The sequence below is a fragment of the Phyllobates terribilis genome, unplaced genomic scaffold, assembly GCF_046119375.1.
Source record: "Phyllobates terribilis strain yellow unplaced genomic scaffold, ASM4611937v1 Scaffold_3__8_contigs__length_932513732, whole genome shotgun sequence".
NCBI lineage: Eukaryota > Metazoa > Chordata > Amphibia > Anura > Dendrobatidae > Phyllobates > Phyllobates terribilis.
Window position 1 is genome coordinate 736,138,100 of NW_027362763.1, and position 144,179 is coordinate 736,282,278.

Genomic DNA, 144,179 nt, shown 5'->3' on the forward strand with positions numbered 1-144,179 from the left:
AATAGCACCTGACCTTGAGATATATACAAGTTGTCACACTAACACTGAATACGGTCTGTTAATGGTTCATTATAATTGCCAATTTAAATGAGCATTTATGAAAAACGTGACAGTGTTTCCGTAAATCTATATTTCATTACAATGGATGGTTTAATAATAGAATCAAGTATTTTCTATATTTGCCTAATAAATGACTTTCCGCCTACCTTGCATTAATAATAAGGTGTTTGTGTTCCAAGAAATATGGGCCTAATTAGCGTTAATGCAATGCACAACTTTCCAAAACAGTCTCTTTTTTTGGCAGAGTGAGGTAGGAAACGAGTCAAGATTATATAGTTTAAATTAAATGCTCAATTAACGATGTTACTGTAGAAGGGGGATTGTTTGGAAAGTACATGAAATGACATGATGATATAATCTGTGCTTTATATCGAATGAAGAACAAACACATTTCGTTCTTGACAGTTTGTCCTTAGTTTAAATAACTTCCTCGAAAACAAATTTCTTCAGCCTGAAATATTGTTTATCTCGAAAGACTAAATTCTCTATGTATTAGTTTAATTAACAGGTTTTCATCCACTAATAAATTAGTTTTGTGAACCACATAGAAGGCTACAGGTTGTAATTTCCCTAGTATTCTTGATTTAGTGAGGCAATACCGCAAGCCACTTTTTCTCTCCGAGCTCTGGAAATTATGGTAGGAAATTTGAGCCTGGAACAGCTTGTTCATCTTGGCTCCAAATCGTGTAAGGAAGAGTAACAGATTAAAAATGGTAGATTATTAGTACATGTAATTATTTTAATTAGCTGATTGATGCTGCTCTGTTCTTATGTAGGTCTTCTGGCAGTGTAGATAATCTCTTTTAAGTTGATTGATTCAGACTCTCTACAGAGACAATTATTTGATAATGACTGATGTTTTAGCTCCAAATCTATGTTGTTGATAATGCAATGACCATGCTTTGGATTAATATATCTTCCCTATTGCGGTCCCATCAATCTTTTTCAGTTGACGGAAAACCAAATAAGTTATTTTTACTGGATTGCGGCAACTTTTTTACTGGTTTTGGTAAAAAGTAGCAAGAGTTGTAGCTGGGAAGGGTTTGGTGCAGATTCTATCTGTGATAACCTACAAAGAAATCAAATAACCACTCAAAAATAAATGTAAAAATATATTTTTATTGGGTATATAATGATAACATGCATAAAATAAGTGGTGGGCAACACTGAGCCATAGTTCATGAAAAAAACATCAGATAAAGGGGCAACATTCATAGAGAGTACAAAGTCTGTATACAGTAAAGGTTATACATTGAAAAAATGATGTCATATTTGACCTTTACATAAAAGGCATATATAACATGAAATAATAAGTGCACCTGCAGAAGATGTGAGGGGGAAAAAGTCACATCTCATATTAAATAAGTAAAATACCAGTTTAAATCAAGTTTAGGTAATAACAGTAGTAGTAATGTGAACATGCAATGTGTATAGTTAGGCTGACCAGAGAGTAGAGACACTCAAAACTGCAATCTACGTTTCGCCTTGGCTTCCTCAAGGAGTCACTATTTAAACTAGATCTAGCCAATGTAGATGAAGATGGTATATTATTACCAAATGGAGGACATATTGAAAGCTTGGTGCGCAGACCAAAGAGTTGACAACAAACCCAAATGTACATGAGTACAAGAAATTTAAGCAAAACCAAAAACATGGGCCAGCGCATCTGATAGTATATGTGTAATATGTACAGTAGGAGCACATACACATGATGGTCATTAGCAGACAAATATACAGTCATCTAGAATAAAAATAATATATAGAAACCCCACAGTAAGAAGTAACACATGTAAAAAACATAGAATCTCCGTGCTGAATGCCAGAGTGGTTGGGTCTGCAACCTATCTGGACAATGTATAAATAAATTGCATACAGCAATACTTTAATCAGCAAGTTGGGAAACTAAAGTGAACATTTACTGTAATGATGACAATTACAATCTCAACCTGCAGGATTGCCTCCAGCTGTTACAAAAATCGCAGATACATTAGTTAATAAAAAAAATAGTTCCCAGTAAAATAGTTCCATATTTTTCCTGACTGTGAGCACATTAGAAGGGGTGACAAAATGCCACTCTGATATGGCTAATTTTAGCATAAGGCGTGCCTCAAAAATGCAATGTCCTAATTAGTGATGGGCGAGCACTAAAATGCTCGGGTGCTCGATGCTTGGGTCGAGCAAAGTGGAATGCTCGGGTGCTCGACCTGAGCAACGAGCCCAATGTAAGTCTATGGGAAACTCGAGCATTTTTCAGGCGGCTCCCACCGGCGGTCTGCAGAGGGTCTAAAAATTGCCCAAATCAATGGGAACAGTGCTCAAATGACATGGGAACAGCATGGAGAAGAGCCCTGGAAGCATTTCTGACTCCCAGGTCACTGCTGTCAACAACGTCAGAGTATTACACCACTTTTACGGACTCACAATAAAACATGCAAAACCAAAGCCAAAATGTATTTTCCAGGAAAATATGTTAAGGAACATCCATTCCAGGGGAATGACTTGTATATAAGGCAAAATAAATTCTTAAAGGGCCAGCAGTCAGCCCTCGCTATTGTTAGAGAGCAATCAGCCGGCTATGCTTTGCTGTTCCCATTATTAACGAGTGGGTCTCCAATACTGTTATTGCGTATGTAGTGACTGCAAGGGCTGCCAAAAATTTGGAGGCACTCCAATGCCCCTTGGAAGAGACGTAGAGGTCGAAGAGCCTCCTAAAAACAGTGTTTCCAATATTAGGAAGTGGGTCTCCCATAGTGTTTGCCTATGCAGTGAATGCAAAAGCTGCCAAAAATTTGGAGGAACTCCAATGCCCCTTGCAAGACACGTAGAGGAGGTGATATGGTAGATATGGTGGTGAATGATATGGTGATGGAGGATGAGGAGAAGTAGGAGGACAAGAGCAAATAGACAAAATCAGGAAGTGTATACCCATGTCTGGGCGTGAAGACAGAGGTGCATGGGAATAGAATAAAACCTCTCAAAAAAAGACACTGTTTTTGAGTTTAGGTTATGCTGCTATCATTCGGTGGTGTTGAGAAGTCTGGCCTAATCCAGACCTTGTTCATTTTTATAAGAGTCAGCCTGTCAGCATTTTCAGTTGACAGGCGGATGCGCCTATCAGTTATAATTCCACCGGCGGCACTAAAAACCCGCTCTGACAAAACGCTAGAGGCAGGGTAGGCCAGGACCTCCAAGGCGTAGAGAGCCAGTTCATTCCACGTATCCAGCTTGGATACCCAATAATTATAAGGCAGAATACCCAATAATTATAAGGCATAGAGGAATCACAGAGGACATTGGTATGGTCGGCAAGGTACTCCCTCACCATCTTCCCAAACTTTGCACTCCTTGTGAGAGTACCCCACGCCTCAGGGCCTGTAGATGGGAGGGTCTGAGAATACTGTCCCAGAAATTTGACAGTGTTCCTCTGCCTCAGCTAGATTGCAGTTGTGTCTCTCTTGCCTGTAGTCCTTGGTTGTCCAACAAACTGTAACCTCTGCCGCCAGCGTTTTCAGATGGGAATTTTTTTAATAATTCCGCAACAAGGGCCTTCTGGTACTGCCCCATTTAAGTAGACCTGTCTGCCTCGGGAATAAGAGATAGGGCATACCGGGAAACCGTCAGGGCAACTATAGGGCAGCACGGTGGCTCAATAGATAGCACTGCAGCCTTGCAGCGCTGGGGACCTAGGTTCCAATCCCAACAAGGACAACATCTGCAAGGAGTTTGTATGTTCTCCCCGTGTTTGCGTGGGTTTCCTCCGGGTTCTCCGGTTTCCTTCGACATTCCAAAGACATACTGATAGGGAATTTAGATTGTGAGCCCCAATGGGGACAGCGCCCATAATGTCTGTAAAGCGCTGTGGAATTAATGGTGCTTTATAAGTGAGTCAAATAAATAAAATAAATAAATAAATAAGAGATAGAAAGTTCTCCTTGTAGCGTGGGTCTAGAAGTGTTACCAACCAGTAATGACTGTCACCCAAAATTTGGAGAACGTGAGGGTCACGGGAAAGGCAGCGTAACATAAACTCAGCCATGTCATCCGTGTCCTCACCAAGAAGATGACTGACCATGCTCCTCCTCCTCCCTGTCCTCAGGCAATCCATTGAGAACATAGTTGTTGATCAATAATAAAAATAATCCTCTAAAATACAACTTGCCTAATAATTCTGCACACGGTGTATTCTGAAGTGCCAACAAGCAAATGGAACAGAAAAACGTTGTTCTCTGAATTGTTTTTTAAACAAATAATCAGGATTAAGATCCAAAAAAAAATTATTCCTGGCCCCTGATACCTGGGGCTATTTCTAGAAATATCGGTAAAAGCACCAGCAGCAGACAGAACTGGAATGGATCCTCTTGCTATATGCACTGCAGTCTGCTATATACCCTGCCTGCCTGCCTAGCACTAATATCTATGCAGCTGGATTAGTCCTCAGAAGGACTGTTAGTTGAGATGGATATGTGAATAATATATGCTGTTATACCTACACTAACTAAGAAACAAGCAAATCTCTCCCTAGTTCAGCAGCACCTCTCCCTACACTGGCTGATTCCAGAGTAGACTGTGACGAGCATGGCGGCGCCAGGTCTGATATAGACCTGATGACGCTGTGCGGCCAACCAATCACTGTAATGCCACAACCAACATGGCTGCAGCATTACAGTGTGTGGCAGACAATCCCTGAATGTTCACTGGCGCTCTAAAGAGCGCCAAACATGCAGAGAGGGGACCCGCGCTCCCGCCGAGCAACCACGGAGTACCAAGCATCTCGAGCAGTGAGATGCTCAGGCGAGCACCGAGCAGTAGTGAGCATGCTCGCTCATTACTAGTCCTAATATAAAATAGTGCGTCCATTTTCATTTTGAAAAAAGTGCAATGCCTTTTTCTCACACACATGTTCCTGTCCAGAGAATCCGAGGGAGTCCTCCCAAGTATTTCCTAGAAAAATGTCCATTGTTTTTGCAGACCCATTTACTAAAATAGGCACGTTAGACATTAGACGTATAAATAACCCCATAGAAAATAATAGGTTGCTCACGGTTTATGGTAAACACTGACAGCACGCAACTGTCAAAGACTGTCTTAACCACTTCGCGCCAGAGCCTGTTTTTGCCTTCGTGACCGGGCCAATTTTTTCAATTCTGACCACTGTCACTTTATGAAGTAATTACTCTGGAACGCTTCAACGGATCCCCCTGATTCTGAGACTGTTTTTTCGTGACATATTGTACTTCATGATAGTGGTAAAATTTCTTTGATATCACTTGCGTTTATTTGTGAAAAAAATGGAAATTTGGCGAAAATTTTGAAAATTTTGCAATTTTCAAACTTTGAATTTTCATGCCCTTAAATCAGAGAGATATGTCACACAAAATAGTTAATAAATAACATTTCCCACAGGTCTACTTTACATCAGCACAATTTTGGAACCAAAATTTTTTTTTGTTAAGGAGCTATAAGGGTTAAAAGTTGATCAGCGATTTCTCATTTTTCCAACAAAATTTACAAAAACATTTTTTTAGGGACCACATCATATTTGAAGTCACTTTGAGGGATCTTTATGACAGAAAATACCCAAAAGTGACACCATTCTAAAAACGGCACCCCTCAACGTGCTCAAAACCACATTCAAGAACTTTATTAACCCTTCAGGTGCTTCACAGGAATTTTTGGAATGTGGAAGAAAAAAATTAACATTTAACTTTTTTCACAAAAATGTTACTTTAGACCCAATTTTTTTTATTTTCGCAGGGGTAACAGGAAAAAATGGACCCCAAAATTTTTTGTGCAATTTCTCTTGAGCGCGCTGATTCCCCATATGTGAGGGAAAACCACTGTTTGGGCGCACTACAGGGTTCGGAAGGGAAGGAGCGCCATTAAACTTTTTGAATGTAAAATTTGTTTGAATAATTAGCAGACAGCATGTTGCGTTTGGAGAGCTCTTGATGTTCCTAAACAGTGGAAACCCCCCACAAGTGACACCATTTTGGAAACTAGACCCCTTAGGGAACTTATCTAGATGTGTGGTGAGCAACTTGAACCCCAAGGTGCTTCACAGAAGTTTATAATATTGAGCTGTAAACATAAAATTTCACATTTTTCCCACAAAAACGTTTTTCATCCCTTAATTTCGCATTATCATAAGGGTAATAGGATAAATTGCACCATGAAATTTGTTGTGCAATTTCTCCTGAACACGCTGATACACCATATGTGGAGGAAAACCACTGTTTGGGCGCACGGCAGGGTTTGAAAGGGAAGGAGCGCAATTTGATTTTTTGAATGTAAAATTTGTTTGAATAATTAGCAGACGCCATGTCGCATTTGGGGAGCCCCTAATGTGCCTAAACAGTGGAAACCGCCCACAAGTGACACCATTTTGAAAACTAGACCCCTTAGGGAACTTATCTAGATGTGTGGTGAGCACCTTGAACCCCAAGGTGCTTCACAGAAGTTTATAATAATGAGCTGTAAAAATAAAATTTTCACATTTTTCCCACAAAAACGTTTTTCATCCCTTAATTTTGCATTATCATAAGGGTAATAGGATAAATTGCACCATGAAATTTGTTGTGCAATTTCTCCTGAACACGCCGATACCCCATATGTGGAGGCAAACCACTGTTTGGGCGCACGGCAGGGTATGAAAGGGAAGGAGCGCCATTTGACTTTTTGAAGGTAAAATTTGTTTGAATAATTAGCGGACGCCATGTTTCATTTGGGGAGCCCCTGATGTGCCTAAACAGTGGAAACCCCCCCACAAGTGCCACCATTTTGTAAACTAGATCCCTTAGGGAACATATCTAGATATGTCGTGAGCACCTTGAACCCCAAGGTGCTTCACAGAAGTTTATAATATTGAGCTGTAAAAATAAAATTTTCACATTTTTCCCACAAAAACGTTTTTCATCCCTTCATTTTGCATTATCATAAGGGTAATAGGATAAATTGCACCATGAAATTTGTTGTACAATTTCTCCTGAACACGCCGATACCCCATATGTGGAGGCAAACCACTGTTTGGGCGCACGGCGGGGTTTAAAAGGGAAGGAGCGCAATTTGACTTTTTGAATGTAAAATTTGTTTGAATAATTAGCAGACGCCATGTCGCATTTGGGGAGCCCCTAATGTGCCTAAACAGTGGAAAACCCCCACAAGTGCCACCATTTTGGAAACTAGACCCCTTAGGGAACTTATCTAGATGTGTGGTGAGCACCTTGCACCCCTAGCTGCTTCACAGAAGTTTATAATATTGAGCCTTAAAAATAAAATTTTCACATTTTTCCCACAAAAAATGTTTTTCATTCCCTGATTTTGCATTATCATAAGGGTAACAGGAGAAATTGCACTATGAAATTTGTTGAGCAAGTTCTCCTGAGTATGCCGATACCCCATATGTGGGGGAAAACCACTGCTATGGTGTACGGCAGGGATCGGAAGAGAAAGGAGCGCTATGTTGGCTGGGATAGGTTGCAGACACCATGTCACATTTGAAGAGTCGCTGACATGCCGAAACAGCAGAAACCCCCACAAGTGACCCCATTTTGTAAACTACACCTCTCAAGGAATTCATCTAGGGAAGTAGTGAGTATTTTTTAATTTTTTAATTTATACCATTGGGCAGTGAAAAAAGCATAATTATATTTTTACCACAAAAAAATGTTTTACCCTCAGATTTTACATTTTCACACAGGGCAATGGGTAAAAATGGTGCCGAAATGTGTCACACAATTTCTTCTAAACGTGTCAATACCCCATATGTGGCTGTATCGTACCACTCAGCCATACGGCGAGATCTAGGGGGGGGCGGAGTGCTATTTGACAATTGGAGAACAAATTATTGTTGAATAGGCATTTGGATTTGGGAGCACAAAATTTTCTGAATTTCTTTTGGGGGGCAAGGGCCATTTCGCTTTTCCAGAGCCTTTCTGCTACCAGTAACTTGGAAGTCCCTTATATTTTTAACAGATGACGGACCTGAGTGGGGACTAGCTTTTTTTGAGGACTGAGTTGAAGCTTTTATTGGGAACATTTTACGTAACATTTATCCGGCTCTCTAGGCTGAGCACTTACATCAGGGTTTCCATCTAAATTTCCAAGTGATGTAATTCAGATGAAACCCCTGCGGGATCCATTCACTGTAATGAGGCAGCAGAGTTACTCTGGACTCAGTCTGGCCTCTGTTTAGCGGTGTCCTTTTTTTCAGAAGTGCACAAAACTGTGGCGAACCGCACTTTTATGCACGCCTAAAACAAATGACACCATGGGATCACAGGCCAGACGGCATCCACAGTGGCCTATATCTGCCTCATTACAGGGAATCTTCCGTCATGGGTTCCGTCTGAATCACGTATTTTAGAGATTTACACGGAAACTCTGGTGTAAGCGCTTAGTGCAGAGCGCAGGATAAATGTGGGCAGAGCCTTACTGCGATCTTTGGGAGACATAATAAACAAATCAGTAGCAGGTGAAGAATTGGTTTTATTTATTTTTTACGTCGTTCCTCGTGCGGTATTAGTGATGAGATTACTTTATTCTTCGGGTCGGTGCGATTACAGAGATACCAGATTTATATCGGGTTTTTATGACTGACAGCTGTCACACACTAAGAGACGCTTTTTTTTGCAAAATCTAGTTTTTGCATCGCCATATTTTGAGAGCTATAATTTTTCCATATTTCGGCCGACAGAGTTATGTGATGGCTTGTTTTTTGCGGGACGAGTTGACATTTTTATTGGTACCATGACGTTTTTTGATTGCTTTCTATTCCGTTTGTTGGGAGGTAAAATTAACAAAAACCAACAATTCAGGAATTGTTTTTTGAGGTTTTTTTTTATGACGTTCTGCGTGTGGTAAAAGTGATCAGGCAGCGTTATTCTTCGGGTCAGTACGTTTACAGCGATACTACACTTACTGTATATTTTTTTATGTTTTGGCGCTTTTACACAATAAAACAATTTTATAGAAAAAATATTTTTTTTGCATTGCTTTATTCTGAGCGCTATAACTTTTTTATTTTTCGGCTGATGGAGCTGTGTGGTGGCTTTTTTTTTGCGGAACAAGATGACGTTTTCAGCGGTACCATGTTTATTTCCATTTTGCTTTTAGATCGCATTTTTTTCCCCTTTTTGTTTGCCGATATGATGAAAAAGCATATTTTTTTGCTCCGTTTTTTATTTATTTTTATTACGGTGTGCACAGAAGGAGTTAATTAGTGTGACAGTTTTATAGATCGGGCTGTTTCGGATGCGACGATAACAAATATGTGTCCCTTTTTTGTTTTTGCATAAATATACGGATTTATTGGTTTAATATTTTATTTATTTATTTTTATTTATTTTGTGATTTTTTTTTAACAGTTTAAAAACATTTTTTTTAACTTTTTTTTTTACATTTTTACTTAGTCCCTGTATGGGACATTAATTTTTCTTTTTCTAATCACTGATCTCATCCAATGTAATAGACATGTATTACATTGGATGAGATCTTTGCTGACTGTTTCACAGTCAGTATGTCCTGCCAGGCTTCAGCTGCAGGCTGAGCCTAGCAGGACACCATATATGGCAGATCTGGAGGCGGTCATGTGACCTCCAGCTGCCATAGAAGCGCCAGGTCCTGGAAGGTATCAGGGATCGTCGGAGAGGTAAGGATACGACCCCCTCTCCTCTCACTATATTCTATATGCCGCGATCACTATAGATCGCGGCATATAGAACATAGCAAAGGGTTAACATCATTGGGACCTGATCCAATCAGGTCCCGATGATATCCCCTGTCAGAGCTAATGCTCTGCACCGGAATCGCAGCGCTTGCAGGACCCTTGGGGTCCTGAGCGCTGCGGGACCACCCACCGTTTTTAAACGTCGGCGCTGCACAGAGCCCAGGCTGCGCGGCCGTTTATCTACAGTGGGCGGTCGGGAACCGGTTAAATAAGGCCTCAGGGTGACTTCACAAATAGGTTTTATGGAAAAATTACATTGCAATTTTTGATAATCTTTTTAAAAAAAATTGCTATAACCTTTATTCTGGGTGCAGCAATCAGACCTTTCAGGATTTGTGCCTACAACACCTTTAGGACCATGTACAGCATGTCAATAGCTAAGGGGACCCGATTTAGGAAAAATAAAAGGCAAGTACTTGTAGATGTCCTGAATCAGTGTATTTCACCTAGGTATAGTCAGGAACCATCACAGCAGGTGTAATTGAATCCACTCGATGTAATGAATTCAAGGTATCAAGCCTGACTGTAAGCCATAAGATGTTCTGACATCTACCTGTTCTAAAATCTCCTATCTAAAGATGGGCGAACCTGAACAGCAAAGTTCGGGATTCGTACCAAACACCAACTGTTCGGGCACGGATCCCGAACATGGACTTGCTCATAAAGTCCATTTTACTGTTGGGTTCCAGATTCGAGTGTTTCCCTCACTGTCATCTCCGTGACAGTGTGGGGAAACAGGGTTTCTGATCTTACCACCAGTCAGAGTGCTGCGGGATCATGCTGTCACATGTCAGCGTGATCCCGCAGCTGTGACTGTGACCCGCGATAAAAAGCTTACCTTGGGTCACAGGCATTGGCTAGTGAGACTACTACCACATCAGCCAACGCCTGCTGTCACTGGAAACAGCAAGGGCAATCACCGCTGATGGGAGTAGTCATCAGCCGGCGCCTGTGCTCAGAGTAAAAAAAAAAAGTTAAAATGAATAAATAAATTTCCAAATAAAAATAAAAAACACAGTTATACTCTCCTACACCTAATCCCCGATGCCTGTGTCACCGGTAAAAAAATAATAATAAACCAACGTAATACTCACCTATTCACCATAATCCATATAATCCAGAGAGTCCTGCACTGATCTCACTTGTAGAACAGTCACATCTGTAGACTTGACTGTTCTACCCAGCCACCAGCTACACACTGACAGGAGAGTAATCACGTTGAGCTGCTGTGAGAGAGGTTATGGGAGTTCATCAACTGATGAGCTCCGGTAATCTCACTTACTGCACCGCCGCAGCGTGAGAAAGCTCTCTCGCAGCAGTAATGCCTTAAGTGAAGGCACAAGAGTTCATCAGCTGATGAACTCCTGTGACCTCTCTCAAGCAGCTCAGCGCTACACACAGCCTGTGTCAGTGTGTAGCCTGCTGTCCTGTAGAGCAGTCATATCTGCTGATATGACTGTTCTACAAGTGAGATCGGTGTGGGACAGAATAGATTATTTCATCATGTCGGACAGGTGAGGAATATTGTTGTTTTTTATATTTGTGGTTCTTTTTACAGGTGACAATGGCTTCAAATGGATTGGACATTAGATGAGTACAAGTTGCATATTTTTTTCTGTTTTTTACAATGGACTATGGCGTCAGGGATTAGGTGTCCCATAGTGTGCTATTACTGGGGTCAGTGGCTAGATTCACTTTTTAAGAGGAATTGTCTGGTGACTGAAAGAAGTGCTCAATCACAACCAACCAGAAAAAATCATCCCAAGCAGAGGGACCGGCACGTCCATGGAATTTGATGAAGGAGTATTGGATACTTTGATGAATAGATCATTGGAAACTCTTTCAACACTGCATGCAGCAAAAAAAAATATTTTTATTTCTCTTAAAGGGAATCTACCGGTAGGATGAACCCTCCTAATCTGTCTACATGGGCATGTAGGTCATATGAAGCTGAATAAATAGATACCTTGATAGCTGCAATTAGGTTTCTTATTTCCGAGATATTCAAGTTTTTCTTTATATGTAATTGAGCTGTTAAGATCTATGGGCTGGACACAGATCTGCATGAGAATCTGCCTCCAGAATTTACTTTAAATGAAAAGAGGTTTTACCTTAACATTTCATTTACATATTAAGAAAAATGTTGATTCCTCTGGAATAAAACATTGAATTGCAAATATCAAGGTATCATTTTAAGTTTCTATGACTTGCATGCCCACATAGACGGATAAGGAGGATTGACCCTACTGACTGATTCCCTTTAAGTGCTCAGGGTGGGATTTTGGTTTTATGGTAGGTGATAATGATAGAATGAGGGCTTTTTGCACCAGTGCCCATGAACTTTTAAACCTCTGCACTAAAAATATTATATTGGGATCTTAGATAGATTTGGTTAGTTAACATGGAGATCTTTAAATTTAACCATATATGAGTTCAATAAGAAAAATAGGCTTCAGAAATCAAAATATAACAGGTAATAAACATTGCTGTATCAGCGATTTATGATTATAAGTCTAATGTAAGGATGAAAAAAACTGCTGAAAATCATCAAGTTTACTAGATGTGAATTGAATATGCATTATATTATGAGAGACTCCAGATCAAAAAAGATGTAGGGTTTTAACAAATAACCAAAGTTATACTCACCTCTTCCTGGCCTTCACCTTCTCCGCGCAGCTCTATCACAGTAGTTACTGTTCCGACCTGATCTTCTCTTCATATGTCTTTGATTGTCATCGTGACCGTTCCAGTCTGTTATTCGACAGTTCCGACTCTTACTAGGATTTGCGACATAAAGATGTTATGGGTTGGCGGACATCATGGCGTTGCATGAGGCCTAGTAGCACACTCATCTTTAGCTTCAAGGAATGTTAAAATATTTCTCTGATGCTCGACATTAGGTTACTCCTATTAACTGCAAATCTTGAGCCCTGAATGCATTAATAAAAGTCTATTGATGTTGGTCGACCATACAGATCACACATTGATGGTTTATTCTATACATTAAAAGAAAACAATTATTTATGCTTTTGCTAATTTATGATAAATGCAAACTTCTTGAAGAGGGTGGCACCAACTGTACCAGTAACCGCCATATGTTTCAACAGATACTCCTTCCTTCTTGTTATTTGCAATAAATTAGATCACTCCTGAACATTGCCACAAATATGACTTTTCTGTCAAAGTAAATTAGCACAATGCAAGTATTTCAGCAACAGCAGAAATGATAGTGAAATATACTGGAAACATAAACATCTGTCTCAGTAGGAAGAAACAGTAGAAGAGAAGACATTTACTGTATGGTATCTGTCAAGCTGATACTGTTTCTCTTTATGAACAGAACAAACTTTATAAGACAAGTCAACTTCAAAAAGACAAGTTCAATCTGTTTATTACAGGTAAATAATTATTAAATATGTGCATATGTTGTAAATACATTACTATGGGTCTGTAACCCTTTCCACACAGAGAGATTTGAATGACTTTGTTTGGTATCTGTATTTTTAATCTCTTTAGAATGTGCTTTCATTTGCTGCTTTCGAGACCTTTGAGTTGCTTCACGTTGCCAGATCAGTTCGATGCATCTAATAAAAGTAATGGTTGGTGAAATTAAACCCAATCAATTGAGTTGGCTAATAAAAAATTAATTTTTTCACACATGGCCAAACATTATTTCATGTTAACTTGGGATTCATTTTTATTAACCTCCTTTTGGCCATGCCAATCTTTGTTTTTGCACTTTCATTTTTCCTTGCTCTTCTTTCAAGAGCCATAACATTTTTATCCCTCGACATACAGTAGCTGTTTGGGGGATTGTTTTTTTCTTTTTGCAGGATGAGTTGTAGTTTTGAATGATAACAATAATTATACCGTCCCCTGACGAAGGGTTCCGAAACGCGCGTTGGGGCGGCTGCGCGGCAGTCTGGAGTACATACTTATTCCCCCCCCCATGCTGATTCCATTTTTTGGCCCCTGCTTGACATAGGTAAGCTGTAACTTGCACGGGTATGCATATATGGACTAGTGTTAGCCAATCATTCATTTACAAGCGTTTTTAATTTATTATGATTGACCAGTATGAGGGTATAAGTAGCCCTAGACATACTGAAGTGGTCTAATATTACCCTTAAGAGTGACATACTATACTAAGATCAATGCACATTTGTTCACACTTATATTGATTATATCTACTGATCCTTGCATATATAGGGGGGTTGTATACTCATAAGAACTATATCTTTTTACTTACTGATTTTATTATGTATCCTTACTGCTGTGCGCCTCTATGCTCTGTGCTCTGCTCACTTCTATGCCCAGCCTTGAATTGTGCTCTGCTCACTTCTATGCCCAGCCTTGAATTGTGCTCTGCTCACTTCTATGCCCTGTGATTAATCAAATTTTTGATACTTATAAAGATTTATGTAAGTTCACTATTTGGCCTCTAGATCATATCTTTTTCGTTCCTTGGTTAATGTGGCTGCAATTGGCCAGGATATTTAGTCCTTATATATGGTAGGATCTCAGTATTGTACTATTTTGTTCTATATTCGAGATATATATTGTTTCCCCTACTACTAATCCTATGAATTTCATTTCTTCTTTCAAGAGCCATAACATTTTTATCCCTCGACATACAGTAGCTATTTGGGGGATTGTTTTTTCTTTTTGCAGGATGAGTTGTAGTTTTGAATGATAACATTAATTTTACCATAAAATGTTCCACAAAATAGGTTTTGTTTCTTTACAGCATTGTCAAGGCTTTGGGTTCGAGTCTGCAGTAACTTTATGTGACTGCAGACTTGTGAATCCTCGCATCACGCACAGTGCACGCTGTCAGGATTTTCCGGTACAATTTGTATTCTTCTGGCCACATTCCGATTAGCCGTGTCCGGCTTTGCCAAATTTACTTGTATTAGGTGTGGCTGTACACATCTAGTCTGTCAGTACGTGACTGCATGTATACAAATCACATGCTTGAGCTAAAGTGCATGTACGCTCCTGGCACTAGAGAATCCTTACAGCGCACATACTGCATGCTGCGAGGACTCACAAGTCTGCATCCACATTGAGTGACTGCAGACTTTAATCCTGAGCCTGGACAACCCCATTAATGCTAAAAATGATTCACCAGGACACTACAATAACACTGATATCAAATTTAGATACATTTCTTAAAAACATTTTATTGTCTTTTAAAAAAAATCTGAATATTTCTAAAAAAAATTTGTCTTGTGTTACCATTTTCAAAGAACTATAAGTTTTTATTTTTCCATTGATAAAGCCATTTCAAGCCTCGTTTTTTTCTTGGAACAGATTATGCTTTTATTGGTATTGTTTTAGTGCATCTATAACTTTTTGATCACTTTTTATTCCATTATTTGTGGTAAGTAAAGTCACAAAAAACCTTTTGGCATTTTGAATTTTTTTATTTTTTTTCCCAGTGTTTACTGTGTAGGTTAAATGATTTTATATTTGAAAATATCAGTCTATTTTTTTATTTTAGTTTTCAATTGGGAAAAGGGAGGTGTTTTTAAAATTATTTACATTTTTTCATTTGGTAACTATTTTCTTCACATTTTATTAGCACAGAGACTTGAACGTTTGATTTGACTCAAAAGTTTTTACAACGTACTGTAATACTATAATATTGCTCTATTTATGGTAAAATTATCAATCTGATGTGAAGTATTAAGTTGGTGACCATGGGGCCTTCTGTAAGCCCTTATCTGCAATAATAGTCCATCAGTCATGTAACGGAGGTGTAAATATGTCCCCCCGACATTCAAATAAATGTGACCAAACAGCAGTGATTTTAGCTAGTTCTAAGCACTTTTGATATCAACTGTATATATATGGTTGTGTGGATTTAGCTCGTGAGTAGTGTTGAGCCACCCCCGTAGTGTTCGAGTTCGGTTCGGTTCGTCGAACACCCGTGTGTTCGCCGAACTGTTCGTCGAACTGTTCGTCGAACACCTTCGAACACCGTTAAAACCAATGGCAGGCAAACAAAAACACATATAAACACATAGAAAACACCTTCAAAGGTGTCCAAAAGCTGACAAACTGCTCAGAAGACACAACTAACACATGGAAAAGTGACAAGTACATATAGTCATGCGAAAAGAAAAGAGGTGGAGGAGTAAAAGGAGGGGGAGACACAGATATAGGCATGTCATGCCCTTCTAAAATCCAAAAAGTGAGAAGCCGACACGTTCAGTCCGCTCCTGCCCGTGCCACCTCCGTGTCACCGGGTTTGTGGCAGAGCCGCGGTGAACCCTGACGGCCAGCCCCCCTCTCCCAATACTGGTGCCTGTCCGCTGGTGGGTCGAGCGAGCCCCCCTGTGGTGGAGGCAGCTCTAAGCTTTTTAATTTAAATTGTCTCTCTAATTTGAATGAATACACTTTAAATCCATTTACAAGGATCCATTGGAGGGCAAGTCTCATGCCAGCAGCCGCGTAATTCCAGCTCCAGTAGCGTCCACTAAAGCTGCTGCAGTTAAAAAGCTTTTATAAGGATCGAGCTCGGCTGTCCACCGCAAGGCATCCTACTGCCAGTCCCAGCCCCTATGCTTTGGGGTGCCTCCTGATGCTCTTCACTGAGTATCCCGTGGTCCCGAAGCATTTCCTTTGAAAAAATTAAGTGTCCAAACTACAGGTGGTGTAGCTTGCTTAACAGCTGGGATAATCCGCTGACTAGCAGACACTGCTACTAGGCACAAAGTATTTCCTGGGCTAGATGCAGTTAAAAATTTGTAATTAGATACTCTCGTTGGATGCTGAGAAAGCATTCCATAGAGTCTCCTGGCACGCCATATATGATTCTCTTAAAAAGCTTGGGGTAGGGGTCTAGAGGACCCTTTTATAGCCAAAATCACGGCCCTGTATCGCAATACGTCACCTAGGCTGAAGATAAATGGAACTGTAGCACCCTGAGGGCTCGGTTGCTACAGAGGTATTGCACCTCACCCAGAGGTGTGATATCTCACTCTCAGGTAAGGATGTAGTGTGGATCAGGACCCGACACCTGCATGCATTACACCACATTGCCGTGGGGCAGGGCGACCAATATGCCCCTGAGATGGGCACGACAGTCCCTGTACCTGGCTGGAGTGGGGGGAGGGAACACTGAGGAAGGGGAACCCTGTAGTGCAGGAGCAGGGAGGAAGCAGTTCCTGGGTGCATTGAGAAGGGAGTATAAAAGGTGGGCACCATCTTAGTTCAGTGCAGAGAAGTCTGAGCAGAAGTGGCAGGGAGCAGGGGCTCTGCATGAGCTCTGCTCCGGAGGCGGGCCTAGTAACAGAGGCCCAGGCCTGGAAGAGGGAGAAGGAAGGAAGAGGAGCGGAGAAGGCTCCAGGAACGAGGAACGAAGGGATCTCAGGGGTGCGGACGGGCGAGTCGCCACCGCACGCCCGAATCCACCTGCGTGGAGGGGTCAGGCCAAAGGGGGAGACCGGTCCCCGAAACTAGTGGAGGCAGGAAACAACCCTCAGCTAGAAACAGGAGGCTGTGACATTTTATGTGGCGCAGCCCCTCGCTACACCCGCTAGGAAGGCACCACATAGGGTCAGGGAAACTGGCGCCAAGTTTACCAAGAGGAGGCCCGAGGCAGCCGGACAGAAGGGTTGGTAAGAAAGGCCAGACAAAGGACACACAAAGGGGGTCCTGTGAAGCACTCCAAAGTTATCTGGGAGTTGTCTGAGCCCCTCACCTGGTGAGCACAGTACGAGGTGGGCAGCCGTTACCTGCAGAACTGGTCTGGATAATAAGAACTGTGAGTAAAGTCCCTGGACTGCATCACTGACTCCGTGTCATTACTGCTGCTGCCCTGCACCATCACCCCCATCCTCCGCATACACTGCCCTGAGGCTATACTCCTCCCGTGGGGAGTTATGCTACGCTCTGCTGCACCCACAACACCAGCCTCAGCGGTCTGCCCTGGAGCGGCGGTTCACTCTGACCGCAATCCACGGGTGGCGTAGTCAGACATTTAAAAATCAAAACCACATAAATAGTTCCGCCACTGGTTTGACCGCCCTGAGCCACGGAACCGGGTCGCCGCCACGGAGACTACAACCACCAGCATCCACCAAAAAGGGTCCGGCTCCGGGTGTCCCAAGGCCCAGGGGGCGCGTCAGAACATTTTCATCACCTTTCACAATCACCAATGGGACAAGGCAGGGATGTTCTCTGTCCCCTCTCTTATACATCCTAGTGACGGAGCACCTGCTCTCATCAATTCGCCATAACCCCAATATTAGGTGGATTGAGGTGGGAGGCACCGAGTACAAGTGCTCTCTATTTGCTGATGATGTCCTAGTATATATCACTCAATCACATATATCCATCCATGCTGTTATGGCTGAAATAGATCACTTTGTTACATGGTCAAATTTTAAAATCAATGCAGCGAAGTCTGAGGCCCTCGATGTCTCCCTCCCCAAATCCATATAGGATTCCATCCAGTCCAACTTTCCCTTTGCCTGGCCCTCACAGGGTATCAAATACTTAGGAATTCCTATTCATAGAGACCTCTCCCATCTATGTTATCTTAATTTTGGGCCCTTTATTGAACAACTCCATACAGACCACGGTTGGCAAGTTAGAACTGTAAGATTCACTACGTGAACCACTGGTGTTTTGTGGAAAAGCACATGTACACTGTGTTCCAAATTATTATGCAAAAAGTGTTTAGGAGTGATAAGGGAAGAATTTGTTTGTTTGTCAGTTAAACTCATTGATGGTGATGTGTGTCAGGGCTCTTTATATCACTGTAAGCAATTGCAGACACCTGTGCTAATTAGTTTGGCAGGTGTGTCCAATGAAAGGCAAGACTACTTAAGAAGGCTGTCTCACATTATTAAGCAGCCTACATTTTCTGCCAAAATGGGAAAGAAAAAGGATGTGTCGGCTGCTGAGAAGCAACAAATTGTGGAGTGTTTAGGTCAAGGCATGACTACAATCAACATTGAGGGATGATCAGGATGAAGTGTCTTGGCAATCAAGAAGTATGTAGCTGATTCACAGTACACACGTGTGCGTGCTGATAAGGGCAAATTGAGGACTCTTTCCTACAGGCAATTACGTCAGGTTGAAAGAGCAGCGGCAAAAAAGCCTTGTCATAGCAGCAGACAAGTTTTTGAAGCTGCTTGTGCCTCCAACGTCCCCCGAACAACAAGATGCAGGGTCCTTCAGAGGTTTGCAGCTGTGCATACGCCATCCTGTCGACCTCCTCTATCCACTTCACACAAGCAGAAACGGCTCCAGTGGGCCAAACATTACATGAAGACTGATTTCAAAACTGTTTTGTTCACGGATGAGTGCCGTGCAGCGCTCGATGGTCCAGATGGATGGAGTGGAGGATGGCTGGTTGATGGACACCCCACGCAAACACGGCTACAGCGCCAACTAGGAGGATGTGGAGTAATGTTTTGGGCTGGAATCATGGGGAGAGAGATTGTCGGCCCCTTTAGGATCCCTGAAGGCGCTAAAGATGAACTCCATAATGTATGTGGATTTTCTCAAACAGCACTTCCTGCCATGGTTCAAGAAGAAGAACCGTGTATTTCACAGCAAGATCATTTTTCTGCATGATAATGCACCATCTCATGCTGCACATAAAACATCTGCATCTCTGGCTGATATGGGCATAAAAGGGGACAAACTTATGGTGTGACCCCCGTGCTCCCCTGACCTCTACCCCATTCAGAACCTTTGGAGCATCATTAAAAGGAGTGTCTATGATGGCGGGAGGCAGTTCACATCTAAGCAACAGCTCTGGGAGGGTATTCTGTCCTCATGCAAAACAATTGAAGCAGAAACCATCCAAAACCTGACAAATTCAATGGACGAAAGAGTTCAGAAGCTCCTTTCGAACAAGGGGTCCTATGTGAAAATGTAACATCACCTAGAATAAAGTTTTGAGTTGAAAACTGTTTGATTTCAGTTTCTAACAACCTGCTAATGCTTATAATTTCAAAAATGACCATTTTTTTGGTCTTTATTAAAATGAAAAGGTTGATCGAAACATTTGGGGGATCTAAGAGTGTGGCAACCCAGTAGTCATGATTACTTCGAATTCTGACAATATGAGGGTCATGCTGCAGGTAGTGCAGCAAGAAGGCACTTATGTGTCTTGCGCATCTCGGAGCCCCAAAATTATTTTCCGGGCTAGATGCAGCTAAAAATTATTATTAATTTTAAATCTGGTGAAGCTTTAGTATAGATGGCCTAATAGGATCAGTGCTGCACACTGCTACAAAGCCCAAATTATTTTCCAGTCAAGATACAGATAAACATGATTAGAAATTTTAAATCTGGTGGAGCTTATTATAGATGGCCTAATAGAATCAGTGCTGCACACTGCTACAAAGCCCAAATTATTTTCCAGCCAACATACAGATAAACATGATTAGTAATTTGAAAGCTTAAAACGGTTGGTAGGGTGATTTTAACCAATCATCAAGCTTTTACTCTCCCCAGGATGACACAGGGGTAGAAAAGTCGTTTCGGATCCATGATTTGTTCATCTTTATGAACGTGAGTCTGTCTACATTATCAGTGGAGAGCCGCGTGCGCTTATCTGTCAGCACAAAACCAGCAGCGCTGAACACACGTTCAGACAGAACGCTGGCTGCGGGGCATGACAAGATCTCCAAGGCGTAAGTGGCTAGCTCCGGCCATTTATCCAGATTGGAAGCCCAAAAAGAGCAAGGGTCCAGTGACACAGTCATGGCTTCAATGTTTACTTGGAGATACTCCTGTACCATCGTCTCTAGGCGTTGACTATGTGTCAGACTTCTTGTATCCTGTGGCCTTGCAAAGGATGGGCTAAAAAAGTGGTGAAATGATTCCGCAAAATTGATGTTACCAGCAGATACTGTGGTTCTGTTACGGTTTGAGTGCTGAACACTTGACGGTCCCACGGTTGGCAAGTTGGAACTGTGAGATTCACTACGTGCACCACTGGTATTTTGTGGAAAAGCACATGTAAGATTCTGCAACAGTCTCTGCTGATACTCCTGCATGCGTGCATCCCTTTCTATGGCAGGAATAATTTCTGCAAATTTACTTTTGTACCGGGGATCTAACAGTGTGGCAACCCAGTAGTCAGGATTATTTCTAATTCTCACAATTCGAGGGTCATGTTGCAGGTAGTGCAGCAAGAAGGCACTCATGTGTGTTGCGCATCCAGGAGCACCAAGTCCCTGTTGTGTTGGTGGCGAGGTAACAATCATGCTTCCTTCCTCTGTCCTCTCCCCCCAACCTCGCACAACAGAAATGTGATCAAGGTCTCCCTCATCTGATGAGTCTTCCATCAGTTCGTCCTCCACTTCTTCCTGGGCTCCTGCACCTTCCTCACTAGTTTGGCTGCTACCATGCGCCCTGGTAAAACCATCTCCCCCACCCTCACATGCCTGCCGCCTTGGTGCTGCCGACCGTCTGGACCTTGCAGATGTTAGCCCTTCCGAATACAACTCCTCCTCCTCTACTTCCTCCACCTCCTCTTGTGCCACCACCTGACTCCGAATTCTGTTTAACATGTGCTCCAGCATGTAAATCACCGGAATAGTCATGCTGATAATGGCATCGTCAGCACTAAACATCTTCGTCGCCATTTCAAAACTGTGCAGAAGGGTGCATAGGTCCCTGATATGAGACCACTCCTCCAGCGTGATTTGCCCCACCTCTGGATCTCGTTGGCCCAGGCTATACGTCAGAACGTATTGCACAAGGGCTTGTCGGTGCTGCCACAGTCGCTGCAACATGTGCAGAGTTGAATTCCACCGGGTAGGCACATCGCATTTTAGCCGGTGAAGTGGCAGGCCCAACGACTTCTGTAGAGATGTAAGTCGCTGAGCTGCGGGATGCGAACGGTGGAAGTGAGCACACAGCGACCGTGCCCTCTGCAGAAGGCCATCTAGTCTGGGATAGTGGGCTAAAAATTGCTGGACAACCAGGTTCAACACGTGAGCCATACAAGGCACGTGTGTGACATTGCCCCGGCGAAGGGCCGCACCCAGGTTTGCAGCATTGTCGCACACGGCCTTCCCTGGTTTCAGGTCCAGTGGAGACAACCATTCATGAAATTGGTTCTCCAGAGCTGACCACAACTCCTCAGCTGTGTGACTCACATTTCCCAGACATTTCAATGTAAAAACCGCCTGATGACGTTGAGCCCTACTGCCAGCATAGTAAGGAGGTGTGCAGGATCCCTTCTGCGCAGTTAGAAAGCTTGTGGCATGACCAGACAGGCTTTGGGTGCAGGTGGAAGACCGAGAGGAGGTTGAGGAGGCAGAAGCAGTGGAGGAACTTTGAGATAAAGAGGATTGACGCACAACTCGTGGGGGCGGCAAGACTTGGACAGCAGCCCCTTGTCCTGCTGTCACCATAGTTACCCAGTGCCCAGTCAGCGACATGTATCGCCCCTGTCCATGCCTACTCGTCCAAGTGTCTGTGGTGAAATGCACCCTGTCACACACAGAGTTTCTCAAAGAAGCGGTGATGTTGTGTGCGACATGCTGGTGGAGTGCAGGCACACCTTTCTTTGAGAAGTAGTGCCGACTGGGCATCTGGTACTGGGGCACTGCGACGGACATAAGGTCTCGAAAATCCTCTGTGTCCACCAGGCGGAAAGGCAGCATTTCTGTAGCCAAGAGCTTGCAGATGGTGAAATTCAACCTCTTAGCTTTCTCATGGCTAGGAGGAAATGGTCTTTTACTTGTCCACATCTGAGGGACCGAGGGCTGGCTATTGTGCTTAGACGGGGTTGATAAGGGTGTCCCCGGCAAACTGCCGGTCTGTGAGGAAGATGCAGGCGGACATGTTAGGTTGCCTTGATCCAAAGGTGGTGCTATCGATGTCGGACAGCGCTCAACACCAGCTGGTGTTACCACCTCCAAAGAAAATGATGACCTGCCAATCACGCTGGCTGTTGCGGGTAAAGAGGTGGCAGGTCTGCGCCCCAAAACAGGTGTGACTGCTGTCCCCCCAGTCACAGAGGATGAAGAGGCCGCGGATGCACAAGATATGGCAGACGGTGGTTGGCCCGGCCGGCTAGGCCACATTGTAGCACACTGAGCTTCCCACTGCAACTTATGCTTCATGTCCATGTGCCGGTTCATGCATGAAGTACTCAAACTATGTATTTTTTGGCCTCTACTTAGCTTTTGCTGACAAATGTTACAGATAACACGAGTTGGGTCATCTTTATCGATCTGAAAAAATGCCCAGGCTATGCAAGGCTTAGCACCCATGCGACCTGAAGAGCCACCACGACTTGTGGTGAGAGGCAGAGTTGTGTTTGAGGATGCAGTTGTTGACGTGCTTCCAGTACTACGTCTCTGTCCAGGAAGGCGCAACCTGACCTCGTCGTCACTAGCATCTTCCTCCACCTCCTCTGCTGACCTCATCTCTTGGCTGACTGTGGGTTGACAGTAAGTGGGATCTCCAACCTCATCATCATCACCCTGTGCGTTATCACACCCGTCGTCCTCAGAGCCAACCTGTTCCTGCCCTGACAAAAAACTAAAGTTGTCGCTCCAATCAGGTATTTGAGTCTTATCATCGTCTTCCTCATTGTCTCCACCAACAGGAGTTACAGTTTGGGAATGAGGGTCTACATTATGGTCAGAACCTTCTGCGTCTGGTCCTGGATCCGACTCATAAAGATTCTGGGCATCAGTGCAGATCATTTCCTCGTCTGGATTCACAGAAGCACTGGAGTCGACCTCTGATTCCCAGGCTATAGTATGAGTAAACAGCTCTGCAGACTCAATCATCTGTTCTACCTCATACTCAGACGGGCAGCTGGAGATTTGGGAGCTGTGAGGAAGCAAGTGCGATTGGGGTGACACCTTTGAGGACTGGAGTATTTGTGATGTTGAAGTTGATGTGGAGGAGAGCCCACTTAAAGGAGCACTTGATATCGGTTGAAGCACCTGCTGTTTTTGTGCCTCATCTGGAATTTGTAGCGATTGGCGTGGCCGTAAGAAAGGGATCTTATCACATTGTCCGCTAAAAGAAGTAGACATTTTAGTTTGGCTGGAAGATGGTCTTTCTTCTGCAGATGTTACTGTTGCTTTAACACCTACCCCACGGACACAACCTTTTTTCCCCTTCCCAACACGCCTATTCCCCTTTCCACCAGCAGCAGGCCTTTTTCCACTCATTTTGGTGGTTAACTAATTAACAACTCTGGAGTTGTTTGCACAAAAAAACAATGGATGGGAACCGAGCAGAGCTGAGTGGCCAAACTGTGGTATTAGGCCAAAACTATTGGCTGGGTTAGATGCAGAAAAAAATTATATTCAATTTGCAACCTGATGGAGGTCAGTATAGATGGACTAATAGAGAAAGTCCCACACACTGCTAGAAGGCCAAATATTTTTTCAGAGCTAGATGCAGATAAAAATTATTTTTAATTTGCAACTTGATGGAGGTCAGTATAGATGGACTAATAGAGAAAGTCCCACACACTGCTAGAAGGCCAAATATTTTTTCAGAGCTAGATGCAGATAAAAATTATTTTTAATTTGCAACCTGATGGAGGTCAGTATAGATGGACTAATACAACAAGTCCCACACACAGCTAGAAGGCCAAATATTTTTTCAGAGGTAGATGCAGAAAAAATATATTCAGTTTGCAACCTGATGGAGGTCTGTATAGATGGATTAATAGATCAAGTCCCACACACAGCTAGAAGCCCAATATTTTTTCAGAGGTAGATGCAGAAAAAAATATATTCAGTTTGCAACCTGATGGAGGTCTGTATAGATGGATTAATAGAACAAGTCCCACACACAGCTAGAAGCCCAATATTTTTTCAGAGGTAGATGCAGAAAAAAACATATTCAGTTTGCAACCTGATGGAGGTCTGTATAGATGGATTAATAGAACAAGTCCCACACACAGCTAGAAGCCCAATATTTTTTCAGAGGTAGATGCAGAAAAAAATATATTCAGTTTGCAACCTGATGGAGGTCAGTATAGATGGACTAATACAACAAGTCCCACACACAGCTAGAAGCCCAATATTTTTTCAGAGGTAGATGCAGAAAAAAATATATTCAGTTTGCAACCTGATGGAGGTCTGTATAGATGGATTAATAGAACAAGTCCCACACACAGCTAGAAGCCCAATATTTTTTCAGAGGTAGATGCAGAAAAAAATATATTCAGTTTGCAACCTGATGGAGGTCAGTATAGATGGACTAATACAACAAGTCCCACACACAGCTAGAAGCCCAATATTTTTTCAGAGGTAGATGCAGAAAAAAATATATTCAGTTTGCAACCTGATGGAGGTCTGTATAGATGGATTAATAGAACAAGTCCCACACACAGCTAGAAGCCCAATATTTTTTCAGAGGTAGATGCAGAAAAAAATATATTCAGTTTGCAACCTGATGGAGGTCAGTATAGATGGACTAATACAACAAGTCCCACACACAGCTAGAAGCCCAATATTTTTTCAGAGGTAGATGCAGAAAAAAATATATTCAGTTTGCAACCTGATGGAGGTCTGTATAGATGGATTAATAGAACAAGTCCCACACACAGCTAGAAGCCCAATATTTTTTCAGAGGTAGATGCAGAAAAAAATATATTCAGTTTGCAACCTGATGGAGGTCAGTATAGATGGACTAATACAACAAGTCCCACACACAGCTAGAAGCCCAATATTTTTTCAGAGGTAGATGCAGAAAAAAATATATTCAGTTTGCAACCTGATGGAGGTCTGTATAGATGGATTAATAGAACAAGTCCCACACACAGCTAGAAGCCCAATATTTTTTCAGAGGTAGATGCAGAAAAAAATATATTCAGTTTGCAACCTGATGGAGGTCTGTATAGATGGATTAATAGAACAAGTCCCACACACAGCTAGAAGCCCAATATTTTTTCAGAGGTAGATGCAGAAAAAAATATATTTAGTTTGCAACCTGATGGAGGTCAGTATAGATGGACTAATACAACAAGTCCCACACACAGCTAGAAGCCCAATATTTTTTCAGAGGTAGATGCAGAAAAAAATATATTCAGTTTGCAACCTGATGGAGGTCTGTATAGATGGATTAATAGAACAAGTCCCACACACAGCTAGAAGCCCAATATTTTTTCAGAGGTAGATGCAGAAAAAAATATATTCAGTTTGCAACCTGATGGAGGTCAGTATAGATGGACTAATACAACAAGTCCCACACACAGCTAGAAGCCCAATATTTTTTCAGAGGTAGATGCAGAAAAAAATATATTCAGTTTGCAACCTGATGGAGGTCTGTATAGATGGATTAATAGATCAAGTCCCACACACAGCTAGAAGCCCAATATTTTTTCAGAGGTAGATGCAGAAAAAAATATATTCAGTTTGCAACCTGATGGAGGTCTGTATAGATGGATTAATAGAACAAGTCCCACACACAGCTAGAAGCCCAATATTTTTTCAGAGGTAGATGCAGAAAAAAATATATTCAGTTTGCAACCTGATGGAGGTCAGTATAGATGGACTAATACAACAAGTCCCACACACAGCTAGAAGCCCAATATTTTTTCAGAGGTAGATGCAGAAAAAAATATATTCAGTTTGCAACCTGATGGAGGTCTGTATAGATGGATTAATAGAACAAGTCCCACACACAGCTAGAAGCCCAATATTTTTTCAGAGGTAGATGCAGAAAAAAATATATTCAGTTTGCAACCTGATGGAGGTCAGTATAGATGGACTAATACAACAAGTCCCACACACAGCTAGAAGCCCAATATTTTTTCAGAGGTAGATGCAGAAAAAAATATATTCAGTTTGCAACCTGATGGAGGTCTGTATAGATGGATTAATAGAACAAGTCCCACACACAGCTAGAAGCCCAATATTTTTTCAGAGGTAGATGCAGAAAAAAATATATTCAGTTTGCAACCTGATGGAGGTCAGTATAGATGGACTAATACAACAAGTCCCACACACAGCTAGAAGCCCAATATTTTTTCAGAGGTAGATGCAGAAAAAAATATATTCAGTTTGCAACCTGATGGAGGTCTGCATAGATGGATTAATAGAACAAGTCCCACACACAGCTAGAAGCCCAATATTTTTTCAGAGGTAGATGCAGAAAAAAATATATTCAGTTTGCAACCTGATGGAGGTCAGTATAGATGGACTAATACAACAAGTCCCACACACAGCTAGAAGCCCAATATTTTTTCAGAGGTAGATGCAGAAAAAAATATATTCAGTTTGCAACCTGATGGAGGTCTGTATAGATGGATTAATAGAACAAGTCCCACACACAGCTAGAAGCCCAATATTTTTTCAGAGGTAGATGCAGAAAAAAATATATTCAGTTTGCAACCTGATGGAGGTCAGTATAGATGGACTAATACAACAAGTCCCACACACAGCTAGAAGCCCAATATTTTTTCAGAGGTAGATGCAGAAAAAAATATATTCAGTTTGCAACCTGATGGAGGTCTGTATAGATGGATTAATAGAACAAGTCCCACACACAGCTAGAAGCCCAATATTTTTTCAGAGGTAGATGCAGAAAAAAATATATTCAGTTTGCAACCTGATGGAGGTCAGTATAGATGGACTAATACAACAAGTCCCACACACAGCTAGAAGCCCAATATTTTTTCAGAGGTAGATGCAGAAAAAAATATATTCAGTTTGCAACCTGATGGAGGTCTGTATAGATGGATTAATAGAACAAGTCCCACACACAGCTAGAAGCCCAATATTTTTTCAGAGGTAGATGCAGAAAAAAATATATTCAGTTTGCAACCTGATGGAGGTCTGTATAGATGGATTAATAGAACAAGTCCCACACACAGCTAGAAGCCCAATATTTTTTCAGAGGTAGATGCAGAAAAAAATATATTCAGTTTGCAACCTGATGGAGGTCAGTATAGATGGACTAATAGAACAAGTCCCACACACAGCTAGAAGCCCAATATTTTTTCAGAGGTAGATGCAGAAAAAAATATATTCAGTTTGCAACCTGATGGAGGTCTGTATAGATGGATTAATAGAACAAGTCCCACACACAGCTAGAAGCCCAATATTTTTTCAGAGGTAGATGCAGAAAAAAATATATTCAGTTTGCAACCTGATGGAGGTCAGTATAGATGGACTAATACAACAAGTCCCACACACAGCTAGAAGCCCAATATTTTTTCAGAGGTAGATGCAGAAAAAAATATATTCAGTTTGCAACCTGATGGAGGTCTGTATAGATGGATTAATAGAACAAGTCCCACACACAGCTAGAAGCCCAATATTTTTTCAGAGGTAGATCCAGAAAAAAATATATTCAGTTTGCAACCTGATGGAGGTCAGTATAGATGGATTAATAGAACAAGTCCCACACACAGCTAGAAGCCCAATATTTTTTCAGAGGTAGATGCAGAAAAAAATATATTCAGTTTGCAACCTGATGGAGGTCAGTATAGATGGACTAATACAACAAGTTCCACACACAGCTAGAAGCCCAATATTTTTTCAGAGGTAGATGCAGAAAAAAATATATTCAGTTTGCAACCTGATGGAGGTCTGTATAGATGGATTAATAGAACAAGTCCCACACACAGCTAGAAGCCCAATATTTTTTCAGAGGTAGATGAAGAAAAAAATATATGCAGTTTGCAACCTGATGGAGGTCAGTATAGATGGACTAATACAACAAGTCCCACACACAGCTAGAAGCCCAATATTTTTTCAGAGCTAGATGCAGAAAAAAATTATATTCAATTTGCAACCTGATGGAGGTCAGTATAGATGGACTAATAGAATGATGCTATGCCCAAAAGATTTTACTTCACTAGGTGCAGTAAAAAAATTGGTATTCTATACACAGGTGGTATATCTTGCAACACAGATAGGCTACTCCACTGACTAACACACTCTGCAATAGGCCAAAAAGGATTAGCTTTGCTAGATTCAGCCAAATGCTGTGAAAAAAACTTGCACAGCACTGGCACAGACCTGCCTGGCAAAAACTGATAGGAACTGATGTAACCTAGTCCTGAAAAGGACTCCAATTACAATTAGTCTTTACTCCCACAATCTATCTATTTAAGAGCACAGACCTGCCTGATAAAAGTCGTAGGAAATACTGTAACCTAGTCCTTAAAAGGACTGCAATCACAACTATTCCCTACTCCCAAGCTATCTGTATATTTGTGCGAAAATTGGCTTGAAATTAACAAGGTATAGCACACACAGCAACAGCGGTGCCGTCTAACACGCAGCTGCAGCAGTGAGAAAATGGTGGCGACGGGGAAAATGGCTTGGTCTTATAGGGCAAGGACATGTGACATACACTGCCAATGACACATGCCCTTGCTTGTGTGAAAAAAAGCACTTCGCTCCGTGTGTGCGCTGCTGATAGGCTGACAGATTGCACCTCCCCACTGCAAATGCGGGAAAGAGAAAAAAAAAATGGAGATCTTCATTGTTCCTGCAGAGATCCATCCCCTGCCCCTCCCCCCACCCCGCTGTACACTCAAACTGCGTATTAACATTAATTTTCATCATTACTGAGAAAAAATCCAGTTATGATTTTGGTGCACGAACAGTTATCGAACATAACCTCGAACAGCCGAATTTTTCTCAAATTGTTCGTGTTCGCCGAACGGCTCGAACACCGCCCAAAACAGCTCGAATTTGAGATTGGCGAACAGTTCGAGTAGAACAACGCTCATCTCTACTCGTGAGTCCATTCCATACATCAGCACCTGACATCTGCTGTATATGTAGATTTATGTCTATGCAGGGATTTTTGAGCTCTGCTTCAAATCTAAAACTGCTCTAATGTCTGTAAAAATATATAAGAAGGAAATTAATTAGCATAGAGGTGGAGATTCACTTTAAAGGCTCATGCACTCGACCGATTTTCTAGTACTACGATATTCTATGGGGCTGTGCACATGTCCGATTCTTTCCTTGGACCGAGTGGTCTGCGGAAAAATTCATAAACATTTCTGATTTTCATCCTAGGGGACGGATCAAAATCGACAATGAAAGTTTATAGGTTTGTGAAAAAAATCAAACTGCACTCAGATGACATCTGAGTGTGGTCTGATTTTCATGTACCGAGAAAAAGGACAAGGTGAACAATTTTCATTTTCTTCTCTCCAAGTATGAGAAAAAACTGATGCCACTTTGATCAAACTCTGATCAAACTCTGATCAGAATAATTAGTCCATTTTTCATGCATGTGGAGAAATCAGTTGTGTGAACCTACGAAAAGTTACAGTGTAACTGCCCTGTGCAGCTGCCATCTTTCAACAGTTTCCCTGCACCATCACTTAATCTTTCAGTGAAACAGGTGTTTCACCTACAAGAGCACGCAGCCTCTCGTAATGGCCACATGGTTTTGCAGGTGAAATAGCCATAGCCCTGCAAGATTAAGCAATTGTGCGAGAAAGCATTAGACGGCAGACGCACAAAGCTGCTGCAGTTAATAGCCACAACATGATTGCTGCGTGTGAATGCAGCCTCAGAGTTTCTCCTAATGATTTGAGCAAACATAGAAACTATCTTAGGAGCTCTTTTTTAATAAGATTCAGAATAAATATATATTTAGCAATAAATATACATACATATACCCAAGGCCATATTTTACACTAGGCATCGGGTGGAGGAGGAGCAGCACAAGGTCTGCCGGCATTCATTTGTATTTGTGTCTGTTATGAAGATGTGAGCACCGGCACTTCAGGGATCAACTCTCTGCCGAATGTGGAGTGCGGTGAGGTCATCTCACTATGCTGCAGACGTTAGAGTGCCACAGAGGATTGGTGATGCGGGAGTGACTGCTGGAAGATGGAAATGCTCGAAGAGCTGAAGACAGGGGCATATAATAGACAGAGGGGTTTAATATAGGGAAGGGCCAGTATGGGGATGTGGCAGTGCAGCTGGGTCTTTATGGAGATGCTGCAGTATAAGGGGCTCAATAAGGAGACAGGTGAGTTTAATATGAAGATGGGACAGCACAGGGGGCTCTATATAAAGATGGGGCACTATTTAAGGCCTCTATATAGAGATGGGGCAGTATAGCGGAGCTTAATATGACTATGGGGCAGTATAGGACTTCTCTATATAGTGATGGGGCAGTATAGGGTGGCTCTATATAGAGATGAGGCAGTATAGGGGGACCCTGTATGAAGATGGGACAGTACAAGGGGGCTTAGTATGGAGATGGGGCAGTATAGGGGGGGGGCTTAGTTTGGAAATGAGGCAGTATAGGGGGCTGAGCTTATTATGGAGATTCAACAATATAGGGAGGGTTTTATAGAGATGGGGCAGTATAGAGGTCTTAATATGGAGATAGGGAAGTGACGCGCCCCCTAGGCTGTGGGGTACTCGGTAGCCGGGCCAGTCGATTCTGGGGGATGTCACAGTGATTGTGACCCGGTCCGTGACCCAGGGTGGTCAATAAAAGGGTTTTAAAGAAAAGGGAATAGAGTTTCTATATATAATGTTCGTGACGCCACCTGTGGTATTGGGCTATATTTAGCCCCCGCTGCGGGGCTGATCTTCTGGAGCTGACGATGATGCAGCAGAGATGGTTCAGATCTCCACAGGCAGAGCTTAGCTCCAGGGCAGGAAGTGGTGATGTGATAGATGTTGCTGTGCAGTGTAGTGCTTCCCCTTGGCGGACGGCAAATGATGTGATCACACCGTTCAGTAAAGTCTATGGCGCACAGTAGCCGGTTATACCGGGCTTCGTGAATCCTGTTCGTGACGCCAAGTTAACGCGCCCCCTGGGCTGTGGGGTACTCGGTAGCCGGGCCGGTCATTCCTGGGGGATGTCACAGTGGCGGTGACCCGGTCCGTGACCCAGGACGGTCAATAAAAGGGTTTTAAAGAAAAGGGAATAGAGTTTCTATATATAATGTTCGTGACGCCACCTGTGGTATGCGGCTATATGGAACCGTCGCTGCGGTGCAGATCCTCTGGAGCTGATGATGACGCAGCAGAGTTGGTTCAGCTCTCCGCAGGCAGAGCTTAGCCCCAGGGCAGGAAGTGGTGATGTGATAGATGTTGCTGTGCAGTGTAGTGCAGGGGATGGCACAGATAATGACCAGTCCACAACTTAATGGCGGTTTCCTCTTATCTTTACTTGCGGTGGTTAGGCAGACCGGGTACTAGCTTGTAGTAGAGGTCCGGGCGGCCTGGAAGCAAGTTGGGAATCCACCATCTCCAGGTGAAGTTGGAGGCCTTCCCTTTGCGCTAATCTCTTTGGCCCTGCTTATAGCTGTGCTTTTGCCCTCGTCTCTGAGTAAAATGTCTTTGTGCTCACCTGTATGGCAGGCAGCTCAGGACTTCCTGGAGTGTCGCTCCCACGTGGCGGTGCTGGGCCCTATGTGCTGCTGAGCCTCCGGGCGTCTGGTGGGGCCAGGAGGCCTGCAGTCTCCTGCCCTCCGGTTTCTGCTGCTTGGCCTTCAGTGCCCCACAACCTCGGACTCCGGTGTCCGGTTCTTCTACGCTCCTCTCTGGGGTGAGCTGCCTTGCAGCTCCACTCCCCAGGTCTTTCCTCTTCGCTGTCCTGACTTCAACTCCTCTCAACTAACTCTAACTAATCCCACCTCCAGATTCCAGTTGCTAAGGGGAGGAGCTCCCCTTGCTGGTCTGGAGCCAGGAAAGTGTTGCATGCTAGTATACCTGACTAGGGGATCCCTGCTTGCTTCCAGGCATGGCATCACCTCTTTTGAGGGAGGCAATGCCACTGTGGCAACCGGACCCCTTGGGTGCCACATTCCCCCCTAGTTAAATTCAGTACTCCCGGACTGAGGATACCTTTTTGAATTAACAATTAACAATAACAATTCACATTACAAATAGTTTACAAAATCTCAAAAAGCAAAAATCACAAAAAACAAACTAGAATTGAGAGCAGTAATTGCGGCGATTTGTCTTTACACCACAATCTGGATAATTGAAATTTGGCTGGTGGGAACTGCATCAACCCACTCCGTGTATCATCCCTGGGTGTGGCTTTAGGGCACGCTGTCGTTGGGCCTGGTCTTCAGCCACGCCTGCGGTTTATTTTCAAGGCCACTTACTAACTATTTTCAATATTGTCCTGACCACACCTAGTCCTGTGGTCCAATTGTCCATAAATTTTACAACTATATATATCCAAGATTATTTAACGGTTACAACTATATATAACATGCACTTTACTTCCTCCAGCGGGCAGGGGGCTGACCTTTAGTACTCCGAGTCGTTCTACGTAGTTCATTTGTTGTCACTGACCTAGCTTGGTCCCTAGTGTCTACCCCGGGTGTGGTGGGTTCAGTGTGAACTACGGTTAGTCTGAGGTAATACCGATAGGCTGGGTAGTCTCCTACGAATTCTTTGACTTACCCTGGGTACGACAGGTTCACTGCTAGCAGAGGGTAGATTTTCCTGATCTGCTGCTGATGAAGCATCTGTCTCTGGGGCCGACTGGTCTTCCAGATGTTCTGGAGCCTCTGCAGCTTCCGGTGAGGCCGCTTGGAGAGAGGTCAGGACAGGTACCACAATTGCTCTGTTCACCTGCGTCCAAGACCGAGGAAATGCTCCCAGGACTGTCTGGACCGTTTCCTCCACTTTTTCTGTGGGCTGAGGGCTGTCTTGGTTGTCTTCTTTGTGCTTCAACTGTTCAGGGCATATCTTCAGGTGGTCTCTTGAGACTGCCGCTGAAGTTTCTCCTCCATCTTTACTGATGAGGCACATTTTGGTGCTATCGTAATTTGAAGGTAAGACGGTGTATGGCTCAACCTCCCACTGGTCATCTAATTTGTGGACTCGTCTCTTCCTTTTGAGTACTTGTTCTTCAGGTGACAAGGGAACTGCAGGTGCGTGCTGGTTCTAAGTTTTCTCCTGCTTCTGTCTCGCCTGGGACAAACTTCTCTCCACACATTCTTGCACTTTGCTGTATTGTTGCTGCCGCTCTGTATCCCAATCTGCATCTGGTGATGTCGTCTCTGGTGTTAAGACTCCCATGTCTAAGTCGATGGGTAGCTTACCAGGTCTTGCTCTCATCAGGTAAGCGGGTGTACAGTTGGTGGAGTTCACCGGGATGTGGTTATATAGGTCCACCAAATCCGGTAACTTCTCTGGCCACAGGCTACGTTCTTCAAGGGGCAACGTCTTCAGCAGGTCTATTACCACCTGGTTCATCTTCTCGCACAACCCGTTGGTCTGGGGATGATACAGCGTTGTCTTTATTTTCCTGCAGCCGTACAATTTACAGAATTCCTGGAACACCTCTGCTTCAAAGGCTGGACCTTGGTCGGTAAGCACTCGTTCAGGGTAACCGTGTGGACGACAAAAGTGTTGTTGAAACGCTTTGGCTGCCGTCTGAGCCGTCTGATCTTTCACTGGCATTACTACCAGGAATCGGGAGCAGTTGTCTACTATGGTAAGAGCGTAGACATAGCCTGACCAGCTTGGGGCTAGCTTCACGTGGTCCAAGGCTACCAGTTCAAGTGGTTGTTTAGTGATTATGGGCTGCAGGGGAGCCCTCTGGCTGTCACGGTCCTCCGTCTCAGGTTGCATGGACCACATTCTCGACACCATCTCTCGATTGCTTTCCTCATGCCAACCCAGTAGATTCGCTCACGTAGCAGGACTTCCAACTTCTTCCACCCGAAGTGTCCTTCTCCATCGTGGTACGTTTCTAAGACCATTGGCGCATCCCGCCTCGGGACTACCACCTGCCAGACCAGTTCGTGTGTCCGGGAGTTGATACTTCTTTGACACAGCTTTCCCTCGTAGATGAACAGTTTGCCCTTCTCCTTCCACAACTGTTGGTTCTCCTGTGGAGCATCTGGATCAGGGTGCGAGTCAGCTTGTGTCAGCAACTACTTTAACAGGCAGACAGCCGGGTCGCTATCCTGCATCTCTGCCCATCCATGGTGGGGCAATGGGTTGAACGTGGCCTCTTTGTTGGCGGAGCGCTTGTCCCTCACACAGTGGGAGCACTGGGTCACCCCGTGACGATGGAAAGCGGGTAGCTCTATCTCCTCCAGCTCTTCCAGGTCTTCTCCCCCATCTGGCAAGTTGGGCATCCTGGACAGCGCATAAGCATTTGTGTTTTTATGCCCCGCCCGATACTTGATGGTAAACTCGTAGTTAGACAGCCGGGCCATCCAACGTTGCTCTAGGGCACCAAGCTTTGCAGTCTCCAAGTGCGTCAGTGGGTTGTTGCCCGTGAAGACTGTAAATCTGGAGGAGGCGAGGTAGTGTTTGAAGCGCTCTGTTACTAGTGTTGAGCCACCCCCGTAGTGTTCGAGTTCGGTTCGGTTCGTCGAACACCCGTGTGTTCGCCGAACTGTTCGTCGAACTGTTCGTCGAACACCTTCGAACACCGTTAAAACCAATGGCAGGCAAACAAAAACACATAGAAACACATAGAAAACACCTTCAAAGGTGTCCAAAAGCTGACAAACTGCTCAGAAGACACAACTAACACATGGAAAAGTGACAAGTACATATAGTCATGCGAAAAGAAAAGAGGTGGAGGAGTAAAAGGAGGGGGAGACACAGATATAGGCATGTCATGCCCTTCTAAAATCCAAAAAGTGAGAAGCCGAGACGGCCAGTCCGCTCCTGCCCGTGCCACCTCCGTGTCGCCGGGTTTGTGCCAGAGCCGCGGTGAACCCTGACGGCCAGCCCCCCTCTCCCAATACTGGTGCCTGTCCGCTGGTGGGTCGAGAGAGCCCCCCTGTGGTGGAGGCAGCTCTAAGCTTTTTAATTTAAATTGTCCCTCTAATTTGAATGAATACACTTTAAATCCATTTACAAGGATCTATTGGAGGGCAAGTCTCATGCCAGCAGCCGCGTAATTCCAGCTCCAGTAGCGTCCACTAAAGATGCTGCAGTTAAAAAGCTTTTATAAGGATCGAGCTCGGCTGTCCACCGCAAGGCATCCTAGTGCCAGTCCCAGCCCCTATGCCTTGGGGTGCCTCCTGATGATCTTCACTAAGTATCCCGTGGTCCCGAATCATTTCCTTTGAAAAAATTAAGTGTCCAAACTACAGGTGGTGTAGCTTGCTTAACAGCCGGGATAATCCGCTGACTAGCAGACACTGCTACTAGGCACAAAGTATTTCCTGGGCTAGATGCAGTTAAAAATTTGTAAGTAGATACTCTCGTTGGATGCTGAGAAAGCATTCCATAGAGGCTCCTGGCACGCCATATATGATTCTCTTAAAAAGCTTGGGGTAGGGGTCTAGGGGACCCTTTTATAGCCAAAATCACGGCCCTGTATCACAATACGTCACCTAGGCTGAAGATAAATGGAACTGTAGCACCGAGGGCTCGGTTGCTACAGACGTATTGCACCTCACCCAGAGGTGTGATATCTCACTCTCAGATAAGGATGGAGTGTGGATCAGGACCCGACACCTGCATGCATTACACCACATTGCCGTGGGGCAGGGCGACCAATATGCCCCTGAGATGGGCACGACAGTCCCTGTCCCTGGCTGGAGTGGGGGGAGGGAACACTGAGGAAGGGGAACCCTGCAGTGCAGGAGCAGGGAGGAAGCAGTTCCTGGGTGCATTGAGAAGGGAGTATAAAAGGTGGGCACCATCTTAGTTCAGTGCAGAGAAGTCTGAGCAGAAGTGGCAGGGAGCAGGGGTTCTGCATGAGCTCTGCTCCGGAGGTGGGCCTAGTAACAGAGGCCCAGGCCTGCAAGAGGGAGAAGGAAGGAAGAGGAGCGGAGAAGGCTCCAGGAACGAGGAATGAAGGGATCCCAGGGGTGCGGACGGGCGAGTCGCCACCGCACGCCCGAATCCACCTGCGTGGAGGGGTCAGGCCAAAGGGGGAGACCGGTCCCCGAACTAGTGGAGGCAGGAAACGACCCTCAGCTAGAAACCGGAGGCTCTGACATTTTATGTGGCGCAGCCCCTTGCTCCACCCGCTAGGAAGGCACCACATAGGGTCAGGGAAACTGGCGCCAAGTTTACCAAGAGGAGGCCCGAGGCAGCCGGACAGAAGTGTTGGTAAGAAAGGCCAGACAAAGGACACACAAAGGGGGTCCTGTGAAGCGCTCCAAAGTTATCTGGGAGTTGTCTGAGCCCCTCACCTGGTGAGCACAGTACGACGTGGGCAGCCGTTACCTGCAGACGTGGTCTGGATAATAAGAACTGTGAGTAAAGGCCCTGAACTGCATCACTGACTCCGTGTCGTTACTGCTGCTGCCCTGCACCATCACCCCCATCCTCCGCATACACTGCCCTGAGGCTATACTCCTCCCATGGGGAGTTATGCTACGCTCTGCTGCACCCACAACACCAGCCTTAGCGGTCTGCCCTGTAGCGGCGGTTCACTCTGACCGCAATCCACGGGTGGCGTAGTCGGACATTTAAACATCAAAACCACATAAATAGTTCCGACACTGGTTTGACCGCCCTGAGCCACGGAACCGGATCGCCGCCACGAAGACTACAACCACCAGCATCCACCAAAAAGGGTCCGGCTCCGGGTGTCCCAAGGCCCAGGGGGTGCGTCAGAACATTTTCATCACCTTTCACAATCACCAATGGGATAAGGCAGGGATGTCCTCTGTCCCCTCTCTTATACATCCTAGTGACGGAGCACCTGCTCTCATCAATTCGCCATAACCCCAATATTAGGTGGATTGAGGTGGGAGGCACCGAGTACAAGTGCTCTCTATTTGCTGATGATGTCCTAGTATATATCACTCAATCACATATATCCATCCCTGCTGTTATGGCTGAAATAGATCACTTTGTTACATGGTAAAATTTTAAAATCAATGCAGCGAAGTCTGAGGCCCTCGATGTCTCCCTCCCTAAATCCATATAGGATTCCATCCAGTCCAACTTTCCCTTTGCCTGGCCCTCACAGGGAATCAAATACTTAGGAATTCCTATTCATAGAGACCTCTCCCATCTATGTTATCTTAATTTTGGGCCCTTTATTGAACAATTCCATACAGACCACGGTTGGCAAGTTGGAACTGTGAGATTCACTACGTGCACCACTGGTATTTTGTGGAAAAGCACATGTAAGATTCTGCAACAGTCTCTGCTGATACTCCTGCATGCGTGCATCCCTTTCTATGGCAGGAATAATTTCTGCAAATTTACTTTTGTACCGGGGATCTAACAGTGTGGCAACCCAGTAGTCAGGATTATTTCTAATTCTCACAATTCGAGGGTCATGTTGCAGGTAGTGCAGCAAGAAGGCACTCATGTGTGTTGCGCATCCAGGAGCACCAAGTCCCTGTTGTGTTGGTGGCGAGGTAACAATCATGCTTCCTTCCTCTGTCCTCTCCCCCCAACCTCGCACAACAGAAATGTGATCAAGGTCTCCCTCATCTGATGAGTCTTCCATCAGTTCGTCCTCCACTTCTTCCTGGGCTCCTGCACCTTCCTCACTAGTTTGGCTGCTACCATGCGCCCTGGTAAAATCATCTCCCCCACCCTCACATGCCTGCCGCCCTGGTGCTGCCGACCGTCTGGACCTTGCAGATGTTAGCCCTTCCGCATACAACTCCTCCTCCTCTACTTCCTCCACCTCCTCTTGTGCCACCACCTGACTCCGAATTCTGTTTAACATGTGCTCCAGCATGTAAATCACCGGAATAGTCATGCTGATAATGGCATCGTCAGCACTAAACATCTTCGTCGCCATTTCAAAACTGTGCAGAAGGGTGCATAGGTCCCTGATCTGAGACCACTCCTCCAGCGTGATTTGCCCCACCTCTGAATCTCGTTGGCCCAGGCTATACGTCAGAACGTATTGCACCAGGGCTTGTCGGTGCTGCCACAGTCGCTGCAACATGTGCAGAGTTGAATTCCACCGGGTAGGCACATCGCATTTTAGCCGGTGAAGTGGCAGGCCCAACGACTTCTGTAGAGATGTAAGTCGCTGAGCTGCGGGATGCGAACGGCGGAAGTGAGCACACAGCGACCGTGCCCTCTGCAGAAGGCCATCTAGTCTGGGATAGTGGGCTAAAAATTGCTGGACAACCAGGTTCAACACGTGAGCCATACAAGGCACGTGTGTGACATTGCCCCGGCGAAGGGCCGCACCCAGGTTTGCAGCATTGTCGCACACGGCCTTCCCTGGTTTCAGGTCCAGTGGAGACAACCATTCATGAAATTGGTTCTCCAGAGCTGACCACAACTCCTCAGCTGTGTGACTCACATTTCCCAGACATTTCAATGTAAAAACCGCCTGATGACGTTGAGCCCTACTGCCAGCATAGTAAGGAGGTGTGCAGGATCCCTTCTGCGCAGTTAGAAAGCTTGTGGCATGACCAGACAGGCTTTGGGTGCAGGTGGAAGACCGAGAGGAGGTTGAGGAGGCAGAAGCAGTGGAGGAAAAATGACATAAAGAGGATTGACGCACAACTCGTGGGGACGGCAAGACTTGGACAGCAGCCCCTTGTCCTGCTGTCACCATAGTTACCCAGTGCCCAGTCAGCGACATGTAACGCCCCTGTCCATGCCTACTCGTCCAAGTGTCTGTGGTGAAATGCACCCTGTCACACACAGAGTTTCTCAAAGAAGCGGTGATGTTGTGTGCGACATGCTGGTGGAGCGCAGGCACACCTTTCTTTGAGAAGTAGTGCCGACTGGGCATCTGGTACTGGGGCACTGCGACGGACATAAGGTCTCGAAAATCCTCTGTGTCCACCAGGCGGAAAGGCAGCATTTCTGTAGCCAAGAGCTTGCAGATGGTGAAATTCAACCTCTTAGCTTTCTCATGGCTAGGAGGAAATGGTCTTTTACTTGTCCACATCTGAGGGACCGAGGGCTGGCTATTGTGCTTAGACGGGGTTGATAAGGGTGTCCCCGGCAAACTGCCGGTCTGTGAGGATGATGCAGGCGGACATGTTAGGTTGCCTTGATCCAAAGGTGGTGCTATCGATGTCGGACAGCGCTCAAGACCAGCTGGTGTTACCACCTCCAAAGAAAATGATGACCTGCCAATCACGCTGGCTGTTGCGGGTAAAGAGGTGGCAGGTCTGCGCCCCAAAACAGGTGTGACTGCTGTCCCCCCAGTCACAGAGGATGAAGAGGCCGCGGATGCACAAGATATGGCAGACGGTGGTTGGCCCGGCCGGCTAGACCGCATTGTAGCACACTGAGCTTCCCACTGCAACTTATGCTTCATGTCCATGTGCCGGTTCATGCATGAAGTACTCAAACTATGTATTTTTTGGCCTCTACTTAGCTTTTGCTGACAAATGTTACAGATAACACGAGTTGGGTCATCTTTATCGATCTGAAAAAATGCCCAGGCTATGCAAGGCTTAGCACCCATGCGACCTGAAGAGCCACCACGACTTGTGGTGAGAGGCAGAGTTGTGTTTGAGGATGCAGTTGTTGACGTGCTTCCAGTACTACGTCTCTGTCCAGGAAGGCGCAACCTGACCTCGTCGTCACTAGCATCTTCCTCCACCTCCTCTGCTGACCTCATCTCTTGGCTGACTGTGGGTTGACAGTAAGTGGGATCTCCGACCTCATCATCATCACCCTGTGCGTTATCACACCCGTCGTCCTCAGAGCCAACCTGTTCCTGCCCTGACAAAAAACTAAAGTTGTCGCTCCAATCAGGTATTTGAGTCTTATCATCGTCTTCCTCATTGTCTCCACCAACAGGAGTTACAGTTTGGGAATGAGGGTCTACATTATGGTCAGAACCTTCTGCGTCTGGTCCTGGATCCGACTCATAAAGATTCTGGGCATCAGTGCAGATCATTTCCTCGTCTGGATTCACAGAAGCGCTGGAGTCGACCTCTGATTCCCAGGCTATAGTATGAGTAAACAGCTCTGCAGACTCAACCATCTGTTCTACCTCATACTCAGACGGGCAGCTGGAGATTTGGGAGCTGTGAGGAAGCAAGTGCGATTTGGGTGACACCTTTGAGGACTGGAGTATTTGTGATGTTGAAGTTGATGTGGAGGAGAGCCCACTTAAAGGAGCACTTGATATCCGTTGAAGCACCTGCTGTTTTTGTGCCTCATCTGGAATTTGTAGCGATTGGCGTGGCCGTAAGAAAGGGATCTTATCACATTGTCCGCTAAAAGAAGTAGACATTTTAGTTTGGCTGGAAGATGGTCTTTCTTCTGCACCTACCCCACGGACACAACCTTTTTTCCCCTTCCCAACACGCCTATTCCCCTTTCCACCAGCAGCAGGCCTTTTTCCACTCATTTTGGTGGTTAACTAATTCACAACTCTGGAGTTGTTTGCACAAAATAAACAATGGATGGTAACCGAGCAGAGCTGAGTGGCCAAACTGTGGTATTAGGCCAAAACTATTGGCTGGGTTAGATGCAGAAAAAAATTATTTTTAATTTGCAACCTGATGGAGGTCAGTATAGATGGACTAATAGACCAAGTCCCACACACCGCTAGAAGCCCAAATATTTTTTCAGAGCTAGATGCAGAAAATTTTTTTATTCAATTTGCAACCTGATGGAGGTCAGTATAGATGGACTAATAGACCAAGTCCCACACACTGCTAGAAGCCCAAATATTTTTTCAGAGCTAGATGCAGAAAAAAATTATTTTTAATTTGCAACCTGATGGAGGTCAGTGTAGATGGACTAATAGACCAAGTCCCACATACTGCTAGAAGCCCAAATATTTTTTCAGAGCTAGATGCAGAAAAAAATTATTTTTAATTTGCAACCTGATGGAGGTCAGTATAGATGGACTAATAGAACAAGTCCCACACGCTGCTAGAAGCCCAAATATTTTTTCAGAGCTAGATGCAGAAAAAAATTATTTTTAATTTGCAACCTGATGGAGGTCAGTATAGATGGACTAATAGACCAAGTCCCACACACCGCTAGAAGCCCAAATATTTTTTCAGAGCTAGATGCAGAAAAAAATTATATTCAATTTGCAACCTGCTGGAGGTCAGTATAGAAGGACTAATAGAACAAGTCCCACACACTGCTAGAAGCCCAAATATTTTTTCAGAGCTAAATGAAGAAAAAAATTATTTTTAATTTGCAACCTGATGGAGGTCAGTATAGATGGACTAATAGACCAAGTCCCACACACTGCTAGAAGCCCAAATATTTTTTCAGAGCTAGATGCAGAAAAAAATTATATTCAGTTTGCAACCTGATGGAGGTCAGTATAGATGGACAAATAGAATGATGCTATGCCCAAAAGATTTTACTTCACTAGGTGCAGTAAAAAAATTGGTATTCTATACACAGGTGGTATATCTTGCAACACAGATAGGCTACTCCACTGACTAACACACTCTGCAATAGGCCAAAAAGGATTAGCTTTGCTAGATTCAGCCAAATGCTGTGAAAAAAACTTGCACAGCACTGGCACAGACCTGCCTGGCAAAAACTGATAGGAACTGATGTAACCTAGTCCTGAAAAGGACTCCAATTACAATTAGTCTTTACTCCCACAATCTATCTATTTAAGAGCACAGACCTGCCTGATAAAAGTCGTAGGAAATGCTGTAACCTAGTCCTTAAAAGGACTGCAATCACAACTATTCCCTACTCCCAAGCTATCTGTATATTTGTGCGAAAATTGGCTTGAAATTAACAAGGTATAGCGCACACAGCAACAGCGGTGCCGTCTAACACGCAGCTGCAGCAGTGAGAAAATGGTGGCGACGGGGAAAATGGCTTGGTCTTATAGGGCAAGGACATGTGACATACACTGCCAATCACACATGCCCTTGCTTGTGTGAAAAAAAGCACTTCGCTCCGTGTGTGCGCTGCTGATAGGCTGACAGATTGCACCTCCCCACTGCAAATGCGGGAAAGAGAAAAAAAAATGGAGATCTTCATTGTTCCTGCAGAGATCCATCCCCTGCCCCTCCCCCCGCCCCGCTGTACACTCAAACTGCGTATTAACATTAATTTTCATCATTACTGAGAAAAAATCCAGTTATGATTTTGGTGCACGAACAGTTATCGAACATAACCTCGAACAGCCGAATTTTTCTCAAATTGTTCGTGTTCGCCGACCGGCTCGAACACCGCCCAAAACAGCTCGAATTTGAGATTGGCGAACAGTTCGAGTAGAACAACGCTCATCTCTATCTGTTACATTAAAGACTATGGCTAAAAACTCCAACTTGAAGGAACTATAGTTGTCGGGGTTCCTTTCCGTGGGCCGGAGCTTCCTGCTGGAGTAGGCAATCACTCTTTCTCTGCCTTGCTGTACCTGGGACAGCACCGCTCCCAATCCCATGGTGCTGGCATCCGTATGAAGTATAAAGGGTAGGCCATAGGCGGGGTAGGCCAGGACTTCGTCTCCAGTAAGAGCCATTTTCATTGGAGTGAAAGATTCGTCTTCTGGTTTACCACATTTGAACGGAGGTTTCGGGTTCTTGGCCTTCTTGGACTGGCCCACTAAGAGGTCCTGCATGGGTGCCACTATCTTGGTGAAACCTTTGATAAGTCTCCTGTAGTAACCTACCAGCCCAAGGAACTGCCGCACTTCCTTGATAGTGGAGGATCTTGGCCAGTCGATGATCACGGTGACTTTTTCAGGGTCTGGTGCTACACCTTCAGCGCTTACCACATGACCTAGGTACTGCACCTTGAGCTTCAACAGGTGGCACTTGGACGGCTTTACTTTTAGGCCATAACCTGATAGGGCTTTGAGCACCTCGACCAGGTGCTCCAGGTGGTCTTCATATGTCTTCGAGTAGACAATTACGTCGTTTAGGTATAGCAGGATTGTTTCAAAGTTTTTGTGTCCTAGGCAACACTCCATTAACCGCTGGAAGGTTCCTGAGGCGTTGCAGAGCTCGAATGGCATGCAGTTGAACTCGCTGAGGCCCATTGGTGTTGTAAACGCGGTCTTTTCTCTGTCTGCCTCTGCCACAGGAACTTGCCAGTACCCACTGGTGAGATCCAAAGTGGAGACATAGTTAGCTGATCTCAATGCTGCTAATGATTCCTCAATTCTGGGTAATGGGTAGGCGTCCTTATGTGTAATGCGGTTAATCTGCCTGTAATCAACACACATCCTCATTGTACCATCCTTCATTCTAATGAGAACTAATGGAGCTGCCCAGGGGCTACAACTATCTCTGATCACCCCAGCCTCCTTCATCTCCCGTAACATTCCTTTGGCACATTGATAGTGAGCTGGGGGTACAGGCCGGTACCTCTCTTTAATGGGCGGATGATCTCCTGTGGGGATATGATGTTGGACCCCTTTTACCTGCCCAAAGTCTAGGGGGTGTTTGCTGAAGACTCGCTCATATTCTTGGACCACCCGGTATACTCCATGCTTTTGGTGCAAAGGGGTGGAGTCAGTGCCCACTTGCAGCTTCTGACACCAATCCTCCATCTGCCCCTTGGAGCCATTATCCTCAGTCAGTTTGAATGGAGGCAAGGGTTTCACTGTCTTTATAGCGTTGTTACTGACAGTGAATAGCTTAGCAAGGGTAGCATACCGGGATGGACCTCTTTCTCCCAACAATTCAGGATGTGTATCGGTACTCTCCCCTTGCGGACATCGACTACCCCCCTGGCTGTCAAGATGGTGGGCCTACTGTCGGAGTACACGGGTTCTACCAGGGCCTGATAATCTTGACCCCTGAGACCTATTGCTGCCCGACACCATATTAACATTTCACTCCTAGGGGGCATTGCAATGGGGAATGGATCACTCATCCTGACACTGCCAACTTCTCCACCAGACAGCTCTACCTGTTGTCTTTTCATCAGGGCTCTGATTTCCTTCTGCAGAACTCACTGCTGACTGGAACTGGCAGTCTCTGCGACCTGTTGCAACAAAACAATAATTTCTCCAAGACAATTTTCTATCACATTGGTGCCTAAGGTTATCATAGGATGACTTTCTCGGCGATCAATATAAACAATAATCATTCCTTGTGATGCCAATTCTACTCGGCCAACTTTTATGGTCACCTGTTTATACCCCACCTGAGGCAAAAGCTGACCATTGCAGGCATAGATGCTAAGATGTTCATCTGGACGGCGGGTAATGTCTGAATCAGTCAAGTATTGTTCATAAAGGATATATGGCATCATTGTCACCTGGGACCCAGTGTCCAGCAGTGCGTTCATTGGGATGCCATCAAGCACGACAGGTAGGACCGGTCGTCCTCCCACGTACTTGTCTCGCCAGCTTTGTGGGCCGGGTCATCTTACTCCTGGGGGTTGGCACTCTGCCCCAGGGGTTGCTCGTTTAAATTACAGAATCTTGCGAAGTGCCCCGCCTTTTGACAGTGGCGGCAGATGGGTTGTCCGTCCTGATCGTAGCAATCGCTGTTCCTCCCTCTGGTCGGTGGAATTCTTCTCTGTTGTCGCCACGGGACATCATCTGGACTGGAAGCCAGCTGGATCTTTTCCTTTGGAGACACTTGCATGGCCTGCACGGTTTTGGTTAGTGAAGCCACACTTTTGGTCAGCTCCTGGACCTGAAAGCGTAGGTCTGCAGACGGGTAATTTTCTAGGGACTGCGCGTCAGCCTCCACAGGTGCCGGGGAAAATGACCCCACCTCCTGGTAGTATGTGATAGCTGGGCGCCGGAGGGATGCAATGCCACTTGGGGTTGATTCTCGCAGCACCCGGATGGCCCGGTCTTTAAATTGTGCAAAGTCCAGATCAGGGTTTTGCAGAGCCATAATGCGCAGCTGTGTCCGGTGAGCATTAGACAGGAGCCCCTCAATAAACTGCTCAGTTAGCAATCTATCCACATCTCGCACACTGTCGATGTCTACCTGTTTAATGGCCTGCAGGGACTCCTCCTGCAGGTTTAGAGCATAGTCCCTTACACTGTCCTGCACCCTTTGTTTGCACCCGTAGAACTTCATCTTAATTTCTGCTGCGGTGCGGGTGTCAAAGGTATCTTTCAACCGGGCCAGTATTTCCTTAACAGTGTCTTTGTCTGTGCCTGGCCAGGACTTCACCTCTCTCTGGGCTGCACCGATTAGCTGGCCTATGAGGATGCTGACTTTTTGCTCCTCAGACATGGGGTACACTTTAAACAAACTGCGCAGTCTCTAATGAAAGTTGCTCAGGGTGTGCGACTCCCCTGAGTACTAGGGCAACAGCCATTCCCGCGGCCGAATCCTCTCACAGGTTGGGCATTTTCCTCCCCCCCTAGTGAACCTCAGCCAGGTTCTGGGTTTCTGCTGACATACTAGTATGCTGCTCTGCAGGCGGGAGGGATCGCTAACCCGGCGGTTCCGGATCGGGGCCTCTTGCTTCCCCTTGGCGGACGGCAAATAACGTGATCACACCGTTCAGTAAAGTCTATGGCGCACAGTACCCGGTTATACCGGGCTTCGTGAATCCTGTTCGTGACGCCAAGTTAACGTGCCCCCTGGGCCGTGGGGTACTCGGTAGCCAGGCTGGTCATTGCTGGGGGATGTCACAGTGGCGGTGACCCGGTCCGTGACCCAGGGCGGTCAATGAAAGGGTTTTAAAGAAAAGGGAATAGAGTTTCTATATATAATGTTCGTGACGCCACCTGTGGTATGTGGCTATATGGAACCGTCGCTGCGGTGCAGATCCTCTGGAGCTGATGATAACGCAGCAGAGTTGGTTCAGCTCTCCACAGGCAGAGCTTAGCTCCAGGGCAGGAAGTGGTGATGTGATAGATGTTGCTGTGCAGTGTAGTGCAGGGGATAGCGCAGATAATGACCAGTCCACAACTTAATGGCGGTTTCCTCTTATCTTTACTTGCGGTGGTTAGGCAGACCGGGGAACGGGTACTAGCTGGTAGTTGAGGTCCGGCCGGCCTGGAAGCAAGTTGGGAATCCACCTCGCCAGGTGAAGTTGGAGGCCTTCCCTTTGTGCTAATCTCTTTGGCCCTGCTGCATATAGCTGTGCTGTTGCCCTAGTCCCTAAGTAAAACATCTTTGTGCTCACCCGTATGGCAGGCAGCTCGGGCCTTCTTGGAGTGTCGCTCCCACGTGGCAGTTCGGGGCCCTGTGTGCTGCTGAAGCTCCGGGCGTTTGATGGGGCCAGGAGACCTGCAGTCTCCTGCCCTCCGGTTTCTGCTGCTCGGCCTTCAGTGCCCCACAACCTCGGACTCCGGTGTCCGGTTCTTCTATGCTCCTCTCTGGGGTGAGCTGCTGTGCAGCTCCACTCCCCAGGTCTTTCCTCTTCACTGTCCTTACTTCAACTCCTCTCAACTAACTCTAACTAACCCCGCCTCCAGATTCCAGTTGCTAAGAGGAGGAGCTCCCCTTGCTGGTCTGGAGCCAGGAAAGTGTTGCATGCTAGTATACCTGACTAGGGGACCCCTACTTGCTTCCAGGCATGGCATCACCTCTTGTGAGGGAGGCAATGCCACTGTGGCAACCGGACCCCTGGGGTGCCGTAGAAGCATAGGAGGTTTCTGTGTGGATTGGGCAATATGGGGGTGCTTAGTATGGAAATGGGGAAGTATAGGGGGTTCTGTATGGAGATAAGGCAGTATAGGGGGCTTAGTACGGAGATGGGACAGTGCAATGGGGCTTAGTATGGAGATAGGGCCGTATAGGGGGGCTTAGTATGGAAATGAGGCAGTATAGGGGGGGCTTAACTTATTATGGAGATTCAACAATATAGTTTTTTTTATAGAGATGGGGCCGTATAGGGGTCTTAATATGGAGATAGGGAAGCATAGGAGGTTTCTGTGTGGAGATGGGGAAATATGGGGGTGCTTAGTATGGAAATGTCTAAGTATAGGGGGCTCTGTATGGAGATAAGGCAGTATAGGGGGCTTAGTACGGAGATGGGGAAGTATAAGGGGGTTTAGTATGGAGATAGGGCAGTATAGAGTGTAATATATGGAGATGCAGCAGTATAGGGGGATTCTGTATGGAGATGGGACAGTATAGGGGGGTTCTGTATGGTGATGGGGCAATATATGGGGTTCTGTATGAAGATGGGACAGTATGGAAGAACTCTATGGAGATAGAGCAGTATGGGGGGACTCTGTATGGAGATGGGGCAGTATAAGGGGACTCTCTATGGAGATGGGGCAGTATAGGGGGACTCTGTATGGAGATGGGGCAGTATAATGGGACTCTGTATGGAGATAGGGCAGTATAGGGGTATTCTGTGTGGATATGGGGCAGTATAGGGGGGTTTAATATAGAGATGGAGCAGCATAGAGGACTCAGTATGGAGATGGGGCAGTATAGGGGGACTATGGAGATGGGACATTATAGGGGGATCTATATAAAGATGGGGCAGTGTTGGGGCCACTGTATTGAAATGGAACAGTGTAGGGGGATCAGTATGAAGGTGGGGAAAAATGGGGGTGGCTCTGTATGGAGTTGGGGCAGTATGTGTGTATTCGGTATGGAGATTAGGCAGTTAAGGGGGGACTCAGTGCGCACATGGGTGAGTATGGGGAGTCTGTGAGGGGATGGGGCAGTATGGGGAGCTGTTTATGAAGAAGTGGCAATATGGGGATCAGTATGGAGAAGTCATAGCACTGGAAGGACAGTGTAATGTGAAAACTCAGTATGGCATGAGGGGACAGTGTGAAGAGGGGACTCAATATGGAGTAGAGGCATAGAGTGGGGTCAGCATTTGCGGGAAACAATGTGGAGGTCATAGTACATAAAGAAGAAGGTGAGTATAACGCATAAAGGAGGACAGTGTGGCAGTTGTAGTTCACCAGGGCGTACAATATGGTGGTAGTCATAATAAAATCAGGGTAACAGTGTAATGGAAATATTTTATAGGAGAGGATAGTGTGGACACTATGTAACATAAGAGAGACAATGTAGGGTCATTTTTTGTGCAGGGAGCACAGTGAGGGCCAAATATGTATTCCAGGGCACAGTGTAGGGATTATTTAGGCACAGTATGGGTGGTCATATTTATTCAGAAGCATTATAATAACACTGTTCTTTTTAAGGGTGCCGTACTGGGATGTCCTGCAGAAGACCAGAGCAGAGAGAAGTCTGCAGAGACGAGATCTTGCTGTGAAAAGTCATCATAATGTCAGGACCAGATCAAGAAGAAAGAATCAGAATGACCCCAATCAGAGAAGATGTCACCCAGAAGTTATTTGGATCTAAGAGAGCATTTACATTGGCCAATTTCCGCCTTTAAAAAAACACAGTCTTCTATAAGAAGCCAACCTGCATTTGTTTAAATCACCACTCCAGCATTTTTTTTTTTATTTTATCACTGTAGTGCTACTCTTATACTTATAGTCCGCCATCTTCCCCTTCTATCACCACCGCTCTGGTCGGTCTCAGTCAGTTTGTGACCTGCCGGATCACTCCAGTTTTTCATGGAGTGAGCCGAAGGTCACATCTCAATACAAGTCTATTAGAACCTTTTTCTGGCTGTCAGAGACTTGCATTTAGAGTTTGTGACTTAGCTTTTAACTTATCACCACCGCTCTGGTCGGTCTCAGTCAGTTTGTGACCTGCCGGATCACTCCAGTTTTTCATGGAGTGAGCCGAAGGTCACATCTCAATACAAGTCTATTAGAACCTTTTTCTGGCTGTCAGAGACTTGCATTTAGAGTTTGTGACTTAGCTTTTAACTTCCGGCCAGTTAGAAGCTGGGATTGGAGTGGTGCCGCAAAAAAAGACACCGAAGGGACCTTACAGTTAAAGCATCACTCCAGTGCTGTAAAAAAAAACGCTGGAATTGTGCTTAAATAGCCTGTTTAGACAGGCTGTCACCACACTTTCCTGTTCGTAGAACGATAAGTAACATGATCGTCCTGTGCTCATAAGAAGAATAGCATTGTCTGCATGTTTACATAGGATGATGTGCTGCAGAGAATGATGATATTTAAGCAAGCGTAAAAATTGTTTCATCCCACAATCAATAATTTTGCTTGTGCATTGAGTGATTGACAGCCTGCTTACAGTGCCCAATATTCTGTTTCTGATTATCGGCTGCAGAGTAAATGCATCTTAAAGAGTAACTAAACTTTTGAGATTTTTTTTCATTTCCTAGGCCCATTCATTTTGAGTAGATCAGTGGGGGATGTAGTCATGTGACTACATCAATCGCTCCAAAACCAAGTTTGCAATATGCATATCATGAGAGAGAAGAGCATACCAGCACAGAGTCGATGCAGTAAAAAGTCATAGTTCTGTCTCCTGAGCTGCACACTTCTTCATTGTTGAACATTTGATGGGGGACCAAGAACCCGCCACTCTGTTCAAAATTAATGGGCCTAAAACATATATCTTCCAAAAGTTAAGATTTTCTTTAAGTGTTTAACCTCTTACGACATAGTTCTGGTACTGAAATCATCTATTGATGCTGGTTCTCCGGCCATCTGCTGACGGTGGTTTTAGTTATGTAGTCAAACAGTGACAGTGGTTCTGGTCATGAAGTCATTCACTAATGGCGGTTCTGGTGATGTAGTCATGCACTGACAGTGTTTCTGATGATGTATTAAAGGGACTCTGTCAGCACAGAATGACTATTTAAACTAAGTCCCATCGCTCGTTGCATCATGGTGCAGCCAATCATTTAAATACACCTTCCCATCTGCTTGTTTTCCCTCAATCTCCATCCACCTTATTGTTTGATTGACAGCTCTGCCTTCATGTAGCACAGTATATACATGGAAAGCAAGCAGGTGTATTTAAATGATTGGTCCCGCCATGGAGCACCGAGCTGCGGTACTTGGTTTGAACAGTCATTCTGATTCCCTTTAATATAGATGTTGCAATATTTAATTTATCAGACTTTATGCTAGATAAACATAGGGTCAGTGTGCTTGACTAAAAATACAGCTGTCTGAATGAGGCTATAAATGTCAACTGGTCAGATGTTTAACTAAAGCCACCATACATTTTAGACAACTTTCCGATCTCGCCCAACTCTCCCACACACAGAAGCTCTCGCTCTGCTGAGTGCTCCTGAGTTCTTTATGACAGAGTTTCTGCCAATCATCTCTGGCGGCAGCATATCTGTAATAAAAGTATCTACAGTCTCAAATCAGACCCGCCAAATCCTTATTTCCCCTGCAATCATGAGTCAGAGGCACCCAGGCACATTAGACTGCCAGCTGACCTTGTCGATTTTGGCCAATTTTAATCTGATGTATATAGGTGCCTTAACTACTATATAAAGGTTATGTGCACATGATATCTTTAGACGTCTGCAAAGCCAATAAGTTATTCAGGCAGAACACTCTACAGGATATGCTGGAGACTTTTGTTCCAAAGTGACTTTCTTTGCTTCTTTTCTGTCATTGTTTCCAACATCTTTTGGCTGCCAGTTTTTTAAATTTAAATTGTACTCAATAAACTGAAGTGTGGAGCCCTGACTTTTTAATAGCTTGTTGTCTTTAGAAACCTGAGAAAAGAAGCTCAAAAGACTCAACATATTCACAGCAAGATGTTTTTACGCTGCAGTATACATGTTCATTTTTTTTAGTGTTTTATTTAGCAATTTTTCAAGCAAGTTACATAGCAGAAGTGCCTGAAAAATACGTAATTTGCTCGTACCCTTAGTCTGACTTACCAGTAGGGGGCGTGACCACTTAAAGTACCTAGGGCAGCGTAAGTGCCAAATACGAAGATATACAGTACAGACCAAAAGTTTGGACACACCTTCTCATTTAAAGATTTTTCTGTATTTTCATGACTATGAAAATTGTACATTCACACTGAAGGCATCAAAACTATGAATTAACACATGTGGAATTATATACTTAACAAAAAAGTGACAAACAACTGAAAATATGTCTTATATTCTAGGTTCTTCAAAGTAGCCACCTTTTGCTTTGATGACTGCTTTGCACACTCTTGGCATTCTCTTGATGAGCTTCAAGAGGTAGTCACCAGAAATGGTTTTCACTTCACAGGTGTGCCCTGTCAGGCTTAATAAGTGGGATTTCTTGCCTTATAAATGGGGTTGGGACCATCAGTTGTGTTGTGCAGAAGTCTGGTGGATACACAGCTGATAGTCCTACTGAATAGACTGTTAGAATTTGTATTATGGCAAGAAAAAAGCAGCTAAGTAAAGAAAAACGAGTGGCCATCATTACTTTAAGAAATGAAGGTAAGTCAGTACGAAAAATTGGGCAAACTTTGAAAGTGTCCCCAAGTGCAGTTGCAAAAACCATGAAGCGCTGCAAAGAAACTGGCTCACATGAGGACCGCCCCAGGAAAGGAAGACCAAGAGTCACCTCTACTTCTGAGGATAAGTTTATCCGAGACACCAGCCTCAGAAATCGCAGGTTAACAGCAGCTCAGATTAGAGACCAGGTCAATGCCACACAGAGTTCTAGCAGCAGACACATCTCTACAACAACTGTTAAGAGTAGACTTTGTGCAGCAGGCCTTCATGGTAAAATAGCTGCTAGGAAACCACTGCTAAGGACAGGCAACAAGCAGAAGAGACTTGATTGGGCTAAAGAATACAAGGAATGGACATTAGACCAGTGGAAATCTGTGCTTTGGTCTGATGAGTAGTGTTGAGCCACCCCCGTAGTGTTCGAGTTCGGTTCGGTTCGTCGAACACCCGTGTGTTCGCCGAACTGTTCGTCGAACTGTTCGTCGAACACCTTCGAACACCGTTAAAACCAATGGCAGGCAAACAAAAACACATAGAAACACATAGAAAACACCTTCAAAGGTGTCCAAAAGCTGACAAACTCCTCAGAAGACATAACTAACACATGGAAAAGTGACAAGTACATATAGTCATGCGAAAATAAAAGAGGTGGAGGAGTAAAAGGAGGGGGAGACACAGATATAGGCATGTCATGCCCTTCTAAAATCCAAAAAGTGAGAAGCCGACACGGCCAGTCCGCTCCTGCCCGTGCCACCTCCGTGTCGCCGGGTTTGTGCCAGAGCCGCGGTGAACCCTGACGGCCAGCCCCCCTCTCCCAATACTGGTGCCTGTCCGCTGGTGGGTCGAGCGAGCCCCCCTGTGGTGGAGGCAGCTCTAAGCTTTTTAATTTAAATTGTCTCTCTAATTTGAATGAATACACTTTAAATCCATTTACAAGGATCTATTGGAGGGCAAGTCTCATGCCAGCAGCCGCGGTAATTCCAGCTCCAGTAGCGTCCACTAAAGCTGCTGCAGTTAAAAAGCTTTTATAAGGATCGAGCTCGGCTGTCCACCGCAAGGCATCCTACTGCCAGTCCCAGCCCCTATGCCTTGGGGTGCCTCCTGATGCTCTTCACTAAGTATCCCATGGTCCCGAAGCATTTCCTTTGAAAAAATTAAGTGTCTAAACTACAGGTGGTGTAGCTTGCTTAACAGCCGGGATAATCCGCTGACTAGCAGACACTGCTACTAGGCACAAAGTATTTCCTGGGCTAGATGCACTTAAAAATTTGTAATTAGATACTCTCGTTGGATGCTGAGAAAGCATTCCATAGAGTCTCCTGGCACGCCATATATGATTCTCTTAAAAAGCTTGGGGTAGGGGTCTAGGGGACCCTTTTATAGCCAAAATCACGGCCCTGTATCGCAATACGTCACCTAGGCTGAAGATAAATGGAACTGTAGCACCCTGAGGGCTCGGTTGCTACAGACGTATTGCACCTCACCCAGAGGTGTGATATCTCACTCTCAGGTAAGGATGGAGTGTGGATCAGGACCCGACACCTGCATGCATTACACCACATTGCCGTGGGGCAGGGCGACCAATATGCCCCTGAGATGGGCACGACAGTCCCTGTCCCTGGCTGGAGTGGGGGGAGGGAACACTGAGGAAGGGGAACCCTGTAGTGCAGGAGCAGGGAGGAAGCAGTTCCTGGGTGCATTGAGAAGGGAGTATAAAAGGTGGGCACCATCTTAGTTCAGTGCAGAGAAGTCTGAGCAGAAGTGGCAGGGAGCAGGGGCTCTGCATGAGCTCTGCTCCGGAGGCGGGCCTAGTAACAGAGGACCAGGCCTGGAAGAGGGAGAAGGAAGGAAGAGGAGCGGAGAAGGCTCCAGGAACGAGGAATGAAGGGATCCCAGGGGTGCGGACGGGTGAGTCGCCACCGCACGCCCGAATCCACCTGCGTGGAGGGGTCAGGCCAAAGGGGGAGACCGGTCCCCGAACTAGTGGAGGCAGGAAACGACCCTCAGCTAGAAACCGGAGGCTCTGACATTTTATGTGGCGCAGCCCCTCGCTACACCCGCTAGGAAGGCACCACATAGGGTCAGGGAAACTGGCGCCAAGTTTACCAAGAGGAGGCCCGAGGCAGCCGGACAGAAGTGTTGGTAAGAAAGGCCAGACAAAGGACACACAAAGGGGGTCCTGTGAAGTGCTCCAAAGTTATCTGGGAGTTGTCTGAGCCCCTCACCTGGTGAGCACAGTACGACGTGGGCAGCCGTTACCTGTAGACGTGGTCTGGATAATAAGAACTGTGAGTAAAGGCCCTGGACTGCATCACTGACTCCGTGTCGTTACTGCTGCTGCCCTGCACCATCACCCCCATCCTCCGCATACACTGCCCTGAGGCTATACTCCTCCCATGGGGAGTTATGCTACGCTCTGCTGCACCCACAACACCAGCCTCAGCGGTCTGCCCTGTAGCAGCGGTTCACTCTGACCGCAATCCACGGGTGGCGTAGTCGGACATTTAAACATCAAAACCACATAAATAGTTCCGCCACTGGTTTGACCGCCCTGAGCCACGGAACCGGGTAGCCGCCACGAAGACTACAACCACCAGCATCCACCAAAAAGGGTCTGGCTCCGGGTGTCCCAAGGCCCAGGGGGTGCGTCAGAACATTTTCATCACCTTTCACAATCACCAATGGGACAAGGCAGATCACTTTGTTACATGGGAAAATTTTAAAATCAATGCAGCGAAGTCTGAGGCCCTCGATGTCTCCCTCCCCAAATCCATATAGGATTCCATCCAGTCCAACTTTCCCTTTGCCTGGCCCTCACAGGGTATCAAATACTTAGGAATTCCTATTCATAGAGACCTTTCCCATCTATGTTATCTTAATTTTGGGCCCTTTATTGAACAATTACATACAGACCACGGTTGGCAAGTTAGAACTGTAAGATTCACTACGTGAACCACTGGTGTTTTGTGGAAAAGCACATGTACACTGCGTTCCAAATTATTATGCAAAAAGTGTTTAGGAGTGATAAGGGAAGAATTTGTTTGTTTGTCAGTTAAACTCATTGATGGTGATGTGTGTCAGGGCTCTTTATATCACTGTAAGCAATTGCAGACACCTGTGCTAATTAGTTTGGCAGGTGTGTCCAATGAAAGGCAAGACTACTTAAGAAGGCTCTCTCACATTATTAAGCAGCCTACATTTTCTGCCAAAATGGGAAAGAAAAAGGATGTGTCGGCTGCTGAGAAGCAACAAATTGTGGAGTGTTTAGGTCAAGGCATGACTACAATCAACATTGTGCGATGATCAGGATGAAGTGTCTTGGCAATCAAGAAGTATGTAGCTGATTCACAGTACACACGTGTGCGTGCTGATAAGGGCAAATTGAGGACTCTTTCCTACAGGCAATTACGTCAGGTTGAAAGAGCAGCGGCAAAAAAGCCTTGTCATAGCAGCAGACAAGTTTTTGAAGCTGCTTGTGCCTCCAACGTCCCCCGAACAACAAGATGCAGGGTCCTTCAGAGGTTTGCAGCTGTGCATACGCCATCCTGTCGACCTCCTCTATCCACTTCACACAAGCAGAAACGGCTCCAGTGGGCCAAACATTACATGAAGACTGATTTCAAAACTGTTTTGTTCATGGATGAGTGCCGTGCAGCGCTCGATGGTCCAGATGGATGGAGTGGAGGATGGCTGGTTGATGGACACCCCACGCAAACACGGCTACAGCGCCAACAAGGAGGAGGTGGAGTAATGTTTTGGGCTGGAATCATGGGGAGAGAGATTGTCGGCCCCTTTAGGATCCCTGAAGGCGCTAAAGATGAACTCCATAATGTATGTGGATTTTCTCAAACAGCACTTCCTGCCATGGTTCAAGAAGAAGAACCGTGTATTTCACAGCAAGATCATTTTTCTGCATGATAATGCACCATCTCATGCTGCACATAAAACATCTGCATCTCTGGCTGATATGGGCATAAAAAGGGACAAACTTATGGTGTGACCCCCATGCTCCCCTGACCTCTACCCCATTCAGAACCTTTGGAGCATCATTAAAAGGAGTGTCTATGATGGCGGGAGGCAGTTCACATCTAAGCAACAGCTCTGGGAGGGTATTCTGTCCTCATGCAAAACAATTGAAGCAGAAACCATCCAAAACCTGACAAATTCAATGGACGAGAGAGTTCAGAAGCTCCTTTCGAACAAGGGGTCCTATGTGAAAATGTAACATCACCTAGAATAAAGTTTTGAGTTGAAAACTGTTTGATTTCAGTTTCTAACAACCTGCTAATGCTTATAATTTCAAAAATGACCATTTTTTTGGTCTTTATTAAAATGAAAAGGTTGATCGAAAAGTTTGGGGGATCTAAGAGTGTGGCAACCCAGTAGTCATGATTACTTCGAATTCTGACAATATGAGGGTCATGCTGCAGGTAGTGCAGCAAGAAGGCACTTATGTGTCTTGCGCATCTCGGAGCCCCAAAATTATTTTCCGGGCTAGATGCAGCTAAAAATTATTTTTAATTTTAAATCTGGTGGAGCTTATTATAGATGGCCTAATAGGATCAGTGCTGCACACTGCTACAAAGCCCAAATTATTTTCCAGTCAAGATACAGATAAACATGATTAGTAATTTGAAAGCTTAAAACGGTTGGTAGGGTGATTTTAACCAATCATCAAGCTTTTACTCTCCCCAGGATGACACAGGGGTAGAAAAGTCGTTTCGGATCCATGATTTGTTCATCTTTATGAACGTGAGTCTGTCTACATTATCAGTGGAGAGCCGCGTGCGCTTATCTGTCAGCACACCACCAGCAGCGCTGAACACACGTTCAGACAGAACGCTGGCTGCGGGGCATGACAAGATCTCCAAGGCGTAAGTGGCTAGCTCCGGCCATTTATCCAGATTGGAAGCCCAAAAAGAGCAAGGGTCCAGTGACACAGTCGTGGCTTCAATGTTTACTTGGAGATACTCCTGTACCATCGTCTCTAGGCGTTGACTATGTGTCAGACTTCTTGTCTCCTGTGGCCTTGCAAAGGATGGGCTAAAAAAGTGGTGAAATGATTCCGCAAAATTGATGTTACCAGCAGATACTGTGGTTCTGTTACGGTTTGAGTGCTGAACACTTGACGGTCCCACGGTTGGCAAGTTGGAACTGTGAGATTCACTACGTGCACCACTGGTGTTTTGTGGAAAAGCACATGTAAGATTCTGCAACAGTCTCTGCTGATACTCCTGCATGCGTGCATCCCTTTCTATGGCAGGAATAATTTCGGCAAATTTACTTTTGTACCGGGGATCTAACAGTGTGGCAACCCAGTAGTCAGGATTATTTCTAATTCTCACAATTCGAGGGTCATGTTGCAGGTAGTGCAGCAAGAAGGCACTCATGTGTGTTGCGCATCCAGGAGCACCAAGTCCCTGTTGTGTTGGTGGCGAGGTAACAATCATGCTTCCTTCCTCTGTCCTCTCCCCCCAACCTCGCACAACAGAAATGTGATCAAGGTCTCCCTCATCTGATGAGTCTTCCATCAGTTCGTCCTCCACTTCTTCCTGGGCTCCTGCACCTTCCTCACTAGTTTGGCTGCTACCATGCGCCCTGGTAAAACCATCTCCCCCACCCTCACATGCCTGCCGCCTTGGTGCTGCCGACCGTCTGGACCTTGCAGATGTTAGCCCTTCCGCATACAACTCCTCCTCCTCTACTTCCTCCACCTCCTCTTGTGCCACCACCTGACTCCGAATTCTGTTTAACATGTGCTCCAGCATGTAAATCACCGGAATAGTCATGCTGATAATGGCATCATCAGCACTAAACATCTTCGTCGCCATTTCAAAACTGTGCAGAAGGGTGCATAGGTCCCTGATCTGAGACCACTCCTCCAGCGTGATTTGCCCCACCTCTGGATCTCGTTGGCCCAGGCTATACGTCAGAACGTATTGCACCAGGGCTTGTCAGTGCTGCCACAGTCGCTGCAAGATGTGCAGAGTTGAATTCCACCGGGTAGGCACATCGCATTTTAGCCGGTGAAGTGGCAGGCCCAACGACTTCTGTAGAGATGTAAGTCGCTGAGCTGCGGGATGCGAACGGCGGAAGTGAGCACACAGCGACCGTGCCCTCTGCAGAAGGCCATCTAGTCTGGGATAGTGGGCTAAAAATTGCTGGACAACCAGGTTCAACACGTGAGCCATACAAGGCACGTGTGTGACATTGCCCCGGCGAAGGGCCGCACCCAGGTTTGCAGCATTGTCGCACACGGCCTTCCCTGGTTTCAGGTCCAGTGGAGACAGCCATTCATGAAATTGGTTCTCCAGAGCTGACCACAACTCCTCAGCTGTGTGACTCACATTTCCCAGACATTTCAAAGTAAAAACCGCCTGATGACGTTGAGCCCTACTGCCAGCATAGTAAGGAGGTGTGCAGGATCCCTTCTGCGCAGTTAGAAAGCTTGTGGCATGACCAGACAGGCTTTGGGTGCAGGTGGAAGACCGAGAGGAGGTTGAGGAGGCAGAAGCAGTGGAGGAACTTTGACATAAAGAGGATTGACGCACAACTCGTGGGGACGGCAAGACTTGGACAGCAGCCCCTTGTCCTGCTGTCACCATAGTTACCCAGTGCCCAGTCAGCGACATGTAACGCCCCTGTCCATGCCTACTCGTCCAAGTGTCTGTGGTGAAATGCACCCTGTCACACACAGAGTTTCTCAAAGAAGCGGTGATGTTGTGTGCGACATGCTGGTGGAGCGCAGGCACACCTTTCTTTGAGAAGTAGTGCCGACCAGGCATCTGGTACTGGGGCACTGCGACGGACATAAGGTCTCGAAAATCCTCTGTGTCCACCAGGCGGAAAGGCAGCATTTCTGTAGCCAAGAGCTTGCAGATGGTGAAATTCAACCTCTTAGCTTTCTCATGGCTAGGAGGAAATGGTCTTTTACTTGTCCACATCTGAGGGACCGAGGGCTGGCTATTGTGCTTAGACGGGGTTGATAAGGGTGTCCCCGGAAAACTGCCGGTCTGTGAGGAAGATGCAGGCGGACATGTTAGGTTGCCTTGATCCAAAGGTGGTGCTATCGATGTCGGACAGCGCTCAACACCAGCTGGTGTTACCACCTCCAAAGAAAATGATGACCTGCCAATCACGCTGGCTGTTGCGGGTAAAGAGGTGGCAGGTCTGCGCCCCAAAACAGGTGTGACTGCTGTCCCCCCAGTCACAGAGGATGAAGAGGCCGCGGATGCACAAGATATGGCAGACGGTGGTTGGCCCGGCCGGCTAGGCCGCATTGTAGCACACTGAGCTTCCCACTGCAACTTATGCTTCATGTCCATGTGCCGGTTCATGCATGAAGTACTCAAACTATGTATTTTTTGGCCTCTACTTAGCTTTTGCTGACAAATGTTACAGATAACACGAGTTGGGTCATCTTTATCGATCTGAAAAAATGCCCAGGCTATGCAAGGCTTAGCACCAATGCGACCTGAAGAGCCACCATGACTTGTGGTGAGAGGCAGAGTTGTGTTTGAGGATGCAGTTGTTGACGTGCTTCCAGTACTACGTCTCTGTCCAGGAAGGCGCAACCTGACCTCGTCGTCACTAGCATCTTCCTCCACCTCCTCTGCTGACCTCATCTCTTGGCTGACTGTGGGTTGACAGTAAGTGGGATCTCCAACCTCATCATCATCACCCTGTGTGTTATCACACCCGTCGTCCTCAGAGCCAACCTGTTCCTGCCCTGACAAAAAACTAAAGTTGTCGCTCCAATCAGGTATTTGAGTCTTATCATCGTCTTCCTCATTGTCTCCACCAACAGGAGTTACAGTTTGGGAATGAGGGTCTACATTATGGTCAGAACCTTCTGCGTCTGGTCCTGGATCCGACTCATAAAGATTCTGGGCATCAGTGCAGATCATTTCCTCGTCTGGATTCACAGAAGCGCTGGAGTCGACCTCTGATTCCCAGGCTATAGTATGAGTCAACAGCTCTGCAGACTCAACCATCTGTTCTACCTCATACTCAGACGGGCAGCTGGAGATTTGGGAGCTGTGAGGAAGCAAGTGCGATTTGGGTGACACCTTTGAGGACTGGAGTATTTGTGATGTTGAAGTTGATGTGGAGGAGAGCCCACTTAAAGGAGCACTTGATATCCGTTGAAGCACCTGCTGTTTTTGTGCCTCATCTGGAATTTGTAGCGATTGGCGTGGCCGTAAGAAAGGGATCTTATCACATTGTCCGCTAAAAGAAGTAGACATTTTAGTTTGGCTGGAAGATGGTCTTTCTTCTGCAGATATTACTGTTGCTTTAACACCTACCCCACGGACACAACCTTTTTTCCCCTTCCCAACACGCCTATTCCCCTTTCCACCAGCAGCAGGCCTTTTTCCACTCATTTTGGTGGTTAACTAATTCACAACTCTGGAGTTGTTTGCACAAAAAAACAATGGATGGTAACCGAGCAGAGCTGAGTGGCCAAACTGTGGTATTAGGCCAAAACTATTGGCTGGGTTAGATGCAGAAAAAAATTATATTCAATTTGCAACCTGATGGAGGTCAGTATAGATGGACTAATACAACAAGTCCCACACACAGCTAGAAGCCCAATATTTTTTCAGAGGTAGATGCAGAAAAAAATATATTCAGTTTGCAACCTGATGGAGGTCAGTATAGATGGACTAATACAACAAGTCCCACACACAGCTAGAAGCCCAATATTTTTTCAGAGGTAGATGCAGAAAAAAATATATTCAGTTTGCAACCTGATGGAGGTCTGTATAGATGGATTAATAGAACAAGTCCCACACACAGCTAGAAGCCCAATATTTTTTCAGAGGTAGATGCAGAAAAAAATATATTCAGTTTGCAACCTGATGGAGGTCAGTATAGATGGACTAATACAACAAGTCCCACACACAGCTAGAAGCCCAATATTTTTTCAGAGGTAGATGCAGAAAAAAATTATATTCACTTTGCAACCTGATGGAGGTCTGTATAGATGGATTAATAGAACAAGACCCACACACAGCTAGAAGCCCAATATTTTTTCAGAGGTAGATGCAGAAAAAAATATATTCAGTTTGCAACCTGATGGAGGTCAGTATAGATGGACTAATACAACAAGTCCCATACACAGCTAGAAGCCCAAATATTTTTTCAGAGGTACTGTAGATGCAGATAAAAATTATTTTTAATTTGCAACCTGATGGAGGTCAGTATAGATGGACTAATAGAGAAAGTCCGACACACTACTAGAAGGCCAAATATTTTTTCAGAGCTAGATGCAGAAAAAAATTATATTCAGTTTGCAACCTGATGGAGGTCAGTATAGATGGATTAATAGAACAAGACCCACACACAGCTAGAAGCCCAATATTTTTTCAGAGGTAGATGCAGAAAAAAATATATTCAGTTTGCAACCTGATGGAGGTCAGTATAGATGGACTAATACAACAAGTCCCACACACAGCTAGAAGCCCAAATATATTTTCAGAGGTACTGTAGATGCAGATAAAAATTATTTTTAATTTGCAACCTGATGGAGGTCAGTATAGATGGACTAATAGAGAAAGTCCGACACACTACTAGAAGGCCAAATATTTTTTCAGAGCTAGATGCAGAAAAAAATTATATTCAGTTTGCAACCTGATGGAGGTCAGTATAGATGGATTAATAGAACAAGACCCACACACAGCTAGAAGCCCAATATTTTTTCAGAGGTAGATGCAGAAAAAAATATATTCAGTTTGCAACCTGATGGAGGTCAGTATAGATGGACTAATACAACAAGTCCCACACACAGCTAGAAGCCCAAATATTTTTTCAGAGGTACTGTAGATGCAGATAAAAATTATTTTTAATTTGCAACCTGATGGAGGTCAGTATAGATGGACTAATAGAGAAAGTCCGACACACTACTAGAAGGCCAAATATTTTTTCAGAGCTAGATGCAGAAAAAAATTATATTCAGTTTGCAACCTGATGGAGGTCAGTATAGATGGATTAATAGAACAAGACCCACACACAGCTAGAAGCCCAATATTTTTTCAGAGGTAGATGCAGAAAAAAATATATTCAGTTTGCAACCTGATGGAGGTCAGTATAGATGGACTAACAGAGAAAGTCCCACACACTACTAGAAGGCCAAATATTTTTTCAGAGCTAGATGCAGAAAAAAATTATATTCAGTTTGCAACCTGATGGAGGTCTGTATAGATGGATTAATAGAACAAGACCCACACACAGCTAGAAGCCCAATATTTTTTCAGAGGTAGATGCAGAAAAAAATATATTCAGTTTGCAACCTGATGGAGGTCAGTATAGATGGACTAATACAACAAGTACCACACACAGCTAGAAGCCCAATATTTTTTCAGAGGTAGATGCAGAAAAAAATATATTCAGTTTGCAACCTGATGGAGGTCAGTATAGGTGGACTAATAGAACGAGTCCCACACACTGCTAGAAGGCCAAATATTTTTTCAGAGCTAGATGCAGAAAAAAATTAGATTCAGTTTGCAACCTGATGGAGGTCAGTATAGATCGACTAATAGAATGATGCTATGCCCAAAAGATTTTACTTCACTAGGTGCAGTAAAAAAAATTGGTATTCTATACACAGGTGGTATATCTTGCAACACAGATAGGCTACTCCACTGACTAACACACTCTGCAATAGGCCAAAAAGGATTAGCTTTGCTAGATTCAGCCAAATGCTGTGAAAAAAACTTGCACAGCACTGGCACAGACCTGCCTGGCAAAAACTGATAGGAACTGATGTAACCTAGTCCTGAAAAGGACTCCAATTACAATTAGTCTTTACTCCCACAACCTATCTATTTAAGAGCACAGACCTGTCTGATAAAAGTCGTAGGAAATGCTGTAACCTAGTCCTTAAAAGGACTGCAATCACAACTATTCCCTACTCCCAAGCTATCTGTATATTTGTGCGAAAATTGGCTTGAAATTAACAAGGTATAGCGCACACAGCAACAGCGGTGCCGTCTAACACGCAGCTGCAGCAGTGAGAAAATGGTGGCGACGGGGAAAATGGCTTGGTCTTATAGGGCAAGGACATGTGACATACACTGCCAATGACACATGCCCTTGCTTGTGTGAAAAAAAGCACTTCGCTCCGTGTGTGCGCTGCTGATAGGCTGACAGATTGCACCTCCCCACTGTAAATGCGGGAAAGAGAAAAAAAAATGGAGATCTTCATTGTTCCTGCAGAGATCCATCCCCTGCCCCTCCCCCCACCCCGCTGTACACTCAAACTGCGTATTAACATTAATTTTCATCATTACTGAGAAAAAATCCAGTTATGATTTTGGTGCACGAACAGTTATCGAACATAACCTCGAACAGCCGAATTTTTCTCAAATTGTTCGTGTTCGCCGAACGGCTCGAACACCGCCCAAAACAGCTCGAATTTGAGATTGGCGAACAGTTCGAGTAGAACAACGCTCATCTCTACTGATGAGTCCAAATTTGAGATCTTTGGTTCCAACCACCGTGTCTTTGTGCGACGCAGAAAAGGTGAACGGATGGACTCTACATACCTGATTCCCACCGTGAAGCATGGAGGAGGAGAGGTGATGGTGTGAGGGTGCTTTGCTGGTGACACTGTTGGGGATTTATTCAAAATTGAAGGCATACTGAACCAGCATGGCTACCACAGCATCTTGCAGCGGCATGCTATTCCATCCGGTTTGCGTTTAGTTGGACCATCATTTTTTTTTCAACAGGACAATGACCCCAAACACACCTCCAGGCTGTGTAAGGGCTATTTGACCAAGAAGGAGAGTGATGGGGTGCTACGCCTGATGACCTGGCCTCCACAGTCACCAGACCTGAACCCAATCGAGATGGTTTGGGGTGAGCTGGACCGCAGAGTGAAGGCAAAAGGGCCAACAAGTGCTAAGCATCTCTGGGAACACCTTCAAGATTGTTGGAAGACCATTTCTGATGACTACCTCTTGAAGCTCATCAAGAGAATGACAAGAGTGTGCAAAGCAGTCATCAAAGCAAAAGGTGACTACTTTGAAGAACCTAGAATATAAGACATATTTTCAGTTGTCACTTTTTTGTTAAGTATATAATTCCACATGTGTTAATTCATAGTTTTGATGCCTTCAGTGTGAATGTACAATTTTCATAGTCATGAAAATACAGAAAAATCTTTAAATGAGAAGGTGTGTCCAAACTTTTGGTCTGTACTGTATAGGTTGAAAAAAGACAAAGGTTCATCAAGTTCAACCTTTCTCTACCAGTAGACTGAAGAGAAAGATTCCCTCATTTCCTCTTTATTGCAGCATATTAATGATTTGGAATCCTCTTATAAAATGTCTTTATTACCCACTGTATATACTGACTTGGCGATAACACGGGAGAAACACAAGAGCTTATTAGATATTCTGCCAAAATGATTGGCTTTACAGGTTTTTATATGAGCTTGAGCATGCTGAAATATGTTATAGATCATTTGTTCGTGTTCTACATCCTAGGGTAGACATTAGCTACATCCCCAAAATCAGAGAGAGGGTGCAACAACGCAGGACCCAGCTTAAATTTCTGAAATGTTTCGAGATTATTATAGTGAGCTTTACAATATTAAGGACCACCATGGTGACATGTCCTCATTATCTCTTGAGTACAAAATTAACGATTACATACCAAAGGCCGCTATCCCAATAATTACCCGAGTTGACTGATACCTTAGCGGAGGACTTTTCGGAGCTGAAAATTTCAACAGCCATTAAAACCATACACGCCGAGAAGAACCTGAAGCTAGACAGTTTTGCACCTAGATTCTATAAAATATTTGGCAATGAGCTTAGCTTTTTTCTAACAAATGTTTTTAGCTACATTTCAGCTGACTTTGTCTTTGTTTCCCAGTCCATGGAAGATCACTTTAGCGTTATTCCAAAATTAGAGAAATATAATATCATTGTATCTAATTACCATCCTATATCGCTGATAAATGTTAACATCAAGTTATTCTCTAAAACCCTTGCCAACAGTCTAGCTCCTCTACTACCCGCAGATATTCATACTGATCAGATGGGATTTGTTATGTGTTGAGAGGTTAAGGATAAACAAGCTAAACATTTTTTCTCATGGCTCGGGCGAGAGCAAAATATCTCCCTATTTGTTTACCCTCATTGGATGCAGAGAAGGCCTTCAACCGGCTCCATTGGGGTTTCATGTTGGCTTCCCTACACCAATTAGGTTAGGTTTCAAATTCATATCCCAGAGTCACTCAGCTACAGTTAAAGTTAACAGTTTACTATCCAACACAATATCTATCCGCAATGGTACACGCCACGGGTGCACTTTGTCTCTTCTATTATATGTGATAATAGTGGAACACCTGGCTGTAGCAATCTTTGCCAACTTTATCAATCTTATAATGTCTCAAGATATAGTTACATAGGTTGAAAAAACACCTAGGTCCATCAATTTCATCCTTTCTCCACTAATTATACATTTTTGTCACTAAATTATCTATAACTCACAATGTTATGTGTATTGAGGAAATTATCCAGCCCTGTTATAGTCTCTGCCATTACTACCTCTTGTGGTTGGCATTCCACAGTCTGACAGCTCTAACTGTAAAGAACCCTTTTCTAATTAGCTGCCGGAATTGCCTTTCTTCCATCCGTAATCAGTAACCCCTGGTCCTTAGTATCATCTTTAGAAAGAATAAGTCATGTGCCAGTCCTTTGTATTGACCACACATGTATTTATACATATAAATGAGATCTCCTCTGAGACATCCTTTTTCTAAGCTAAACTAGCTCAACTTTTCAAGCCTTTCATCATATGAGATGCCTCCCATCCCTTGTAATAATCTATTTGCCGCCTCTTAACTGAATCTAACTTCTGAATATCCTTTTAAAAATGTGGAGCCCAAAACTGGATCCCATATTCTAGATGGGGTCTCACAAGTGATTTATAAAGGGGTAACAATATGTTTTGATCACAGAATTTTATCTCTTTTTTTATACATCATAAAATATGAGCATACCTTTTCATTCTCCACAACGGTGGACACAGAATAAAGAGGGCTCCTGTGCCAGAACAATATATGGGCCCTTTGCAGTCCAATACGTTATCATAATGCACAATTGCACCAGCTCTGGAAGTGAAAGACTTACCCAGGGCCGGCTCCAGGTTTTTGTGGGCCCCGGGCGAAAGAGTCTCAGTGGGCCCCTTTAACACATACCACGATTCATGATGCACAGATACCGAAGAGAAATATATATATATATTACAATGTCAAAGGTTTCACTTCTTACATTACATGAGCGATATCTATTGTAAATTCTACAATAGCTCAGAAATCGGCAAATCGCTCGACACAGTATACTGGCCCCCATAAAATGCTCCATAGGGAATACTGGCCCCCATAAAATGCTTCATACAGAATACTGGCCCCCATATAATGCTCCATACAGAATACTGGCCCCCATAAAACGCTCCGTACAGGATACTGGCCCCCATATAACGCTCCATACAAGATACTGGCCCCCATATAATGCTCCATGCAGGCTGTTCACCCCACATAATGCCCTATGAAGGCTGTCCCCCCCTTATAATGCCCCATGCAGGATGTCCCTTTCTCCCCAATATAATGCACCATGCAGGATGTCCCTCCCCCCCATATAATGCCCCATGCAGGATGTCACCCCCTCTTCATAATGCCCCATGCAGGATGTCACCCCCTCTTTATAATGCCCATGCAGGATGTCACCCCCCTCTCTTTAAAATTCCCCATGCAGGATGTCACCCCTCATATAATGCCCCATGCAGGATGTCACTTCTCCTCCCAATATAATGCCCCATGCAGGATGTCACCCCCCTCTTTATAATGCCCCATGCAGGATGTCACCCCCCCTTTAAAATCCCCCATGTAGGATGTCACCCCCCTCTTTATAATGCCCCATGCAGGATGTCACCCCCCAATATAATGCCCCATGTAGGATGTAACCCCCCCATATAATGCCCCATGCAGGATGTCACCCCCCATATAATGTCCCATGCAGGAAGTAACCCCCCATATAATGCCCCATGAAGGATGTCACCTCCCCATATAATGCCCCATGCAGGATGTCACCCCCTCTTTATATTGCCCCATGCAGGATGTCACCCCCCTTTATAATTCCCCATGCAGGATGTCACCCCCCTCTCTTAAAATGCCCCATGCAGGATATCACCACCCCTCTTTATAATGCCCCATGCCGGATATCACCCCCCCATATAATGCCCCATGCAGGATGTCACCCCCCATATAATGCCCCATGCAGAATGTCACCCCCCATATAATGCCCCATGCAGGATGTCACCCCCCCATATAATGCTCCATGCAGAATGTCACCCCCCCATATAATGTTCCATGCAGGATGTCACCCCCATATAATGCCCCATGCAGGATGTCACCCCCATATAATGCCCCATGCAGGATGTCACCCCCCTCTTTATAATGCCCCACGCAGGATGTCACCCCCCTTTATAATTCCCCATACAGGATGTCACCCCACTCTCTTTAAAATGCCCCATGCAGGATATCACCCCCTCTCTTTATAATGCCCCATGCAGGATGTCACCCCCCCATATAATGCCCCATGCAGTATGTCACCCCCCCATATAATGCCCCATGCAGGATGTCACCCCCCTATATAATGTCCCATGCAGGAAGTCACCCCCCCATATAATGCCCCATGCAGGATGTCACCCCCCATATAATGCCTCGTGCAGGATGTCACTCCCCATATAATGCCCCATGCAGGATGTCACCACCCTCTTTATAATGCCCCACGCAGGATGTCACCCCCCTTTATAATTCCCCATGCAGGATGTCACCCCACTCTCTTTAAAATGCCCCATGCAGGATATCACCCCCTCTCTTTATAATGCCCCATGCAGGATGTCACCCCCCATATAATTCCCCATGCAGGATGTCACCCCCCATATAATGCCCCATGCAGGATGTCACCCCCCTCTTTATAATGCCCCATGCAGGATGTCATCCCCCTTTATAATTCCCCATGCAGGATGTCACCCCCCTCTCTTTAAAATGCCCCATGCAGGATATCACCCCCTCTCTTTATAATGCCCCATGCAGGATGTCACCCCCCCATATAATGCCCCATGCAGGATGTCACCCCCCCATATAATGCCCCATGCAGGATGTCACCCCCCTATATAATGTCCCATGCAGGATGTCACCCCCCCATATAATGCCCCATGCAGGATGTCACCCCCCATATAATGCCCCATGCAGGATGTCACTCCCCATATAATGCCCCATGCAGGATGTCACCACCCCATATAATGCCCCATGCAGGATGACACCCCCCTCTTTATAATGCCCCATGCAGGATGTCACACCCCCATATAATGCCCCATGCAGGATGTCACCCCCCCATATAATGTCCCATGCAGGATGTCACCCCCCATATAATTCCCCATGCAGGATGTCACCCCCCATATAATGCCCCATGCAGGATGTCACCCCCATGTAATGCCCCATGCAGGATGTCACCCCCCTCTTTATAATGCCCCATGCAGGATGTCACCCCCACTTTATAATTCCCCATGCAAGATGTCACCCCCCTCTCTTTAAAATGCCCCATGCAGGATATCACCCCCCCTCTTTATAATGCCCCATGCAAGATGTCACCCCCCCATATAATGCCCCATGCAGGATGTCACTCCCCCATATAATGCCCCATGCAGGATGTCACCCCCCCATATAACGCCCCATGCAGGATGTCACCCCCCCATATAATGCCCCATGCCTCCATTCATTAAAAAATTAAAAATCTCAATACTCACCTCACTCCTCCTCATCTGCTGCCGCTGCTTCGGACTCCAGCGTCGCCGGCGTCTTCCCGCTCTGCGCTGCCTGTGACGGCTCAGGGGAGGGTGCAGTTGAAAGACATCATCGCACCCTGTGACCTGAGAGATCACAGGGAGCGCACAGCAGGAAGACAGCAAATCTGCAGAGGCACGGGGAGAGGTAAGTATCTGGCTGCCGGGGCCCTAAGCAAGCAGTAGAGAATGGCGGGCTCTGGCACCGCTCTCCTCTGCCCATAGCCCGGTGGGATGCCCGACCGCGAGTGGGCCACCCGCCTGTTCAGGGCCCCGGCACTTGCCCAGGTGCGCCGGGCGCTGACGCTGGCCCTGGCCCTGCCCTTACCTCTTGGGCCCCTGTGTGACAGCAAAGGTTGCACCAATGGTATGCCCGCCCCTGATTATCACTTTCTGCTATTTGAGCTCATTGAGTTGTGATCTTGGATTCGTACTGAATTATATATAATGGGAATGCTGAAAATTACAATGTCAGACCTATTGAGTGTAAACTCATTATGCATTATATGTTATTTGTGAAACTGGATATGGCTTATGTCATTGTATATTGTTTCTTATATTCTGTTTTAATGAAATCTGTATAATATGAAAATCTTTAATAAAAAATAGATTACACGTGAAGTCTGTTTATGCAGCAAGGGGCCTATACCGGAGTGGAACTAGAAGATCCCGGATCCCAAAACAAACTTTTGAATGGGACCCCCATCCCCACCCCATCATTACTCCATGTTATTAGAATAACTATTTGTGAGTATAACGGCCGCTTCCTATCTGTACATCTATAGCTGCTTATAATTGTATATGTGATGATGTCACCGCGACAATGTTCCAGAACTGATGGAGTCACTATAGTGAAGTCACAATATACCGGACAGTTCTACATGCCATGTAACGCCTAATTCCGCTGAGGGTTGTTGAAGGCGTTAGAGAGAGAGGATTGTGGTATTTTGTGATTGAAAAAATGGCAAACAAAAAGTGTGTTAAGCGAACTATTGTTATGTCTGATTCAGAGAACAGCAGTGATGAGGATTTCCATCAGGTGAGCCGTCACTTCTCTGCATTATTCCTATATATAACTATTCTATGGTCCAATGATTTATGTGACAACTTGTTAGAATAATCAGTATGGCTGATTGTTGGCTCCTTAATGATAATGAAGAATAATATTTCTGTTTGGGTATTGGGTTAATAAGCAGCGACCTTAGAATATCACAAAAGAGTTTATATCCATCTTACTAGACCTTCACTAGCAATTATTATTTAAGAATGCCCCCGCACCCCAGATCCATTATCCCATGTTCCCTTATAAAAAGCCAGACCTTGCCCCATCTGTTATTTTCATACCCTTACTGATGTTTCTGATTATTTATCTGACATTTGGGTTCTTATATTTCTTCTCTTTTTCTAGTCCCATCCCAAAAAAAAAACGAGACTTCCGGACCATTAAGAGGAAGCTGGATTCAATACTGGTGTAACATCTGGAGACCCAGGTACTGATTCCCTATACAATCTAGTCTATGCAGATATGTGCCCCAGATATAATGGGTTTATAAGAACAGTTTTGCTTGGGATTGTAGGGTTTGCAGCAGTTATACTTTCTTATTTTTATTTTATTTTTTTAAATGAGTTGTGTGTGAAATAAACATGAAAGGTCTTTACTTAGGAAAAGCTACCAGTGTTTGACCAATAATCCTCAAAAATATCCTTCACTGTAAAAACTGGTTTGACCTATTGGCCAGCTGTTTCTGGTACTGCAGCTCACACAATGGTATCAGGTTGTAACCAATCAAGGGGACAATGATTATGTTTCCAGTGGCATTGTGGCCCCTTCATTATTTTGATAAGACACACATCAATCATTATAAGACTACCCAAAGGATTGCCATTAATCTTCATATCCTGGAAGATGTCTTTAATTATCATTTATAATTGATACCTATAATAACCATCTAGTAGATTAATTTTCCTTTTCTTTCTCAGATCTCATTACACCTTTACCGTCATGCAGCAATAACATCAACAGGTAGGATGAATCACATCTTCTCCAACGCTCAGCTCAGGTCCCATTAGGAGACATTTCTATTGGGGACAATCAGTGTCCTTCATCTCGACTTCATATAAGATCCTGGTGGTTCCTGGGCTCTGGATTATTTTATCTGATCCATTTATATCAATAATTTCCTCCATAATTTCATTCAGTTTTAATATTAGAATTTTCCCCACTGATTCCTATTTCTATATTTTTTTCACAGTTACTTCAATGTCATTGTTGTATCTGATGACGAGGATTATTCTAGTGGGGAGGAAACATCATCTCGCAAAAGTAAGGACTAATTAGCTGTGTTTTCTAGACACAACCTACATTTCTGGTATTGGACTCAGTCCATTGATCCATTTTCTGTTCTGTTATATGTTATTCACAGGACTCAGGACTTCTGACATCGAAGCTGCCGATGCCCCTGAGCAGTGCGGATCTCCAGAGATTTTTATTGACAGCGACGGTGATGACTATATAATAACACCATCATCTCCTGTCACTGGTCAGTGTCCAAAACTGTGGAATATATCACAATCTACAGATTATATACATTTCCCCTAAACATAATCTAACAATAGACAGGAGCACATTGACCTGATAGCCAACAAGTGGTCACAGCCATGGCACTTTGGAATGAAAAGGAGAATTGGCCATTACTATCTGGTGTCTCCTCACTCCCTTTCAATCAAGGACTGCAGATTTTGCTAATCTCTATAAGAATATTATATAAATGTCCTAGTGTATGAAATATCAAAGATGAAAAGATTTTCACTGCTCCGTGTTTCCTTCCAGATACAGAATCATCTGGATACCTGGAGAGATACCAGGAGAAATCCCCCTCAGAGGAGCAGTAAGTTCTATAAAGTTATAAAATATGTTAGAAACTAAGAAGTGGTGCCCCCTACTGGTGGACATCCTCAGCTATCAGCTCAATTCACAATTTCCTGCACTCTCACATCTCTTTGATTGGTTTCACCCCCAATCCATGTCAGGGTTTAGTTAATCCCCCCTCTCCTCCCTGTATAACTTCTGGCACCCAATGAAACCTTCCAGCTCCGCTCACATAGCAATGATTTTGGGTTCTGGCATTGGCATTTTTGGGAGAATTATTTCAGTGTTGATTGCTCCACCTGCCCGGACTCATGGGTAATTGCTAGTTGCCCTATTGTATATGTGCCCCTTACCTTCTACCATTGGGGTGGCCTAATCCTTAAATGAGAAATTTCTTCTAAATTGTAGGGGAAAGGAATGACTAGGTAAATGTTCTGTATGTTCTGAGATATAACCTAAGGTTTCAGATATGATCTTCTGTTCCTTCTAGTCCTATTTGTACTATCCAAGGCTGCTTCATAGAGGAGATGACATCCCCTGAATCTCCATATGTGAAGGACTTCCAGAAGACCAAACACGAGTTGGTGACGCGGCAGTTCAAGCTCTGCAACAGCACCGTGTTTGAGAACTTGGTAAAATATTATAATCCCTGGGTTGTAAATCCTCATCTATATTCTACTATCTGTAACTCTTCATGTAAACTTCTATGTGATAAATCATCAATAACCTTTACTATTCCTCTATGTAAATGTAGAGTCATAGAGGTGCAGCGTTAGCAGTCACCCCGGGCCTGGTGCCTAAGGGAGTCTTTAGGACCAGTAGTCACAAGTTATACCTCCCTTTTGTAGTGTCCTAGAAGGGACTATATTTTCTGCTGTTTGTTATTGAATTACAGATATAATGTATTTTATTTCTTCATTCTTCATCTTTAGCTTCCTGAGTCCAAAATACAAATAAACTGGAGTAAAAGACTTAGGACAACATGTGCTTACTGTGTTAACAAGTTTCAGGATGGGGAACTATACTCCACGATTGAACTGTCTGAGAAAGTGTGTGACTCCGCAGGTAAGTTTGATATCACAATCATTTAGCAAAATTATGACATTTTGATAGAAATAACAGGTTGTTAGGGCCCGACTGAAGTTACTGCAACTTCCACAGCTTCTAATTCAGAGAAACACACACATGCATGGCTATAAGTTCCTAACTGGATAGGATCATTGAAATCCATCAGTGTCCCCTTTTTCCCTAAGTAAGGGGGATCCGGTGCTGAACGGTTTATAAAATATGCAAAAACAGTGACTGCCAGAGGTATAGCTAGAAATTATTGGGATGATGAATCAGAAGAACCTTTAGGTCCTACAGTTGGTGAAATATGGGGTGAAGTATAGGGCAAATGTTTCTTGAGCCTTCCCTATATTATGGCCTAGCAGTATCTTTATATGTTATAGTAATTGTATATTTTCTACCTTTAGAGCGCCTTAGAGACGCATTAGCGCATGAATTGTGCCATTCCGGCTGCTGGCACTTTGACGGAGTACAAAGCGATTGGCATAATCCACTCTGGGAATGGTACACTAAACAGGTCGAATGTGTCCACCCAGAGTTACCACCAGTGACCATACATCACGCGTATGACATCAACTACACGTACAAGTACGTGTGTGCAGAGTGTGAACACAGGTAAGGAGATATTTTATATTTATATAATTATAAAGAAACTACATGAATGCAACTAATATTATGATGTCAGGAGATCACTGAAGACTGAGATCTAATTTTCCACAAATAATCCATTCCCTTCCTCTAATAACTGATATTCCTGCCCTTTCTTGTCTGCTAATCCCTGTTTTTTCTGCCTCCATAGAGTCGGGCGTTTCACAAAGATCAGTGAAGAAAGGGCATTTTGCCAAAAATGTGGGGGCAGTCTTCTCATGGAAAACACTACCTAAGATGAGAACTGTCCATCTCCATGAGATTATACTCCATCCACATCTCAGGGAGACCCACAGTCCAGATATAAGACCTGAATCTGGAAAAATCCACCAAAACCTGCAGAAATGTAATCTGGTCTGCCCTTTCACACAGAAGTGATTTATTGCTTCTGTTACCAAATGTAAGTATATATATTCATTACATTATATAGTAACAATATTCACAACATTTATACATTAGTCAATGTCCAGTACATGTAAACTTCTGTCTAATAAATCATCAATAACCTTTACTATTCTTCTATCTAACTAGAGTTATAGAGGTGCGGAGGTAGCAGTCACCCCTGACCCTGGTACCTAAGGGAGTCTTTAGGTCCAGTAGCCACAAGTTATAACTCCCTTTTGTAGTGTCCTAGAAGGGACTGATTTTTCTGCTGTGTTTGAAGGAATGACAGTTTAATAGATTTTGATATTTTATTTCTAATCTTTAGCTTCATGACTCCATACAAATACCGTGGAGTAAAAGACTAAGGGCAACATGTGCCCATGGTATCCAGATCTGTCAGGATCAGGATCGATTTCCCAGGATTGAGTGGTCATGAAAGTCTGTGACTCCGTAGGTAAGTTTCACATGACAATCATTTGGCAAAAATATGACATTTTGAAAGCCATAAAAGGTTGTTGGGGCAGGACTAAAGTTACTGCAACTTTTATAGCTTCAAAACCCGAAGTTGTTAAACAAATATGATAATTGAAAAGCCTTCAGGGACCACTTTTTCCCCTGTTCCAGAGGTGAACAGTTGATACACTACATTTAATAGGTGACTGTCAAGGGTATAACTATAAATTGCTGGGTCAATAAATCAGGAGAGTCAGCCTGGGTGATGGAATTACTTAACATCATAGAGTTGGTGAAAACTCCAAAGCTCCAGGACAAATGTCTCTCGAGCCTTCCCTATAATATGGCCTAGCAGGTTGGCACTTGTGATGTAAAGTATCTTTTCAACTAATAATAATTGCGTATTTTCTATCTTTAGAGTGCCTTAGAAACACATTAGCACACGAAATGTGCCATGCTGCCTCTTGGCGTATTGACGGAGTACAAAACGATGGACTTGGTCCACTGTGGATGTCCTATACTCAAAAGGTCGCCCGTGTTCACCCTGGGCTTCCACCAGTGAGCATGTATCACACAACTGATGAAAACTACATATTCAACTATGTGTGTGCAAGATGTGAAAACAGGTAAGAAGATATTTTATTTTCATATAACTATAAAGTATATGAATGCAATTTATATTCTTATACCAAGAAATCACTGAAGACAAGGATTTGATATTCCATTAATAATCCATGTCCTTCCTCTAATTACTGATATTCCTGCTTTTTTTTGTCTACTAATGTCTATTCTTTATGTCTCCATAGATTGGGACGTTTCACAAGTATTGATGATGAGAGAGCATATTGTTGAAAATGGAGAGGTAGACGGCTCATACCGAACACCACCCAAGACGAGGACCATCTATCTCATAGTCATCATGCTCTATCCACACAGACGTGAACATAGAACTGCAGTCCAGATATCAGATATTAGACCAGAATCTGGAATAATAAAAAAAAACTGCAGAAACTCAATCCCGGCTGTACTATTAAGTGGATGTGATCTATTGCTTCCTTTACCAAATGTAAGTATATATGTATTTTTGTGGTAAAGTTGTATAGTAACAGTATACGCAACATTAATACAATCATCAGTGTTCAGTACATGTCAGGAACCACATATCCTATAGAAACATTGTCTTATCTACTCACAGCACCAGACTGAATGGCAGATTAAGATTATTTATAGCCAGTGTTATAAAAAATAAAAAGTGAGCAAAAGAAATATCCGTTGCTTTTTTACCTTTTTCTGTAATAACTTAGTCAACATGGGAGTGCAAAACATGATCATTTTTATATTAAAGTTATAATGTTCTTATTGCTTAAAATAAGTTTATTATTATTTTAAAAAGTCATTCCTATTATCCACATTCACAGAATACTACCAAGGAAGCACCTCTTCTTCCAAAACTAAGGGTCCTGCTCACGGCCTGCATGTTTTTCTGAAGGCTATGTACATGGTGGACAACGTGACTTCTCCGAGCAGAGATAATGACTACAACTCCAGTGAATGTATATCCTAATGGAGAGTTCTTATCTACCAGAGTCCTCATAAAGCCCGGAAGAGCCGAATTATACCAACCAATCGCGTACTGCAGTAGAGGAGGAAGAATGTTCTGAGAAAAATTCATAAAATGAAAAAATAAAATAAGCAAAAAAAACCATATGTATTCCTGATCTACTTATTTCCTTCTCCTGTGTCCAACTACTTTCCTCAAGATTTTCGGGTTACTGAAGTGCAGAATCTGCCTGACACCATGTCTGTCACTGCCTGGTAAGTAGGAATAGTAAAAGGAAATCTGACAACAAAGTCACAAATAATTACAAAAGGAACTTGTTTTCATTTCATCCAATAAGGTATTTTGGTAACAAAGAAGTTATTACCTTCCTTTCCAGGCCTGTATTTGCCACTAGGCACTGGAGGGCCTCTTTGAATACAAAAAATTTGTCCCTACCTCCTAAAAACCTGTCTGGGAGGGCAACCTTGGGTTCATACTGGACAGGCCTACCTGCACAGACCCCCACATTGGCGACCTGTAGCCACTGATGCTGCTGCTGAACCTCACAGCTGAGGTCCTTCACCTCCTGAGACAGACTACGCAGCTGCTCTGCGAGCTATGAAACTGAACCAATACCAAGGAGAAAGGAAAAAAACACGCCCAAAAACACACAGAGAAAAAAAACAAAGTGTCAGTTTTTTTCTTTTTACCTTTTCAAAATGTGCTCAGCTGGCGATAATGTCACGCGGGGTGTTGGAAAGACAGTGCAACACAAAAGAAAGAGAGAAAGGGAGCCCAGACTCTAGAGAAAGGGGGAGTGGAGACCTCCTAGGCTGATCTACTATCACCCTGTCTCCACTAACGTCCGTTATTGGTTCGTCACCAATCGCCGCACACGAACCTTGCCCTGACTTTCCCTGGCATTTGGCCCTGGCTACGGAAGGGATGGGGATGAGCGCTCGTCGATCCCCACTGACAACTAAAGAAAACAAAGGGGAAGAAACAAGGGAAGATAGCTTAGCTTTTAGTCGACTTCAGAAAGGTGAACACCCGTCCTCATACCTCCAGAGAGGATGAAGTAATGCACTTGCTCCGAGCCTTCACAAAGGGTAATGTGAGTATCGCCGGCACTCCCCTCTAGCTGACAGCAGGTATTTATATACCCAGGCCAGGGTGTTAATTAGCCAGAGGAAGGTAGCCGCTGGGTTCTAGAGAGACAGCCTCTAAGAAGATGTCTGCAATGCCAACGTTGCAATGCCAACGATCTCCTGAAATCAACTGCGGGGTGACTGTCTGTCACACCAGTGACACGAGCTCTGCATACATTAGAATATATGCATCAAAAAATTTGAAGCTGAGTTGTCACCTGCTGTATGTATCACAGTAGTTACAGAAAAAAATAGTTTCAAAGGTGTACTCGTGCATGAAGCACAATATAAGCAGTGCACAACAGAGTTCTATGCTGAAATGAGACCTGCTGTCTCTGTCTGGACATCACTAATAGCAAAACATATTGATCTGCTGGAAGGTCGATTTCACAGCCACACAGGACCTTATCTATCTAAACTATCTGACTTAGAAGCAACCGCCTAGCTAACTTGATAAAATCTCTCAATATCCAGGAGCAGAGTCAGGAGCAGCCTCTGTGAGCTGTTATGCTAAAAATATGGCGCTAAAACAACATGTCCGGTCTTTATAAGGAGAGGAACATCAGCAAATGGCACAAGTGTCTGGACATTGTGGATGGTTCCTGTGCCCTGATTGGCAGTATGTTCATGTATACCCCCCAGGGATAAATGTTTGTCAGCCCATATCCTTAGTGCATGGGCATTACAAGTATAGGAGACCCGCTCCTTTCTAATGGGAACATTTTTTTATGAGGCCCTCCTCCACGTCTCTTCCAAGGGGCATTGGAGTGCCTCCCAATTTTTGGCAACCTTTGCTTTCAATGCATAGGCCAACACTATGGGAGACCCACTTACTTATAACGGGAACATTGTTTTCAGGAGGCCCTCTGACCTCCACGTCTCTTTTAAGGGACATTGGAGTAAGTCCAAATTTTTGGAAGCCCTTGCATTCAATACATAGGCCAACACTATGGAAGACCTACTTCCTAATAATGGGAACATTTTTTTATGAGGCCCTCTACGTCTCTTCCAAGAGGCATTGGACTGCCTCCAAATTATTGGCAACCCTTTCAGTCACTGCATAGGCAAACACAATGGTAGACCCACTTCTTAATAATTGGAACATTGTTTTCAGGAGGCCCTCTGACCTCCATGTCTGTTCTAAGGGGCATTGGAGAGCCTCCAAATTTTTGGAAACCCTTGCATTCACTGCATAAGCAAACACAATGGAGACCCACTTTCTAATAATGGGAACATTGTTTTCAGGAGGCCCTCTGACCTCTACATCTCTTCCAAGGGGCATTGGAGTGCCTCCAAATTTTTGGCAACCCATGCATTCACTGCATAGGCAAACACAATGGGAGACCCATTTCCTAATAATGGGAACATTTTTTTTCAGGAGGACCTCCTCTACGTCTCTTCCAAGGGGCATTGGAGTAGGTCCAAATATGTGGCAGCCCTTGCATTCACTGCATAGGCAAACAGTATGGGAGACCCACTTTCTAATAATGGGAACATTGTTTTCAGGAGGCCCTTCTCTAAGTCTCTTCAAAGGGGTATTGGGGTGCATCCAAATTTTGGGCAGACCTGCCACTCACTGCATACGCAACAACAGTATAGAAGACCCAATCTTTAGTAATGGGAACAACAAAGCATAACCGGCTGATGGCTCTCTAAGAATAGCGAGAGCCGACTGCTGGCCCTTTAAGAAAAGTAAAGGCTGCCTGATGGCCCTATAAAAATAGGCTTTGTGACGTTCAGAGTCCCTCCTTCATAAATGAAACAGGATGTGTCTGATAATGTTTCACACACCACATTGTCAGATAAGGTTGTAAAATGTTAAAATGACATTTCCCGGTGAATGCATTAGTCACAGTTGAAAGCAATGCAAAAGCGCAAACACGCATCAAAAACGCTATGTGTGAACATAGCCAAACGTGTGGAGGAGTAATTTTGTTTTTGGTTTTTCATTTTGCCTTATATACAAGTCATCACCCTGGAAAGGATGTTCCTTAATATATTTCCCAGGAAAATCTATTTTGGTTTTGTGTTAGTATGTTTTATTGTGAGTCCGTTAAAGTGGCGTAATACCTCTGACAATATTGTTGACAGCAGTGACCTGGGAGTCAGAAATGCTTCCAGGGGTCTTCCCCATGCTGTTCCCATGCCATTTGATCACTGTTCCAATGGATTTGGGCAATTTTTAGGCCCTCTGCAGACCACTGGGGGGGAGCAGCCTGAAAAATGCTCAAGTTTCCCATAGACTTACATTGGGCTCGTTGCTTGGGTCGAGCACTCGAGTATTCCAATGTGCTCGACCCGAGCAACGAGCACCCGAGCATTTTAGTGCTCGCCCATCACTAGTGTAAACTCATTATGCATTATATGTTCTTTGTGAAACAGGATATGGCTTATGTCATTGTATGTTCTTTCTTATATTCTGTTTTAATGAAATCTGTATAATATGAAAATCTTTAATAAAAAATAGATTACACGTGAAGTCTGTTTATGCAGCAATGGGCCTATATCGGAGTGCAACTAGAAGATCCCAGATCCCAAAGCAAACTTTTGAATAAGACCCCCATCGCCATCCCACCTCTGATTGGCTTGTCACAAAAGAGGTCACTGTTACAATCTTCTAAAAGATGGTGGGATGGTAGGATGCCAAATGCTGGGGGGGGGGGGCTAAGATGCTTGGTACCGCTGAGCAGGATGTTCCTTATTTAGCCGGAATCAGGAACCCAGTGAAGTGAGAATTTTACAATCTCCTTTTTGGAGAGACATGGAGCATTATTCTGCTGCTCAAATTTCAGAAGATCGGGGCAGAGCATCACCCCTTTTCTGTCAGTGTGCATTGTATATCCTCCGCTGTTTTTTTTTTCTTGCTAAGTCCGGTGTCCCCCTGACTCCCAAGCTCCATTGCGGCTATTGTAGCTACAGCAATTGTTCCAGTCCTTGGCCATGAGTTCCTACCAGGTTCTTGAGATATACACAGTACATTACTTGTGCCTGAGTCCTGTATGTCTGTGTGTCATGTGTAAGAATATTAATCTTATTTGATGAATCTAAGCTATTTTCACCAAGGCAAAACAACACTTTTTACAAACACATCTTATCTAAAATAACCACCCCATCATTACTCCATGTTATTAGAATAACTATTTGTGAGTATAACTGCCGCCTCCTATCTATACATTTATAGCTGCTTATAATTGTATATGTGGTGATGTCACCGCGACAATGTTCCAGAGCTGATGGAGCCACTATAGTGAAGTCACAATATACCGGACAGTTCTACATGCCATGTAACGCCTAATTCCGCTGAGGGTTGTTGAAGGCGTTAGAGAGAGAGGATTGTGGTATTTTGTGATTGAAAAAATGGCAAACAAAAAGCGTGTTAAGCGAACTATTGTTATGTCTGATTCAGAGAACAGCAGTGATGAGGATTTCCATCAGGTGAGCCGTCACTTCTCTGCATTATTCCTATATATAACCAACCTATGGTCCAATGATTTAATGACAACTTGTTAGAATGATCAGTATTGCTAATTGTTGGCTCCTTAATGATAATGAAGAATAATATTTCTGTTTGGGTATTGGATTAATAAGCCGCGACCTTAGAATATCACAAAAGAGTTTATATCCATCTCACTAGACCTTCACTAACAATTATTATTTAAGAATAAAATGCCCCCGCACCTCCGATCTATTACCTCATGTGCCCTTGTAAAAGCCAGATCTGGCCCCGTCTGTTATTTTCATACACTTACTGAGGTTTCTGATAATTTATGTGACATTTGGGGTCTTACATTTCTTCTCTTTTTCTAGTTCCATCCCAAAAAAAGATCGAAACTTCCGGACCATCAAGAGGAAGCTGGATTCAATACTGGTGTAACATCTGGAGACCCAGGTACTGATCCCCTATACAATCTAGTCTCTGCAAATATGTGCCCCAGATATAATGGGTTTATTTTCATTTTATTTTTTTAAATGAGTTGTGTGTGAAATAGACATGAAAGGTCTATACTTGGAAGAGCTATCGGTGTTTGACCAATAATCCTCAAAAACATCCTTCATTTTAAAAACTGGTTTGACCTATTGGCCAGCCGTTTCTGGTACTGCAGCTTACACAATGGGACCGGGTTGTAACCAATCAAGGGGACAATGATTATGTTTCCAGTGGCACTGTGGCCCCTTCATTATTTTGATAAGACACACATCAATCATTATAAGACTATCCTAAGGATTGCCATCAATCTTCATTTCCTGGAAGATCTCTTTAATTATCATTTATAATTGATACCTATAATAACCATCTAGTATATTAATTTTCCTTTTCTTCCTCAGATCTCAATACACCTTTATCGTCATGCAGCAATGACATCAACAGGTAGGATGAATCACATCTTCTCCAACGCTCAGCTCAGGTCCTATTAGGAGACATTTCTATTGGGGACAATCAGTGTCCTTCATCCCGACTTCATATAAGATCCTGGTGGTTCCTGGGCTCTGGATTATTTTATCTGATCCATTTATATCAATAATTTCCTCCATAATTTCATTCAGTTTTAATATTAGAATTTTCCCCACTGATTCCTATTTCTAAATTTTTTTCACAGTTACTTCTATATCATTGTTGTATCTGATGACGAGGATTATTCTAGTGGGGAGGAAACATCATCTCGCAAAAGTAAGGACTAATTAGCTGTTTTTTCTAGACACAACCTACATTTCTGGTATTGGACACAGTCCATTGATCCATTTTCTTTACGGTTATATGTTATTCACAGGACTCAGGACTTCTGACATTGAAGCTGCCGATGCCCCTGAGCAGTGCGGATCTCCAGAGATTTTTATTGACAGCGACGGTGATGACTATATAATAACACCATCATCTCCTGTCACTGGTCAGTGTCCAAAACTATGGATTATATCACAATCTATACAGATTATATACATTTCCCCTAAATATAATCTAACAATAGACAGGAACACATTGACCTGATAGCCAACAAGCGGTCAAAGCCATGGCACTTTGGAATGAAAAGGAGAATTGGCCATTAATATCTGGTGTCTCCTCACTCCCTTTCAATCAAGGACTTCAGAATTTGCTAATCTATATAACAATATTATATAAATGTCCTAGTGTATGAAATATCAAAGATGAAAAGATTTTCACTGCTCCATTTTTCCTTCCAGATACAGAATCATCTGGATACCTGGAGAGATACCTGGAGAGATCCTCCTCAGAGGAGCAGTAAGTTCTATAAAGTTATAAGATATACTATAAACTAAGAAGTGGTGCCCCCTACTGGTGGACATACTCAGCCATCAGCTCAGTTCACAATTTCCTGCTCTCTCACATCTCTTTGATTGTTTCATCCCCAATCCATGTCAGGGTTTAGTTAATCCCCCCTCTCCTCACTGTATAACTTCTGGCAACCAATGAAACCTTCCAGCTCCGCTCACATAGCAATGATATTGGGTTCTGGCATTGGCATTTTTGGGAGATATATTTCAGTGCTGATTCCTCCACCTGCCCAGACTCATGGGTAATTGCTGGTTGCCCTATTGTATATGTGCCCCTGACCTTCTACCATTGGGGTGGCCTAATCCTTAAATGAGAAATTCCTTCTAAATTGTAGGGGAAACGTTTGGATAGGTAAATGTTCTGTATGTTCTGAGATATAACCTAAGGTTTCATATATGATCTTCTGTTCCTTCTAGTCCTATTTGTACTATCCAAGGCTGCTTCATAGAGGAGATGACATCCCCTGAATCTCCATATGTGAAGGACTTCCAGAAGACCAAACACGAGTTGGTGACGCGGCTGTTCAAGCTCTACAACAGCACCGTGTTTGAGAACTTGGTAAAATATTATAATCTCTGGGTTATACATCCTCATCTATATTCTGCTATCTGTAACTCTTCATGTAAACTTCTATGTGATAAATCATCAATAACCTTTACTATTCCTCTATGTAAATGTAGAGTCACAGAGGTGCAGCGTTAGCAGACACCCCCGGCACTGGTGCCTAAGGGAGTCTTTAGGACCAGTAGTCACAAATTATACCGCCATTTTGTAGTGTCCTAGAAGGGACTATATTTTCTGCTGTTTGTTATTGAATTACAGATATAATGTATTTTATTTCTTCATTCTTCATCTTTAGCTTCCTGAGTCCAAAATACAAATAAACTGGAGTAAAAGACTGAGGACAACATGTGCTTACTGTGTTAACAAGTTTCAGGATGGGGAACTATACTCCACGATTGAACTGTCTGAGAAAGTGTGTGACTCCGCAGGTAAGTTTCATATCACAATTATTTGGCAAAATTATGACATTTTGATAGAAATAACAGGTTGTTAGGGCCCGACTGAAGTTACTGCAACTTCCACAGCTTCTAATTCAGGGAAACACACACATGCATGTCTGTAAGTTCCTAACTGGACAGAATCATTGAAATCTGTCAGTGTCCCATTTTTCCCTAAGTAAGGGGGATCCGGTGCTGAACAGTTTATAAAATATGCAAAAACAGTGACTGCCAGAGGTATAGCTAGAAATTACTTGGATGATGAATCAGAAGAACCTTTAGGTCCTACAGTTGGTGAAATATGGGGTGAAGTATAGGGCAAATGTCTCTTGAGCCTTCCCTATATTATGGCCTAGCAGGTTGGCACATGTGATATAAAGTATCTTTATATCTTAAAAATTTTTTATATTTTCTACCTTTAAAGCGCCTTAGAGACGCATTAGCGCATGAATTGTGCCATGCCGCCTGCTGCAACTTTGACGGAGTACAAAGCGATTGGCATAATCCACTCTGGGTATGGTACACTAAACAGGTTGAATGTGTCCACCCAGAGTTACCACCAGTGACCGTACATCACGCGTATGACATCAACTACACGTACAAGTACGTGTGTGCAGGGTGTGAACACAGGTAAGGAGATATTTTATTTTTATATAATTATAAAGAAACTACATGAATGCAACTAATATTATGATGTCTGGAGATCACTGAAGACTGAAATCTAATTTTCCACAAATAATCCATTCCCTTCCTCTAATAACTGATATTCCTGCCCTTTCTTGTCGACTAATCTCTGTTTTTTCTGCCTCCATAGAGTTGGGCGTTTCACAAAGATCAGTGAAGAAAGGGCATTTTGCCAAAAATGTGGGGACAGTCTTCTCATGGAAAACACCACCTACGATGAGGACTGTCCATCTTCTTGAGCTTATACTCCTTCCACATCTCAGGGAGATCCACAGTCCAGATATAAGACCTGAATCTGGAAAAATCCACCAAAAACTGCAGAAATGTAATCTGGTCTGCCCTTTCACACAGAAGTGATTTATTGCTTCTGTTACCAAATGTAAGTATATATATTCATTAAATTATATATTAACAATATTAACAACATTTATACATTAGTCAGTGTCCAGTACATGTAAACTTCTGTCTAATAAATCATCAATAACCTTTACTATTCCTCTATGTAACTGCAGAGTTATAGAGGTGCGGAGGTAGCAGTCACCCCCGACCCTGGTGCCTAAGGGAGTCTTTAGGACCAGTAGCCACAAGTTATACCTCCCTTTTGTAGTGTCCTAGAAGGGACTGATTTTTCTGCTGTGTTTGAAGGAATGACAGTTTAATAGATTTTGATTTTTCATTTCTAATCTTTAGCTTCATGACTCCATACAAATACCGTGGAGTAAAAGACTAAGGGCAACATGTGCCCATTGTATCCAGATCTGTCAGGATCAGGATCGATTTCCCAGGATTGAGTCGTCATGAAAGTCTGTGACTCCGTAGGTAAGTTTCACATGACAATCATTTGGCAAAAATATGACATTTTGATAGCAATAAAAGGTTGTTGGGGCAGGACTGAAGTTACTGCTACTTTTATAGCTTCAAACCCGAAGTTGTTAAACAAATAGGATAATTGAAAAGCCTTCAGGGACCACTTTTTCCCCTGTTCCAGAGGTGAACAGTTGATACACTACATTTAATAGGTGACTGTCAAGGGTTTAACTATAAATTGCTGGGTCAATAAATCAGGAGAGTCAGCCTGGGTGATGGAATTACTTAACATCATAGAGTTGGTGAAAACTCCAAAGCTCCAGGACAAATGTCTCTTGAGCCTTCCCTATAATATGGCCTAGCAGGTTGGCACTTGTGATGTAAAGTATCTTTTTAACTAATAATAATTGCATGTTTTCTATCTTTAGAGCGCCTTAGCAACACATTAGCACACGAAATGTGCCATGCTGCCTCTTGGTGTACTGACGGAGTACAAAAAGATGGACTTGGTCCACTGTGGATATCCTGTACTCAAAAGGTCGCCCGTGTACACCCTGGGCTTCCACCAGAGAGCATGTATCACACAACTGATGAAAACTACATATTCAACTATGTGTGGGCAAGGTGTGAAAACAGATAAGAAGATATTTTATTTTCATATAACTATAAAGTATATGAATGCAATTTATATTCTTATACCAAGAGATCACTGAAGACAAGGATTTGATATTCCATTAATAATCCATGTCCTTCCTCTAATTACTGATATTCCTGCTTTTTTTGTCTACTGATGTCTATTCTTTATGTCTCCATAGATTGGGACGTTTCACAAGTATTGATGATGAGAGAGCATATAGTTGAAAATGGAGACGTAGACGGCTCATACCGAACATCACCCAAGACGAGGACCATCTATCTCATAGTCATCATACTCTATCCACGCAGATATGAACATAGAACTGCAGTCCAGATATCAGATATTAGACCAGAATCTGGAATAATAAAAAAAAAGCTGCAGAAACTCAATCCCGGCTGTACTATTAAGTGGATGTGATCTATTGCTTCCTTTACCAAATGTAAGTATATATGTATTTTTGTGGTAAAGTTGTATAGTAACAGTATACGCAACATTTATACAATCGTCAGTGTTCAGTACATGTCAGGAACCACATATCCTATAGAAACATTGTCTTATCTACTCAGAGCATCAGATTGAATGGCAGATTAAGATTATAGCCAGTGTTAAAAAAATAACAAGTGAGCAAAAGAAATATCCGTTGTTTTTTTACCTTTTTCTGTAATAACTTAGTCAACATGGGAGTGCAAAACATGATCATTTTTATATTAAAGTTATAATGTTCTTACTACTTAAAATAAGTTTATTATTATTTTAAAAGCTCATTCCTATTATCCACATTCACAGAATACAACCAAGGAAGCACCTCTTCTTCCAAAACTAAGGATCCTGCTCACAGCCTGCATGTTTTTCTGAAGGCTATGTACATGGTGGACAACGTGACTTCTCCGAGCAGAGATAATGACTACAACTCCAGTGAATGTATATCCTAATGGAGAGTTCTTATCTACCAGAGTCCTCATAAAGCCCGGAAGAGCTGAATTATACCAACCATTGGCCTACTGCAGTAGAGGAGGAAGAATGTGCTGAGAAAAATTCATAAAATGAAAAAATAAAATAAGCAAAAAAAAACATATGTATTCCTGATCTATTTATTTCCTTCTCCTGTGTCCAGCTGCTTTCCTAAAGAATTTCGGGTTACTGAAGCGCAGAATCTGCCTGACACCATGTCTGTCACTGCCTGGTAAGTAGGAATAGTAAAAGGAAATCTGACAACAAAGTCACAAATAATTACAAAAGGAACTTGTTTTCATTTCATCCAATAAGGTATTTTGGTAAAAAATAAGTTATTACCTTCCTTTACAGGCCCCAATTTGCCACTAGGCACTGGAGGGCCTCTTTGAATACAAAAAATTTGTCCCTACCTCCTAAAAACCTGTCCAGGAGGGCAACCTTGGGTTCATGTTGGACAGGCCTACCTGCAGAGACCCCCACATTGGCGACCTGTAGCCACTGATGCTGCTGCTGAACCTCACAGCTGAGGTCCTTCACCTCCAGAGACAAACTATGCAGCTGCTCTGTGAGCTCTGCAACTGAACCAATACCAAGGAGAAAGGAAAAAAAAACACGCCCAAAAACACACAGAGAAAAAAAGTGTCCGTTTTTTTCTTCTTTTTTTTTCTTTTTCCTTTTTAAAATGTGCTCAGCTGGCGATAATATGGGAAAGGTGTGGGAAAGACTTAGTGCAACACAAAGGAAAGAGGGAAAGGGAGCCCAGACTCTAGAGAGAGGGGGAGTGGAGACCTCCTAGGCTGATCTACTATCACCCTGTCTCCACTGACGTCCGTTTATTGGTTTTTCACCAATCACCGCACGCGAACCTTGCCTTGTCTTTCCTTGGCTTTTGGCCCTGGCTAGGGAAGGGAGGGGGATGAGCGCTCGTCAATCCCCACTGACAACTAAAGACAACAAGGGGGAAAAAACAAGGGAAGATAGCTTTGCTTTTAGTCGACTTCAGAGAGATGAACACCCGTCCTCACATCTCCAGAGAGGATGAAGTAATGCACTCGCGCCGAGCCATCACAAAGGGTAATGTGAGCATCGCCGGCACCTCCCTCTAGCTGACAGAAGGTATTTATATACCCAGGCCAGGGTGTTAATTAGCCAGAGGAAGGTAGCCGCTGGGTTCTAGAGAGACAGCCTCTAAGAAGATGTCTGCAATGCCAACGTAGAGATCTCCTGAAACCAACTGCATGGCGACTGTCTGTCACACCCATGACACGAGCTCTGTATACATTAGAATATATGCGTCAAAAAATTTCAAGCTGAGTTGTCACCTGCTGTATGTATCACAGTAGTTACAGAAAAAAATAGTTTCAAAGGTGTACTCATGCATGAAGCACAATATAATCAGTGCACAACAGAGTTCTATGCTGAAATGAGACCTGCTGTCTCTGTCTGGACCTCACTAATAGCAAAACATATTGATCTGCTGTAAGGTAGATTTCACAGCCACACAGGACCCTATCTATCTAAACTATCTGACTTAGAAGCCACCGCCTAGCTAACTTGATAAAATCTCTCAATATCCAGGAGCAGCGTCAGGAGCAGCCTCTGTGAGCTGTTATACAAAAAATATGGCGCTAAAACAACATGTCCAGTCTTTATATGGAAGAGGAACATGTGATTTCAGCAGCCAATGGCACAAGTGTCTGGACATTGTGGATGGTTCCTGTGCCCTGATTGGCTTGCCTCAATCTGCACACATTAAATTAAGAAAAATAAATTAGATTACCAGCACGCCGCGCCTCTGACCTCTCCCCAACCCTCATAAAACATGTCCCCCCTCTCATCATACAGCACCACTATCCTAGCTAAAAATACTGTAGTGGAAACACAATCATTTGCCGCACTCTTACCAAATTTTGACAATTTTAAGTAAAAACTAGAGATGAGCGTTGTTCTACTCGAACTGTTCGCCAATCTCAAATTCGAGCTGTTTTGGGCGGTGTTCGAGCCGTTCGGCGAACACGAACGATTTGAGAAAAACTCGGCTGTTCGAGGTTATGTTCGATAACTGTTCGTGCACCAAAATCATAACTGGATTTTTTCTCAGTAATGATGAAAATTAATGTTAATACGCAGTTTGAGTGTACAGCGGGGTGGGGGGAGGGGCAGGGGATGGATCTCTGCAGGAATAATGAAGATCTCCATTTTTTTTTCTCTTTCCCGCATTTACAGTGGGGAGGTGCAATCTGTCAGCCTATCAGCAGCGCACACACGGAGCGAAGTGCTTTTTTCACACAAGCAAGGGCATGTGTCATTGGCAGTGTATGTCACATGTCCTTGCCCTATAAGACCAAGCCATTTTCCCCGCTGCCACCATTTTCTCACTGCTGCAGCTGCGTGTTAGACGGCACCGCTGTTGCTGTGTGCGCTATACCTTGTTAATTTCAAGCCAATTTTCGCACAAATCTACAGATAGCTTGGGAGTAGGGAATAGTTGTGATTGCAGTCCTTTTAAGGACTAGGTTACAGCATTTCCTACGACTTTTATCAGGCTGGTCTGTGCTCTTAAATAGATAGATTGTGGGAGTAAAGACTAATTGTAATTGCAGTCCTTTTCAGGACTAGGTTACATCAGTTCCTATCAGTTTTTGCCAGGCAGGTCTGTGCCAGTGCTGTGCAAGTTTTTTTCACAGCATTTGGCTGAATCTAGCAAAGCTAATCCTTTTTGGCCTATTGCAGAGTGTGTTAGTCAGTGGAGTAGCCTATCTGTGTTGCAAGATATACCACCTGTGTATAGAATACCAATTTTTTTACTGCATCTAGTGAAGTAAAATCTTTTGGGCATAGCATCATTCTATTAGTCCATCTATACTGACCTCCATCAGGTTGCAAATTGAATATAATTTTTTTCTGCATCTAGCTCTGAAAAAATATTTGGGCTTCTAGCAGTGTGTGGGACTTGTTCTATTAGTCCATCTATACTGACCTCCATCAGGTTGCAAACTAAATATAATTTTTTTCTGCATCTAGCTCTGAAAAAATATTTGGCCTTCTAGCAGTGTGTGGGACTTTCTCTATTAGTCCATCTATACTGACCTCCATCAGGTTGCAAACTGAATATATTTTTTTTCTGCATCTACCTCTGAAAAAATATTGGGCTTCTAGCTGTGTGGGGGACTTGTTCTATTAGTCCATCTATACTGACCTCCATCAGGTTGCAAATTAAAAATAATTTTTATCTGCATCTACCTCTGAAAAAATATTTGGGCTTCTAGCTGTGTGTGGGACTTGTTCTATTAGTCCATCTATACTGACCTCCATCAGGTTGCAAACTGAATATAATTTTTTTCTGCATCTAGCTCTGAAAAAATATTTGGCCTTCTAGCAGTGTGTGGGACTTTCTCTATTAGTCCATCTATACTGCCCTCCATCAGGTTGCAAATTGAATATAATTTTTTTCTGCATCTAACCCAGCCAATAGTTTTGGCCTAATACCACAGTTTGGCCACTCAGCTCTGCTCGGTTCCCATCCATTGTTTTTTTGTGCAAACAACTCCAGAGTTGTGAATTAGTTAACCACCAAAATGAGTGGAAAAAGGCCTGCTGCTGGTGGAAAGGGGAATAGGCGTGTTGGGAAGGGGAAAAAAGGTTGTGTCCGTGGGGTAGGTGTTAAAGCAACAGTAACATCTGCAGAAGAAAGACCATCTTCCAGCCAAACTAAAATGTCTACTTCTTTTAGCGGACAATGTGATAAGATCCCTTTCTTACGGCCATGCCAATCGCTACAAATTCCAGATGAGGCACAAAAACAGCAGGTGCTTCAACGAATATCAAGTGCTCCTTTAAGTGGGCTCTCCTCCACATCAACTTCAACATCACAAATACTCCAGTCCTCAAAGGTGTCACCCCAATCGCACTTGCTTCCTCACAGCTCCCAAATCTCCAGCTGCCCGTCTGAGTATGAGGTAGAACAGATGGTTGAGTCTGCAGAGCTGTTTACTCATACTATAGCCTGGGAATCAGAGGTCGACTCCAGCGCTTCTGTGAATCCAGACGAGGAAATGATCTGCACTGATGCCCAGAATCTTTATGAATCGGATCCAGGACCAGACGCAGAAGGTTCTGACCATAATGTAGACCCTCATTCCCAAACTGTAACTCCTGTTGGTGGAGACAATGAGGAAGACGATGATGAGACTCAAATACCTGATTGGAGCGACAACTTTAGTTTTTTGTCAGGGCAGGAACAGGTTGGCTCTGAGGACGACGGGTGTGATAACGCACAGGGTGATGATGATGAGGTTGGAGATCCCACTTACTGTCAACCCACAGTCAGCCAAGAGATGAGGTCAGCAGAGGAGGTGGAGGAAGATGCTAGTGACGACGAGGTCAGGTTGCGCCTTCCTGGACAGAGACGTAGTACTGGAAGCACGTCAACAACTGCATCCTCAAACACAACTCTGCCTCTCACCACAAGTCGTGGTGGCTCTTCAGGTCGCATGGGTGCTAAGCCTTGCATAGCCTGGGCATTTTTTCAGATCGATAAAGATGACCCAACTCGTGTTATCTGTAACATTTGTCAGCAAAAGCTAAGTAGAGGCCAAAAAATACATAGTTTGAGTACTTCATGCATGAACCGGCACATGGACATGAAGCATAAGTTGCAGTGGGAAGCTCAGTGTGCTACAATGCGGCCTAGCTGGCCGGGCCAACCGCCGTCTGCCATATCTTGTGCATCCGCGGCCTCTTCATCCTCTGTGACTGGGGGGACAGCAGTCACACCTGTTTTGGGGCGCAGACCTGCCACCACTTTACCCGCAACAGCCAGCGTGATTGGCAGGTCATCATTTTCTTTGGAGGTGGTAACACCAGCTGGTGTTGAGCGCTGTCCGACATCGATAGCACCACCTTTGGATCAAGGCAACCTAACATGTCCGCCTGCATCTTCCTCACAGACCGGCAGTTTGCCGGGGACACCCTTATCAATCCCGTCTAAGCACAATAGCCAGCCCTCGGTCCCTCAGATGTGGACAAGTAAAAGACCATTTCCTCCTAGCCATGAGAAAGCTAAGAGGTTGAATTTCACCATCTGCAAGCTCTTGGCTACAGAAATGCTGCCTTTCCGCCTGGTGGACACAGAGGATTTTCGAGACCTTATATCCTTCGCAGTGCCCCAGTACCAGATGCCCAGTCGGCACTACTTCTCAAAGAAAGGTGTGCCTGCGCTCCACCAGCATGTCGCACACAACATCACCGCTTCTTTGAGAAACTCTGTGTGTGACAGGGTGCATTTCACCACAGACACTTGGACGAGTAGGCATGGACAGGGGCGTTACATGTCGCTGACTGGGCACTGGGTAACTATGGTGACAGCAGGACAAGGGGCTGCTGTCCAAGTCTTGCCGTCCCCACGAGTTGTGCGTCAATCCTCTTTATGTCAAAGTTCCTCCACTGCTTCTGCCTCCTCAACCTCCTCTCGGTCTTCCACCTGCACCCAAAGCCTGTCTGGTCATGCCACAAGCTATCTAACTGCGCAGAAGGGATCCTGCACACCTCCTTACTATGCTGGCAGTAGGGCTCAACGTCATCAGGCGGTTTTTACTTTGAAATGTCTGGGAAATGTGAGTCACACAGCTGAGGAGTTGTGGTCAGCTCTGGAGAACCAATTTCATGAATGGTTGTCTCCACTGGACCTGAAACCAGGGAAGGCCGTGTGCGACAATGCTGCAAACCTGGGTGCGGCCCTTCGCCGGGGCAATGTCACACATGTGCCTTGTATGGCTCACGTGTTGAACCTGGTTGTCCAGCAATTTTTAGCCCACTATCCCAGACTAGATGGGCTTCTGCAGAGGGCACGGTCGCTGTGTGCTCACTTCCGACGTTCGCATCCCGCAGCTCAGCGACTTACATCTCTACAGAAGTCGTTGGGCCTGCCACTTCACCGGCTAAAATGCGATGTGCCTACCCGGTGGAATTCAACTCTGCACATGTTGCAGCGACTGTGGCAGCACCGACAAGCCCTGGTGCAATACGTTCTGACGTATAGCCTGGGCCAACGACATCCGGAGGTGGGGCAAATCACGCTGGAGGAGTGGTCTCAGATCAGGGACCTATGCACCCTTCTGCACAGTTTTGAAATGGCGACGAAGATGTTTAGTGCTGACGGTGCCATTATCAGCATGAATATTCCGGTGATTTACATGCTGGAGCACATGTTAAACAGAATTCGGAGTCAGGTGGTGGCACAAGAGCAGGTGGAGGAAGTAGAGGAGGAGGAGTTGTATGCGGAAGGGCTAACATCTGCAAGGTCCAGACGGTCGGCAGCACCAAGGCGGCAGGCATGTGAGGGTGGGGGAGATGGTTTTACCAGGGCGCATGGTAGCAGCCAAACTAGTGAGGAAGGTGCAGGAGCCCAGGAAGAAGTGGAGGACGAACTGATGGAAGACTCATCAGATGAGGGAGACCTTGATCACATTTTTGTTGTGCGAGTTGGGGGGAGAGGACAGAGGAAGGAAGCATGATTGTTACCTCGCCACCAACACAACAGGGACTTGGTGCTCCTGGATGCGCAACACACATGAGTGCCTTCTTGCTGCACTACCTGCAACATGACCCTCGAATTGTGAGAGTTAGAAATAATCCTGACTACTGGGTTGCCACACTGTTAGATCCCCGGTACAAAAGTAAATTTGCAGAAATTATTCCTGCCATAGAAAGGGATGCACGCATGCAGGAGTATCAGCAGAGACTGTTGCAGAATCTTACATGTGCTTTTCCACAAAACACCAGTGGTGCACGTAGTGAATCTCACAGTTCCAACTTGCCAACCGTGGGACCGTCAAGTGCTCAGCACTCAAACCGTAACAGAACCACAGTATCTGCTGGTAACATCAATTTTGCGGAATCATTTCACCACTTTTTTAGCCCATCCTTTGCAAGGCCACAGGAGACAAGAAGTCTGACACATAGTCAACGCCTAGAGACGATGGTACAGGAGTATCTCCAAGTAAACATTGAAGCCATGACTGTGTCACTGGACCCTTGCTCTTTTTGGGCTTCCAATCTGGATAAATGGCCGGAGCTAGCCACTTACGCCTTGGAGATCTTGTCATGCCCCGCAGCCAGCGTTCTGTCTGAACGTGTGTTCAGCGCTGCTGGTGGTGTGCTGACAGATAAGCGCACGCGGCTCTCCACTGATAATGTAGACAGACTCACGTTCATAAAGATGAACAAATCATGGATCCGAAACGACTTTTCTACCCCTGTGTCATCCTGGGGAGAGTAAAAGCTTGATGATTGGTTAAAATCACCCTACCAACCGTTTTAAGCTTTCAAATTACTAATCATGTTTATCTGTATCTTGACTGGAAAATAATTTGGGCTTTGTAGCAGTGTGCAGCACTGATCCTATTAGCCCATCTATACTAAGCTCCACCAGATTTAAAATTAATAATAATTTGTAGCTGCATCTAGCCCGGAAAATAATTTTGGGGCTCCGAGATGCGCAAGACACATAAGTGCCTTCTTGCTGCACTACCTGCAACATGACCCTCATATTGTCAGAATTCGAAGTAATCATGACTACTGGGTTGCCACACTCTTAGATCCCCCAAACTTTTCGATCAACCTTTTCATTTTAATAAAGACCAAAAAAATGGTCATTTTTGAAATTATAAGCATTAGCAGGTTATTAGAAACTGAAATCAAACAGTTTTCAACTCAAAACTTTATTCTAGGTGATGTTACATTTTCACATAGGACCCTTTGTTCGAAAGGAGCTTCTGAACTCTCTCGTCCATTGAATTTGTCAGGTTTTGGATGGTTTCTGCTTCAATTGTTTTGCATGAGGACAGAATACCCTCCCAGAGCTGTTGCTTAGATGTGAACTGCCTCCCGCCATCATAGACACTCCTTTTGATGATGCTCCAGAGGTTCTGAATGGGGTAGAGGTCAGGAGAGCATGGGGGTCACACCATAAGTTTGTCCCCTTTTATGCCCATATCAGCCAGAGATGCAGATGTTTTATGTGCAGCATGAGATGGTGCATTATCATGCAAAAAAATGATCTTGCTGTGAAATACATGGTTCTTCTTCTTGAACCATGGCAGGAAGTGCTGTTTGAGAAAATCCACATACATTATGGAGTTCATCTTTAGCGCCTTCAGGGATCCTAAAGGGACCGACAATCTCTCTCCCCATGATTCCAGCCCAAAACATTACTCCACCTCCTCCTTGTTGGCGCTGTAGCCGTGTTCGCATGGGGTGTCCATCAACCAGCCATCCTCCACTCCATCCATCTGGACCATCGAGCGCTGCACGGCACTCATCCGTGAACAAAACAGTTTTGAAATCAGTCTTCATGTAATGTTTGGCCCACTGGAGCCGTTTCTGCTTGTGTGAAGTGGATAGAGGAGGTCGACAGGATGGCATATGCACAGCTGCAAACCTCTGAAGGACCCTGCATCTTGTTGTTCGGGGGACGTTGGAGGCACCAGCAGCTTCAAAAACTTGTCTGCTGCTATGACAAGGCTTTTTTGCCGCTGCTCTTTTAACCTGACGTAATTGCCTGTAGGAAAGAGTCCTCAATTTGCCCTTATCAGCACGCACACGTGTGTACTGTGAATCAGCTACATACTTCTTGATTGCCAAGACACTTCTTCCTGATCATCGCACAATGTTGATTGTAGTCATGCCTTGACCTAAACACTCCACAATTTGTTGCTTCTCAGAAGCCGACACATCCTTTTTCTTTCCCATTTTGGCAGAAAATGTAGGCTGCTTAATAATGTGAGACAGCCTTCTTAAGTAGTCTTGCCTTTCATTGGACACACCTGCCAAACTAATTAGCACAGGTGTCTGCAATTGCTTACAGTGATATAAAGAGCCCTGACACACATCACCATCAATGAGTTTAACTGACAAACAAACAAATTCTTCCTTTATCACTCCTAAACACTTTTTGCATAATAATTTGGAACACAGTGTACATGTGCTTTTCCACAAAACACCAGTGGTTCACGTAGTGAATCTTACAGTTCTAACTTGCCAACCGTGGTCTGTATGGAGTTGTTCAATAAAGGGCCCAAAATTAAGATAACATAGATGGGAGAGGTCTCTATGAATAGGAATTCCTAAGTATTTGATACCCTGTGAGGGCCAGGCAAAGGGAAAGTTGGACTGGATGGAATCCTATATGGATTTGGGGAGGGAGACATCGAGGGCCTCAGACTTCACTGCATTGATTTTAAAATTTGACCATGTAACAAAGTGATCTATTTCAGCCATAACAGCATGGATGGATATATGTGATTGAGTGATATATACTAGTACATCATCAGCAAATAGAGAGCACTTGTACTCGGTGCCTCCCACCTCAATCCACCTAATATTGGGGTTATAGCGAATTGATGAGAGCAGGTGCTCCGTCACTAGGGTGTATAAGAGAGGGGACAGAGGACATCCCTGCCTTGTCCCATTGGTGATTGTGAAAGGTGATGAAAATGTTCTGATGCACCCCCTGGGCCTTGGGACACCCGGAGCCGGACCCTTTTTGGTAGATGCTGGTGGTTGTAGTCTTCGTGGCGGCGACCCGGTTCCATGGCTCAGGGTGGTCAAACCAGTGGCGGAACTATTTATGTGGTTTTGATGTTTAAATGTCCGACTAAGCCACCCGTGGATTGCGGTCAGAGTGAACCGCCGCTGCAGGGCAGACCGCTGAGGCTGGTGCTGTGGGTGCAGCAGAGCGTAGCATAACTCACCACGGGAGGAGTAAAGCCTCAGGGCAGTGTATGCGGAGGATGGGGGTGATGGTGCAGGGCAGCAGCAGTAACGACACGGAGTCAGTGATGCAGTCCAGGGCCTTTACTCACAGTTCTTATTATCCAGACCACGTCTGCAGGTAACGGCTGCCCACGTCGTACTGTGCTCAACAGGTGAGAGGCTCAGACAACTCCCAGATAACTTTGGAGCGCTTCACAGGACCCCCTTTGTGTGTCCTTTGTCTGGCCTTTCTTACCAACCCTTCTGTCCGGCTGCCTCGGGCCTCCTCTTGGTAAACTTGGCGCCAGTTTCCCTGACCCTATGTGCTGCCCTCCTAGCGGGTGTAGCGAGGGGCTGCGCCACATAAAATGTCACAGCGTCCGGTTTCTAGCTGAGGGTCGTTTCCTGCCTCCACTAGTTTCGGGGACCGGTCTCCCCCTTTGGCCTGACCCCTCCATGCAGGTGGATTCGGGCGTGCGGTGGCGACTCACCCGTCCGCACCCCTGGGATCCCTTCGTTCCTCGTTCCTGGAGCCTTCTCCGCTCCTTTTCCTTCCTTCTCCCTCTTCCAGGCCTGGGCCTCTGTTACTAGGCCCGCCTCCGGAGCAGAGCTCATGCAGAGCCCCTGCTCCCTGCCACTTCTGCTCAGACTTCTCTGCACTGAACTAAGATGGTGCCCACCTTTTATACTCCCTTCTCAATGCACCCAGGAACTGCTTCCTCCCTGCTCCTGCACTACAGGGTTCCCCTTCCTCAGTGTTCCCTCCCCCCACTCCAGCCAGGGACAGGGACTGTCGTGCCCATCTCAGGGGCATATTGGTCGCCCTGCCCCACGGCAATGTGGTGTAATGCATGCAGGTGTCGCGTCCTGATCCACACTCCATCCTTACCTGAGAGTGAGATATCACACCTCTGGGTGAGGTGCAATACCTCTGTAGCAACCGAGCCCTCAGGGTGCTACAGTTCCATTTATCTTCAGCCTAGGTGACGTATTGCGATACAGGGCCGTGATTTTGGCTATAAAAGGGTCCCCTAGACCCCTACCCCAAGCTTTTTAAGAGAATCATATATGGCGTGCCATGAGACTGTATGGAATGCTTTCTCAGCATCCAACGAGAGTATCTAATTACAAATTTTTAACTGCATCTAGCCCAGGAAATACCTTGTGCCTAGTAGCAGTGTCTGCTAGTCAGTGGATTATCCCGGCTGATAAGCAAGCTACACCACCTGTAGTTTGGACACTTAATTTTTTCAAAGGAAATGCTTCGGGACCACGGGATACTCAGTGAAGAGCATCAGGAGGCACCCCAAGGCATAGGGGCTGGGACTGGCAGTGGGATGCCTTGCGGTGGACAGCCGAGCTCGATCCTTATAAAAGCTTTTTAACTGCAGCAGCTTTAGTGGACGCTACTGGAGCTGGAATTACGCGGCTGCTGGCATGAGACTTGCCCTCCAATAGATCCTTGTAAATGGATTTAAAGTGTATTCATTCAAATTAGAGAGACAATTTAAATTAAAAAGCTTAGAGCTGCCTCCACCACAGGGGGGCTCGCTCGACCCACCAGCGGACAGGCACCAGTATTGGGAGAGGGGGGCTGGCCGTCAGGGTTCACCGCGGCTCTGGCACAAACCCGGCGACACGGAGGTGGCACGGGCAGGAGCGGACTGAACGTGTCGGCTTCTCACTTTTTGGATTTTAGAAGGGCATGACATGCCTATATCTGTGTCTCCCCCTCCTTTTACTCCTCCACCTCTTTTCTTTTCTCATGACTATATGTACTTGTCACTTTTCCATGTGTTAGTTGTGTCTTCTGAGCAGTTTGTCAGCTTTTGGACACCTTTGAAGGTGTTTTCTATGTGTTTCTATGTGCTTTTGTTTGCCTGCCATTGGTTTTAACGGTGTTCGAAGGTGTTCGACGAACAGTTCGACGAACAGTTCGGCGAACACACAGGTGTTCGACGAACCGAACCAAACTCGAACACTACGGGGGTGGCTCAACACTAGTAAAAACTAGTGATGCTAGTTTTATCCAATCGAGTCGAGCAAATTGGAATGCTCGGGTGCTCGACCTGAGCAACGAGCCCAATGTAAGTCTATGTTAAACTCGAGCATTTTTCAGGCAGCTCCCACTGGCGGTCTGCAGAGGGCCTAAAAATTGCCCAAATCGATGGGAACTGTGCTCAAATTACATGGGAACAGCATGGGGTAGACCCATGGAAGCATTTCTGACTCCCAGGTCACTGCTGTGAACAACGTTGACAGAGGTATTATGCCACTTTTACGGACTCACAATAAAACATACATAAATGAAACCAAAATAGATTTTCCTGGGAAATATGTTAAGGAACATCCTTTCCAGGGTAATGACTTGAATATGAGGCAAAATAAATAACCAAAAGCAAAAATACTCCTGCACACCTTGGGCTATGTTCACACATAGCGTTTTTGATACGTTTTTGCACTTTTGCATTGCTTTCAACCGTGACAAATGCATTCACCACGAAATGTCATTTTAGCATTTTACAATCTTATCTGGCCATGTGGTATTTGAGACATGATCAGACACATTCTGTTTCATTTATGAAGGAGGGTCTCTGAAAGTCACAAAGCCGGCTATGCTTTGTTGTTCCCATTACTAAAGAGTGGGTCTCGTATACTGTTATTGCATATGCAGTGAATGGCAGGTTTGCCCAAAATTTGGATGCACCCCAATACCCCTTTGAAAATTTGGTTGCACCCCAATACCCCTTTGAAGAGACTTAGAGGAGGGCCTCCTGAAAACAATGTCCCCATTATTAGGAAGTGTTTGCCTATACAGTGAATGCAAGGGTTACCAAAAATTTAGAGGCACTCCAATGCCCCTTGGAAGAGACGTGGAGCTCAGGGGGCCTCCTGAAACCAAGGTTCCCATTATAAGGAAGTGGGTCTCCCATTGTGTTTGCCTATGCAGTGAATGCAAGGGTTGCCAAAAATTTGTAGGCACTCCAATGCCCCTTGGAAGAGACGTGGAGGTCAGAGGGCCTCCTGAAAACAATGTTCCCATCATTAGGAAGTGTGTCTCCCATAGTGTTGGCCTATGCAGTGAATGCAAGGGCTGCCAAAAATTGGGAGGCACTCCAATGCCCCTTGGAAGAGACGTAGAAGGCCTCATGAAAATTTTTTCCCATTATTAGGAAGTGCGTCTTCCATAGTGTTGGCCTATGCAGTGAATGCAAGGGCTGAAAATAAAATTGGGAGGCACTACACTGCCCCTTGGAAGAGACGTAGAGGGCCTCATGAAAAAATGTTCGCATTAGAAAGGAACGGGTCTCCTATACTTGTAATGCCCATGAACTATGTGTATGGGCTGACAAACATTTACTCCTGGGGGGTATACATGAACAAACTGTATAAAAAATTTTTTTTACGGGCATCGAAAACACCCTTTAAAAAAATTATGTGGGTGTTGCATCATGGACCATGATCACCCTGGTGATAGGAGGACAAGAGCAAATAGCCAAAATCAGGAAGCGTATACCCATGTGTGGGTGTGAAAAAGTGCATGGGAATATACCTCCCAAAAAAAGACACTGGATTTGAGTTTATGTTGTGCTGCTATCATTCGGTGGTGTTGAGAAGTCTGGCCCAGTCCAGCCCTTGTTCATTTTTATAACAGTCAGCCTGTCAGCATTTTCAGTTGACAGGCAGATGCGCTTATCAGTTATAATTCCACCAGTGACACTATAAGCAGGGCAGGCCAGGACCTCCAAGGTGTAGAGAGCCAGTTCATTCCACATGTCCAGCTTGGATACTCAATAATGATAAGGCACAGAGGAATCACAAAGGACGTTGGTACAGTCGGCAAGGTACTCCATCAGTATCTTCCCAAACTTTGCACTCCTTGTGAGAGTACTCCATCCCTCAGGACTTGTGCGATGGGAGGGGCTGAGATAACTCTTCCAGAACTTTGACAGTGTTCCCCTGCCTCTGCTGCATTGGAGTTATGTAGCATTGGTTGAATAGCATTATCTGCTATTCAACCAATAACCTTTTCACACTGCTCTGTGTTCAATAGCGGTGTTCTGTGGTCCCCTATTAATTGGGACAGGAAGGTCGAGCAAGAAAATGTGGGTGTTTGTTGTGGCACAATTTCAGCTTGCCCACGTCCTCAGCCTCAGCCTCTGCATGCACCATCACCATCACGTCCAGTTTCCCGACCCTTGCCACGCGCCTTGCCCATTTTAAATGGAGGACAATATCTTCCACGCTCACTACAAATGGCTGAATTTGGAGTGAACTTATATGTCATCGGACAAACCACAGTTTTAAATAGCTAACCTGTAGGTAACTATTTTTAACAGCGACCTCGTGTCAATAAGTTCACTGACACACTGCAACAAAATTTCAATGGAGGCCAGAAATGGCAGAATTTTCAGCGCAATTATTTGTGATCTGTGTGATGGAAAAAACACAGTTTTAAATAGCTGGATTTTTAGCGCTGTAATATGGAAAGGACCTGGCTGTATTCTGCACTGCCAACAAGCAAATGGCGGAGAAAAAAAGTGTTCTCTGAATTGGTTTTTAAGCAAATAGTCAGGATTAAGATAAAAAAATAAATTGATTGAAATTTTGTTTCAGTGTGTCAGTGAAGTTTTTGATACTGGTTTGCTGTTCAAAATAGTTACCTACAGGCCAGGTATTTAAAACTATGGTTTCTCTGTCACACAGATCACATATAAGTTTGCTCAAAATTCACCCATTTGTAGTGAGCGTGGAAGATATTGTCCTTCATTTAAAATAGGCAAGGCACGTGGTAAGGGATGGGGAACTGGACGTGATCGTGATGGTGCATGCAGAGCCCGAGGCAGTAGGCAAGCTGAAATTGGGGCACAGCAAACACCCACATCTTCTTGCCCGACCTTCCTGTCCCAATTCCTAGGGGACCGCAGCACACCACTATTGAAACCAGGACAGTGTCAAAACTTTGTTGATGGGATAGCGGATAATGCTTCCAGTCAGTTTGCCACCAACACCACCACCCTGTCTACCACACAGTCAAGTCTCAGTAGCCGTGAGTCTGGACTGCATATTCCTCACCCTGATCCTCCTTCCTCCCACCATGCCGAGTGCTCGGAGACAACTGATCCCACACTTGAACACTCCGAAGAGCTGTTCACTTTTCCATTTATAGATTTGGGCCTCTCGCCTGGTCCACTTGAAGCGGGGAAAGAGGAGATTGCATGTAGCGATGCCCAAATATTTGAGCAGCCATGGTCACATGAAAGTGAAGGTGTGAAAGTGTCACAAGAGGTGGACGATGTTGAGACACAATTGCCAGAAAGTCAGGAGGAGGACCAGGGTGCGGAAGTGGAAGACGAGATGGTGGATAATATAGTAACTGACCCAAACTGGCAGGAAGACATGCAGAGTGAGGACAGCAGCACATAGGGGGAGGGAGGCAGAGCACCCCAACAGGCAGGAAGAAGCAGTGTGGCAGCCGCAGACAGAAGGCAGGCAACTGTTCCCTGTAACACCAACACGAAGGAAGATGCCGAGTCGGGTTGTTTTTGAAGACTGCTGATAACCCCAAAAAGGACATTTGCACCACCTGCCAGGCCAGCATCAGCAGGGGTGGCAAAACTACCAGCCTGACCATCACCAGCATGATCAGCCACATGGCAGCAAAGCACCCAACTTACTGGGCATAACCCCAGGATCCAGGAACAGTGTCTGCGGGTGGCACCACTGCTTCTTCCGCTGTTGTGTATGCAAGCCAATCCCCTGTCCATGGTGCATGCAAAGATGCCTCTGCCCTGCACACTCTTAAGTAGCAGCATCAGGAAGCACGTCCACGTCCTTGTCCCAGCGCAGCGTTCAGTTGTCCATACCCCAGTCCTTGGAATGCTAGCCCAAATGAGCAGCCAATGCCCCACAAGCCACGCTACTAAATTCCCACATTTCGCGACTGCTTGCACTCGAAGTGTTGCCTTTTAGGCTTGTGGAGACGGAAGCTTTCCGCAACCTCATGGCTGCGGCTGTCCCTTGGAACTCGGTCCCCAGCCGCCACTATTTCTCCCGGTGTGTCGTCCCTGCATTACACAAGCAAGCATGCCAAAACATTAGCCGTGCCCTCAAAAACGCAGCTATCGGGAAAGTCCACCTAACCACGGACACGTGGTAAAGTGCTTGTGGGCAGGGACGGTACATTTCGCTGACGACACACTGGGTTAACATAGTGGAATCTGGGACCCAGTCAGACCTTGGGACGGAACACGTCCTCCCAACGCCAAGGATTGCGGGACCTAGGTCAATCAGGATTGCCCCCACAGTCTACAGCTCCTGCACCTCATCCTCCTCCTCATCTTCAGCCTCCATCTCTGAAATGACCACATCAGTCACAAGCTGGAAGCACTGCAGCACTTCCTCGGCCAGGCGGCAACAGGCTGTAATGAAGCTAATATGCATTGCTTAGGTGACAAACCACACAATGCTGAAGATGTGTGGACAGCTCTGAAAGAGCAGGCAGATCTGTGGCTAATACCGCTGAACCTACAGCCAGGCGTGGTGGTGTGACAATGGCCAGAACCTGGTGGCGGCTCTGAGGCAAGGCGAGCTAACACACATACCATGCCTGGTCCATGTGGTTTTCCTCATGGTCCAGCAGTTTCTCAAATCCTACCCGGAGCTGCAGGATCTGCTTGTTAAAGTACGCCGCATGTGTGCCCAGTTTAGAAAGTCATCTACAGCTTCCGCCAACCTTGCCGTGCTTCAGTAGCGTTTGCAGCTTCCGGCTCACAGACTGGTGTGTGATGTCCCTGTGGCGCCCCGGAGGGTTCAGTCGCCACAGAGGTACTGCACCCCACCCAGAGGTGTGGAGTCTCCTTCTCATAGGTACGGAGGGAGTGCTGCCCGGAACCCCAAAGACCACATTCAACACTACACTGCTCCAGGCCGGCTGGAAGGGCAAGATGCAATGTGTTTCCTGCTGAGCCCTGTCCCTGGCTGGAGTGGGGGGAACCCAGAGGTAGGGGGAACAAGTAGTGGGTGTGGGTGGAGGAAGCAGTTTAGGGGAGCACTATAGAGTGAGGTATAAAAAGGGAAGCCATCTTAGGGTAGGAGGTTAGGTCTGTTCAGAAGAACAGAAGGACTGTCAGTCAGGGAGCAGAGTCTCTTTAGGAGCTCTGCTCCACAAGTAGGGCCCAGTCCTAGAGGCCCAGGTGGGGAGCAGAGGAGTAGGCTCCGTTCTAAGAAGGGATCCTAGGGGGTATAGAGAGTGCAGGAAGGCACCCGTACGCCCCGCATCTGTTAGAAGACAGAGGGATCGTAGACCACAAGAAGGGGACCTGCCCCTGGTCCAGCCGTGTTACTCCAGGTCTCGGCTGGGAAAACCGGAGGCTTCTGGCTTATATAGTCAGTTACTGAAGCCGCATTCTAATCCCCGTGAGGGTCAAGCAGGTCCTGGAACTCCGACGCACAGGAGGGACTTCAGAGCACCCGAGCGGGTTTGAGAGTGGGCAGCGCAGGGCAGGAGGGAGAAAGACCCAGCGTGAAGTCAGTCTAGCTAGGAACACAAGAAAGTGGGGTTCTGTCCGGTACTCCTAATCTGCCTGAGGAAGTGCTGAACCCCTGCCTGGTGAACGCAGCGCGACGTGGGAGGCCGACAACTGTACAGTGCACCAGTGGAACTGTCATAAGAACTGTGAGTAAAGACTCGGATGACTGAACCGCACTGCCTCCATCCATTCTTTATCTGCGCCACCATTCCCTCACTGCACTACAACGCCCAGTGCAACTTCCACATCCTACACTGCCCTGGAGCTAGCTCTACCTGTGGAGAGCCAATTAATCCCTGCTGCCGTAACATCAGCTCCATTGGACTGCTCCGCAGCGGCGGCATCCCTTTGTCGCATTCCACAGGTGGCGTCACCAACATTATTTCAAAACCCCATATAAATAGAAGTCCCCCTTTTTACTGTCCGCCCTGGGTCACGGACCGGGCCAGAAACCGTGATATCACCCAGCAACCGGAGGCCCGGCTGCCAAGTATCCCACGGCCCAGGGGGCGCGTCATCCCCATGCGTTGGAACTCTACACTGTACATGTTGGGAAGAATTTGTGAGCAGAAGAGGGCAGTTGTTGAGTAACAGCATCAACAAGGCCATCAGTATTCAGTTCAGACTCCACACATAAGACCTCAGAAGAGGATATGGATGTCAGACATCTGTACCATCCTCCAAAACTTTGAAGACTCCATCAAGATGGTGAGCGGCGATGACACCATAATTAGCGTCACCATCCCGCTTCTCTTCTGAAATGCTCTCTGCTCACAATCAAAGGGGATGCGTTGCAGGCGGAGCACGATGAGATTGAGCAAGGAACCATACATGGTGATTACACACAGCCCAGCCTCATCTCATCCCAACGTGGATTGGGTGACAATGAGTAAGAGGAGGAGTAGGAAGAACAGGAGCTAGTTTCATGCGCTATAGATGGTACTACCTGCACAACTGTCATACAGTTTGTTCAGCGTGGATGGCCTGAGGACAGAGAGGAGGAGGATGAGGACACGGAAGTCTTGCCTGTTAGCAGTCTGGCACGCATGGCTGAGTTTATGCTACGCTGCCTTTTCCATGACCCTCGCTTTCTCAAAATTTTGGGTGACAGTCTTTACTGGTCAAAGTTCTGGGAGAATTTTCTCAGCCCCTCCCATAACACAGATCCTGAGAGGGGTAATCTCACAAAGAGTGCAAAGTTTGGGAAGATTCTGAGGCAGTACCTTGCCGACCGTACCAAAGTCCTCCATGATTTTTCTGTGCCTTATAATTATTGGGTATCCAAGCTGGATACGTGGAATGATTTGACTCTCTATGCCTTGGAGGTCCGGGCCTGCCCTGCCACTAGCGTTTTATCAGAGCGGGATAAGCACATCCGCCTGTCAACTGAAAATGCGGACAGGCTGACTCTCATAAAAATGAACAAGGGCTGGATTGGGACATACTTCTCAACACCACCAAATGATAGCAGCGTAACATAAACTCAAATCCAGTGTCTTTTTTGGGGAGGTGTATTCCCATGCACCTTTTCACCCCCACACATGGGTATATGCTTCCTGATTTTGGCTATTTGCTCTAGTCCTCCTCCTTCTCCTCATCCTCATCCTCCACCACCATATCACCAGGGTGACCATAATCCATGATGCAACACCCACTCAATTTTTTTAAAGGGTGTTTATGATGCCCGTAAAAAAATTTTTGGACAGTATGTTCATGTATACCCCCCAGGGGTAAATGTTTTTCAGCCCATATCTGTAGTGCATGGGCATTACAAGTATTGGAGACATGCTCCATTCTAATAGGAACATTTTTTTATGAGGCACTCCTCCACATCTCTTCCAAGGGGCATTGGAGTGCCACCCAATTTTTGGCAGCCCTTGCATTCACTGCATAGGCCAACACTATGGGAGACCCACTTCCTAATAATGGGAACATTTTTTCATGAGGCCCTCTACGTCTCCTCCAAGGGGCATTGGAGTGCCTCCCAATTTTTGGCAACCTTTGCTGTCACTGCATAGGCCAACACTATGGGAGACCCACTTCCTAACAATGGGAACATTTTTCCATGATGCCCTCTATGTCTCTTCCAAGGGGCATTGGAGTGCCTCCCAATTTTTGGCAGCCCTTGCATTCACTGCATAGGCCAACACTATTTGAGACCCAATTCCCAATAATGGGAACATTGTTTTCAGGAGGCCCTCTGACCTCCACGTCTCTTCTAAGGGGCATTGGAGTAGGTCAAAATTTTTGGAAGACCTTGCATTCACTGCATAGGCCAACACTATGGAAGACCTCCTTCCTAATAAGGGGAACATTTTTTTATGAGGCCTTTACGTCTCTTCCAAGAGGCATTGGACTGCCTCCAAATTTTTGGCAACCCTTTCAGTCACTGCATAGGCAAACACAATGGGAGACCCACTTCCTAATAATGGGAACATTGTTTTCAGGAGGCCCTCTGACCTCCACGTCTCTTCTAAGGGACATTGGAGAGCCTCCAAATTTTTGGCAACCCATGCATTCACTGCATAGGCAAACACAATGGGAGACCCGCTTCCTAATAATGGGAACATTTTTTTTCAGGAGGACCTCCTCTACGTCTCTTCCAAGGGGCGTAGGAGTAGGTCCAAATTTTTGGCAGCTCTTGCATTCACTGCATAGGCAAACAGTATGGGAGACCCACGTTCTAATAATGGGAACATAGTTTTCAGGAGACCCTCCTCTAAGTCTCTTCAAAGGGGTATTGGGGTGCGTCAACATTTTGGGCAGACCTGCCACTCACTGCATACGCAACAACAGTATAGAAGACCCAATCTGTAGTAATGGGAACAACAAAGCATAACCGGCTGATGGCTCTCTAAGAATAGCGAGAGCCGACTGCTGGCCCTTTAAGAATAGTAAAGGCCGTCTGATGGCCCTATAAAAATAGGCTTTGTGACTTTCAGAGTCCCTCCTTCATAAATGAAACAGGATGTGTCTGATGATATTTCACACACCACATTGTCAGATAAGGTTGTAAAATGTTAAAATGACATTTCCCGGTGAATGCATTTGTCACGGTTGAAAGCAATGCAAAACTGCAAAAAAGCATCAAAAACGCTACGTGTGAACATAGCCAAAGGTGTGGAGGAGTATTTTTGTTTTTGGTTATTTATTTTGCCTCATATACAAGTCATTACCCTGGAAAGGATGTTCCTTAATATATTTCCCAGGAAAATCTATTTTGGTTTTGTGTTAGTATGTTTATTTTGAGTCCGTAAAAGTGGCGTAAAACCTTTGACAACGTTGTTGACAGCAGTGATCTGAGAGTCAGAAATGCTTCCAGGGGTCTTCCCCATGCTGTTCCCATGCCATTTATCACTGTTGATTTGGGAAATTTTTAGGCCCTCTGCAGACAGCCGGGGGGAGCAGCCTGAAAAATGCTCAAGTTTCCCATAGACTTACATTGGGATCGTTGCTCCGTATTCCAATGTGCTCGACCCGAGCAACGAGCATCTGAGCATTTTAGTGCTCGCCCATCACTAGTGTAAACTCATTATGCATTATATGTTCTTTGTGAAACTGGATATGGCTTAAGTCATTGTATGTTCTTTCTTAGATTCTGTTTTAATGAAATCTGTATAATATGAAAATCTTTAATAAAAAATAGATTACATGTGAAGTCTATTTATGCAGCAATGGGCCTATATCGGAGTGCAACTAGAAGGTCCCAGATCCCAAAGCAAACTTTTGAATGGGACCCCCATCGCCATCCCACCTCTGATTGGCTTGTCACAAAAGAGGTCACTGTGACAATCTTCTAAAAGACGGTGGGATGGTAGGATGCCAACTGCTGGGGCGGGGCTAGGATGCTTGGTACCGCTGAGCAGGAACCCAGTGAAGTGAGAATTTAACAATCTCCTTATTGGAGAGACATGGAGCATTATTCTGCTCAAATTTCAGAAGATCAGGGCAGAGCATCACCCCTTTTCTGTTGGTGTGCATTGTATATCTACCGCTGTTTTTATTTTTTTGCTAAGTCCTGGGTCCCCATGACTCCCAGGCCCCATTGCAGCTATTGTAGCTACAGCAATTGTTCCAGTCCTTGGCCATGAGTTCCAACCAGGTTCTTGAGATATACACAGTACATTACTTGTGCCTGAGTCCTGTATGTCTGTGTGTCATGTGTAAGAATATTAATCTTATTTGATAAATCTGAACTATTTTCACCAAGGCAAAACAACACTTTTTACAAACACATCTTATCTAAAATAACCACCCCATCATTACTCCATGTTATTAGAATAACTATTTGTGAGTATAACTGCCGCCTCCTATCTGTACATCTATAGCTGCTTATAATTGTATATGTGATGATGTCACCGCGACAATGTTCCAGAGCTGATGGAGCCACTATAGTGAAGTCACAATATACCGGACAGTTCTACATGCCGTGTAACGCCTAATTCCGCTGAGGGTTGTTGAAGGCGTTAGAGAGAGAGGATTGTGGTAGATTGTGATTGAAAAAATGGCGAACAAAAAGCGTTTCAAGCGAACTTTTGTTATGTCTGATTCAGAAAACAGCAATGATGAGGATTTCCATCAGGTGAGCCGTCACTTCTCTGCATTATTCCTATATATAACTATTCTATGGTCCAATGATTTATGTGACAACTTGTTAGAATAATCAGTATGGCTGATTGTTGGCTCCTTAATGACAATGAAGAATAATATTTCTGTTTGGGTATTGGGTTAATAAGCCGCGACCTTAGAATATCACAAAAGAGTTTATATCCATCTTACTAGACCTTCACTAGCAATTATTATTTAGAATAAAATGCCCCCGCACCCCAGATCCATTACCTCATGTGCCCTTGTAAAAGCCAGATCTGGCCCCATCTGTTATTTTCATACCCTTACTGATGTTTCTGATTATTTATCTGACATTTGCCTTCTTACATTTCTTCTCTTTTTCTAGTCCCATCCCAAAAAAAGATCGAGACTTCAGGACCATCAAGAGGAAGCTGGATTCAATACTGGTGTAACATCTGGAGACCCAGGTACTGATCTTCTATACAATCTAGTCTCTGCTGATATGTGCCCCAGATATAATGAGTTTATAAGAACAGTTTTGCTTGGGATTGTAGGGTTTGCAGCCGTTATACTTTCTTATTTTTATTTTATGTTTTAAATGAGTTGTGTGTGAAATAAACATGAAAGGTCTATAGTTAGGAAAAGCTATCAGTGTTTGACCAATAATCCTCAAAAACATCCTTCATTGTAAAAACTGGTTTGACCTATTGGCCAGCAGTTTTTGGTACTGCAGCTCACACAATGGGACCGGGTTGTAACCAATAAAGGGGACTAATTATGTTTCCAGTGGCACTGTGGCCCCTTCATTATTTTGATGACACACATCAATCATTATAAGACTATCCTTAGGATTGCCATCAATCTTGATATCCTGAAAGATGTCTTTAATTATCATTTATAATTGATAACTATAATAACCATCTAGTATATTAATTTTCCTTTTCTTCCTCAGATCTCAATACACCTTTACCATCATGCAGCAATGACATCAACAGGTAGGATGAATCACATCTTCTCCAACGCTCAGCTCAGGTCCCATTAGGAGACATTTTTATTGTTGACAATCAGTGTCCTTCATCCCGACTTCATATAAGGTCCTGGTGGTTCCAGGGCTCTGGATTATTTTATCTGATCCATTTATATCAACAATTTCCTCCATAATTTCATTCAGTTTTAATATTAGAATTTTCCCCACTGATTCATATTTCTATATTTTTTTTACAGTTACTTCAATGTCATTGTTGTATCTGATGAAGAGGATTATTCTAGTGGGGAGGAAACATCATCTCGCAAAAGTAAGGACTAATTAGCTGTGTCTTCTAGACACAACCTACATTTCTGGTATTGGACTCAGTCCATTGATCCATTTTCTGTTCTGTTATATGTTATTCACAGGACTCAGGACTTCTGACATCGAAGCTGCCAATGCCCCTGAGCAGTGCGGATCTCCAGAGATTTTTATTGACAGCGACGGTGACGACTATATAATAACACCATCATCTCCTGTCACTGGTCAGTGTCCAAAACTGTGGAATATATCACAATCTACAGATTATATACATTTCCCCAAAACATAATCTAACAATAGACAGGAGCACATTGACCTGATAGCCAACAAGTGGTCACAGCCAATGCACTTTGGAATGAAAAGGAGAATTGGCCATTAATATCTGGTGTCTCCTCACTCTCTATCAATCAAGGACTGCAGATTTTGCTAATCTCTATAACAATATTATATAAATGTCCTAGTGCATGAAATATCAAAGATGAAAAGATTTTCACTGCTCTATTTTTCCTTCCAGATACAGAATCATCTGGAAACCTGGAGAAATCCTCCTCTGAGGAGCAGTAAGTTCTATAAAGTTATAAGATATACTATAAACTAAGAAGTGGTGCCCCCTACTGGTGGACATCCTCAGGCATCAGCTCAGTTCACAATTTCCTGCACTCTCACATCTCTTTGATTGTTTCACCCCCAATCCATGTCAGGGTTTAGTTAACCCCCCCTCTCCTCACTGTATAACTTCTGGCACCCAATGAAACCTTCCAGCTCCGCTCACATAGCAATGATATTGGGTTCTGGCATTGGCATTTTTGGGAGATTTATTTCAGTGCTGATTCGTCCACATGCCCGGACTCATGGGTAATCGCTGGTTGCCCTATTGTATATGTGCCCCTAACCTTCTACCATTGGGGTGGTCTAATACTTAAATGGGAAATTCCTTCTAAACTGTAGGAGAAAGGAATGAATAGGTAAATATTCTGTATGTTCTGAGATATAACCTAAGGCTTCATGTATGATCTTCTGTTCCTTGTAGTCCTATTTGTAATATCCAAGGCTGCTTCATAGAGGAGATGACATCCCCTGAATCTCCATATATGAAGGACTTCCAGAAGACCAAACACGAGTTGGTGACGCGGCTGTTCAAGCTCTACAACAGCACCGTGTTTGAGAACCAGGTAAAATATTATAATCCCTGGGTTGTACATCCTCATCTATATTCTACTATCTGTAACTCTTCATGTAAACTTCTATGTGATAAATCATCAATAACCTTTACTACTCCTCTATGTAAATGTAGAGTCATAGAGGTGCAGCGTTAGCAGACACCCCCGGCCCTGGTGCCTAAGGGAGTCTTTAGGACCAGTAGTCACAAGTTATACCTCCCTTTTGTAGTGTCCTAGAGGGGACTATATTTTCTGTTGTTTGTTATTGAATTACAGATATAATGTAATTTATTTCTTCATTCTTTATCTTTAGCTTCCTGAGTCCAAAATACAAATAAACTGGAGTAAAAGATTGAGGACAACATGTGCTTACTGTGTTAACAAGTTTCAGGATGGGGAACTATACTCCACGATTGAACTGTCAGAGAAAGTGTGTGACTTCGCAGGTAAGTTTGATATCACAATTATTTGGCAAAATTATGACATTTTGATAGAAATAATAGGTTGTTAGGGCCCGACTGAAGTTACTGCAACTTCCATAGCTTCTAATTCAGAGAAACACACACATGCATGGCTATAAGTTCCTATCTGGATAGGATCATTGAAATCCATCAGTGTCCCCTTTTTCCCTAAGTAAGGGGGATCCGGTGCTGAACAGTTTATAAAATATGCAAAAACCGTGACTGCCAGAGGTATAGCTAGAAATTATTGGGATGATGAATCAGAAGAACCTTTAGGTCCTACAGTTGGTGAAATATGGGGTGAAGTATAGGGCAAATGTCTCTTGAGCCTTCCCTATATTATGGCCTAGCAGGTTGGCACATGTGATGTAAAGTATCTTTATATCTTAAAAAAATTGTATATTTTCTACCTTTAGAGCGCCTTAGAGATGCATTAGCGCATGAATTGTGCCATGCCGCCTGCTGGCACTTTGACGGAGTACAAAGCGATTGGCATAATCCACTCTGGGTATGGTACACTAAACAGGTTGAATGTGTCCACCCAGAGTTACCACCAGTGACCGTACATCACGCGTATGACATCAACTACTCGTACAAGTACGTGTGTGCAGGGTGTGAACACAGGTAAGGAGATATTTTATATTTATATAATTATAAAGAAACTACATGAATGCAACTAATATTATGATATCAGGAGATCGCTGAAGACTGAGATCTAATTTTCCACAAATAATCCATTCCCTTCCTCTAATAACTGATATTCCTGCCCTTTCTTGTCGACTAATCCCTGTTTTTTCTGCCTCCATAGAGTCGGGTGTTTCACAAAGATCAGTGAAGAAAGAGCATTTTGCCAAAAATGTGGGGGCAGTCTTCTCATGGAAAACACCACCTACGATGAGGACCGTCCATCTCCTTGAGCTTATACTCCATCCACATCTCAGGGAGACCCACAGTCCAGATATAAGACCTGAATCTGGAAAAATCCACCAAAACCTGCAGAAATGTAATCTGGTCTGCCCTTTCACACAGAAGTGATTTATTGCTTCTGTTACCAAATGTAAGTATATATATTCATTAAATTATATAGTAACAATATTCACAACATTTATACATTAGTCAGTGTCCAGTACATGTAAACTTCTGTCTAATAAATCATCAATAACCTTTACTATTCCTCTATCTAACTAGAGTTATAGAGGTGCGGAGGTAGCAGTCACACCCGACCCTGGTGCCTAAGGGAGTCTTTAGGACCAGTAGCCACAAGTTATACCTCCCTTTTGTAGTGTCCTAGAAGGGACTGATTTTTCTGCTGTGTTTGAAGGAATGACAGTTTAATAGATTTTGATTTTTCATTTCTAATCTTTAGCTTCATGACTCCATACAAATACCGTGGAGAAAAAGACTAAAGGCAACATGTGCCCATTGTATCCAGATCTGTCAGGATCAGGATCGATTTCCAAGGATTGAGTCGTCATGAAAGTCTGTGACTCCATAGGTAAGTTTCACATGACAATTATTTGGCAAAAATATGACATTTTGATAGCAATAAAAGGTTGTTGGGGCAGGACTGAAGTTACTGCAACTTTTATAGCTTCAAAACCGAAGTTGTTAAACAAATAGGATAATTGAAAAGCCTTGAGGGACTCGTTTTTCCCCTGTTCCAGAGGAAAACAGTTGATACAGTACATTTAATAGGTGACTGTCAAGGGTTTAACTATAAATTGCTGGGTCAATAAATCAGGAGAGTCAGCCTGGGTGATGGAATTACTTTACATCATAGAGTTGGTGAAAACTCCAAAAGCTCCAGGACAAATTTCTCTCGAGCCTTCCCTATAATATGGCCTAGCAGGTTGGCACTTGTGATGTAAAGTATCTTTGCAACTAATATTAATTGCATGTTTTCTATCTTTAGAGCGCCTTAGAAACATATTAGCACACGAAATGTGCCATGCTGCCTCTTGGCGTATTGACGGAGTACAAAACGATGGACTTGGTCCACTGTGGATGTCCTATACTCAAAAGGTCACCCTTGTTCACACTGGGCTACCACCAGTGAGCATGTATCACACACACAACTGATGAAAACTACATATTCAACTATGTGTGTCCAAGGTGTGAAAACAGATAAGAAGATATTTTATTTTCATATAACTATAAAGTATATGAATGCAATTTATATTCTTATACCAAGAGATCACTGAAGACAAGGATTTGATATTCCATTAATAATCCATGTCCTTCCTCTAATTACTGATATTTCTGCTTTTTTTTGTCTACTAATGTCTATTCTTTTTGTCTCCATAGATTGGGACGTTTCACAAGTATTGATGATGAGAGAGCATATTGTTGAAAATGGAGAGGTAGATGGCTCAAACCGAACACCACCCAAGAAGAGGACCATCTATTTCATGGTCATCATACTCTATCCACACAGACGCGAACATAGAACTGCAGTCCAGATATCAGATATTAGACCAGAATCTGGAATAATAAAAAAAAAAACTGTAGAAACTCAATCCCGGCTGTACTATTAAGTGGATGTGATCTATTGCTTCCTTTACCAAATGTAAGTATATATTTATTTTTGTGGTAAAGTTATATAGTAACAGTATACGCAACATTAATACAATCATCAGTGTTCAGTACATGTCAGGAACCACATATCCTATAGAAACATTGTCTTATGTACTCAGAGCATCAGACTGAATGGCAGATTAAGATTATAGCCGGTGTTAAAAAAAATAACAAGTAAGCAAAAGAAATATCCGTTGTTTTTTTACCTTTTTCTGTAATAACTTAGTCAACATGGGAGTGCAAACATTATCATATTTATATTAAAGTTATAATGTTCTTACTACTTAAAATAAGTTTATTATTATTTTTAAAAGTCATTCCTATTATCCACATTCACAGAATACGACCAAGGGAGCACCTCTTCTTCCAAAACTAAGGATCCTGCTCACGGCCTGCATGTTTTTCTGAAGGCTATGTACATGGTGGACAACGTGACTTCTGCAAGCAGAGATAATGACTACAACTCCTGTGAATGTATATCCTAATGGAGAGTTCTTATCTACCAGAGTCCTCATAAAGCCCGGAAGAGCCGAATTCTACCAACCAATGGCCTTCTGCAGTAGAGGAGGAAGAATGTGCTGAGAAAAATTCATAAAATGAAAAAATAAAATAAGCAAAAAAAAAAAAACATATGTATTCCTATCTACTTATTTCCTTCTCCTGTGTCCAGCTGCTTTCCTCAGGAATTTCGGGTTACTGAAGAGTAGAATCTGCCTGACACCATGTCTGTCACTGCCTGGTAAGTGAGAATAGTAAAAGGAAATCTGAAAACAAAGTCACAAATAATTACAAAAGGAACTTGTTTTCATTTCATCCATTAAGGTATTTTGGTAAAAATAGGTTATTACTAGTGATGAGCGAGCATGCTCACTACTGCTCGGTGCTCGCCGAGTATTTCCGGGTTGCTCAGGCGGGAACTCGGGTCCCCTCCCTGCATGTTTGGTGCTCTTTAGAGAGCCAATGAACATGCAGAGATTGCCTGACATGCACTGTAATGCCGTAGCCATGTTGGTTGTGGGCATTATAGTGATTGGCTGGCCGCACAGCGTCATCGGGTCTATATCAGACCTTGCGCCGCCATGCTCGTCACAGTCACTCCGGATCAGACAGTGTAGGGAGAGGTGCTGCTGCGTCAGGGAGAGATTTGATCGTGTATTAGGTAGTGTAGGGAGAAAAACAGTACATTACACATATCCATCTTAACAAACAGTCCTTCTGAGGACTAATCCATCTGCAGAGATATCAGGCAGGCAGGGTGTATAGGCAGGCAGTGTATATAGCAGACTGCAGTGCATATAGCACAAGAGACTCCATTCCAATTCTGCCTTCTGCTGCTGCTAGATATTTCTATACAAAGGCCCAGGTCTCAGGGGCCAGGAATACTTTTCTTTGGATCTTAATCCTCATTATTTGCTTAAAAAGCAATCCAGAGAACACCGTTTTTTCTGCGCCATTTGCTTGTTGGTACTGCAGAATATTGCCAGGTCCTTTCTATATTAGAGCGCTAGAAATCCAGCTATGTAAAACTATGTTTTCTCCGTCAAACGGATCACACATACGTTGTCAGAAAATACTGCCATTTCTGGCCTCCATTAAAAATTTCTTTCAGTGTGTCAGTGAAGCAATTCACAGCAGTTTTCTTGTCAAACTACTTACCTACAGGCCAGGTATTTAAAACTCTGCTTTCTCCATCACACGGATCACATATAAGTTCGCTCCAAACTCAGTCATTTGTAGTGAGCATGGAAGATACAGTCCTCCATTTAAAATGGGCAAGGCACGTGGGCAAGCCGAAATTGTGCCACAACAAACACCCACATCTTCTTGCCTGACCTTCCTGTCCCAATTTCTAGGGGACCGCAGCACATCACTATTGAACCCAGAGCAGTGTCAAAAGGTTGTTGATTGGATAGCGGATAATGCTTTCAGTTACTTAGCCACCACCACCACCACCCTGTCTTCCACATGGTCAAGTCTCAGTAGCCGTGAGTCTGGACCGCATATTTCTCACCCTGATCCTCCTTCCTCCCTCCATGCCGAGTATCTAAAGACAACTGATCCCACACTTGGACACTCTGAAGAGCTGTTCACTTTTCCATTTATAGATTCGGGCCTCTCGCCCGGTCCACTTGAAGCGGGGCAAGAAGAGATTGCGTGTAGCAGTGCCCAAATATTTGAGCAGTCACACGAAGTCGACGGCGGGAAAGTGTCACAAAAGGTGGATGATGATGAGACACAATTACCAGAGAGTCAGGAGGAGGACCAGGGTGGGGAAGTGGAAGACGACGTGGTGGATGACATAGTAACTGACCCAACCTGGCAGGAGGACATGCAGAGCGAGGACAGCAGCACACAGGGGGAGGGAGGCTGAACACCCCAACAGGCAGGAAGAAGCAGTGTGGTGGCCGCAGACAGAAGGCAGGCAACCGTTCCCAGTAACACAAACATGAAGGAAGTTGCCAGTACAACTGTTAGGTCTTCCCGAGTCTGGTTGTTTTTTAAAGACTCTGCCGATAACCGCAAAAAGGCCATTTGAACCACCTGCCAGACCAGCATCAGCAGGGGTGGCAAAACGACCAACCTGACCACCACCAGCATGATCAGGCACATGGCAGCAAAGCAGTCAACTGTGTGGGCTGAACCCCAGGGTCCAGGAACAGTGTCTGCGGGTGGCACCATTGCTTCTTCCGCTGTTGTGCATGCAAGCCAATCCCCTGTCCATGGTGCATGCGAAGAAGCCTCCTGCCCTGCACCTGTCGTTGCATACTCTCAAGTAGCAGCATCAGGAAGCACGTCCATGTCCTTGTCCCAGGCAAGCGTTCAGTTGTCCATACCCCAGTCCCTGGAACGCAAGCGCAAATATGCAACCAATGCCCCACAGGCCACACTACTAAATTCTCACATTTCACGACTGCTTGCGCTCGAAATGTTGCCTTTTAGGCTCGTGGAGACGGAAGCATTCTGCAACCTGATGGTAGCGGCTATCCCTCGGTACTCAGTCCCCAGCCGCCACTATTTCTCCAGGTGTGCCATCCCCGCATTACACAAGCACGTGTCCGAAAACATTAGCCGTGCTCTCAACAACGCAGTTTCCGGTAAAGTCCACCTAACCACGGACACGTGGACAAGTGCTTGTGGGCAGGGATGGTACATCTCGCTAACAGCACACTGGGTTAACATAATGGAAGCCAGGCCCCAGTCGGACCTTGGGACGGAACACGTCCTCCCGACACCAAGGATTGTGGGCCCTAGGTCAAGCTACTGCACCTCATCCTCCTCAGCCTCCTCCTCCTCTTCAGCCTCCATCTCCAAAATGACCACATCAGTCACAAGCTGGAAGCACTACAGCACTGCCTCTGCCAAGTGGCAACAGGCTGTGCTGAAGCTAATATGCTTAGGTAAAAAAACGCACAATGCTGAAGAGTTGTGGACAGCTCTGAAAGAGCAGGTGGATCTGTAGCTCACACCGCTGAACCTACAGCTAGGCATGGTCGTGTGTGACAATGGCGGGAATCTGGTGGTGGCTCTGAGGCGAGGTGAGGCGAGCTCACACACGTTCCATGCCTGGCCAATGTACTTAACCTCGTGGTTCAGCGGTTTCTCAAATCCTACCCGGAGCTGCCGGATCTGCTTGTTAAAGTACGCCGCCTGTGTGCCCATTTTAGAAAGTCAGCTACAGCTTCCGCCGCCCTTGCAGTGTTTCAGCAGCGTTTGCAGCTTCCGGCTCACAGACTGGTGTGTGATGTCCCCACGCGATGGTACTATACACTGCAGATGTTGGGAAGGATTTGAGAGCAGAAGAGGACAGTTGTTAAGTACCAGCATCAACAAGGCTGTCGGTATTCAGTTCAGACTCCACACATAAGACCTCTGGAGTGGACATGGATGTCAGACATATGTACCATCCTCCAAAACTTTGAGGACTCCACCAAGATGGTGAGCGGCGATAGCGCCATAATTAGCGTTACCATCCTGCTTCTCTGTCTTCTGAAACGCTCTCTGCTCACAATCAAAGAGGATGCATGGCAGGCGGAGCACGATGAGATGGAGCAAGGAACCATACAGGGTGATTACCCACAGCCAATCCTCATCTCATCCCAACGTGGATTGGGTGGCAATGAGGAAGAGGAGGAGGAGGAGGAAGTACAGGAGCTAGTTTCATGCGCTATAGACGGTACTACTTGCACAGCTGTCATACCGTTTGTTCAGCGTGGATGGCCAGAGGACAGAGAGGAGGAGGAGGAGAAGGAGGAGAGCATGGTCAGTCATCCTTTTGGTGTGGACATGGAAGTCTTGCCTGTTAGTAGTCTGGCACACATAGCTGAGTTTATGTTACGCTGCCTTTCCCATAACCCTCGCGTTCTCAAAATTTTGGGTGACAGTCATTACTGGTTGGTGACACTTCTAGACCCACGCTACAATGAGAACTTTATATCTCTTATTCCTGAGGCGGACAGGTGTACAAAAATGGGGCAGAACCAGAAGGCCCTTGTTGCGGAACTATTAAAAAAATTCCCATCTGAAAACGCTGGCGGCAGAGGGCACACTTCCTTGGATAAACAAGGAGTACAGGCGAGAGAGACACGACTTCAATCCAGCAGAGGCAGGGGAACACTGTCAAAGTTCTGGGAGAGTTTTTTCAGAACCTCCCATAGCACAGGCTCTGAGGCACGGGGTACTCTCACAAGGAGTGCAAAGTTTGGGAAGATGCTGACGGAGTACCTTGCTGACCGTACCAACATCCTCCGTGATTCCGCTGTGCCTTATAATTATTGGGTATCCAAGCTGGATACGTGGAATGAACTGGCTCTCTATGCCTTGGAGGTCCTGGCCTGCCCTGCCACCAGCGTTTTATCAGTGCGGGTTTTTAGTGCAGCTGGTGGAATTATAACTGATAAGCGCATCTGCCTGTCAACTGAAAATGCTGACAGGCTGAGTCTTATAAAAATGAACAAGGGCTGGATTGGGCCAGACTTCTCAACACCTCCGAATGATAGCAGCGCAACATAAACACAAACTCAAATCCAGTGTCTTTTCTTGGGAGGTGTATTCCCAAGCACCTTTTCACACCCACACATGGGTATACGCTTCCTGATTTTGTCTATTTGCTCTTGTCCTTCTCCTTCTACTCATCCTCCACCACCATACCAGGGTAACCGTGGTCCGTGATGGAACACCCACATAATTTTTTTAAAGGGTGTTTATGATGCCCGTAAAAAAATTTTTTTATACAGTATGTTCATGTATACCCCCCAGGGGTAAATGTTTGTCAGCCCATACACTTAGTGCATGGGCATTACAAGTATAGGAGGCCCCCTCCTTTCTAATGGGAACATTTTTTTATGAGGCCCTCCTCCACATCTCTTCCAAGGGGCATTGAAGTGCTTTCAAAATTTTGGCAGCCCTTGAATTCATTGCATAGGCCAACACTATGGGAGACTCGCTCCTTTGTAATGGGAATTTGTCGTTACTGTGGCCCTGCTCTATGTGTCTTTTGTAACAGGTCTGGGAGGCGGAACCTCTGAGCTACTATACAAGGGGGCGGTCCTTGTAAGGGAGCGGGTGGCGACCAGGGTAGACGGGCAGGCAGTCACAGCAGGTGACTGGGACAGTCTCTGAATGAACGGACAGGAGGTCACGGCAAGTGACCGGGGCAGTCTCTGGATGAACGGGCAGGAGGTCACGGCAAGTGACCGGGGCAGTCTCTGGATGAACGGGCAGGAGATTACGGCAAGTGACCGGGGCAGTCTCTGGATGAACGGGCAGGAGGTCACGGCAAGTGACCGGGGCAGTCTCTGGGTAAAGGATTGGTACGACCTGTGGCGGCAGATGATAGATGTGAGCTCCCAGGTGAGCAGGCGAGAGTCTCTGGATAATCGGGTGTTCACAGCATGTGACGGCAGAGCCTCCAGGAAGACCAACAGACAGGTAGCAGATGAGCGCTCCCAGGTGAGCGGGCAGGAGTCTCTGGACAGGCGGGTGGTCACAGCACGTGACGGCAGAGCCTCCTGGTAGGCTAGCAGACAGGCAGCAGATGAGCGCTCCCAGGTGAGCGGGCAAGCTGGTCCTTAGACAGACTTACAGGAGTTGGAAGGCAGACCGTTGGACCTCAGGCAAGCAGGCAGATAGAAGATGTGCGCTCCCAGGTGAGCGGGCAAGCTGGTCCTTAGACAGACTGACAGAAGTTGGAAGGCAGACCGTCGGACCTCAGGCTAGCAGGCAGGTAGCAGGATATCAGGCAGGAATTAGACAGTAGACTGGCAGGAATCTGGCAGGTATCTGGCAGGTAACTGGCAAAGGGACCTGAGGGCTGAAGCAGAGTAGTGAACAGTGCTACAACATTGCTCGGGCACCTCCATTTTGGAGGAGGTGCCTTTTATATGGGAGGTCCTCCGGCAATTGTCCGGGGACTCCTTAGGACGGCGCGCGCGGTCCCATTAAGAGAGGGGGAGCCCGCGCGCGCGCGCCCTAAGCACACTGCCGGGGAAGGAGCGCGTGCCGGAAGCAGCGGGGAGAGAAGCGCTGGAGGACGACGCGCCAGGAGCGGGGAGATGAGAGGGATGGCGTCTCTGCCTAGAACGGGGCAGAGACGCCGATGCTACATCTTTAAATTCTTAGTGGGGTTTTTCCTAAAATTGGTCAGCCGTTGGACTCACTGCATACCCTATAACGGTATAGCAGACCATGTCCTTTCTAATGGGAACATGTCATACCTTGTTACTGTGGCCCTGCTCCGTGTGTCTTTAAATTCTTAGTGGGGTTATCCTAAAAATGGTCAGCCGTTGGACTCACTGCATACTCTATAACTGTATAGCAGACTCTCTCCTTTCTAATGGGAACATGTCGTACTTGTTACTGTGGCCATGGTCCATGTGTCTTTAAATTCTTAGTGGTGTTTTTACTAAAATTGGTCAGCCGTTGGACTCACTGCATACCCTATAACTGTATAGCAGACCCTCTCCTTTCTAATGGGAACATGTCGTACCTTGTTACTGTGGCCCTGCTCTATGTGTCATTAAATTCTTAGTGGAGTTTTTCCTAAAATTGGTCAGCCGTTGGACACACTGCATACCCTATAACTGTATAGCAGACCCACTCCTTTCTAATGGAAACATGTCGTACCTTGTTACTGTGGCCCTGCTCCAGGTGTCTTTAAATTCTTAGTGGGGTTTTTCCTAAAATTGGTCAGCCGTTGGACTCACTGCATACCCTATAACTGTATAGCAGACCCTCTCCTTTCTAATGGGAACATGTCGCACCTTGTTACTGTGTCCCAGCTCCATGTGTCTTTAAATTCTTAGTGGGGTTTTTCCTAAAATTTGTCAGCCGTTGGACTCACTGCATACCCTATAACTGTATAGCAGACCCTCTCCTTTCTAATGGGAACATGTCGTACCTTGTTACTGTGGCCCGGCTCCATGTGTCTTTAAATTCTTAGTGGGGTTTTTCCTAAAATTGGTCAGCCGATGGACTCACTGCATACCCTATAACTGTATAGCAGACCCTCTCCTTTCTAATGGGAACATGTCATACCTTGTTACTGTGGCCCTGGTCCATGTGTCTTTAAATTCTTAGTGGAGTTTTTCCTAAAATTGGTCAGCCGTTGGACTCACTGCATACCCTATAACTGTGCAGCAGACCCTCTCCTTTCTAATGGGAACATGTCGCACCTTGTTACTGTGTCCCAGCTCCATGTGTCTTTAAATTCTTAGTGGGGTTTTTCCTAAAATTTGTCAGCCGTTGGACTCACTGCATACCCTATAACTGTATAGCAGACCCTCTCCTTTCTAATGGGAACATGTCGTACCTTGTTACTGTGGCCCGGCTCCATGTGTCTTTAAATTCTTAGTGGGGTTTTTCCTAAAATTGGTCAGCCGATGGACTCACTGCATACCCTATAACTGTATAGCAGACCCTCTCCTTTCTAATGGGAACATGTCATACCTTGTTACTGTGGCCCTGGTCCATGTGTCTTTAAATTCTTAGTGGAGTTTTTCCTAAAATTGGTCAGCCGTTGGACTCACTGCATACCCTATAACTGTGCAGCAGACCCTCTCCTTTCTAATGGGAACATGTCGTACCTTGTTACTGTGGCCCTGCTCCATGTGTCTTTAAATTCTTAGTGGGGTTTTCCTAAAATTGGTCAGCCGTTGGACTCACTGCACACCCTATAACTGTATAGCAGACCCTCTCCTTTCTAATAGGAACATGTCGTACCTTGTTACTGTGGCACTGCTCCATGTGTCTTTAAATTCTTAGTGGGGTTATCCTAAAAATGGTCAGCCGTTGGACTCACTGCACACCCTATAACTGTATAGCAGACCCTCTCCTTTCTAATGGGAACATGTCATACCTTGTTACTGTGGCCCTGCTCCGTGTGTCTTTAAATTCTTAGTGGGGTTATCCTAAAAATGGTCAGCCGTTGGACTCACTGCATACTCTATAACTGTATAGCAGACTCTCTCCTTTCTAATGGGAACATGTCGTACTTGTTACTGTGGCCATGGTCCATGTGTCTTTAAATTCTTAGTGGGGTTTTTCCTAAAATTGGTCAGCTGTTGGACTCACTGCATACCCTATAACTGTATAGCAGACCCTCTCCTTCCTAATGGGAACATGTTGTACCTTGCTACTGTGGCCCTGCTCTATGTGTCTTAATTTCTTAGTGGTGTTTTTACTAAAATTGGTCAGCCGTTGGACTCACTGCATACCCTATAACTGTATAGCAGACCCTCTCCTTTCTAATGGGAACATGTCGTACCTTGTTACTGTGGCCCAGCTCTATGTGTCATTAAATTCTTAGTGGAGTTTTTCCTAAAATTGGTCAGCCGTTGGACACACTGCATACCCTATAACTGTATAGCAGACCCACTCCTTTCTAATGGAAACATGTCGTACCTTGTTACTGTGGCCCTGCTCCAGGTGTCTTTAAATTCTTAGTGGGGTTTTTCCTAAAATTGGTCAGCCGTTGGACTCACTGCATACCCTATAACTGTATAGCAGACCCTCTCCTTTCTAATGGGAACATGTCGCACCTTGTTACTGTGTCCCAGCTCCATGTGTCTTTAAATTCTTAGTGGGGTTTTTCCTAAAATTTGTCAGCCGTTGGACTCACTGCATACCCTATAACTGTATAGCAGACCCTCTCCTTTCTAATGGGAACATGTCGTACCTTGTTACTGTGGCCCGGCTCCATGTGTCTTTAAATTCTTAGTGGGGTTTTTCCTAAAATTGGTCAGCCGATGGACTCACTGCATACCCTATAACTGTATAGCAGACCCTCTCCTTTCTAATGGGAACATGTCATACCTTGTTACTGTGGCCCTGGTCCATGTGTCTTTAAATTCTTAGTGGAGTTTTTCCTAAAATTGGTCAGCCGTTGGACTCACTGCATACCCTATAACTGTGCAGCAGACCCTCTCCTTTCTAATGGGAACATGTCGCACCTTGTTACTGTGTCCCAGCTCCATGTGTCTTTAAATTCTTAGTGGGGTTTTTCCTAAAATTTGTCAGCCGTTGGACTCACTGCATACCCTATAACTGTATAGCAGACCCTCTCCTTTCTAATGGGAACATGTCGTACCTTGTTACTGTGGCCCGGCTCCATGTGTCTTTAAATTCTTAGTGGGGTTTTTCCTAAAATTGGTCAGCCGATGGACTCACTGCATACCCTATAACTGTATAGCAGACCCTCTCCTTTCTAATGGGAACATGTCATACCTTGTTACTGTGGCCCTCGTCCATGTGTCTTTAAATTCTTAGTGGAGTTTTTCCTAAAATTGGTCAGCCGTTGGACTCACTGCACACCCTATAACTGTATAGCAGACCCTCTCCTTTCTAATGGGAACATGTCGTACCTTGTTACTGTGGCACTGCTCCATGTGTCTTTAAATTCTCAGTGGGGTTTTTCCTAAAATTGGTCAGCCGCTGGACTCACTGCATACCCTATAACTGTATAGCAGACCCTCTCTTTTCTAATGGGAACATGTCGTACCTTGTTACTGTGGCCCTGCTCTATGTGTCTTTAAATTCTTAGTGGTGTTTTTACTAAAATTGGTCAGCCATTGGACTCACTGCATACCCTATAACTGTATAGCAGACCCTCTTCTTTCTAATGGGAACATGTCGTACCTTGTTATTGTGGCCCTGCTCTTTGTGTCATTAAATTCTTAGTGGGGTCTTTCCCAAATTTTAGCAGCCCTTGCAGTCACAGCATGGGCATTACCACTATAGGAGACCCGCTCCTTTATAATGGGAACATTTTTTTTACTGAGACCCTCCTCTATGTCTCTTCATATTGGGTTGTGTCCAAATTTTTGGCAGCCCTTGCAGTCACTGGATATGCAATAACAGTATAGGAGACCCACTTGTTAATAATGGGAATAACAAAGCATAGCCGGCTGATGGCTCTCTAACAATAGCTAGGGCCAACTGCTGGCCTTTTAAGAATAGTAAGGGCCGTCTGATGTTCCTATAAAATTAGGCTTTATGACTTTCAGAGTCCCTCCATCATAAATATAAAAGGATGTGTCTGATGATGTGTCACACACCACATTGCCGGATAAGGTTGTAAAATGTTAAAATTACATTTCCCGGTGAATGAATTTGTCTTAAAAAATAACGTAAAAAAAAACAAACAATAGGATCTTTGTTCAGTATAAAAAACAGCGTCACCAATTTAACCTCAATGTAATCACATTGTTAAGCTCATGCACCTCCTCCTCCATCTCCGAAATGACCACATCAGTCACAAGCTGACAGCACTGCAGCACTGCCTTGGCCAAGCGGCAACAGGCTGTGCTGAAGATAACATGCTTAATGCTTAATTGACAAACCGCCTAGCGCTGCAGAGTTGTTGAAAGCTGTAACACAGCAGCCTGATCTGTGGCTCTGGGAAGGTTCCCGGACACTCTATGGCTGCTTTTTTACTGAGGAGGAAACACACGCAAACACGGGGAGAACATACAAAGTCCTTGCAGATGTTGTCCTTGCTGGGATTTAACCCCAGGATCCCAGCGCTGCAAGGCTTCAGTGCTAACCACTGATCCAATTTGCTGCTGTTCACCCTCTAATATCTAACAGGCTAAAGAAACTTGCACCTACTGCCACTCTATCTTCAGCTCCTTTGTGAGAAAATGTATTTGGGCAGCCACTCAGTCTACCAAATAAAATTCCTGAGAAGGAAATTGGGGATGGCTTAGCTACTGGTACTGGGGGCAGTGCTAATACCATGGCGTCGTACCATAGTTTGCTGGAAATTTTCCAGGCTGGTAGGAGGCAAGCAAATTCCCACAGAAAAGTACCAGCAGTAATGTTCAGGCCACATTTCAAGTGCAGGGTAGATACGGTTTCCCTCTATGCCAGTCCTTTCACCGAGTTAAATACAACTCTTAGCAAAAAAAAGTTGTGGGCTGGCTCCTTACCGTCCCTGGCCACATTCACCTGTCCACGTGGCCGGCATGAGGTTGTGAAAAGCTTCCACCTCCACGAGCTTAAAAGGCCATATTTGAAGTGCAAAGAGCTGCCCAGAAATCTGGCAGTTTAGTTTTGGGGCCTGTGGGTGGGTGGCTGGCTGCATACTTGCACTTGCATTCCAAGTAGCAGAAAACTAAGCAGATGGTGGCCTCTATCATCATCATGGCCTCACCTCGGCACTATGAACTCTCCTGAAGGAGAAGCCAGGGCCCGCCAGAGGAGTCTCCGGTTCTCTGGTGGGCCCGTCCAACCCTGACGGAAAGAAGCCCTGGCTAAGAAAAGTGTGGGGGAAGGTTCCCGGACACTCTATGGCTGCTTTTTTAATTTGGATCGGCCATGCTTATGCATGTTATTTCTCAAACCGCATTACAGATCAGGCCATTGTCAAAACTCTGTATTCAAGAAATTAAATGCGCAAAGAAAGATGTGTGTGTGTCAAAGCACCACCGACAAGTGCGAGTTGATGTTGGACGGGCTTCAATTGCTTCTGCAACAAGCTCAATTACAGGACTTCCTGGAGAAATAACACGCAGGGTAGATACGGTTTCCTTCTATGCCAGTCCTTTCACCGAGCTAAATACAACTCTTAGCAAAAAAAAGTTGCGGACTGGCTCCTTACCGTCCCTGGCGGAGGCAATACTGGGAAATATAGTGGCGGCTGGGGACCAAGTATGGACACCCGGCCGTCGCCGGCATGAGGTTATGAAAAGCTTCCGCCTCCACGAGCATAAAAGACCACATTTCAAGTGCAAGCAGCTGTCAAAAATTTGGCAGTATAGTATTGCAGCCTGTGGGTGGGTGGCAGCCTGCATACTTGCGTTTGTATTCCAAGGAATGGGGTAGGGACAACTGAATGCTGCACTGGGACAAGGATGTGGATGGTGATTGTTGCAAGTCTGCAATGACAGGTGCATGGTGGGAGGCATCTTCGCTTGCGTCAATGATCACTTAAGATGGGCACACTTTTAGGCAGTGACCTTGGACCTTTTTCCCAGGAAAATCTATTTTGGTTTCATTTTTGTATGTTTTATTGTGAGTCCGTAAAAGTGGCATAATACTCTGACAACGTTGTGGACAGCAGTGATCTGGGAGTCAGAGATGCTTCCAGGGCTCTTCCACATGCTGTTCCCATGTCATTTGAGTACTGTTCCCATCGATTTGGGCAATTTTCAGGCCCTCTGCAGACCGCCGGGGGGAGCCGCCTGAAAAATGCTCGAGTTTCCCATAGACTTACATTGGGCTCGTTGTTCGGGTCGAGCACCCGAGTATTCCAATTTGCTCGACCCGAGCAACAAGTACCCGAGCATTTTAGTGCTCGCTCATCACTAGTTATTACCTTCCTTTCCAGGCCCTTATTTTCCGCTAGACACTGGTGGTCTAGGCCTAGGGCGGCAGGCTGAGGGGAGCTGTACCAGGATGGAATGCATGAATACAAATGAACCGCTGAGCATGCCGGCACTTCTGGGGTCAGAGGAGCTTCAATCAGCTCCCTGCCTTAATGTGCGGCGGTGCACTCATTTTGCTGACATCACTGCAGCATGATAAGGGGGCGGGTGTCTCAATATGGAGAAGGGATAATGTGAGGTGGGTTCAGTATGGACAAGAGGAACCATAGGGGCTCAGTATAGAGAAGGGCACCATGTCTGGCTCAATATGGAGAATTATTAAGTGTGGGGGGCTCAGTATGGCGAAGGGGCAGTGTCAGAGGATTAGTATGGAGAAGAATCAGCATAAGTGTCTCAGCATGGAGAGGGGGCGGCTTGGCGGGTTAAATCTCTCAAAAGACCTTTTAGAAGTGTGCATTTCAGGAGAAAGAAGTGCACACGCAAAGATGCAGTATAAATTCATAGGCTCCTGTCTCCTGAGCTGTGTACTTCTAAGAGGTCTTTTGAGTGAAGGGCGACTATATCAAGACTGAGACATGCACTAATCTGCTGAGAATGAAAGGACCTAAAGCAGAAGATATCTCCAAAAAGTTAAGTTTCATTTAAATTTTTACAAATTCTATTGCCTTTGCCAACAGTATTGTGGTTCATTTATGATCTGCGATTAGGTATGCAGGGGCATGACTTGATACTCCAATTGATGTCTGTACTAAGCTTTGTGATCTATTCATGTATTGATGGTGGTACTGGGACTGCATTCATGTAGTGATAGTGGTTCTCAAGATGTATTTCTGTACTGATGATAGTTCTGGGGATGTATTCATGTACTGGTGGTTTTCATGCTGTAGTCATGTAGATGTAGTCATCTTTAATTTGTTAGATTTAGAATTTATCATAGTACTGTCTGTTGCACACAAGGACAACACACAGACTGAAAATATATATTTCAGCCGAACAAGTGTTTGACTAAAGCCCTCATTCACTTTAGACAGCTGTCCAATCACATCCAGCAGCTATGTTGCCCAACTCTGCTAAACGTTACTGTGTTTTCTATGAGAGAACCACTGCTAGACATTAGTGTTGATCGAGCACTAAAATGCTCGGGTGCTCGAAGCTCGGGCCGAGCTCACCGTGATATTCGGGTGCTCGACCCGAGCAACGAGCCCAATGTTAGTCTATGGGAGACCCGAGCATTTTTGCGGCGGCACCCCCGGCAGTCTGTAGAAAGCCTAAAAAGTGCCCAAAACGATAGTGACAGTGCTCAAATGACATGGGGACAGCATGGGGATCACCCCAGGAAGCATTTCTGACCCCCAGGTCACTGCTGTCAACAACGTGGTCAGAGGTATTAAGCCACTTTTACGGGCTCACAATAAAACATACAAAAATGAAACTGAAACTGTTTTCCTGTGAAATATGTTAAGGAATATCCTTTCCAGGGTAAAGACTTGTGTATAAGGTAAAATAAATAACCAAAAACAAAAATACTCCTCCACACCTTGGGCTATGTTCACAAGTAGCATTTTTTATGCGTTTTTGCAATTTTCTATTGCTTTCAACCGTGACAAATGCGTTCACCGGGAAATGTCATTTTAACATTTTACAACCTTATCTGGCCATGTGCTGTGTGACACATGCATACAGTGCTGAAAAGACATGGGGACAGCATGGGGAAGACCCCTGGAAGCATCTCTGACACCCAGGTCACTGCCTAAAAGTGTGCCCATCAGAAGTGATCCTTGCCGCATCAGAAGATGCAGACTTGCAACTATCCCCGTACAAGTCATTGTCCAAGGGCAGTGTTCAATTGTACCTCCCCCATTCCTTGCAATGCAAGCGCAAGTATGCAGCCTGCCATCCACCCACCCCCAGGCTGCAATACCATACTGCTTGCTTGATTGCACTTGAAATTGGGCATTTTAGGCATGTGGCGGGATCTGGCCACCACGTCATGGCTGCGTTGGCGGCCTGGAATCCATACTCAGTCCCCAGCCGCCCGGCGGCCGGGTGTCCACGCTTGGTCACCAGCCGCCAGGGGGCGGCCGGGTGTCCATACTCGGTCCCCAGCCGCCCCGCGGCTGGGTGCCCACACATGGTTACCAGCCGCCTGGGGGCGGCCGGGTGTCCATAAATGGTCCCTAGCCACCCCTATTTGTCCCGGTGCGCCTTATACACAAGCCCGCATACCAAAACATTACCTGTGCCCTCCCCAGTGCATTTAGTGGGAAGGACAGCCTAACCACAAACACGTGGACAAGTGAATGTGGCCAGGGATGGTCCATCTCACTGACGCCTTCACACTGGGTTAATATTGTGGAAGCTGGGACACAGTTGGACACTGGGATGCAACAGGTCCTCCAGACATAGAGGATTGCCGGTCCTGGGTCAATCAGGCTTCAACACAAAGTTCAGAAGGTAGACAGCAGCAGTGGTCGGCCTCCTATACAATGAGTAAATTATTAATGATCATGAGGCCATCCATTTTCTTAGCTTTCTGTTCCTTGGAATGCAAGCGCATGTATGTAGTAGCAGCTAGGCCTGAGGTGGTCAGCGTTTTGGATCATATCCTACTACCTCCGAGGATTGCTGGATGTTTTCCTGCTAGTATCCCAGTTCTATGACTCCCGGTGATGAATGATGGATGAGGTGGTGGCAAAGGAGAAAGAGCAGGAGGAACAGGGACCATTCACATCAATATCAGGCCAGTCAACCACACATGTCTTGTAGGATATGTTTCTGTACCAAAAGGAGCGCTTCAGCTACACAGTTATAGGGCATACAGTGAGTGCAATGCCTACCAAAAATTTCGAGGCACTCCAATGCCCCTTGGAAATGACATGGAGGTCAGAGGGCCTTAACTAAACCGTTTTTTCCATTTATAGCAACTGGGTCTCCTGTACACTGTTGGCCTAAGCAGTGAATGGAAGGCTTTCCAAAAATTATAAGGAACTGCAATGTCCCTTGTAACAGACGTGGATTACAGCGTACTAAAAACCTTCTACCCATTATTGGGGAGTGGGTCTCCATTAGTATTCGCCTATGCATTGAAAAGCAAAAGCTGACTAAAATTTGGAGGAAATGAAATGCAAGTTGGAAGAGTCGTGGAGGTTAGAGGTGATTAAAAACAACATTTCAATGCCTCTTGGAAGAGCTGTGTAGTTCAGAGTGGTATAACAAGAAGGTTTAATGCCCCTTGGAAGAGACATGGAGGTAACAGTAGCTTAACAAGACGGTTTTAATGCCCCTTGGAAGAGACGTGGAGTTCAGAGTGGTTTAACAAGACGGTTTTAATGCCCCTTGGAAGAGACGTGGAGGTCCCAATGGAATAAAAAGACAATATCTATGCCCATTGGAAGAGAAGTGGAGTTACAGTGGAATAAAAAGACAATATCAATTACCCTTGGAAGTGAAGTGGAGGTCACAGTAGCTTAACAAGGCGATTTTAATGCCCCTTGGAAGAGATGTGGAGTTCAGAGGGGTTTAACAAAACGGTTTTAATGCCCCTTGGAAGAGAATTGGAGGTCCCAGTGGAATAAAAAGACAATATCAATGCCCCTTGGAAGAGTGGAGGAGGTCCCAGTGGAATAAAAAGACAATATCAATGCCCCTTGGAAGAGTGGTGGAGGTTACAGTGGAATAAAAAGACAATATCAATGACCCTTGGAAGAGACGTGGAGTTCACAGTAGCTTAATAAGACGATTTTAATGCCCGTTGGAAGAGATGTAGAGTTCAGAATGGTTTAACAAGACGGTTTTAATGCCACTTGGAAGAGATGTGGAGGTCACAGTAGCTTAACAAGATGGTTTTAATGCCCATTGGAAGTGACGTGTAGTTCAGAGTGATTTAACAAGATGGTTTTAATGCCCCTTGGAAGAGACGTGTAGGTCACAGTAGCTTAACAAGACGGTTTTAATGCTTCTTGGAAGAGACGTGGAGTTCACAGTAGCATAACAAGACGGTTTTAATGCCCCTTGGAAAAGACGTGGAGTTCAGAGTGGTTTAACAAGATGGTTTTAATGCCCCTTGGAAGAGACGTGGAGGTCACAGTAGCATAACAAGATGGTTTTAATGCCCCTTGGAAGTGACATGGAGTTCAGAGTGGTTTAATAAGACGGTTTTAATGCCCCTTGGAAGAGACATGTGTAGCATCGGCGTCTCTGCTCCCTGCCAGGCAGAGACGCCGTCCCTCTCACCTCCCTGCTCCCCGCGCGGCGTCCTCCTGCGCTCCCCTTCCTGCTGCGGCCGGCGCGTGCAGCTTCCCGGGCACTGTACTTAGGGCGCGCGCGCGCTCCCTCTCTCTTAAAGCGGCCGCGCGCGCCGTCCTAAGGGGTCCCCGGCCAATTGCCGGAGGACCTTCCATATATAAGGCACCATCTCCAAAATGGAGGTGCCTGAGCAATAGTTGTTGCACAAGTATTCTTACCTCTGCTTCAGCCCTCAGGTCCAGTTGCCAGCCTGACTACTGTTCCAGTCTGCCAGCCTGACTACTCTCCAGCCCGACAGTGTCTTCCGTTCAACCCGCCAGTCTGTCTATGGGCAAGCCCGCCTACTTACCAGGAAGCACCTGCCAGTTACCTGCCTGGAACCTGCCGTGCCTGCTAGCCTGCTCACCTGGGAGCACTCGCTTTTTACCTGCCTGTTACCTGCTAGCCTACCTGGAGGCTCTGCCGTCACTTTCCATGACCACCTGCCTGCTAACCAAGAGACTTCAGCCTGCTAGGCCGTCATTTGAAGTGACCACCTGATAGCCTACCTGAAGGCTCCTGCCGTCACTTGCCGTGACCACCTGTCTGCTAACCAAGAGACTTCTGCCTGCTTGGCCGTCACTTGAAGTGACCACCTGATAGCCTACCTGGAGGCTCCTGCCGTCACTTGCCGTGACCACCTGATAGCCTACCTGGAGGCTCCTGCCATCACTTGCCGTGACGACCAGTCTGCTAACCTAGAGACTTCAGCCTGCTCTGCCATCACGTGCCGTGACCACCTGTCAGCTAACCCAGAGACTTCTGCCTGCTATTTCGGTCAGTCCCAGTCATCTGACCCGTGGGAGCCACCTGCTCTCTTACAAGGTCGTCCCCAGAATAGCACTTGGTCCCTCTGCTTGGTCCCTCCCTGGTCACGGAGTCGTTTGCCGTCGTACGATCAGGGTCGGTCTGAGTTGATACTTAGTTACGCCCCTCTGGGTCCCTCCTTGCACCCCGGCACAGAGGTTCCACCACCCTGACCCGTAACAGTTTGCTCGGTCCATGGAACCCGGTGGCCCCCAGACCCCCGCTATCTTCGACCTGCACCAGGAGGTCTTACGTCAGATGACTCAACAGGAGTCGGTCCTGTCCTTTCTGCGGTCTGTTAAACTCTCGCCTAGGGGCATTGTCCGATCCGTCTGTGTCCATTTCTGGTCAGGCAGCACCTGCTTCCGCGGCACCACTACCTAGTCCTATTATGGCATCCGGCTATGGACCCCGGCTCTCGGCACCTTCACGTTTTGCTGGCAACCCCGCCTTAGCTCGAGGTTTCATAAACCAGTGCACCCTGCACTTTGAACTCTTGGCTCATCAGTCCATCTCCGACCAGGCCAAAGTGGCATTCATCATGTCCCATCTCACTGGGGAAGCACTGGCATGGCTAAATTCCCTGTGGGAGAGAGGGGATCCCCTGGTGTCCGACCTGTCGTCTTTCCTCACTGCTTTCCGGAAAGTCTTCGATGAACCAGGGCGAAAAACCTCTTCAGCCTCCTCTCTGCTACGTCTCCGCCAAGGGAGTCTCACCGTGGGCCAATATGCCATACGGTTCCGTATCCTCGCTTCTGAGCTTGCCTGGGATAACGAGGCTCTAGTGTCCATCTTCTGGGAGGGTCTTTCCGGTCGGATTAAGGATGAGCTAGCCGGTTGGGACATTCCTACCACTCTGGATGACCTGGTGTCACTCGCTACCTGGATTGACATCCGGTTCCAAGAACGCACCAAAGAGACCACCCCATAGAGAAAGCTCCTCCGCCTTGCATCCTCTTTTCAGAGACCTGCCTCTCAACCAGTCACTCCCTGGGCGCACTCGCCTGAACCCATGCAGATCGACCAGAGTCTCGCCAAGAGTCACGTCGAGCTAAGGGGAGCTGTTTCTATTGTGGCAGTAAAGAGCACCTGATCCGTTCCTGCCCGGAGAGGCCGGGAAACTTCAAGTGTCTAGGACCGCTCGGAGAGGTCGTCCTAGGCAAAAGTAAGCCCTCTCCATCCCTGACTTTGTCTGTCTCTATCTCCTGGGGAGAGAACCATCTCTTTGAAATTGCTCATCTGGATTCTTGAGCTGCTGGAAACCTCATTTCCCAGTCCCTGGTAGAGAGATACCGAATTCCCACCAAACCTCTGGCTGAACCATTATCCGTCGCCTTCGTGGATGGAAGACTCCTTCCGGTGACCATCCTGCTCGTCACTGAGCCCCTTACCCTGCAGGTGGGAATGCTGAACTCAGAGAAAATCTCCATCCATGTGCTGTCCGGACTCTCTCACCCCCTATTGCTAGGTCTACCCTGGCTCCAGATACATGAACCCGTGCTGAACTGGCAATCCGGTGAAGTACTCCGGTGGGGGCAGGACTGCCATAGGACCTGCCTGGTTCCGGTTCGCCCGGCTCGTCAACCACCTACCTCAGCTAATTTACCCCTTCTTCCGGCTCCTTACTGGTCCTATGCGGATGTCTTCAGTAAAAAGGAAGCAGAGACACTGCCACCCCATAGGCCATATGATTGCCCGATCGACCTGGTACCTGGCGCCACTCCACCCCGTGGGTGTATTTACCCGTTGTCGGCGGCCGAAATCCGGGCCATGTCTGAATACATTGAGGAGAATCTGGCTAGGGGATTCATCTGGAAATCTACCTCCCCGGCGGGAGCCGGATTCTTCTTTGTCAAGAAGAAGGAGGGCTCGCTACGCCCCTGTATTGATTATAAAGAACTCAATCAGATCACGGTAAAAAACAAATACCCCCTGCTGCTCATCTCCGAGTTGTTTGATCGCCTTAAGGGCACCAGGATCTTTTCCAAGCTGGATTTACGTAGAGCGTATAACCTGGTCCGCATCCGTCAAGGAGACGAGGGGAAGACGGCATTCAATACCCGTGACGGTCACCATGAATACCGTGTGATGCCCTTCGGTCTCTGCAATGCTCCCGCCGTCTTCCAAGAATTGGTCAATGACATCTTCCGTGACCTTCTCTACTCCTGCGTGGTGGTATACCTGAACGATATCTTGGTCTTCTCTCCGGATCTTCCTACGCACCGGAGGGATGTTCATCAGGTCCTGCTTAGGCTCAGGCAGAACCACCTCTATGCAAAATACGAGAAGTGCCTCTTCGAGCAGACCTCTCTTCCATTTCTGGGCTATGTCATCTCCCAGACAGACTTACGAATGGATCCTGAGAAGCTCTCTGTTGTCCTTAAGTGGCCCCATCCGGAGGGGTTGAAGGCGATTCAGCGATTCCTGGGCTTCGCCAACTACTATCGTCTCTTCATCCCGCACTTCTCTTCCCGGACTGCTCCCATATCTGCGCTCACCCGTAAGAGAGCAAATCCCAAGATATGGTTGCCCGAAGCTGAGGAGGCCTTCCTTTCCTTAAAGCAAGCCTTCTCCTCTGCCCCAGTACTGCTCCGTCCGGACTGCAACAAACAGTTCTTCCTAGAGGTTGATGCTTCCTCCTCCGGAGCTGGAGTGGTGCTCACTCAATAATCTTCATCTGGGAGAATGGTAACCTGCGGCTTCTTCTCAAAACTCTTCTCCTCGTCTGAGCGCAACTACTCCATCGGAGACCGAGAATTGTTAGCCATTTATACTGATCACAAAAATCTGGCATATCTCTAAAATGCCCAAAGACTCAAACCGCATCAGGCCCGGTGGTCTTTGTTCTTCGCCCGCTTCGACTTCATCCTGCATTTCCGCCCGGCAGACAAGAATGTCAAAGCCGACGCCTTGTCCCGATCCTTCCTGTCCTCCGATCAGGAGGAGGAGCCTATGCACATCATCGACCCCTCTAAGGTGATGAAGGTGGCTCCCTTGGATCTAACTCGTCTTCCACCAGGTAAGACTTTTGTAGCAGTACCAGATCGTGAGAAAGTTCTTCGCTGGGGTCATTCATCTAAACTAGCTGGCCATGCTGGCCAAAAGAAGACCTTCCTGCTTATCACCCGGCATTACTGGTGGCCTACCCTGCGCAAGGATGTGATAGACTTTGTCTCAGCCTGTTCGTCCTGTGGCCGCAACAAAGTTCCCAGACATCTACCTGCTGGTCATCTCTTGCCTCTTCCCATACCTGATGCCCCATGGCAACATATTGCTATGGACTTTATTACAGATCTCCCTGTCTCTGCCGGTTGAACATTCACTTGGGTGGTCGCTGACTGCTTTTCTAAAATGGCCCACTTCATTCCTCTTCCTGGTCTCCCGTCTGCATCAGAGCTAGCGAAGGACTTTTTCCTCCATATCTTTCGTCTCTATGGCCTACCCCTCCACATCGTGTCGGATCGAGGGGTTCAGTTCAACTCTCGCTTCTGGAGAGCTACCTGTAAGCTGCTGGATGTCACCCTGGATTTCTCCTCCGCTTACCATCCACAGTCCAATGCTCAAGTGGAGCGGATCAACCAGATCCTTACTAGCTACCTCCGGCACTTTGTAAATGCCCACCATACTGATTGGGTGGACCTCCTACCCTGGGCCAAATTCTCTTATAACAACCATGAGAGCGAATCCACTTCCAAGTACCCGTTTTTTATAGTCTTTGGCCAACATCCCCGGATTCCGTTTCCCGTCTCTGCTTCTGTGGACGACCCTGCCGCGGAGTCTCTGGTCAGCGAATTTTCTAGCATTTGGGAGAGTACTAGGTCCGCACTTCTTCAGTCCTCTGAGTGGATGAAGAGATTAGCTGACAAAAGACGTCTGGATCCGCCTCAATTCCGTCCGGGGGACAAGGTTTGGCTCTCCTCCAAACATGTGCAGCTCAAAATACCCTCCTACAAGTTGGGTCCTCGGTTCATCGGTCCCTGCTCCCTGCCAGGCAGAGACGCCGTCCCTCTCACCTCCCCGCTCCCCGCGCGGCGTCCTCCTGCGCTCCTCTTCCTGCTGCGGCCGGCGCACGCAGCTTCCCGGGCACTGTACTTAGGGCACGCGTGCGCTCCCTCTCTCTTAAAGGGGCCGCGCGCGCCGTCCTAATGAGTCCCCGGCCAATTGCCGGAGGACCTTCCATATATAAGGCACGTCCTCCAAAATGGAGGTGCCCGAGCAATAGTTGTTGCACAAGTATTCTTACCTCTGCTTCAGCCCTCAGGTCCAGTTGCCAGCCTGACTACTGTTCCAGTCCGCCAGCCTGACTACTCTCCAGCCCGACAGTCTGTCTTGAGTTCAACCCGCCAGTCTGTCTATGGGCAAGCCCGTCTGCTTACCAGGAAGCACCTGCCAGTTACCTGCCTGCTACCTGCCGTGCCTGCTAGCCTGCTCACCTGGGAGCACTCGCCTGTTACTTGCCTATTACCTGCTATTCTAGCTGGAGGCTCTGTCGTCACTTGCCGTGACCACCTGCCTGCTAACCAAGAGAATTCAGCCTGCTTGGCAGTCACTTGCCGTGACCACCTGATAGCCTACCTGGTGGCTCCTGCCGTCACTATCCGTGACCACCTGTCTGCTAACCTAGAGACTTCAGCCTGCTCTGCCGTCATGTGCAGTGACCACCTGTCAGCTAACCCAGAGACTTCTGCCGGCTTGCTGTGCCCATCCGCTATTCCGGTCAGTCCCAGTCATCTGACCCATGGGAGCCACCTGCTCTCTTACAAGGTCGTCCCCAGAGTAGCACCTGGTCCCTCTGCTCGGTCCCTCCCTGGACACGGAGTCGTTAGCCGTCGTACGACCACGGTCGGTCTGAGTTGATACTTAGTTACGCCCCTCTGGGTCCCTCCTTGCACCCCGGCATAGAGGTTCCACCACCCTGACCCATAACAACGTGTAGGTCACAGTAGTTTAACAATACGGTTTTAATGCCCCTGGGAAGAGAAATGGAGGTCCCAGTGGAATAAAAAGACAATATCAATGCCCCTTGGAAGAGTGCAGGAGGTCCCAGTGCAATAAAAAGACAATATCAATGCCCCTTAGAAGAGTGGTGGAGGTAACAGTGGAAGAAAAAGACAATATCAATGACCCTTGGAAGAGACATGGAGTTCACAGTAGCTTAACAAGACGATTTTAATGCCCGTTGGAAGAGATGCAGAGTTCAGAGTGGTTTAACAAGACGGTTTTAATGCCCCTTGGAAGAGACGTGGAGGTCACAGTAGCTTAACAAGACGGTTTTAATGCACCTTGGAAGTGACGTGTAGTTCAGCGTGGTTTAACAAGACGGTTTTAATCCCCCTTGGAAGAGACGTGTAGGTCACAGTAGCTTAACAAGATGGTTTTAATGCAACTTGGAGGAGACGTGGAGTTCAGAGTGGTTTAGAAAGACGGTTTTAATGCCCCTTGGAAGAGACTTGGAGGTCACAGTAGCATAACAAGACGGTTTTAATGCCCCTTGGAAGAGACGTGGAGTTCAGAGTGGTTTAACAAGACGGTTTTAATGCCCCTTGGAAGAGACGTGGAGGTCACAGTAGAATAACAAGACGGTTTTAATGCCCCTTGGAAGAGACGTGGAGGTCCCAGTGGAATAAAAAGACAATATCAATGCCCCTTGGAAGAGTGGTGGAGGTCACAATGGAATAAAAAGACAATATCAATGCTCCTTGGAAGAGTGTTGGAGGTTACAGTGGAATAAAAAGACAATATCAATGACCCTTGAAAGAATAGTGGAGGTTACAGTGTAATAAATAGACAATATCAATGCCCCTTGGAAGAGTGGTGGAGTTCGCAGTGGAATAAAAAGACAATATCAATGCCCCTTGGAAGAGACCTGGAGGTCACAGTAGCTTAACAAGACGATTTTAATGCCCCTTGGAAGAGACGTGGACTTCAGAGTGGTTTAACAAGACGTTTTAATGCCCCTTGGAATAGACGTGAAGTTCAGAGTGGTTTAACAAGACGGTTTTAATGCCCCTTGGAAGAGACGTGGACTTCAGAGTGGTTGAACAAGACTGGTTTTAATGCCCCTTGGAAGAGATGTGGAGGTCCCAGTGGAATAAAAAGATAATATCAACGCCCCTTGGAAGAGTGGTGGAGGTCCCAGTGGAATAAAAAGACAATATCAATGCCCCTTGGAAGAGTGGTGGAGGTTACAGTGGAATAAAAAGACAATATCAATGCCCTTTGGAAGAGTGGTGGAGGTCGCAGTGGAATAAAAAGACAACATCAATGCCCCTTGGAAGAGACAAGGAGGTCACAGTAGCTTAACAAGACGATTTTAATGCCCCTTGGAAGAGACGTGGAGTTCATAGTGGTTTAACAAGACGGTTTTAATGCCTCTTGGAAGAGACGTGGAGTTCAGAGTGGTTTAACAAGACGGTTTTAATGCCCCTTGGAAGAGACGTGGAGGTCACAGTAGCTTAACAAGACGGTTTTAATGCCCCTTGGAAGAGACGTGGAGGTCCCAGTGGAATAAAAAGACAATATCAATGCCCCTTGGAAGAGTGGTGGAGGTCCCAGTGGATTAAAACGACAATATCAATGCCACTTGGAAGAGTGGTGGAGGTTACAGTGGAATTAAAAGACAATATCAATGCACCTTGGAAGAGTGGTCGAGGTCGCAGTTGAATCAAAAGACAATATCAATACCCCTTGGAAGAGACGTGGAGGTCACAGTAGCTTAACAAGACAATTTTAATGCCCCTTGGAATAGACGTGGAGTTCAGAGTGGTTTAACAAGACGGTTTTAATGCCCCTTGGAAGAGACATGGAGGTCACAGTAGCTTAACAATATGGTTTTAATGCCCCTTGGAACAGACGTGGAGTTCAGAGTGGTATAACAAAATGGTTTTAATGCCCCTTGGAAGAGACCTGGAGGTCCCAGTGGAATAAAAAGACAAAATCAATGCCCCTTGGAAGAGTGGTGGAGGTCCCAGTGGAATAAAAAGACAATATCAATGCCCCTTGGAAGAGTGGTGGAGATTCCAGTGGAATAAAAAGACAATATAAATGACCCTTGGAAGAGACATGGAGGTCACAGTAGCTTAACAAGACGATTTTAATGCCACTTACAAGAGCCATGCAGTAAAGCATATTAAAACATTATTCCCATTATTGGGGAGTGGGTCTCCCATAGTCTTTGCCTATGCCTTCCAAGCAAAAGCTGCCAAAAATTAGGACGGAGGAACTTGCAATGCCCCTTACAAGAGCCATGCAGTAAAGCATATTAAAAACATTATTCCCATTATTGGGGAGTGGGTCTCCCATAGTCTTTGTCTATGCCTTCCAAGCAAAAGCTGCCAAAAATTAGGACGGAGGAACTTGCAATGCCACTTACAAGAGCCATGCAGTACAACATATTAAAAACATTATTCCCATTATTGGGGAGTGGGTCTCCCATAGTCTTTGCTTATGCCTTCCAAGCAAAAGCTGCCAAAAATTAGGACGGAGGAACTTGCAATGCCCCTTACAAGAGCCATGCAGTACAGCATATTAAAAACATTATTCCCATTATTGGGGAGTGGGTCTCCCATAGTCTTTGCCTATGCCTTCCAAGCAAAAGCTGCCAAAAATTAGGACGGAGGAACTTGCAATGCTGGCAACAAGGACCATGGTCACCCTGGTGGTATAGTGGTGGTGGAGGCTGAGGATAAGGAGAAGAGAAAAAAACAGCCGAAATGAGGAAGCGTATACCCATGTGTGGGTGTGAAGTGGTGCATGGGAATACACCTCCCGAAATAACAGTGGATTTGACTTTATGTTACTCTGCTGTCATTTGGTGGTGATGAGAAGTCTGGCCCAATCCAGCCCTTGCTCATTTTGATAAGGGTCAGCTTATCAGCATTGTCAGTTGACAGGCGAGTGCGCTTATCAGTTATTATTCCCCCAGCGGCACTAAAAACACGCTCCGGTAACACGCTAGCGGCAGGGCAGGCCAGGACCTCCAAGGCGTGCAGAGCGAGTTCATTCCAAGTGTCCAGCTTGGATACCCAATAATTAAAAGGCACAGAGGAATCACGGAGGATGCTGGTACGGTCGGCAAGGTACTCCCTCACCATCTTTTGAAACTTTCCACTCCTTGTGAGAGTACTCCGCGCCTCAGGGCCTGTAAGCTGGGCGGGTCTCAGAAAACTGTCCCAGAACGTTGACAGTGTTCCCCTGCCTCTGCAGGATTGGAGTTGCGTCTCTCTCGCCTGTACGCCTTGGTTGGTTAGTCAACGAACTGTGACCTCAGCCACTAGCGTATTCAGATGGGAATTTTTTTAACAGTTCTGCAGCAAGGGCCTTCTGGTACTGCCCCATTTTTGTCGACCTCTCCACATCAGGAATAAAAGAGTAAAAGTTCTCCTTGTAGAGGGGGTCCAAAAGTGTCACCAACCAATAATGACTGTCACCCAACATTTTGACAACGCGAAGGTCACGGTTAAGGCAGCGTAACATAAAGTCAGCCATGCGTGCCAGACTGGTAACGGGCAAGACTTCCGTGTCCTCAACAAGATGACGAATGACCATGCTCTCCTCCTCCTCCTCCCCCCTGTCCTCAGGCCACCCACGCTGAACTGAAGGTATGACAGTTGTACAGGTACTACCATCTACAGCACATGATACCAGCTCCAGTTCTTCCTCTTCCTCCTCCTCCTCTCCCTCATTGTCCCCCAATGCACGTTGGGATGAGATTGGGCAACAAGGATCTGGCTGTGTGTAATCGCCCGCTATGGCTTCTTGATCCATCTCATCATACTCTGGCTGCAATGCCTCCTCTTTAATTCTCTGCAGAGAGCATTGCAAAAGACAGACAAGTGGGATGCTGACGCTAATGATGGCGTCATCGCCACTCACCATCTTGGTGGACTCCTCAAAGTTTGTCAGGATGGTACATATGTCAGACATCCAGGTCCACTCCTGAGGTCTTATGTGTGGATTCTGACCTGAATATCGACAGCCGTGTTGCAGCTGGTACTCCACAACTGCTCTCTTCTGCTCACAAATCCTTTTTAACATGTGGAGGGTAGAGTTCCAACGTGTGGGGACATCACACACTAGTCGGTGTGCCGGAAGCTGCAAACGCTGCTGCAACACAGCAAGGGCGGCGGAAGCTGTAGCCGACTTCCAAAAATGAGCTGACAGGCGGCGTAATTTAACATGCAGAGCTGGCAACTCGGGGTACGTTTTAAGAAACCGCTGAACTACAAGGTTAAGCACATGAGCCAGGCATGGTACGTGTGTGATCTCGCCTCAGAGCCGCCACCAGGTTTTGGCCATTGTCACACACGACCATGCCTGGATGTAGGTTCAGCGGTCTCAGCCACAGATCTGCCTGCTCTTTCACAGCTGTCCACAACTCACAAGCAGTGTGAGGTTTATCACCTAAGCTTATGAGTTTCAGCACAGCCTATTGCCGATAGGCGGAGGCAGTACTGCAATGCTTCCAGCTTGTAACTGATGTGGTGATATCTGAGATGGAGGCTGAACATGAGGAGGAGGAGGATGATGTGCAGGAGCTGTACACTGTGGGGGCAACTCTGACTGAGATAGGGCCCGCAATCCTCGGTGTGGGGAGGATGTGTTCCGTCCCAAGGTCCAACTGGGTCCCGGCTTCCACTATGTTTACCCAGTGTGCCATCAGGGAGATATACCGTCCCTGGCCACAAGCACTTGTCCACGTGTCCGTTGCCAGGTGGACTCTCCCAGTAACTGCGTTGTTGAGGGCACGGCAGATGTTTTGGGACACGTGCTTGTGTAGTGCGGGGATGGCACACCGGGCAAAATAGTGTCGGCAGGGGACCGAGTACCAAGGGACTGCCACCGCCATAAGGTTGCGGAAGGATTCCATCTCCACCAGCCTAAAGGGCAGCATTTCCAATGCAAGCAGTCGTGAAATGTGCTAATTTAGGACTGTGGTCTGTGGGGCGTTGGCTGCGAATTTGCACTTTCGTTCAAAGCTCTGAGATATGGACAATTGAACGCTGTGGTGGGACGTGGATGTTGATGCTGTTTCTTGAGAAACTGCCATAACAAGTGAAGACTGAGAGGAGGGGGCATCTTTGCATGCAGTATGGACAGGGTATTGCCTTGTACGCACAACAGCGGGTTCTCTTACACGCACAACAGCGGAAGAAGCAGTGGTGACACCCGCTGACTCTGGCCATGGACCCTGGGGTTCACCCCACAAAGTCAGGTGCTTTGCTGACATGTGCCTGATCATGCTAGTGGTGGTCAGGCTGGTATTTTTGTCACCCCTGCTGATACTGGCCTGGCAGGTGGTACAAATGGCCTTTTTGGGGTTATCAGCAGAGTCTTTAAAAAAATTCCAGACTCTGGAAGACCTACCGCTTGTACTCGCAACGTCCCTCGTGTTGGTGTTACGGGGAACGGTTGCCCGCCTTCTGTCTGCGGCCACCACACTGCTTCTTCCTGCCTGTTGGGGTACTCTGCCTCCCTCCCCCTGTGTGCTGCTGGCCTCGCTCTGCGTGTCCTCCTGCCACGTTGGGTCAGTTACTAGATCATCCACCACCTCCTCCTCTTCTACTTCCGCACCACGGTCCTCCTCCTCACTTCGTGGCAATTGTGTCTCGTCATCGTCCACCTCTTGTGACAAATTGCCAGCGTCGCCTTCCTGTGGCCGTGGCTGTTCAAATATTTGGCCATCGCTACATGGGATCTCCTCTTCCACCACTTCAAGCGGAGCAGGCGAGGGGCCCAAATATGGAAATGGACCAGTGAACAACTCTTCAAAGTGTCCAACTGTGGGATCAGTTGCTGTCTGATGACACTCGGCATGGTGGGCGGAAGGAGCATCAGGGTGAGGAGGAGTATGCAGTCGAGACTCATGGCTACTAACACTTGACCGTGTGGAAGACAGACTGGAGGTGGTGGTGCCCATGTGACTGGAAGTATTATCTGCTATCTAATTTATAACCTGTTCACACTGATCAGTTGGCAATAGTGGTGTTGTTGTGTGCTTCCCTAGTAATTCGGTCAAGAAATAGAAGCGAGAAGATGTGGCTGTTGGTTGTGCCACATTTTCACCTTGGTCACGGCCCCGTCCTCTGCACGCACCATCACTAGAACATCCAGTTCCAGGTCTCTTGCCACGCGCCTTGCCCATTGTAAATGAAGTAAAATAGCTTACACTCGCACTATCAATGGCAAAAGGGTAACAAAAAGGAGATTAGAACCGTGGAAGAGGAAAACCACAGTTCTAGTTCTCTGGCCTAGACCAGAATCTTTTAAACAGATATATTTGTGTCTGAACAGTTAGCGAGACACTGCAACTGTTTTTTTTTATGCAAAAAGGTGGATTACACCCAGATTTGAACCGTGGAAGAGGAAAACCACAGTTCTAGTTCTCTGGTCTACACCAGAATCTTTTAAACAGATATATTTGTGTCTGAACAGTCAGCGAGACACTCAAACTGTTTTTTTTATGGAAAAAAGGCCAAAAAGTGGATTATACAGAGATTTGAACCGTGGAACTGCAATACCACAGTTCGAGTTATCTGGCCTACACCAGACTCTTTTAAACAGATATATTTGTGTCTGAACACTCACAGACACACTCAATTTCTTTTTTTGGGGGGATAAAAATATCAAAAGGTTAATAAGATGGGTATTTGTACTGTCTGACTGAGAAAAAAAAAAAAGAAGAGGATTTAGATGAAAAAAAGGATTTTTCCTGGCCCCTGAGACCTGGGGCTAAGTCTAGCAATTTGAAAAGCAGCACACAGGACTGTAATGCAGTGTTTGTTGGTATAACCACTGCGTCTCCTATACAGCCTGCCTGCCTGTTTTCTGGGATGGATATTAGTCCTGAGAAGGACTGTTTGATTTTGCAGGCTTTAGAGACCCTACACTACCTATTTCGCAGTATAAATCTCTCCCTAGCTCAGCTGCACTCTTCCTACACTGTCTGATCCGGAGCGACAGTGTCCAAGATGGCGGCGCCCGGTTTTAAATACTCGAGGTGACACTGTGCGGCCAGCCAATCACTGTAATGCCCACAACCAACATGGCTGTGGCATTACAGTGACTGGCTGGCAATCCCTGTATGTTCATTGGCTCTGTAAAGAGCGCCAAACGTTCAGGGCGGAGACCCGAGCTCCCGCCCGATTAACCCGAAAATGCTCGGTGCTCGCCGAACATCCCGAGTAGTGAGATGCTCGGCCGGGTACCGAGCAGTGTCGAGCATGCTCGCTCAACACTATTAGACATGTCTGGTTGCTTATCTATTAGAGAATAAAAGCATCTTCTAGCTGAAATAGGACATACTGGATCAATATCTCATCCTAAATCATTAGTCAGAAGCCTCAATACACATTAAACTCAGTTGAACCCGTAAATACCAATGGATTCGGATGACATTAGTCTAATTTGTATGGATGCTTTGACTTCTATCTAAAGGGTATGTGCACTCTTAAGGTATGTGTATATGACATCTTTTAGACATCTGCAAAGCCTCCAAATGTTTTAGGTGGAGACACTTCAGGACAAGCTGTCATCTTTTGTCCTGAAGCAACTTTTTTGCATTTTTTTGGTCGTTTTTTCCCTGACATCTTTGCTACCCACTCTTTATTAAATAATATTAAATAAAGCAGCGAGCGGCTGCCAAGCAGAAGCCACTTGAAGAATGCTCCGGTCCCTTCTGTTAACCCCTTTACATCTTTGGAAACCTGGAGTGGTTAAAAGTAAACGCAAAAGACTGAACATATGAAGAGCTATTCGTTTTTACCATGCCGAGCATTCTATTTAATGGTTATTTAGCACTTTGTCAGTAGGGAT